Here is a 131981-nt window from a genome sequence, read left to right as displayed (position 1 = left end):
GTATCTTGTCTTGCCATTGATCTCCGTCCGTCCTGTTACACCCTATATCTTGTCTTTCCATTGATCTCCGTCCGTCCTGTTACATCGGGTTTTCTATCTTTCCATTGATCTCCGTCCGTCCAGTTATACCGTGACGCGTATTCATAGATTCGGTGATTGATGATGTGTTTTTTCGCTCTGGTGAGATTCTATATATGAGCAGTCTGCACTTTAGTCATCAAAACTAGCTATAATAAAATGATTTCATGTCGGATAAATGTTGTGTGATTCAAAGGGCCTCTTGACTATTACTAGAAATTGTTACACGTCGCGATTCAGGCCTGCACTGCCTATAGAACTGTGAACATATAATCTCTGACGCTTTTTATTAAAATCTCAAGCAGCAATATTTATTACATGATGACCGTGATATCCCATACGACGTTTTATAAAGAGATTTTTTTTACGTGAAGTGTTTTGTAGGTTGTTGTGTCGAATGGTACCTCGCGGAGTAACAATCACGGTTGCAGGTGTGTGTGATTCTACCTCATTCACAAATAAACTTCAAATTTCATATCATCTCTAATATCTCTAATTTCACTCTATTTCAGTGCCTGGGCTCAGAAATTGGTTTTAAATTGTTTTATCATCTTTCCTTAAAATTATATTATTTCACCACTTCCGGTACAATGGTGAACATTGCGCTCGTGTCGTTGTAGGTTTATGATTTGGACGCTAAAACATACAAATAAGATACACGTACACCAGTATTTATTTATCACACAATAAAAAAAACATTCATTAACATACAACATATTTTAGGATTAAGTATACATGTTTATGCAATGGAGACAAAAAGACTATGATGTACTCTAAATAAACTGAGAAGCGGTTTATGATCATTATCTCCATAACATATAAATATATATTCATATTACTCCCTATAATTTTAAAATTTACTACGACCCTTGCTTCAAAATCTCAAATATATTTTGGAACTCTTTTTATAGAATCATTACGCCATTCTCAGACAAGCAAAAGCGACGTTGCCAACGGCGACGCCATTTTTTTTTCATTCATGGGATGATAAAGTAAATCGCGAAGCTAATGGAACTGCTCGTTACAAGCAAAATTGAATTATATTACAGTACATAATATTCAGGTAAGTTTTAGATCTCCGAGTAAACCTTCTGCTACCGGTATCACATGAAATAACCCTTCACCTCTAACGATGATACTATATGGACAATATTTGTTTTACTCGTCATGGCAAATTTTCTGCGGTTATGTTCCAGTAAACATGGCGGTATAATGCCATATTCATGGTGCGGACATTGGGTTATCCTGATTAGGAGGTTATTGGGTACAGATCAGATCTGGCTGTCATACTCAGACCCACACGGGAGATCAAAGCTCGGTCAGTATTGTGTCAACAAATTAACTCGTCAGGTGGATAAAAGTTAAATGTATGCATCAGCACTTGGCACAAGTAGATCATTGTAACGGTGACTTTCGCGCCATTACTTCCGTCCGGCAGCACGCGGCCAATCGGTACACCTGATCAATGGCAGACGACACTCAGCTGATTGGACAGACGTCACGCGCCAGACTTTCTGTGAATAATTCAATTTTGGACGGTAAATATAAAGCTTTGGAAGCATCTTTGATGACTGTTGATTTTATGTATACGCGAGAGGATTCCGTTTGAGTCTGTTGTATTTGTACACCCGACTGGTGTTTATGCCTCACTCTATCTAACCGGATCGGTAAAGTCTATTTACTAGAACTCACGGACAGTTGCTGTACAACAATCGCTCCCGTTTTACCTCAAGATGGACTTGTAAGATTGATAAATGGATGAGAACCGCCCTTTGTTTACAGATATATAAACTCCCGCCATGTGTGGGATCTGGAACAACATTTTAGTATATCCTTTGTGTTTGAGCTGTTTCATACGTAATGCTCGTATACAAGAGTCTGTCAGATTTAAGTGCTCCCATGAAATGAATACTAGGTTTAGCACCCTATGATCAAGGCCTTTCCAGGACAGGTACTTCCATGTTATGTTGAGTGCGAGTGAGGCTGCGGTATTTAGTGTTTGTCTCCTTGTGACAGCGCGGAACTATTACATATTTTATATTGCATAGTGTTGTCTAAGTGAAGCACACTATCGTTCAGCACACCTACACTGACAACGGGCTAACCAATATAACAATACAATAGAATGTTCTTATCAAATGTCGCACAGCAAAAAATAATTAAAATACTATAGCACAAACCACGGGCATGTGTCTCAGTGGAGGCAATAATAAGTGCATGTGAGCAGGAAAAGAGAAAGATCTCGTCTGAATTCTAATATGCCGTAGTATTTATATTTTTGTTTTACATACGACAATGACGAGTGGACATCAGACATGCGTGATGCCATACTAAAACAATGAGGAAGACGGCTGTGTTGTGTGTTTTATTGAGAACAAAGGCGTTAATTCCCTATAGATACCATCTTTTCCTGAAGCTTTTCTGTCCCAGCTTTGTAAATATACCTGCCTACCGGCTGTGAGCGGCTCCTGTGTCGTCACGACCATAGGGCTGATGAGAATAATTTATGAATATTATCTAATATACGGTGTTAAATATCGCACCTATTCCCCTTACGGCATTGTTATACAGAAATATTTTCCATCCGACTTCATCGGAAAGATATCTTCTTATTTAAAATTTATCGCTTCCCGATAAAATTCTTGTAATAAAGCAAATCCGCAATTACATGGCGGCGGTACTTTGCGCTCGTCGATGGTATCGGAATGTCCCGAGGGCTGTTATGCGCGCTCTATAGTCACCTATGTACATATACCTATAGATATAGGTAGAAATGTTATGGTATATCATTAGAGTATAGTGTATATGGATTTGATTGGCGTATCAAACACCTGTAGCTATGTAATTTTATTTCATTGAATCATTCTTACTACACAGAATTCCGTTTGGTTATTCACGGGAAGAATGCTTGTCCGCCATTTTCCTTTGATTTTGTCTCGGGTTCTTAGTTTGCATAATTGCAATGCGATCTCTAATGAAATAGAAGCTACTTGTCGTCCTCTGTTGCCCGTAAAACACGTTTCGTGTCAACATTACAGGGTTTGAGGATGGTAAAGGAAGCTTGACCTCTTGACCCCAGGGCCAAAATGAAGGACAGCCCGCGCACGTAATGTGACTTTGGTTACAAACAACATAATACTGAATCTCATTAAATTGTCGATTCGGACGATTCATTTACACAAAAGGTATTACATCTCACGAATTAGTGTCCTAGAAAAAGACAACTGCGGTGACTGAATTACAACACAAGCTTGCGTTTGCAGACTGTTGAAGTTCAGCTAGTCCCCAATCACCATGTCTAAAACATGTACAGGAATGGCCAAAGGCTAGCAAAGTGTTCTGTGGATGATATCATGTGTTTAGACTGCCATTCCGTACTATAAAGAGACGGCCTTATTAAACCACAAAATCTGATTGTAATATCCGTTCAGAACAACATTCTTAGAAAGCTAACACTTTCAGTATTCAAATCTAGATGAGTTTGGCGATAGTGACAAAGATATCCCCGATAACGACCATTGGTAATTTCACCTTCCCTTCATATCCCACACATCAAAGTGCCTGCGCAATCACAGACCGGAAGTCAAGCTTACATCGATAATAACTGAAACGACGGAGAGAAATGCATTTCCATATAAGGCACAAAACCGATAGATTATCTAAAATGGCATGATATGGTTTAATGGTATTAAAATCTGGGATGTTATGGAAAATTGTACTAAATAGTACTTCGTCACCATTACATACACGGTAGTTTTTTGTGGAGAGGTATCGTCCTGGACTTGTCTCTTAGATTTACCGAGATGACCCCTACAAAACTACTCGGCACGTGCCCGACATTGTATAATTACCTGTGTAATATTCAGGTGCAGAGCTACCTATAATTACTCAGGAAGCATGCAGCTGCACAAAGGTATAGGGGTAAATTCTAGGTCCCTCCCACTCATCTCGTGATAGGATCAGACACTAATTAGCATATACACATTGCGCATGGGCATGATTGACAAAAAAAAAACACGAGTTTTTCTACAGGATATGAATTGTAGATATTCATTTCCGGTACAGGTGTTACTTTGTTCTGTTTGTAATTAGCTGTGACTTTCCGGCTTTTGTTTTGATGATGGTGAAAAAGGTCATCTAGATACAGACTTCTTAGGCTATGTTTCAATACAGGGAGGAAATTGGGGGGATAACAAAGGCTTAGTAGATCGATCTAAGATTTATATATCAATCGGATAAATACAATAGATCCATTTCCGTTATAGATATCAAAGATCATCTGATAAATATCGTTTTTGATAACAGGGGAAGTTAAACGCATTTACTTTCGTTGATATGAAGTTTCAAAGCAAACAAATGTTAGATAAGATATCCATAAAAGGGTTATCAATTCCATCAACATTAAGTTCAATCGTGAAAGTTATAGAAGTTATAAGTGATACGGACTAGTTTGTAGGTATAAACGTCAATCAAACCGGAATTGATTTTACAGTTGAAGTCAGTTAAATCCAATTATGTTGAAATTAATGATGAAGCGAATAGATGTCGATATTGCTCTATTGTGACTCTCTATTGTGATCATTTTATTTATGTTCCAAATCCCATTCTAATGTAACTTTTGATGTAAATGTATAATGTTACCATGAACTCTCCACTTATGTTCATACCAAACGTGTCTAAACCGTCCATGAGACGGACCTAACGTTAACTTGACTTCTCAATCTCTCCACTTAGGTCTGTACCAAACAAGTCTAACCCGTCACGGGACGGGCCTGACAGACTTCTCAATCTCTCCACTTAGGTTTACCAACATCTAACCGCCACGGGACGGACCTAACTTGATTCTCCTGTACCAAACATCTCTAACCCGACCACGGGACGGACCTAACTTGATTCTCAAGCTCTCTACTTAGGTCTGTACCAAACAAGTCTAACCCGGTCACGGGACGGACCTAACTTGATTTTCAAGCTCTCTACTTAGGTCTGTACCAAACAAGTCTAACCCGACCACGGGACGGACCTAACTTGATTTCAAGCTCTACTTTGGTCTGTACCAAACAAGTAACCGACCACGGGACGGACTACTTGCTTCTCGAGCTCTCTACTTAGGTCTGTACCAAACATGTCTAACCCGACCACGGGACGGACCTAACTTGACTTCTCAAGCTCTCCTTTAGGTTTGTACCAAACATGTCTAACCCGACCACGGGACGGACCTAACTTGATTTCTCAAGCTCTCTACTTAGGTCTGTACCAAACAAGTCTAACCCGACCACGGGACGGACCTAACTTGATTCTCAAGCTCTCTACTTAGGTCTGTACCAAACAAGTCTAACCCGGTCACGGGACGGACCTAACTTGACTTCTCAAGCTCTCCACTTAGGTCTGTACCAAACATGTCTAACCCGGTCACGGGACGGACCTAACTTGACTTCTCAAGCTCTCCACTTAGGTCTGTACCAAACAAGTCTAACCCGGTCACGGGACGGACCTAACTTGATTTTCAAGCTCTCTACTTAGGTCTGTACCAAACAAGTCTAACCCGACCACGAGACGGACCTAACTTGACTTCTCGAGCTCTCCTTTTAGGTTTGTACCACCAAACAAGTCTAACCCGACCACGGGACGGACCTAACTTGACTTCTCAAGCTCTCTACTTAGGTTTGTACCAAACATGTCTAACCCGGTCCACGGGACGGACCTAACTTGACTTCTCGAGCTCTCAAAAAGACTTAGGTCTTACCCCTCAAATGAGGTATCAAAATGATCATAATAGAACATCAAATTCATATCGGGACCATGTAATCTAATATATGTAGTGATTTCTACGCAGGAAATGAAAAAATAGGATTTTAAGCTCAAAAATGATAATTTTTTAGCAAATTTTTCATATTTGGCTTTACGCAGCTATAATTGTTTCCCAACAAGAAACTATTATTCGTAAACAGTTATTTGACCTCTAATCACTCAGTAAAACAATAAAATATATAGAGATACAAAAAAGAATTATTGTTATACCATCATTAAGTTTACAAAACATCACCGGGTGCGTATACTGGGTATATGCTATTTTTCTAACTCCAAACCGCTGACACTACAGTTTCCTGGTGTATTACAAGTTCCTTAAATAAGTTTGACTATTGACGATTTATAAGTAGGAAACATGAATGTAAAGTTGACAGAATATCTAGCCTCGGGTAGGACAAGTCACAGTTTCGTTTATTTCCTATGCATATTATTAGCAAAATGTCAGATAGTTACCACAATGTCACATATTTCTTTCACTGGTTCTCAATTATAACCATTATCATTGTGCGTGCTTTCCCACCTCACTGCACTATCCTCTGACGTGACTCGGCATGTCTGGTAGCTGGTACATGCAGTCCAAATCAGAGTAATCGAGATATCAGTATCCAATTCGTCGAAAGCCAGAGCGTCGTCTTCGATGTCGATGAGATGATGTGACACTACATTACCAGTGGTGTTCTAGCCTGTCATCTTTCATGGCCCATCCATGGCCAGAGTTTATATCAGGAACAACAGGTTCAGGGATGTGGGATCTCCTTCAGATTCTAACATATCGTATATGCTGTTTCAGACTTCTCAGGAAATTACACCAGATCCAGATTCTTCGAATGGTGGAATGATTCAAGCACCATTCATCAACCTTGTGGACACTCGTGCGACTATAGATGGCACAGGTGATATCCTCGAGGTCTTTAATGAGGTCATAAATGTTAAATGTTTTTCATTGGTCAGACTTTCCCATGTCCCTTGAAGGTACTGGTTGTGTCGCATCTGGTGTATGCGTGGATACACCATTGAAGACTCTCCAGAAAAAGTTTTCTACAGTGCTCTCCAGACTTGGCAAAGAGAGGAACTTCACTGTAGACCTCATTTATGACCTCAAATAATTCACCTGTGTCATCTATGGTCACTGAGGGTTCACAAGAATGAGGAATTGTGCTTCATACGAATTAAGGAGATGCAACTCAACCCTTCGCAGAATGTGGCTCTGGTGTCTTTTCCATCCTACCGGAGAGGTCTGGAACATCATATACGATATGTGAATCACTAGGTTGAAAACAGGATGAGCTCCAACATCCGCGAACCCGATGTTCTTGATGGTTGATGGACGGTTGAGAAGTTAGAACCACGATGGTAAACCGGTAATGTAATGTCACATCAGCTCATCAGCTCATCGACACTCTGGCGAGAAAGCACGCACAAAGATAATGCTTATCATTAAGAACTATTGAAAGAAATATGTGATACTGCAGTAACCATCTGACATTTCCTTACGTTACACACAGAAAAATAAAGTTAACAGTGGATGCGCTATTTCTAAAAGAAACAAATTTCGGAAAGTGTCGTGGTATTAACGGAAACAAATGCTTTCTTCAGTTTTAATTTGATACCCTATTAGTTGGCGTTGTGCAGTAAAAATTCATTTTGAGACGCTACTAGTCTACAAACTTTCGAACATGAAAATGGATTTTGTTAGGAAATTGTCAAGTCCCACTTAGATATTAAGCCAACTTAAAATTCAAATGTGTTAAGATATGGATCGTCAATTGCCAATGTTATCTTCAGGAAGTTCTAAGACATCCGGAAACTGTAGTGTCAGCGGTTTGGAAAAAACAGCAATCATATACCCTGTATACGCACCCGGTGATGTTTTGTTATAACAAATTCGATGGTATAACAATAATTATACTTTTGCATTTCTATATATTTTTTGTTGTTGTTGTTTTTTACTAATTGTTAAGAGGTCAAAATAACGCTGATTTGACGAATAATGTTTCTTGTTGGGAAACCATTATAGTTGCGTAAAGCCAAATATGAAAAATATTGCTAAAAATTATCATTTTTGGGGCTTAAAATCCTTATTTTTTCATTTTCCTGCGTAGAAATCAATCCCTATATTGGATTATATGGTCACGATATGATTTTTTTTTGTTATATTTTGATCTTTATGTTACCTCATTTGTCTTCTTCCGGGTTGAAAAATGTTAATGCTATGGACTATTTTTCGCAATTGTTAGTGAAATTCGAGATGGCGGGGGGGCATCTTGATGACGTCATAACGAGGCTTATTGACAATGGTAACATTGTTTTTTTTTGTTGGTGTCGTTCGTTTTACTGATGATAAGAGGTCAAATAACTGATTAGAAAATAATAGTTTGCTGTTGGCAAACATTTTTGCTGCGTCAAGGCCAAATATGAAATAAAATTGCTCTAAAACATTACCATTTTTGAGCTTTTAAAATCCGATTTTTTCATTTCCTGCGTAGGGAAATAACTACTATATTGGATTTTTACTGGTCCTGGATTGATGTATTTGTTCGTTCTATCGTGGTCATTTTGAAAGCCTCATTTGTCTTCTTCGGTTGAAAAATGTCAATTGTTATGACTATTTTTCAATTCTTTAGTGAAATTCGAGTTGGCGGGCCATCTTGATGACGTCTTAACCGGAAGTTCAATCCCAGTTATATACAAATGTTACCTCTACTCAGATTTCGTTATCAGTGGGTCATAAGGCTTCAGGAAAAAACATTGTGTTCGTTAAGTTGTGGGGGGGTGCACTGTACGTCCCCCCTAGATAGATCCGCGGCCTATATATATGTTCCGGCGGCCACGGCAGCCCGTTTCATACCACCGTCGGAAAAAAACGTGGAGACCGCAGAGGACAACGTTGAGACAGCGCAGAATGGTCGTGTATAGACAAAACGTAAGCGACGGCGTGAATTCCGGTCGGAGTGGCCGTGCCATATTTTTTAACTGTCCAAAACTTTTGACACTCGCAGTCACGGTTATGGATGGTGAACGCCACAGGACGTAAATAAAAAGGGGATTGACGTAAACATAAAACCTAACAGTGCGTACGTGGCCGCTAAACAAAACGTCCAACGGTCCGTGGTGGAACGGGCAAGCAAGCAACGTTCCCGCGTAAAATATCGACGTGTGGATTTCATGTTCTTGTGACTTTCTGTTTGGGTTTTTTTTTTCCATGTATATTATTTCCACGTTCGTTGATGCAAGATTTTGCAGCAACTATTTTGTGCCGTATTTGTTCCAGGTTGTCAAGGCATTGTCGGCAGGTTTGTCAAGGATTTGACGGTCCAGCAAAAGGTGGAAGATAGCCATTTCGGTTCGCGTGCTGTCAAGGGAAACTTCACAGCGGCTTGTAGCGGTTGAAAGCCCGACGTGTACGGGTTGTTGCGTATGTTTACGGTCTTCTTGCGTTGCAAGCAATATATGATTGCCTGGCCCGGTACTTTATTTGCTACATTCATGGAGTAATTGGTATTAATAAATAGAAATATTCATTATCAATACACATTTTAAACCATGCCATATTATACCATAATCTATTATTTCTAAAAGCAGATTTAGTGAGAAAATCATTTTCAGAAAAAAAATATTTGCGCTAGAAACACTTGATTTGCATAATTATAATTTTGTAATCAAAATGTGTTTGAAATGACATTTTCGGCAATAAATATTGTTTCATTTGCTCCAAAAATGCCCGGCATGTCAGAACTTGTCGTTCCTTAGTTATGGCTTCGCGGACCGTGAAAAAAAGTATCGGAGTTATGATACTAATCGTGTAAAACGTAGCAGGACCTCATCAGATCGTAACTAGGCTTGAGAGTTAACGTAGTGGTTATCCTTGATAGGACCGATGCTAAAGCTCCGTAGTCTTGCGTAGTGTACCTTTAACCTCCTGGGGAACAGCACTTTCCCTATATCCACGGTCTACCACGTAACCGTAATCCGTTAAAAGACCGTGGCAAAAACTTTTACATTAAGACCTAGCTCAACTTGAATACAGACGACAAAAATAGCCAAAATTCCACGGCGCACCACGTTACGGGTCAAAACGGGGCTTTAACGTGGTCGCCGGGAACATAGTGTAAACCTAGCTTAAAAGGAACCAATATTGTAGTGATATATAGTTATGTACAATAATTTATATTGTGCTCCAACATTTGTATTTGCTTTATTCGTTCCTTAAACAGGAAATGAAAGTCCGATCATCTATGCATCATATCTACACATTCCATTCAGAATTCCTTCGAATCGGTATTTTAGTCATTATGACTTGACCCATAGTAGTCGTTCAAGTCCTCTCCCTGGCAGGAATTTGATATTGCCCAAGGGCATTCTTACAGCCAGAGAGTCCATATATTCTCCGAACCGCATACTCTGTGATGTCTCCGACCCATTTCGTAACAAATACCCAACATATTGGTGGGACTAATCCAGTTCTTATCGCCTCCCTGGAGCTTGTCATAGTTTTATCAGTTCGGAGCTGTAAAGTGGTTTTGAATTACGCCTGGCCCGATGTCACCCAAGCTCTTGGTAACCACAGGAAGGAACAGGAATAATGCATACAGGTAGAGTAGTATTTACTTAAATAACCCTCGATCAGATTAGCTTTGACTGTTCCCCCAGATGTAACGGCGGAAGGACAGAGAAATGTGAGAACCTTTTTCGCTATCCGTACTGATTGCGGCGTAATTTGCCTCTTGGAATTCATATAGCAGGGTATAACCACAACCACAATACAGATATTCATATTTTAGTTTATCCTTAAGCTATCATATCAGAATATGAATAAATCTGAACTGAATCAAATCCTGGATCAACATATAGTCTGGGGCTTCTTGTGTAATTTCCTGTCTGGAAAATGTTATGTTTGCTAATAATCCCGGCTTACTTACAAACGCTTCGGCATTGGTTTAAAAGCTGGTTCCTGCATTTTTCCTTAATGATTTATATTTGGTTTTATTTCTTCCCGGTTTCCACCGGGTGATGGGTGTTTGGCTTCTCGAATATCTCAATTGCTTTGTTTGCAATACCTTTTTGTTGTAGTAACGTAAGGCAACTGGCTTCATCCAGATCGGACTTTGACATTCCGATAGGAGTTTCATCAATATCGGGACAGCTTTTGGACTAACAGTAAGGCAATGTAGGAACACGGTGAATACAATTAGAATCACGAGTACGCATTCTTCCAAACTGATAACTGAGGTAGCATCCAGTACAATCTCACCCCTCAAACGCTTGATCTGGTATTCACCATGGGGGTCGTGGGCTATTTATCCACATCTTTTCGCCTACTTCGGTCGGCCAGTTCAGGACTTTTGATAGAAAGCACAATATCAAAATCCAATGGAATCCAAACTATTTTTATCCTGCATTTATTGAAGCGTGGGCCATGTGTTTTTGCGTTAATTACAGGAATGCAGTTGTGAGGAATCCGACAACAAAATGATCGTTTGAAACATTTCACTTGAAATTAAATAACCGATCTCCTCAACAGAAAACTTACCGATCGAATCAATAAGTTGGAGAAACATTTCCGAACATGTATATTCCTAAATCTAATGTAACCTATCCAGGCCTGCTTTCAGCAGCTCTCATTTCCACAAAAACGGTTTTGAGGATAACAACGTATATTGGCATGTCCAACTGTAACTGAATCGTGACACAAGACTATCACATCTTTAAATGGATTATCAAGCGAGTCTGGGTCCGAGCCTTTCATTTCCGTTTCCCTCAGCTTTTGCTTATTCTCGGTGTAAAAAATCGGTTTATTTAGGTTTTTTGTCGGATTTGTTCATGCGCATCGTTGTAAAATGTTTAATTGTTTCTCACTTATCTGCGACTCGCTTCCATACTTACCAAAAAATTTATCCATCAGACGGTAAAGTATTATAGGACTTTTCGTATTGTTCCCCCAAGCACATGCCATCTTTTCACAAATGAAGAAATTCACTATAAAGAATTAAAAAACAGTGCATTAACAATAAGGAAACAATCAAACTTCAATGGTGCGTCAAAATTAAAAGCAAAAATTATAAATAGCAAAAATAACGAGGCCAAAAAAATATATAACAAATAAACATTAAATACAGCATAAACATATACTATGGGACGAATACGTCTATAACGAAAGTTTTCAATGAGAGTTTTCATGATTATTCGGCCACTAAAGCATTTTGTTTGTTATCTATTTAAGAATCACTACAAGTATAATGCGTTATTCTTAAATTTTTGGGGAGGGGGTGGGGAGGGTTGCAAGATCAACTACGACTTGACAAATATAATGTCGGGGGAATGGCAGGGATCCTTTTTATCAAGCATCTAAAATCTTATAAAAACTAATAATAGGTAGATGTGTTATCAACAATGTTGTCAGTGGATTAATTATCAAAACATTCAACATAGTTCAAGTCTTTGAGTTGAGTAGTATGTAATTATATATATCTGGTGGGAAAATAAACAAAGCACTTCGTAATACATGATATTCTCTATTGTTAGTTACAGTCACGTAATGTTCCTCTTTTCAACCTTGATCAAACAGTTTTGGTATTTGTTTTGAGAACCACCCAATATTTGTAAAAGAAATAAAAACGTTTCGTTAAATTAGTCCATTTAGCTGTTTTACATTATGCTGGTTGATTTTTGAAAAAAAAATTACTTTTGAGATGCCAGATTATGAAGATGACTAGCAGGACTCAGCATGTCGTTAAAAAAATATACGCTAACATTGTGAAAACATGGCTTTTTTTGTCTTTGCTTAACGTAAGATTACTTGGTATCAATCACTTAGGGATCCGAAAACACGCGAAGTTCTGCGCATTGCTTCTACAGTCGGTAGGATCTATCTCTTTTACATGTCAAAAGGAAATCTCCAAAATTGCCAATAAAATTCTTTGTATTTAACTCCCACATTAGGCAGCAATATTTAACATTCGGAAAAAATCGCCCAGGTCATCATTTTAGGACTGGACGATTAAAAAATGAAGCATCAATTTGAAAAGCTGTCTCAAATTGTAGTTTCCAGGTCGATGAATAATGTTCTTATTTAAACATTGTTCAAATTGTATATATGATTTTGTTATTTAATTTTTTTATGAATTCAACTTCTATATTGTTATCTTTAAAAATGATTGTTCTTATATTCGTACTTTTTCTTGCATTTCAATGGCTTTTTAATTACGACCAAATAGTAATTTATTATTTTTATTAGAAAATAAATAAATGGTCACATTTTATAAATCTTTAATCAGTCCTTAATTTGTTATACTTAAATTATTGTTCAGGTATTGTTCTTCTCTAGCATACTGTATGTATTTCTAATTGCAAGTTATCATTTTTGCCTATTTTTGTTAAAATCAAAAATATGATCACATCTCGAATCACTTATATTCCTTGTTGGAAACCACTTCCACATGTATTAATCATTCTAAACATTTACTGAAAATTCCGTAATTGATTGCACGAGATCTATCAATTAGAGAATCTGTTCATCGTCTTTTTACTTTAAAATTTTAGTGAATTACCTCCCTTGTATAAAATTGTTCGTTACTTTAAATCTTAAGGAGTTACGCCTTACTTGTTTTTTTTTTAATCAAAACTATACAATTTGTCATATAGAGTTTAGGCCGGGATCTAGGGGGCGTCCAAGTGTGGCACCTCCCCCCACAACTTAAACGAACCAATTTTTTTTCTGAAGCCTTAAGCCTTATGACCCACTGATAACGAAATCGAGAGGTAACATTGTATAAAAACTGGGATGAACTTCCGGTTATGACGTCATCAAGATGGCCGCCATCTCGAATTTCACTAAAGATTAATAACATTGACATTTTTTCAACCGAAGAAGACAAATGAGGCATCAAAATGACCACAATAGAACAACAAATACATATCAGGACCATTTAATCCCAATATATGTAGTTATTTTCTACGCAGCAATTGAAAAAATCGGATTTTTAAGCTCAAAAATGTAATTTTTTAGCAAATTTTTCATATTTGGCTTGACACAGCAAAAATGTTTGCCAACAGCAAAACTATTGTTTTCTAATCAGTTATTTGACCTCTTGTCAATTCAGTAAAAACAACACCAACAAAGAAAACAATGTTAACATTGTATAAGCTCCGGTTATGACGTCATCAAGATGGCCGTCATCTCAAATTTTCACTAACAATTGAAAAATAGTCATAACATTTAACATTTTTCAACCGAAGTAGACAAATAATAATACAACAACAAAGTCATATCGGGTCCACATAATTCAATATATATAGTGATTTCTAGGTAGCAAATGAATGAGGTTTACAGTGAAGTTTCTCTTCTTTGCCAAGTCTGGAGAGCACTGTAGAAAATTTTTTCTGGAGAGTCTTCAATGGTGTATCCTTGCATACACCAGATGCGACACAACCAGTACCTTCAAGGGACTGGGGAAAGTCTGACCAGTTAAACAATTTAACATTTATGACCTCATTAAAGACCTCAAGGATATCACCTGTGCCATCTATAGTCGCACGAGTGTCCACAAGGTTGATGAATGGTGCTGATGAATCATTCCACAATTCGAAGAATCTGGATCTGGTGTTAATTTTTTTCTGAGAGGTCTGAAAACAGCATATACGATATGTTAGAATCTGAAGGAGATCCCCACATCCCTGAACCTGTTTGTTCCTGATATAAACTCTGGCCATGGATGGGTCATGAAAGATGACAGGCTAGAAACACCACTGGTAATGTAGTGTCACATCCAGCTCATCGACATCGAAGAACGACGCTCTGGCTTTCGACGAATTGGATACTGATATCTCGATTACTCTGATTTGGACTGCATGTACCAGCTACCATACATGCCGAGTCACGTCAGAGGATAGTGCAATGAGGCGGGAAAAGCACGCACAATGATAATGGCTATAATTGAGATTCAGTGAAAGAAATATGTGACATTGTGGTAACCATCTGACATTTTTGCTTATACTATGCATAGGAAATAAATGAAACGGTGACTTGTCCTACCTAGATATTCTGTCAACTTTACATTCATGTTTCCTACTTATAAATCGCCAATAGTCAAACTTATTTAAGGAACTTATAATACACCAGGAAACTGTAGTATCAGCGGTTTGGAGTTAGAAAAATAGCATATACCCTGTAAAACGCACCCGGTGATGTTTTGTAAACCAAATGATGGTATAACAATAATTCTTTTTTGTATCTCTATATATTTTAAATGTTTTTACTGAGTGATTAGAGGTCAAATTACTGTTTACGAAAATAGTTTGTTGTTGGTAAACATTTTTGCTGCGTCAAGCCAAATATGAAAAATTTGCTAAAAAAAACTACCATTTTTGAGCTTAAAATCCGATTTTTCAATTGCTGCGTAGAAATAACTACATATATTGGATTAAATGGTCCTGATATGTATTTGTTGTTCTATTGTGGTCATTTTGATGCCTCATTTGTCTTCTTCGGTTGAAAAATGTCAACGTTATGACTATTTTTCAATCTTTAGTGAAATTCGAGATGGCGGCCATCTTGATGACGTCATAACCGGAAGTTCATCCCGGTATATACAATGTTACCTCTCGATTTCGTTATCAGTGGGTCAAAGAAGTCTCTCGTTTTGTGCGAAACAAAGTAAATAACCGGCAGTTTGCAAGCGTTTTGGATGCCGTTTATAAGGAAATGTTTGCAGGATAAACAAAATACACTATTAGTATCTTAATAAAAGTTTTAGTTTTGGTGCTCGACATGGAATGCCGAGATGTTTCGGCAAAGTTAAGTCATTTCGGCTTTCCTCTCGCATCAAAATAAACCTTGTATTGTAAGATACTAAACGTGTATTCTCTATATAACAAATTGTGAATTATCTTGTTTTATTTCATTGTTCAGTGATTTCGCCCAAAGTAATAGTTGTACATATGTCGCTAGTGTAACAGAACATTGAGCGATTTTCATTGGCTGAAAATTCGTTGTGACGGCATAACAGAAACATTCATTGGCTGGAAATTCATTGTGACATCATAACAGAAACAATCAAATCACGTCAAAGAAAATGATGCGACGTCATGATTTCGAGGACGGCGGGGGAAGTGGCAGCCTCCAGTGGATTTTTGAAATAGATTTTGACTCGAGATTCTTTGAAATGTAGGTAGCGGATTTTCACATCTCCTTATTATTTTACCACATCAATACGCAACGTCGCGATGTCTCTATTGTGACGTCACGATAACGTTCGGGTTTTCGTGTCATTTTCGGTTTGTTTTTTTCTATTAGAGGTATTCAGAAAAGGAGAAGCGGCAAATCAGACTGTTGGATTTGGATATGGAAGCAATTAAAATTAATTATTTTTCTTGAAGATGAAATTTTCATAACATATATATCACTTTTGGGATTGATCCTTGCTGAGCATATACTAAAGTGGTTTCATTTTACATTATTGTCAGCGTAAATATACTCATTTTCGGCAATACTGTCAAAATTCAATTTGAGTTCTTGTTTTACTTTTTAACAATAAACGAATGCATTGTTATTTTCAAAACGTTGGCTTATATTTACATTTGGTTACAATATTACGAGAGAAGCTCTTTCGGCGCGGAAGCGCGTCGAAAATCGAAGCTCTGTTCCGGTAACATGTACATAAGCAAAAGTACATATCGAGATCAATGACTTGCAGGCATGGATGGCTAAAAAAATTTCGTACTTCCGGTTTTGCCTGCGATGCTCCGGTACTGCTCTCCCAAGTAAATATATATTTAACTAATGCAAATTCATAAAAGGAGAAATGAAACATTTTTTTATTATTTTTTAAAATAATAATAATATCAATTTGAAAATTAAAAGCTATGATATGTAGTCAAAATATCCTCCAAGCGAAGATGAGCACAAGGAATCATGACGTCACATCACGTCAACAAATGGCGCGAAATCATAGGATTCACATACGCGGCACTCCAGGCCTTGCATGGACACAGAGAAATCCGAATCTTTGAGTTAATTTCTTTGAGTTTACGCTAGACAATTATTATATCATATACTTCTATAGTTTGAAGTACGTCCTTTTATTTCTGAATTATGTCTTCAACATGAAATAGAAAATAAAATACACAAGTAGAGCTTCGCTCTTCCCACGCCATGCATGATTCATATTAAGATGAAATCCCTAGGGATTTTGCATCTGTAAGGAATAAATCAAGGATGGAACAGTCATTCAATCTCTCTCCAGGGTAAAAGTGGTCCCAAAAGTATCACCTCTGTAAACGACCCAGGGAGATTCTTGAAAAACGTATTTTCGGACACATACTTATTCTCAGTTACACTGTCATCGAAGCGAACTCTTGTGATAAAGGTGTCACGGTAACGTTATTCTATGTAAATCACCCAATATATGTAGAGTTGGAAAAATTTTCTCGTAAACCGGAAACAGGAAGTCAACACAAGATCCAGCATCGTGCAAGACAGTATCCAAAAGTCACACTCTCGCGTGATTACAAAATAACACTCTCGCGTGATTACAAACAAGTAACGCTTGGAAAAAATTCAAAATGAAAACATTAGTGAAAGATAAAACTTCCAATTTATTCTTACCTGAATCTAACAATTACATTTTGTCCTGAATCTTAACTTAAAAGCCGTTTTTAACGTGAGCAGTTGCTTCGGAATTTTCCGCCTGGCAACGGAGAATGACGTTGAGATTATAATTTGTAGCCGCAGTCCCGTATTTTTGCAGAAAGTGAAAGTAGAAGTATCTTATGTCTAATATTGTTTTTCTTGTTATAAACTCAATGCCAGTAATTCAGCAAAGCTAATATGAATTTAAGGCAAAAGCCTCAGAAGAGCTCAGCTACATGTAAAAAGATTATAACATCATAACTTTATATTGTCTATATTTTTCTATGAGATTAACAATAAAATATTTCACTGACATGCAAATACTATCTATAGTTAGAAAGAATTCAAAACAATCCAAATGGAATAGTTCAATATACACGTACTTCAATCTTGTTTTTATCAGATGCAGAGAAAAACTTGGCAACATGCCATGCTATCAAAAATACGCGCGAATCTGTGCCGTCATCTTTGGCGTCAGGTTTTGTGACGTCACTGCTGACGGTGCCGTGCGCTTGAGAACATACACAGTACATATTGGACAACTACATTTATTGCGTTGTTCTTGTACATGTGTAAATTAAAACTACTCACAGTAATTTATAAAGCGTATACTGATAACACATTTAGTCTAGTACAGAAATTTCAAATCTCGTCGTGCTGATAACGAGAATTAAAACATGGCTGCCTACATGGAGGCGCGAGACTTTTCCCGCGGGACACAATTTCAAAGTCCAAGGGGTACTGGAGTGTATTGGAATCTATATGCTCACACACGTGTTATGGTCAGTAGAGCTTCGCTCTACGCGGCCTTCGGCCGCGCAGAGAGCTGCGCTCTTATTATTCTAATAATTAATAATTCTATAAATGGTTTCTAGCAGTACAGTTATTCAGCGCACCCAATAAGCTATAAAAACAAAACACATGTCAATATCGATAAGACTGATAGGTCAGGGGAGATTACTCTTTCGCCGTTGGAAATCCTTTATTTACCTGGCATATTTCTATTTAGTTACACATTGAAAACAAACAACAAACGAAAGAATGGATTAACTGCTGCGCTCTCAAATAGACTTTGCCTAAAATTATATCATAATTTGATCATTTAATATCAAACTAAACAATAATAGATTCTTTTGCGGATACACTAGGTTTACTTGTAGTTTAAATACTCATGACTTGCATACGACGTCCGCCGTTTCAAAAACAATCACTGTGACGTCATATGTAAAGGAGGCGCCATGAATTAAACAATCGTCATGACGTAATATTCTGTGACCCGAGGTCAACAGACAGCCAGTCCGTGAGCCGTTGACAGAGGTGAATGTGGGGACCGCAATGAACCCTGGGAGAGATTGCAGTCATTTGAACAACCATTTTCCTCGTGATCGCTGGCATGACAATTGTAATGTCACAATTATCATGACGTCATAATTGACTATAATATGAATTTAAGGCAAAGCCTCAGAAGAGCGCAGCTACATATAAAAAATGTAAATACAGTTAGGATTATAACCTCAGAATGAGATAAAAAAAAAACTGTTTAAACTTGTAACTTTTAATAAATACTATTCTTCAATATTTGTGTCTAGCAGTCGTCATATTCAGGTCAGAAAGAAATATTCAACTGGATTATTTTTTGTTCTTGTGTCTTTCCAATGCGAAAAAACATGGCAACATGCCCTGTATCAAAAATGCGCGGGAATATGTGGCGTCATCGGCTGACGGTGCCGTGCGCTTGACAACACACAGACAGTATATATCATTTTGACCAGTACATTTATTGTGTCGTTCTTATCTTTGTGTTGTTATCTAAAACTACTTACAGTAATTTCAAAGTGTGTCCTGGTGATAAGTTTTGTCTACAGAGAAAGTTTAAAATCTCGTCGTGTTGATAACGAGAATTAAAACATGGCTGCCTGCATGGAGGCGCGAGACTTTTCCCGCGGGGACACGATTTCAAAGTCCAAGGGGTACTGAAATGTATTGGAATCTATATGCTCACACACGTGTTATTGGTTAGTAGAGCTTCGCTCTACGCGGCCTTCGGCCGTGCAGAGAGCTGCGCTCTTATGAAAACACTATGAATTCACTTTGAATATAACGCTCTCCTCGGAAGATATGTAGATAGCTTCTGCTATTCATAGCCGCTATGAAAATTAGAAAAATACATTCAATCCATATATTTACATTAGAATAATTTATGATAATAAAAATTATTGAAAGGTTATTATACTTTATTTAAAATTATGACACCCATATACAACGAGAAACGAGATTAATGGAACAGCTGGATGACAAAGTCGTTCCACAACGTCATGTTTTCAAGCTTCCGCCTCCGGTCGACCTTTTTTGCAAATGACAAACAATAAACAAGAAATATAGTTAAAATAAGATTTGGTTGACTTATAATAGTCAACCTTAGTTTGATTCTATATCAACACCTTAAATATTATACATTAAAATATTTGTGAGGGACTATTTTTATTGGTATGAAAAACTTGCGTGATGTTATAAATCAGCTGATCTGGAGTTTATACATGTCTTAGGTTAAAGATGAGAGTCTAGGGTTTTATACATGTCTAGGTTAAAGTTGACAGTCTAGAGTTTATACATGTCTTACGTTAAAGATAAAAGTCTGGAATTCATGATGCATGTTTTACGTTAAAGATGAGAGTCTAGAGTTTATACATGTCTTACGTTAAAGATGAGGAGTCTGGAGTTTATACATGTCTTACGTTAAAGATGAGAGTCTGGAGTTTTATACATGTCTTACGTTAAAGATGAGAGTCTAGGGTTTATACATGTCTTACGTTAAAGATGAGTGTCTAGGGTTTATACAGGTCTAGGTTAAAGTTGAGAGTCTGGAGTTTAAACTTGTCTTACGTTAAAGATGAAAGTCTGGAGTTTATACATGTCTTACGTTAAAGATGAGAGTCTAGGGTTTATTCATGTCTTAGGTTAAAGATGTGAGTCTTAGAGTTTATACTTGTCTTACTTAAAGATGAGAGTCTGGGAGTTTATACATGTCTTAGCTTAAAGATGACAAGACTCTAGGGTTATACATGTCTTACGTTAAAGATGAGTGTCTAGGGTTTATAACATGTCTTAGGTTAAAGATTGAGACTCTGGGTTTATACAATGTCTTACGTTAAAGATGATGAGTGTCTAGAGTTTATACATGTCTTACGTTAAAGATGAGAGTCTGGAGTTTATACATGTCTTACGTTAAAGATGAGAGTCTGGAGTTTATACATGTCTTACGTTAAAGATGAGTGTCCAGGAGTTTATACATGTCTTACGTTAAAGATGAGAGTCTGGAGTTTATACATGTCTTACGTTAAAGATGAGTGTCTATGAGTTTATATACATGTCTTACGTTAAAGATGAGAGTCTGGAGTTTATACATGTCTTACGTTAAAGAGATGAGAGTCTGGAGTTTATACATGTCTTACGTTAAAGATGAGAGTCTATGGGTTTATACATGTCTTACGTTAAAGATGAGTGTCTAGAGTTTATACATGTCTTTACGTTAAAGATGAGAGTCTGGAGTTTTATACATGTCTTACGTTAAAGATGAGAGTCTGGAGTTTATTACATGTCTTACGTTAAAGGATGATGTCTGGAGTTTATACATGTCTTACGTTAAAGATGATAGTCTAGGATTTATACATGTCTTACGTTAAAGATGGGAGTCTAGAATCTATACATGTCTTACGTTAAAGATGAAAGTCTGGAGTTTATACATGTCTTACGTTAAAGATGAGAGTCTAGGTTTTATACATGTCTTACGTTCAAAGATGAGAGTCTAGGAGTTTAATACATGTCTTACGTTAAAGATGAGAGTCTGGAGTTTATACATGTCTAGTTTAAAGTTGAGAGTCTGGAGTTTTATACATGTCTCACGTTAAAGATGAGACTCTAGGTTTATACATGTCTTAGATTAAAGATGAGAGTCTAGGGTTTAATCATGTCTTACGTTAAAGATGAGAGTCTGGAGTTTATACATGTCCTGGGTTAAAGATGAGAGTCTAGGGTTTATACATGTCTTAGGTTAAAGATGAGAGTCTAGAGTTTATACATGTCTTACGTTAAAGATGAGAGTCTAGAGTTTATACATGTCTTACGTTAAAAGATGAGAGTCTAGAGTTAATACATGTCTTACGTTAAAGATGAGAGTCTAGGGTTTATACATGTCTTACGTTAAAGATGAGAGTCTAGAGTTAATATACATGTCTTACGTTAAAGATGAGAGTCTGGAGTTTATACATGTCTAGGTTAAAGATGAGAGTCTGGAGTTTATACATGTCTCACGTTAAAGATGAGACTCTATAGGGTTTATACATGTCTTAGATTAAAGATGACAGTCTAGAGTTTATACATGTCTTATGTTAAAGATGAGAGTCTGGAGTTTATACATGTCTTACGTTAAAGACGAGAGTCTAGAGTTTATACATGTCTTACGTTAAAGATGAGAGTCTCTAGGGTTTATACATGTCTTACGGTGAAGATGAAAGTCTGGGGTTTATACATGTCTTACGTTAAAGATGAGAGTCTGGAGTTTATACATGTCTTACGTTAAAGATGAGAGTCTGGAGTTTATACATGTCTTACGTTAAAGATGATAGTCTGGAGTTTATACATGTCTTACGTTAAAGATGAAAGATAGTCTAGGATTTATACATGTCTTACGTTAAAGATGGGAGTCTAGAATCTATACATGTCTTACGTTAAAGATGAAAGTCTGGAGTTTATTACATGTCTTACGTTAAAGATGAGAGTCTAGGGTTTATACATGTCTTACGTTCAGATGAGGGTCTAGAGTTAATACATGTCTTACGTTAAAGATGAGAGTCTGGAGTTTATACCTGTCTAGGTTAAAGTTGAGAGTCTGGAGTTTATACATGTCTCTACGTTAAAGATGAGACTCTAGGGTTCTATACATGTCTTAGATTAAAGATGAGAGTCTAGGGTTTAATCATGTCTTACGTTAAAGATGAGAGTCTGGAGTTTTGGAGTTTATACATGTCGCTAGGGTTAAAGATGAGGAGTCTAGGGTTTATACATGTCTTAGGTTAAAGATGAGAGTCTAGAGTTTATACATGTCTTACGTTAAAGATGAGAGTCTAGAGTTTATACATGTCTTACGTTAAAGATGAGAGTCTGGAGTTAATACATGTCTTACGTTAAAGATGAGAGTCTAGGGTTTATACATGTCTTACGTTAAAGATGAGAGTCTAGAGTTTAATACATGTCTTAGTTAAAGATGAGAGTCTGGAGTTTATACATGTCTAGGTTAAAGATGAGAGTCTGGAGTTTATAACATGTCTCACGTTAAAGATGAGACTCTAGGGTTTATACATGTCTTAGATTTAAAGATGGACCAGTCTAGAGTTTATACATGTCTTATGTTAAAGATTGAGAGTCTGGAGTTTATACATGTCTTACGTTAAAGACGAGAGTCTAGAGTTTATACATGTTTTATCGTTAAAGATGAGAGTCTAGGGTTTATACATGTCTTACGGTTGAAGATGAAAGTCTGGGGTTTATACATGTCTTACGTTAAAGATGAGAGTCTGGAGTTTATACCATGTCCTCTACGTTAAACGATGAAAGTCTGGAGTTTATACATGTCTTACGTTAAAGATGATAGTTAGGGTTTATACATGTCTTACGTTAAAGATGAGGGAGTCTGGAGTTTACACATGTCTTAGGTTAAAAGATTAAAGTCTGGAGTTTATACATGTCTTACGTTAAAGATGATAGTCTAGGTTGTATTAACATGTCTTAGTTTAAAGATGAGAGTCTAGAGTTAATACATTGTCTTACGTTAAAGATGAAAGTCTGGGAGTTGTATACATGTCTTACGTTAAAGATGAGAGTCTGGAGTTTGTACATGTCTTACGTTAATGATGAGAGTCTAGGGTTTATTCATGTCTTAGGATAAAGATGTGAGTCTAGAGTTTTATACATGTCTTACGTTAAAGATGAGAGTCTGGCGGTTTTTACATGTCTTTAGCTTAAAAGATGAGACTACTAGGGTTTATACATGTCTTAGGTTAAAGATGAGAGTTCCTAGGGTTTATACATGTCTTAGTTTAAAGATGAGACTCTAGGGTTTTATACATGTCTTACGTTAAAGATGAGTGTCTAGAGTTTATACATGTCTTAAACGTTAAAGATGAGAGTCTGGAGTTTATACATGTCTTACGTTAAAGATGAGACGTCTGGAGTTTTATACATGTCTTACGTAACAGATGAGTGTCTAGAGTTTATACATGTCTTACGTTAAAAGATGAGAGTCTGGAGTTTATACATGTCTTACGTTAAAGATGTGTGTCTAGTGTTTATACATGTCTTACGTTAAAGATGAGAGTCTGGAGTTTTTACATGTCTTACGTTAAAGATGAGAGTCTGGGAGTTTTATACATGTCTTACGTTAAAAGATGAGAGTCTAGGGTTATACATGTCTTACGTTAAAGATGATTGTCTAGAGTTTATACATGTCTTACGTTAAGATGAGAGTCTGGAGTTTATACATGTCTTACGTTAAAGATGAGAGTCTGGAGTTTATACATGTCTTACGTTAAAGATGAGAGCCTGGAATTTATACATGTCTTACATTAAAGACGAGAGTCTAGAGTTTATACATGTCTTACGTAAAGATGAGAGTCTAGGGTTTATACATGTCTTACGTTAAAGATGAGAGTCTAGAGTTTATACATGTCTTACGTTAAAAGATGATAGTCTAGGGTTTATACATGTCTTACGTTAAAGATGAGAGTCTGGGGTTAATACATGTCTTACGTTAAAGATGATAGTCTGGTGTTTATAGCATGTCTTACGTTTAACGATGATAGTCTAGGATTCTACATACATGTCTTACGTTAACACGATGGGAGTCTAGAATCTATACAATGTCTTACGTTAAAGATGAAAGTCTGGAGTTTATACATTGTCTTACGTTAAAGATGAGAGTCTAGAGTTTATACATGTCTTACGTTAAAGCGATGAGAGTCTAGAGTTTTTACATGTCTTACGTTAAAGATGAGAGTCTAGAGTTAATACATGTCTTACGTTAAAGATGAGAGTCTCTAGGGTTTATACATGTCTTACGTTAAAGATGAGAGTCTAGAGTTAATACATGTCTTACGTTAAAGATGAGAGTCTGGAGTTTATACATGTCTAGGTTAAAGATGAGAGTCTGGAGTTTATACATGTCTCACGTTAAAGTATGAGGACTCTAGGGTTTATACATGTCTTAGATTAAAGATGACAGTTCTAGAGTTTATACATGTCTTATGTTAAAGATGAGAGTTGGAGTTTATACATGTCTTACGTTAAAGACGAGAGTCTAGAGTTTATACATGTCTTACGTTAAAGATGAGAGTCTAGGGTTGTATACATGTCTTACGTTGGAAGATGAAAGTCTGGGGTTTATACATGTCTCTTACAACGTTAAAGATGAGAGTCTGGAGTTTATACATGTCTTACGTTAAAGATGAAAGTCTGGAGTTTATACATGTCCTTACGTTAAAGATGATAGTCTAGGGTTTATACATAGTCTTACGTTAAAGATGAGAGTGCTGGAGTTTACACATGTCCTTAGAGTTAAAAGATTAAAGTCTGGAGTTTATACATGTCTTACGTTAAAGATGATAGTCTAGGTTGTATACATGTCTTAGTTTAAAGATGAGAGTCTAGAGTTAATACATGTCTTACGTTAAAGATGAAAGTCTGGAGTTTATACATGTCTTACGTTAAAGATGAGAGTCTGGAGTTTATACATGTCTTCACGTTAAAGATGAGAGTCTAGGGTTTATTCATTGTCCCTTAGGATAAAGATGTGAGTCTAGAGTTTATACATGTTCTTACGTTAAAGATGAGAGTCTGGGGTTTTATACATGTCTTAGCTTAAAGATGAGACTCTAGGGTTTTATACATGTCTTAGGTTAAAGATGAGATGTCTAGGGTTTATACATGTCTTAGTTTAAAGATGAGACTCTAGGGTTTATACATGTCTTACGTTAAAGACTAGAGTGTCTAGAGTTTTACAAATACATGTCTTACGTTAAAGATCGAGCGTCCTGGAGTTTTATACATGTCTTACGTTAAAGATGAGAGTCTGGAGTTTATTACATGTACTTACGTTTTAAAGATGAGTGTCTAGAGGGGGGGGTTTTATACATGTTCCTTACGTTAAAGATGAGAGTCTGGAGTACGTTATATACATGTCTTACGTTAAGATGAGTGTACAAGCAGTTTATACATGTCTTACGTTAAAGAGATGAGAGTCTGGAGTGCTTTACATTGACTTTAATCGTTAAAGATGAGGAGTCTGGAGGAAGTTTTATACATGTCTTACGTTTAAAGATGAGAGTCTAGGGTTTATACATGTCATTACGTTAAAGATGAGTTGTCTAGAGTTTATACATGTCTTTCGTTAAAGATGAGAGTCTGGCGAGTTTATACGATGTCACTTACGTTAAAGATGAGAGTCTGGAGTTTATTTTACATGTCTTACGTTAAAGATGAGAGCCTGGAATTTGATACATGTCTTACATTAAAGACGAGAGTCTAGACGTTTATACATGTCTTACGTTAAAGATGAGAGTCTAGGGTTTATACTCGTCTTACGTTTAATAGAATCGAGAGTCCTAGAGTTTATACATGTCTTTACGTTAAGATGATAGTCTTAGGGTTTATACATGTCTTACGTTAAAAGATGAGAGTCTCTGGGGTTAATACATGTCTTACGTTAAAGATGATAGTCTGGAGTTTATACAATGTCTTACGTTAAAGATGATAGTCTAGGCGCTTTATACATGTTCTTACGTTAAAGATGGGAGTCTAGAAAACCTATACATGTCTTACGTTAAAGATGAAAGTCTGGAGTTTAACATACATGTTTTACGTTAAACGATGAGAGTCTAGGGTTTATACCATCGTCTTACGTTCAAGATGAGAGATCTAGAGTTAATACATGTCTTACGTTAAAGATTGAGAGTCTGGAGTTTAGATACCTGTCTAGGTTAAAAGTTGAGAGTCTGGAGTTTCATACATGTCTCACGCGTCTAAAGAGATGAGGACTCTAGGGTTAATACATGTCTTAGATTTAAAGAAAAAAGAAATGAGAGTCTAGGGTTTTATCATGTCTTACGTTGTAAAGAAGAGAGTCTGGAGGTTTTAACATGTACCTGGGTTAAAGAGAGAGTCTAGGGTTTATACATGTCTTACGTTTAAAACGTTGGAGTAGCTAGAGTTACATAACATGTCTACGTTAAAGATGTGAAGAGTCTAGGGTTTATACATGTCTTACGTTAAAGTGAGGAGTGTCTAGAGTTAATCCATGACAACGTTAAAAGATGAGAGTCTGGAGTTTATACATGTCTTAGGTTAAAGATGAGAGTTCTGGAGTTCGTATACAATGTCTCACGTTAAAGATGAGGACTCTAGGGGTTTATAACATGTCCTTAGATTAAAGATGACAGTCTAGAGTTTATACAAGCAAATGTCTTATGTTAAAAGATGAGAGTCAGGGAGTTGTTTACATTGTCTTACGTTAAGACGAGCAGTCTAGAGTTTATAACATGTCTTACGTTAAAGATGAGAGTCTAGGGTTTATACATGTCTTACCGTTGAAAGATGAAAGTCTGGGGTTTATACATGTCTTTGCGTTTTAAGATGAGAGTCGGACGTTTATACATGTCTACGTTAAAGATGATAAGTCTGGAGTTTTATACATGTCCTTACCGTTAAAGAATGATATGTCTAGGGTTTATACATGTCCTTACAGTTAAAGATGAGAGAGTCTGGAGGGGGGTTTTACACCATGTCTTAGGTAAAGATTTAAAGTCTCGGTGAGTCTTTTATACATTGTCTCTACGTTAAAAGATTGTATAGTCTAGGTTTTATACATGTCCTAGGTTTAAAGATGCGAGAGACTAGAGTTACTACAATGTCTTACGTTAAAGATGAAAGTCTGGAGTTTATACATGTCTTTACGTTAAAGATGAGAGTCTGGTGTTTATACAAATGTCTATACGTAAAAGATGAGAGTCTAGGGTTTATATACATGTTCCTTCTTGCCGTGATAAAGATGAGGAGTCTAGAGGTAATACATATGTCTTACGGTTAAAAGGATGAAAAGCTCTGGGAGTTCATTGCATGTTTTTTTATACGTTAAAGATATCGGTGTCTATAAATTTATAGTGTTTCTTAACGATACAAAAAATGACGAGTCTGGACACTTGTGTCTACACACTGGCCGAAACAACGTCACGGCTTCTTGTATCACGTATTTCTCTCTTCTTTATTGTTTTCTTTGTCTTTCTTATAAAGTTTTTCATAAATCGCTTTTATTCCCAAGCAAATTAGAGGGAGAATGTCCAGGGTTGGGACCCTGGAGCATCATACATCCTTTCTTACAAACAAATAGCCTCTCACAGGACAGGTTTCTCTTTCACTCCTTTGATTATCGGCTCGGCCATTCATTCCATCACATTTTATTTGCTCCATTCATCTCTCCAACTACATTCATACAAATACAAGTCACTATAGTAAATACACTACTTAAACTAATTAAGTGAAAGGGTTCTCTCTTGTATTCATTTAACAGCACTCACATATAATATATATTCTATGTTATGTCATCAGTTGTTGAGTTGGTTAATTATGACATCATCATCTTTTTAAAGATTCTCTGTGGCATTAAATTTGAGCACAAATAAATATATTAAAAATTTAAAAAAAAAATTGAGCAGGGTGGTTTCCGTCTTAGTTGCATTCATAACCTGTAATCATTACTATATATGCTGATGTCATCATATTCACTTGACTATTGCTGATATATATTTCGAAATTTTAGTGAACATCTTCAGTAACAAAGAACACTGCAAAAAGAATCATACAAGTGTCCTGTAACATTAGTAGATAGGAACAATTGATATAACACAGCTTACATGTAGGTGTACAAAGAGAGACGCTAGGTACATGTATCAAATTCCATCAAATTGGAACCTCAAAACTACATATATGTATTGCAACACTTACATTGATGAACTACAATGACTTAGAACAGACATCTGACGAAAACAACACACAAAAAGCAACAAAAACTAACACTAAATATTTAATTCTCACTCAGCACTACAACTATATGTGCAACTAGAACACAATTGTTCGCATTTTTTCTAACTATTTTGAATTAAAAAGTTTTTGATATAATGCGGGTTATAAATATCGCTAATGCTTATTCTACATCAATTTGAAACGAAACATTATAGTCACATGAGTCAGGTTAACATTAATTATTATAAATCCCCGTTGAATTGATTGGTTTTCTATCCATACACACTTAGTCTGTTTTTTAACTTACACAATGGCGGATAGGAAAGGACGATCTACAATATAAAGTTATCACATGTCGGTCGTACTTCTTCATTTTACATAGTTAAACTCGAATGTACACGATATCAAAAGTTTGTTCATCAATGCTCGATTCATGTTTGGGCAAAAGTTACATTCATTACAATTTCAAAAGATATACACTTTGATTAAGGTGTGACAAAGGCATGGATAATATTTCTCTGAATTCATAATGTTTTAATTGCTATATTTAAAACATGTTTTATGTCATCTGTTTGCAACAATCATAATCATCAATGACATCATATCATAATCATTAACAATTCTTGTGGCATAAAGTTGAGCACAAATATCCTATCCCGTCATATATCTACAACATCACGATAAATACATCAATCTCATCATATAATCATCATTCAACATAGCACAACATATAACTCTCTATTATCAAATCATACCATGTAATCATTTTATATATGCTCATGTCCATATTCATCATTCATTTTCATCATCATATATAATCATTAAATTTTATGACATAGATCATCAACAATCATCAAAGAATCAGACAAGTCATCATCATGTAATCATTTGTAGATCAAATCATCATCAATACCTCCAAGAAAGCTGTATCCAAGATGGCCAGTACATCTGCAGGACACCCGGAGCAACATGCTTCATCTGAGATGCAAGAGTTAAAGGCAATGATCAATCAGCTCAGCACTGAAGTGTCCAAGGTGAGAGCCTGGCAAGACAAAAAGGATGGAAGGGAAACAGGGAAGAGTAAGAGTACAGACCAGCCACCTACTCAGCGACGAGAGGAAAGGACATGCTGGAGATGTGGACAGTGTGGGTCACCTGAAACCTAATTGTCGTGTCCGATTGGATCACCAACGGAAACCTTTAAACTTCAACGCACCTACAGGTTTCGGGCAAGCTGTAGGTGTTTGTAAAAGTAGCCCAGCCAGTGGAACTTCTGGGGACACAGAAGGTCTTGTGGGACAACCCAATGAGACGACATTATTAGTGGAAGGAGTGGAAACAAGAGCCCTTTTGGACACAGGATCTACAGTGTCAACATTGAGCCACAGTTTTTTTTACGAGACAAATTTTAAGGACCAGCCTATACAGTCATTGAAAGATGTCCTACACGTGGAGTGTGCGGATGGAGAGGCCTTGCCTTATTATGGCTACATCGAAGCTAACATCACCCCATCTGTCACAGGATGCCACAACAATGACTATCGATGTTTGTTCCTAGTGGTACCCGATAGCGGATACAACTCGTCAGTACCCATATTATTGGGAACCAACGTTCTGAACATTATCATGGAGGAACTCCTTGAAACGAAGGGACAACGATTTCTTCAGACAGCTAGTCTTAGGACTCCTTGGTACTTAGCGTTCCGTTGCATGCTTCTGAGGGATAGACAGTTAGAGCGTCACAGTAACCGGCTAGCACTTGTGAGGTCCTGCAGAGTCCAAGCGCATCACAGTCATGCCTAACACCACGATAACCATACAGGGGTTTTATGGACAAGAAGCTCCCTTACTTGCCGGTCTGCGCTATACTACAACCTACACCAGAAGCCGTTATTACTGAGGACTTGGACATCACACCCGCCCTCGTGCCATACAATCGAGACGCCAAAGGACTTATACCGGTACAGATATCCAACGTCAGTACTCGAACAGTGACCATATCTCCCAAGGCGTTACTATGTGAGCTGCAACCAGTGACCGTAGAGACGATCCAGACCACGTCAGAAGAACATAGGGACTTGAGATATCTAGAGGACATACCAGTTGGTATTAGCACAGAGGACCTAACAGCGGAGCAGTTGATGAAGGGGAAGGATCTCATCTGTAAGTTTGATGACGTCTTTTCTAAAGATGATCTGGATATTGGCCATTCCCGGCTAGTCAAACACCGGATAGAGGTAACGGATGGTATACCTTTCAGACAGCGACACCGAAGGATACCACCATCCATGATTGATGAGGTTCGCAGTCATCTTCAGCAGCTGTTAGCAGCAGGTATTATATACGGAAATCCCACTCACCATGGACGTCCAATGTAGTCCTATGCCGCAAGAAAGATGGGAAGCTTAGGATGTGTGTAGACTACAGACAATTGAACCAGAGAACCATAAAGGACGCCTACGCACTTCCAAGAATTGAAGATATCCTGGACTCATTAGCTGGAAATAAATACTTCACCGTGCTTGATATGAAGTCCGGATACCACCAGTTGGAAATAGATGAGGATCATAAGGCGAGAACAGCATTTACCGTTGGAGCGCTTGGGTTTTATGAATTTAACCGACTGCCCTTTGGACTCGCTAACGCACCAGCGACGTATCAGCGCCTTATGGAAGAATGCCTGGGAGACCTTCATTTAACGTATTGTTTCATTTATCTGGATGACTTGATCATCTTTTCCGACACTTACGAGGAACATCTACTGAGGGTGGAGAAAGTACTGCAGCGGATTCGGGAGTCAAACTTGAAGCTTTCTCCGAAGAAATGTGCTTTCTTCATGCCGAGGGTCAAGTATGTCGGACATATTGTCTCAGCAGATGGAGTAGAGCCGGACCCCGACAAAGTGGAGAAGGTAAAGACATGGCCACGCCCTAGTACTCCAGAGGAAGTGAGGCAGTTTCTCGGATTCATAGGATATTACCGGAAATTTATAAAGGATTTTTCCAAGATAGCCCGACCCCTGACAGATTTAATGCCTACACCTAGGAAGACGAATGGTAAAGGGAAATTGAAGGCATTGCCACCCCGAGAATGGAAATGGGAAGTTGAGCAAGAGGATGCCTTCACAGCACTCAAGGATGCATTGATTTCTCCGCCCATTCTCGGATACCCGGACTTTAAGAAGCCTTTCGAAGTACATACTGATGCTTCCCTTAAAGGCCTAGGAGCTGTCCTTTATCAGGAACAGGAAGAAAAAAAACGGGTTATCGCATACGCCAGCAGGGGTTTGAGTAAATCTGAGAGGAACTATCCGGCACACAAGCTAGAGTTTCTGGCTCTTAAATGGGCACTTTGCGAGAAGTTTCACGACTACCTATATGGACAGAACTTCACAGTGATGACAGACAACAATCCATTAACGTACATATTAACAACGGCGAAACTCGATGCCACAGGGCATAGATGGGTAGCGGCCCTCTCTTCATACAACTTCAATATAGTATATCGACCAGGGGTCAGCAATGCAGATGCAGACGGTCTCTCTCGACTACCACAGACCATATCAACGGACACTGTGAGGGCCATTTGTGGAGTCATGCAGCCTAATCCCTACGTGGAGAGTCTATGTTTGTCACACACAACACCAGACCCTGATGAAGAAAAGGATGTACCATCCATGAGTTTCGCTAAGATGTCAACGACAGAGCTGAGGATCATACAGTTAGAGGACCCAGTCCTCAGTTCATGGATCCCTCATGTTGAAGCGGGAGTAAAACCCAGATGGAAAGATGTCCCGAAAGCAGAAGCCGCTCTTTACAAGACCTTCGGGAAACTGAAGATGAGAGAAGGGATGCTTTATAAGGAGGTGGTTGGCGATGATGGACCGTCATATAAGCTGGTTATCCCCAAAAAGCTGAAGATGGAGGTATTACAAGGGCTTCATGATACCATGGGACACCCTGCTAGAGACCGGACCATCTCCTTAGTGAGAGACAGGTTCTATTGGCCCAACATGTATCAGGAAATAGAGGAACATGTCAGTAATTGTCATCGGTGCCTCAAAAGGAAAGCACATACCAAACAAGTGGCCCCTCTAGTGAACATCAAGACCACTCAACCGCTTGAACTGGTCTGTGTAGACTTCACTACTCTAGAGACATCCAAGGGAGGGTACCAGCACATTTTGGTTATAACGGACCATTTCACCAAGTACGCCCAAGCAATACCAACCAAGAACATGACGGCAAAGACAACAGCGGATGCTATCTTCAATGATTTTATCATACACTATGGAATGCCGAAACGGATCCACAGTGATCAAGGGGCAAACTTTGAAGGAAAGCTGATTCATGAGCTCTGCCAACTCACAGGAATCGATAAGTCAAGGACCACCCCATATCACCCAATGGGTAACGGCCAATGTGAACGTTTTAACCGAACTCTTTTTGATATGCTTGGAACCCTCAATAACAAGGAGAAAGCCAATTGGAGGAAGTTTGTCGGACCCATAGTACATTCCTACAATTGTACTCGTCACGAAACTACCAACCAATCTCCATTCTTTCTGATGTTTGGGAGGGAACCGAGACTACCAATCGACCTGGCCTTCGGGGTGGACACTAACCAACAATCTCAGTCAGTATCTGACTACGGAAGAAGTCTTCGGGAACGGTTAAGAGAAGCTTACAGGATAGCCTCTGAACATACACAGAAATCCCAAGAAAAACAGAAAAAGTACTATGACAGAAAGACAAGAGGTGCGGTAATACAGGAAGGTGACCGGGTACTGGTGAAACGGGTAGCATGGGATGGAAAGCATAAGATTGCAAACCGTTGGGAGGACGAGGTTTATATTATCCTCACGCAACCCAACCAGGATATACCTGTATATGAGGTTTCAACAGGAGAATGGAGAAGGCCGGATCAGGACTCTTCATAGAAATCTCCTGTTACCTATTGGTTCCCTTCCGCCTCGAATAACAGAGGAGCCGAGTGCACCAAAACCACTGCCTAGAAAGATGCCAAGACGGAATTGCCCTCCAAGACAAACAACCAGAAATCCAGAACGCTGACAGCGAGTCTGAAGATGACATGGTGGTTGCTGTGAATACAGAACTGGAGGCGCAGAGGGAATGGTCCTCACCAGAGCCTTCTGTTGATGAAACAACGGAAAGTGACCAGGAAGCCCAAGATGAGGATTATGATTCCAGGATCGGCATCACGGATGGTCAGGACGCTGCAGAGTCTGAATCCGAGAGCGAGGCAAATGGGGCAGTGGAGTCCCCAGTTCCAGCCAGGAGGTCAAATCGCGACAGACAACCTCCAATATGGCAAAGAACAGGAGAATTTGTTATGTCACAGAAAAGTATTATAAAGTCTGAGCCCGATTGGTTGACCCGTGCCAACTTTATACGAACATTAGCACGGGATGGCACATTCGACACAGCATCTGACAGAGTGGCTGATGCGTTGATATGCGTCATTACAGGAGCAAAACAAGAATCTACAGAGGAAAATGGATAAAAACGAGGACGTTTTTCTAAAGAAGGAGGTGTATGTGGCCAAGTGGACTATTCCACTATTAATTAGTTAATTTGTATTTTATTAATTTGATTGTATTGTATATTGATACATGGGTTGTATATTGTTTTAATTTCGTTTGTTTTAAAGTAATTTCTTTCAGGTCAATGTAATGTGATGTCTCACTGAATTATGTATCACAGAGTGTGGTAAGTGCTCTGTGATGTATATGTATGTATATATGTAGAGTGAGCTCACTCACTCTGCCTGGAGCTAAAAATAGATTTTACCTGGGTATGTATGAAGTATGTATGGTCATGTGACTTGTCTTTGTGAATGTCCACTATTAAATGTACTGTCCATGTCCTGGGTGCATGTAGAGTAAAGTCCAGTGTTTGACCTTGACCTGACCTATCTGACCTGTTGTTTTATTGGGTTAATATATTTTTGGAGGGAAAGTCTTTGTCCAAAATTAGAACAGTAGCTTGGAGATCTGGGGAAGGAGCAACATCTCCCCTTTTTGGAGATATATATCATGATACGCGCACAATAAAGCTAACAAACCCAAATGTAAGTCTAATACTTTTTATATTATCTTTTTACATATTATTTTGGTATCTAAAGTATGGTAATTAAGAAATGTAGATTGATTCTAGCTAATTAATTGTGTATATTGTTGACTTTTTGTGATAGAGGTGGAACATCGAAAGTTGGTTGATAACTTAAATCTTGTGATATCTCTCTAAATCCAAGTATGTATTTGAGTTAACTGTGTAACGTGCTGCTGTTATTCTGTTTATGTAGTTTCATATACATTGTTTACTAGACAGTCATGATTGTATTATTAAATCTTAGTCTAGTAGGATTCAGCTTGATGTCCGCGCTTTTGTGTCTGTAAACATTAATAAGCATTAGAGACAACCATGTTGACACCATAGTTGATGTTATGCAACATTACACATTGTATTACTTAAGAACATGCTTTGTATATTAATCTTATGTTTAAATTATAAGCAAGATATTATTGATATTTGCTAGTAATATCGTACCCTACTGTTATTGTGTAGTATTTATGTACACATGTATTTCCCCGGAGCAACAGACAAGGTTGTGCCTGAACAGGGGAGAGCACTCTATCCTATTGTATGTCGTTACAGAACACGGGTCAGAGTGAAATACTAATAGATTCATGCGGAGTAAATTGCTATTTATGTTAATTTATGAATAAATGAGAGTACTTTGTATCTACTTAAAAATGTACATTTCATGTTTGAGAAGTTGTCATTGGAGTTAATATATAATTGTATCAACGGATGTTTGAGTTTCTTTTTAAATAAGTTAAACAAAATTACACGGAAACACGAATAAAATGTTGTTTATTTTTCAAATTCAAATCTTCATTTTGTTGCAAATTATTCATGCTAATACATGAATTTCAAAAAGGTGTATAAACTAGTCTATAAAATGTATTTTAAAATTAAGCAAACATTATTAGAGGCTGAGATACAGTACTAGAAATATGTAATTAGAAGATGATGTGATTAGGTCGGATCATAACATAGATATATCTATTTGTTATTACCTGTAGATTTTGTTCTAACCGACATAGTTGGTATTAACCCAATATAAACCATCGGCCATGTGTTAGCATTTTTTCCCCGAAAGGTCAAAGGTTATAACGCTACCATTCACCCAATATCATCATTTTGCAATAAAGTTCTCGAAAATGTCTCATAATTAAGCTATGGAAATGCATGCAAAAGAAAAAAAAAACATAAATTACCTTTTCATATTGATAAAAAGGTTTTAATTCGTCTACATTGATTTTTATTACATTTCATTATCACGTTAGCTCTAAGAGCAAAACCCATTGAATCCCCAACAACCTCGCGGGTCTGTAGAAGACAAGACACACTTATATATGATGTACGGTCTCGATTTAAATGTTAACCAACAGATCGTTACCAATTTAGATCTAAACGTATTTTTGACGATACCTATTTTCATTGATAATGTGTCTTGATGGACGACAGTGCTATCTTCTCCGTGTTGACATGAACGAACGAAGCGAGAAATTGAGATTAGCCTCGAGTGTTTGAAGTATTACAAACTTGTTATCATTTAACTGTGTGACAAATGGACAGGGGATGATACAGCTGTTTTATAGTTTATATTTCTTAACATCAACAACTCCTGGTATGTACTCTCATTCTGGTCACACCGCTGCTCTACCAACCATGGTTGGTTGATTTTGATTAGCGTCTTGTCATTTAAGGATAGCTGTCCCAGAATGTGACCTGTTGCGTGTGTTTTTGGGAGGCTGCGGTATGTTCATGTTATGTCTCCTTGCCCTATGTATGGTGACATCTCACTGAGACTTGCTGTCTATGAATGTCAAAGATTACAGATAACTTACAAAGGTCAAACAACAGCCTTTGGTGCTTCTTAGCAAGGTAAAACATGACAAATGTTCACGTCAAGACCAAATGTGAGTGACCTTTCCGTAAAATCCAGGTGAAAATCCCCCAATTATGTAATTAAAATATAAAGTGAAACAATTTTATCAAAAATGGAAAACATGGGTAATAACGATTGATTGATAACCAACTTCACAAAAAAGGTGTAAATATGTTCACATATTGGTCTAATTCTCACGTAATATGTATTTTGTCAACTGTTGAATTATCATCTCAAATAAATATTTGTTTAGATATATATTGCTTTGTCGTTCTATTGGAAAGCTATAACAATCGGTTTTACAAGGTAAACATGCAAATGTGTTAAATTGTAAGTGTTATCGATAATCATGTCGATAAGAGAACATTTTTAGAGGTTGCTGAGTGTAAGGTCGTAAACACAACGATGGTTTTATTCTCCTGTGTCATGATGCGCATTATTAACGAATTAAATCATCCTTCCATTATTGGTATTGTCAGTATTGGTATGGAGTATTAGGGGTACACACTCAGACGGGAGACATGGCCACATTGGGAGTCGCAGGTCTGGCGATCTGGAATTCACAGATAGAAATACTTAAGATCTAGCTTTATCTTTTGCATTTAGCTAAAGAACAAATCTGCCTAATAGTCCAAAATAGATATAGACAGACACAAATAGTTAAAAGTTTACATTTGAAGTTATCATAAAGGATTTTAAAGGACATAAAATGTCAATTTATTAATTGTTGAATAGAACAAATATTTTAAATACATATCTTGGCGGGGTTAGGGTAGTTCATGACAAAGCATAAAAAATCATGCTGGGCAGTGGCTGGGCAGTGTTCCAGTTCTGTGGTCAATAGATGGTCAAACTATCTGACGACATATTTCTCATTAGGTCAGTAGTTCAAATATACTGGGGTAGTCACAGGGCGGGCTGGGGTAGCTTTACGGCTCCTCTAGGGAGGGCGACAGGCATTCTGTGGTTCTAGTGATGAGTTTGACGACATGGAAATCAAGAAGTATGAATAAGTAGTCTAAGAAACCTGGGTTTATTTTGAATCAGAATAGATAGATTGATTATATAGGAATGGCAAATTCAGTTAAAGCTTAGTAGATTACACTTCATTATTTTGTGAGTGTGAAATCTGGGACGCTATTTGTCCAGTCGCTGTCCACTGCCCACTGTCCATGTGTATAGGGAGAGACCAGACACCTACGAAATAAATAGTCACACAATACAGTGAAATTGGAATTTAATGCGTTTGTGACGGGTGAAGCTGTCTGTGTTACTTCCCCGGTTCTGTTTATTTGTCCACCGAACCTGTCCACCTCGTACCATTTACACACACAATGCTGCAGTCCCACGCGCACTACATTGTTTTCCTTTCCAATTGTTCACTATTTTATTCACCCATTCCACCATAAACAATATCCCGACGGCTGGTCAGTGCTCCCCGTGGCGAGAAAAACTTCGTTGACCTTTTGATTCGTTTTGATTGACCAGCACGTCTTTGACAAGTTAAATCACTTGTAAAATCGTTTTATTTAACTTCCTTGATTGTACCGACACTACTTTACACACACTAGATAACACTTAACTGTCGGGGTTATATGGCCATTGAATATGTAACAGACATCATAAAACAGTCAAAAGATATTCAACAGCATCAAAGCTTCAAGCAATTCCTCAAACACCAACTTCCATTGTTGAAGTAAATGACAGATTCGAGACGACCACGCCATGATATGTTTGTCAGTCTTGATCGCGCTATATCAACTCCTCGTCTTTGTTCTATAGGAAAAGACACGGTCGAGGAAGCAAAAGAAGATATAGTAGAAACGCGGGAAATCTAAATGACGGAAATTGTAAAGCAAAATTCCACAAAACTACGGAACGAAAACGCAAAGAATAATTCCATAGAGCTGGATGACTAAAAATCAACACAAAAAGCAAACCAAAATTCTAAAAAGATAAGGAACGAAAATCTACAAAGCTAAAGAACGAAAAAGCGAAACAACAATCTACAAAGTTAAAGAACGAAAAAACAGAACAAAATTCAATAAAGCTAAAAAACGGAAAGCAAACCAAAAATCTACAAAGCTAATAAAGAACAAAAAAGCAAAGCAAAAATCTACAAGGCTAAAGAACGAAAAGCAAACTAAAAATCTACAAAGCTAAAGAACAAAAAAGCAAAGCAAAAATCTACAAAGCTAAAGAACGAAAATGGAAACCAAAAACCCACAAAGGTAAAGGACGAAAATGGAAACCAAACAAAAACCCACAAATTAGGTAAAGCACGAAAAAATGGAAACCAAAAACCCACAAAGGTAAAGCACGAAAATGGAAACCAAAAACCCACAAAGGTAAAGGACGAAAATGGAAACCAAAAACCCACAAAGGTAAAGGACGAGGAACGAAAAAAAGAAACCAAAAACCCACAAATTTAAAGGACGAAAATGGAAACCAAAAACCCACAAAGGTAAAGGACGAAAATGGAAACCAAAAACCCATAAAGGTAAAGGACGAAAATGGAAACCAAAAACCCACAAAGGTAAAGGACGAAAACCCAAAATACACCAACCTATGGCACGACAAAAACATGTTTTTTTTAGCTTTTATAGCTTGAGCGGACTATCATTTACAAAGTAAACAGTCCATAATGTCGATAAATATGGAAATGATTGTTTGAGGAAATTAAGGTTAATATTGATGCTGATGAAGTTTACTTTCATAAATGGTCATGGTAATGATGCTCTTTTAATGAATTCAGGACCCAACGCGTGTAATGAATACGATCTTTGATGGTCTTGGTTTCAGCAACATACTGGTACATTTGATTATACGCTGTACTGCCAACGTTACACCGCTGTGAACCCTACAGTTATTATATAACTACACCAGACAACTGCGTCCTACATCCCGGTCACTATGACACGAGTGACTTCCTGTTTCAGCTGTGGACTTCCGGTATGTTTTTGTTAGAGATAAGTCAGGAGGTGACCTTGACCCAACTTTTTGTATATCCCATACAAATTCTAATTACGTGCCACTTTGGTCATTTGTCCAATTGTGAGTAAGCAATGCGTAATTATTAGTGAGGTCTCAGATCGATCGGATTATCCTGGTATATCCGACCTTCTATCACTGAGGTCCCAGATCGATCGGAGTGTCCTGGTATTTCGGACTTTCTCTGATTGATTAAAGAGAGCACGATTAGTTACCAGTTCATTTTTGGATAGGTCTGGTATTTCGCCCTGCACAAACTGTATAAAATTATGAAAATTGTATAGGTTGGTTGGCGAAATGACGATTGAATTTGGGATAGTTACGGTTTTTTTTTTATAATTGCCTTCCTGAGTCGTCATTGGTACTTCATATTTAGTTAATATTTTCAGTTGACATTATTCTCCGTGAAGTCCTTTTTGCCACCATTGCTACCACTCAAAGATTGGAAATTAGAGTTAATTGCAAAACACATATTTTCATGATACTGTTACCAGTAAGGGTTTCCTGCTGGTGGTCTTTGGCAATACATAATGAACCCTTGCCTTTTGCCGAGTTTGTCGGAATCTGCAGAAACGTTTAATATCATATTGCTTTTAAATTATTGCTGGTATGTTCATCACAATGTTTCTTATATCTCCTTTGTGACGTCATAATAGAACTTATGTTCATGAAGAGTCTATTAAATAGAATATGACAACGTAAAATGAGAAATTTAAAAGTTCTATGTTCGCCACTCACGATCGGGGTACGTTTGATATGAATGCCTTTTGACAGATATAACCATTTTGTCTAATCATCGTCGACTGTAGTACCCTGAGGCCTGGTATGTGTTTGGGTATTGAATTGATTATGTACATCGTACTAAGTCAATAGACATAGGGGGTGTTGCTATTTCACTTTGTACCCCCAACAATACCATACAAATTTTCAAACATTCAGTTGTATGGGAAATTCCATAGAAATTGATTTTGATGAGGTCTTGAAAAGTGTTCAATTTTATTTTGTATACACAGATAATGCCTTTTGGTTGCTACTAGTGTGGAATGTGTTACTATATATAGCAGTGATGGACGCCCTCTTACGGTGTGTGAAATACATATATCGTGGTGCCAAGCAGTGCATTGTACGGTCCTTGAAGGGGTGAAAGGTCAACAAAGGTCGTACTTGATGTAAACACACATCACTCGTACTGGATCTATTGGTAAAATATACTTATGGCGCGCGGTGTGATAAAAAGACGATTGATATAGCTTTACGGATTTTACAAGTAAGACTATATATCGCTATCGACAGTAGTCCAGTCGTGCTTTGAAGATATTTCGTATGCATTAAAACACACAATTCACTTTATTATAATAGTTATGCATACATTGTATCTGAACTTGCTAAATCCGACGACGTGATAGAACGATTCTTGGTATGTTCTGATCAGCGCTCATTCGTCACTTTAGCGACAATCTAAGTCATTTGGAGTACATACTGATAAAACAAACCTGATTGGTCGATCTGTATGTTGGTTTCCTTAGTCGGTATCGAACACTTCCGTGATGCCGGGGATCGTATGTTGATAAGTCATGGTATTTGTGTAATTGTATAAGGCTCAGTTGTAGATTGATGAGCCACTGTAATACATGTTGTTTTAATTACACTAACATAGTGGTGCTTTGTCTTTATTGTATATGCAGTAATATATTTCTTGCATTTGTTCTGTGAAGTTGTAAAGCGGTGACAGGCCAGAGATCCGAGACGAAACCGTAAATAAATCTGAAGCGGAAATGTATGTGATAACTTACACGATCTTGATAATTTGATTCCGTTTTTGTACTCGATGACCTTTCCATTATGTCCATTTCACTCCTGTCTGAATCCGTCAAGTCTAATACATACCATTCTACAGTTAGTTCCGTGAATGATTTATCACGTGACTTTTTGTACGACAGGATCACGTGATTTTGACAATTTTATGGCATGCTTTATGTAACAAATGTCGGTGTGTTGTGAAATATTGGATTTATTTCTTGATAACGCGTTCCAAATCTGCATTGAAATGAAATTGTTTGACATTGTATGATTATTAGTCTCGCCAGCGCGAGATTTGTAGTATTTCCTGGTACAATCTCCCGCCAATCACCCGGCGGTCTGTGCGCTATCTGACACACTACACGTGTGCATGTTGACTTTCTCTGTTGATTGTTCCTGACATTAAATGACCATTTGTTGTGGCAAGGTGACGTTCTGAGGCAGTTAGGCAGGTACCTCCTCACAATAGCCAGATTGTTTACGAGAGAGAGAGAACTTCATGGAAATAAGGTTATAACGGTCTACTTTCCCTCCCTGCAGCTCCATACCTCCTCTTCTTTGTCAAAATAATTGTTTCTTACATAGATGAAATGTAAATATTGTAGTGAAACTGTTGCAATGGCGTGTATTTCAGAGGTTACTTTATCCTATATATAGACGGAACATGCTTAGCGCTCAGCATACAGGGAGTGGGACGACTGGTTCGCCCGTTGTTAGTATAATGTGACCGTGTGGGGTATGTTGCTTGGTGTCTTCAGTGGCATGCTTCAGTGATATAGCATTATAAAAAGGGGCAACAGTTCCACTATACAAGAAGACACAGCATGAATATACCGCAGTCTCCCAAAACATGCACCTCGCACAACATACACGCAACACACCACATACACGGGAGGCCGTCCTTACATGACCATAGCTGTTAATAGGACGTTAATTAATCAAACAAACAAACGGAACATGGAATATGTGTGCTAAGCAGGTTTATCGACATTCGGGGATCATGTGTACCGAATTCATTAACTTATAACAACACTGACTTGTTCTTAATAACAAAAAATAAATGTGAATAAGCGGACTGAAATAGAGTTCTCCGTGTCAATGCCGAGTATGGCCTCGATCTCACAATTTGTATGAGGAACGGACGGCAATATCAGATCATGACGTCAGACGAGTTCGGCCTATATTATAAACCTATCATTGAATTACACGTTAAAATGATTTTATATTTTTGATATAATCTGTAGTTACAGAAATGATAAATGGCTAGGCAGCACGTGTATTTTGAAGGACTGAATACATGTATACTTAGTGAATTCTTCACTTGATTTGTACACTTCTGCCAGTCGTTCTCGCGGCCTGGAATGTTAGCCATCAGGTCGTAACACATACGGCCTTGGAGACGGAGGTTAAATAAGTTTATCATCTGTCCAATGAGTGCTTCAGTGTCGATGATATGTGCGATGGATAAATCTCACACATACCTGGAACACGGCAGTATTTCTACATCAAAGCCAGGACGAACAGGAATGTCAGGCACCTGACAAAGGATTCTAGTTAGACTCTATTCCAATCAGCAGCTCAGCGTCACATTGTATACAAGTGGTAGGGACACACAGGCCTACTCGCGAAACATGCCTAAATCTATGTTTATCTGTACCGTGTGTGTTTTGTTTCGTTTGTAGTGGAGTGTCGGTCACTACGTAATGTTGGACATTCTGTGTTTTACCGATAATCGGGTCGAGTTCCTAGAACTACATGTACCTGTTCATTAATGTGGTCGTTATACATCAAATACTACTCTGAAAGGAAGTGTTTTTCAGACTTAAACGCGTTAAATTCTGCTCTTTGTCTTATATTGATCTACTCAGAAACATTTTTTTTTTTTTAACATTTTTTTTTTTTATGCATTAGCGTAAACAAAACATTTAATCACTACTTGGTATTAAACTGAATACATGTGTGTTTTTGGCGTGATTTGCACCCGTACTAATTAAGTCCGGCCTGTGATGTATCAGCACACATCTATTATCACAAAGTTCCTCCTGTTTTTGAGCACATGCTTTACCGTTTTATTTTCATTAAGTCATGTCCAGGTGATTTTCCAAATCTGCCAATCACATGTCTGGCCGGCGTTGGTCCGTTAAAATTGTGAATTTGGGGCCGCTGTTACCGACCGTGACTCGCCTGTGTTCCCTAATGATATATAACTCTCCATGTGTGTGGCGGACAGAGTGGGCCCCGGGAAACATCTTCATAGGTTTGTTGTCCATTCAAAAACACATCAAAAGGTCAGTCCATGCCGTAAAAACGCCAGTCGAGATTTCAGGCTACTTTAAGTTAAATGTTTCAAATTCCCTGGGCTAACCACTCACATTTGAATTACTGTATACAGTTAAAGTAGCTTGTATGTTTAGTGGATGCTCCTAAATATAAAACACCACTTTGTTCTGTTTTGTTGTGTGTATGGAGAATATGATGGAAATCACACTTGTCTAGGTTCCAAACAGGGGCGGGTTAACTTCAAGAGTTCTATAAACCGAGATCAAAACGTCCCGGTGTCGCGGATGTTTGTATACAAGTCAAGAGTGGAGAAAGAAGGCTAATGTCATGGGCCAGGTCAACACCAAAGTCCAGGGGGTCATCGACGTCACTCTCTAGGTATCCATGGACAAGTGCAACTAAGAACAAACGGAGTAGTCTTTAAAAATGAGGACCTTTATTTCCTTTCAAAATGTTGTTGTAAAAGGAGATATTTTAAGTGTCAATTGAAAGTTCTTTGCGTGAAATTCGGTATGCTTAAGAAGTCACATTTGCTTGCGACCCCCCATGCCAGTTACAAGGCGTTAGATTGGGTACATATAGGAACACTAGCACGCGCTGCCGTCGTCATGACAGCCTGGTGACACTTGTCACTATAGACAAACTCCGACAGGTTATACAGTAAGGTTATCGTATACGTGCTTGCGTTTCCGCCCGCGTCCGATGTCAATTTAATTTGATTCATAAATTACAAATTAGAAAATATCAAAATTCACCAGGAATCGGTTTCACTGTTGAAAACTTAACCGAGAAAGTAATATTTATTGTCCAACACGATCTGTGGTAATTAGTGTCTGTGGATGCGGTCTCTAAGTACGAACGGACCTTTATTGACAGAAGAGTATATCGAATATCTGCAGCGAAAATACGACACCTATACTACATACAGTTCATAAGTACTGCACACAGTGTTCCGCTCCGCTATCCATTGTCAGGTACTCCGAGGAACAAACGACAAAAACCCCATTTTGATGTCGCGGAGAAAATTTTAATAACGAATTAAGATAGTCTTCCATTTTACGCGTCTGACACATCCTGCATATCGAAAATAATGCCAAAATACCATTACCAATACCAATGATACTATATGTGTATATCAAGATAAGAATGTATGTGGTGGTACAAGTTCAAAAAACGCGCTTATCTTTCCCAACCTCTAGGTTATTTTTGTTTATTGTGTAATGTCTTTATGAAGTCACTTCTTACAAATATCAAGTAAATATTATTGCATAGCTTTCAAACCATGCAATAACTCATTGACGTCATGTTTCTTAACCTCGCTCGAGTGTAATAAACCCAAGCAATGTAATAACAATGTACTATGTCAATATATGAACAACTCAAGGCTAGGCCAAATCGTCAAAATTAACCAACAAAACCCTTCTCTTGTTTTCTTGATTTGACAAATTGATTTGTTCCCAAGTTTATAAACATCTTCACTTTTACAATATAATTTAGTTTCTTATTTATCTACTTTTTTGTTTATCTCTTGGCCGTTTACATGTACTTGACACTAAAGCCTATTTTAATGTTTCTATTGCGCCTTAGCTCTCGAATGTTACGACGAATGGCGGAACCAAAACGTCTATATTTGTCCATTCCTAGTTATCGTACTATAACTTAATCGTGATTGCTACATAATCGCCGCTCAGTTTTAAACATTACAAAAAAGCCGAAAGAAATGTTATGAGACCTAAATTTAGGATGGAAGAAGATTCCATTGCCGTAATTTATACCCTATTAATGATTTCCACATTGGTAAGCGATCCAAGACATTTTCAGACTTTCATTTTGGCGCCGGGATGATTCTTTGCTGATCCAAATACATTTCTAGTATATCTGACAAACATATCCAGGGTCAGCAGTGTACCGTGTACAGGATTGATGATAACCTTTTACTTCCCGGGACATTTTTAACCGTTGATTTAGACACAAGTGACACGGGATACCCTCCTGTCACGTTTTCATTCTTAAAACGGCGTTTTTTTCTTTGAAGATTTAAAAATTACATGAAGTTATTCAATATCTCCATCAAGATGTTTACGGCTATACCAGCCCCGCGAACGACCGTGACCCCATACCGCACGTGCGTTTTATGCGGATCTGTTGGAAGCACTCGTCTACCGACCCAAGAAATCCATGGCAGGCGGATGAAAGTAAAATGATCCGAGTCCAATTGGATCTGTAAAAAGTGCATGTACGTTCTTATAATATCGCATTTCACGGCAGAAAATTGACATTTTATATCAATCGGAAAATTGAGTTCTTTTCATGACGGCATGGCATCAGAAAGCTACTTCCGGAATTAGAAACTATCTCACATAGGGTTAATTAATGGTAAAAACCGCTTAAAATGCACATATATCTTAGGAGAGTTAACAGCCTTGTCTAAAACTCTCGTGATACAGTCCAAAGGCATGTTTATAATTAGTGATTTACATCTATTTTTATACCTCAGAGTTAAGCTCGTCTCGGATAGCCAATCAGAGGCCTTCCTGGGCTGGCGTTTCCGTGCTGATCATAAACTGGTATTTGGGTAACGTGGAACTTTCAATTAGTTTACACCCAAAGTTCATCTAACGTTACGGCAGAGTGTGATAATAATTTAAATAGAAACACATATATCACTGTAGAGAACAAAACGGTACCGGGTCACGTGATATATGTAATTAATGGCGGGAAATGATAAGTGACATGAACACCCCGCCTTTGTGAGGTCACACTAGTAATTAGTACAGAACAATACAGTGTTATCTCGATTGTTACGGTGGGGGGAGGGGGGCAGGGCAATCACACAGAAAGTGAAAACAGTCCCACCCTAACGTAAACATGTACGTAACCGTGAAACTCGGTAATATCTTAAAACAATAAATAACCGGTACGAGACACAACAAGAAATGATGGTAGGGTGATGGAAGTTAAATTACCCAACTTAATACGGACTTCTGTTAATATCATACGGAAGTCGTTCTGTGTACCATCGATGGCTCCGCCAATTATATCTATAAGGCTGCAATGACACACTGCATTAGTTCCGCTACTTAAGTGGGCGGAGGAGTGGAGGGGACAGTAACATTACTTTACATTATAAATCAGTTCGGTTGAAAAAATATTTTATTTTTCATTTCACAAGAACATATAACATGACCTTCGTAGACAGATCTGACCACCTAATATGGATATACATAACGCAAAAGCCTTTAATCTAACAAAACCCAATATTTGACTTTGTAACTTAGAATTGTATGGAATTGGTGACATCAAAATAAAACGATGAACTAACCATTTCACAGTCTGCCAGAAAATAAATTAAATGACGTCCTTGATACTATAATGACATCACCAATGCCAACACGGAGACGTCACATTACCAAAATTGCTGTTCGATCTTAGGGATAAGTTCATTAATATTGGACTATTTTCATGTTTTAACACTAACAACTATTTAGCGAAGAACCCCTGAATGTGTAAATAATGTAAATAATGTATTTTTATGGTCAATATACATGTAGATGCCAGAGGTTTGCAGATTTCACATTGCGCTAGGGATAAAATGACGCTCGTAATCGTATTCCGTCTTTGTATATTACAGAGTTAGCTCCCTTGTCGATAGGTATAGATTGTTACGTCAATATTTTGTGAGCGCAATATTCATGCCGTTTTCTCCAAACAGTATGACGTTACGCTCGCAAACACATGACATCACAATTTATACATACCCGCAAGGGCAGATAACTCTGTAATATGCAAATACAGAATACTACTTGGTCTTTTCTCCTTATACTCTCGCACAAAATCGTAATTTCTGTTTAATGTTTGCCTTGCTACCGGATAAGTTTGTTAGTCGGCTCTGTTATTATGCCAGAATTCGTTATATTGTCATCGGTTACGATTTCGACAAAACTATCTACGGATTATTCACGAACAGCTAATGCATATTATTGGATAAAAGCAATGTGAGAAAGTTAATGACAGTTATCTCCATATTTATAACTGCAATTTGTTGTTGGGTTGGTTTGGTTAAACGCGCTACTGACCCTATCTAAGGCCATTTAAGTCCTTCCTCCTATGTTGTGTGCAAATGTCTATGTTTGGGAGGCTGTGGTATATTTGTGTTTCTTTGTAATTGTGGATCCCTTAATTGTCCGTTTATAGCACTACTCCCTCACTGACGCATGCCGCAATAGACTCAGAATACCCCCACCTCACCCAAGTCGTTCCACTCCCTTTATTCTGAGCGTCAAGCAGGACCAGAGACTACCAATGTTGTAAACTGTGGCGATAGAGCCATCTTCACAGGTGTACTCTTAATTCAAGGCCAAAAGTGAGGCGATGTTAGGGCAGACGTCTAGAAGGAGAAAGTCAGTAAGGAAGAATAGAAAAGATTATATACGAAATAGTTGCCTTTTAAGATCATGCAATGGGAACAGCAGGTATATGTACAAGTCTGACGTCCTATCTGCAGCACCATTATCGAAAGGTCATGATATTGAGCAAACATCTTAATTCACTATCATTTTTTTACCATGGTAACTATAAACGAAATTGTTCATAAAACTTTATCAGAAGTTTGAGAAGAGAATGTTTATTCCATATGCGTCCCGTGGGAGGAAGCGCACGGATTGGTTACTCCTCCACGTCCGCCACAGAACAGTCGCAGACTTCAAGTATTTACTATCTTTAGAAAAATAATAACTCCCCTGGTAATTGTTCCTGAGTGCAGAGATCCCCATTTCTCCTTTAATCCCCTCCCTCAGCTTTGATGAGCTCGTAAAATGCACACACACGTTCGTGCACTTTCGGGTTTATGTAGACTGTATTTGACAACAATCAAAGCGGGCGGAGTAATATGGTCACGGTAGAGCGCTTTCCATACAGGTACAGTGCCGGAGATAAACAGGGATAAACCGTCGAGAATAGTAACTCTTTTTTTCGCTGTAGGATTTCATCATAAATCTCAGGTGTTAAATTCTCAAATCGTTCATCTTCTGCAGGTAAATACACAGCGAACGACGCGCTCTTGTGAATTTTCAACGCAGAAGGATTTTTGTACAATTATCTTATTTCGAAATTGGATTTCTGGAAGAATTGAACACCTGGTTGTGACCAGAAGAGGTTGGAGGATATAAAGGTTTGGCTCCCCAAGGAGTCGTCCTGAAGATATGTGAGAGTGACGAGGGTCGGGGACAAAGTCCTAAACACGGTAAGTCGATTTCTTGTAAAGTGTTTAAATGTTATTTTTAGACAAAGAATGAAAGAAAAACAGGAAAGGAGGAATTAAAAATTACTAGGTTATTAACGAAATGTTTGTAAGAAGACTACTTAATTCTAAATGAACACATGTGCATATTTTGGGTAAATACCATGGATATAATTTGTGTGATAAGGGCTATTTTAGAATGGTATAAGCACTTTTCTATCGTCCATGAATAGCTTTTGAGTTATAGTGATTGAACGAGGCAATATATCGTGGTATAAAAACAAGTTTTATATATCGTATATGTGATGTAATGTAAGGCCCGTGTATGTACACCTGATTTAAATACCTACCTTAATACGTACGTAACTGTCTGACGGTAAAATATATCACCTAAAACAAAGCAGTGCGAGACATCTGTAATTACACTTAATCTGTTATCTCTTACGTCACTGCTACAATATATATTCTTACATAAATGGATGAGGAGGGTGAGGCTTGAGGGAGAGGAAAATAAAGGAGGGTGAGGCCTGAGGGAGAGGAAAATAAAGGAGGGTGAGGCCTGAGGGAGAGGAAAATAAAGGAGGGTGAGGCCTGAGGGAGAGGAAAATAAAGGAGGGTGAGGCCTGAGGGAGAGGAAAATAAAGGAGGGTGAGGCCTGAGGGAGAGGAAAATAAAGGAGGGTGAGGCCTGAGGGAGAGGAAAATAAAGGAGGGTGAGGCCTGAGGGAGAGGAAAATAAAGGAGGGTGAGGCCTGAGGGAGAGGAAAATAAAGGAGGGTGAGGCCTGAGGGAGAGGAAAATACAATGTAAAGGAGGGTGAGGCTTGAGGGAGAGGAAAATAAAGGAGGGTGAGGCCTGAGGGAGAGGAAAATAAAGAAGGGTGAGGCCTGAGGGAGAGGAAAATAAAGGAGGGTGAGGCCTGAGGGAGAGGAAAATAAAGGAGGGTGAGGCCAGATGGAGAGAAAAAATAAAGGAGGCAATAATGCTAGGTTTGTTGTTGTGTAGAATGTTTATCTGCCTTTTGATTATATTTTTTTTAATAAAAACGTGTTTTCGCTACTTTTTCATTATACCGAAAGTTTCACACTAAGGGGAGATAATTGTATAAGAATTCAGATGTTGAAGCCGGCCCAGTGGTCAGTCTATACATTGTAGAAGTACGGTCCAGTTGTCAGTCTATAGATTAGCGAGTGAAGGACACGGCCAGGGGTTGTTTATATCGATAGGCACATATAGAAGTGTGTCAGGTAAAACACAACAAAAGTTCACATTCACAATATGCAAGACACGTGAACTCTCTAACCCAACAGCTGTACCATTTCAACGCTTTCGTTTTTCTACAGATCACTTTTGGTGAATCAAAAATGTTCAAAATTCCTCAATAAGCAGCAACTGATTGGATTTCCCATTGACTGGGTCCACATGTTTGTCTGGGCATTCCTTCTGATGATTTGAAACTGGCACTATATTATAGAGCGGAATCAGAGCGTGTTTGGGTGTTATCTGTCACATGTTATTCTGGTGCAATAATACAGGACCGGGTTTGTTGTCTTAGATATCAAAGAAGTCCACGGTAAAATTGAAATGTAAAGTAGTTTGGAGGTATACCTTAAGTGTTTCAGATACAGATACAGATACAGAACCCCAAATTTCCGAAAGAAAAAAAAACTTTTTCGTATGGAAGGCGACAGGAAAGAAATAAATATTATCAGAACTATGTAAAAAAAATACCTTCCTCTTTTGACTAAAACTTCCCTAATCTGAGAATTCCGAGTTTTAATCCGCAGTCAAGCATAACTTCGTAGCCAACCTTTTTACCATGTTAATGTGAACACTGTATATAGTCAGCAAACTCTAAAGTTCATTTCAAGGTTACAGGTATAGACTGAAAATTGCTGGTGAAATATGAATTTTCCTTGTGTATGAATTTCACATTTATCTGATGTATAAGGTCTCGACTATATATGCATAGTTTCGCGTCGTTAAAAGTCCACGGCGTCTCTTTATTTTTGTAACATACTAAATATACGCTCACCGGAAATGACGATATACAGAAGACATACAACTTCCGGTGGATGACATATTTCTCTCTATTTGCGTTTAATACCAAAGTTAAAGTTTGAAATAAAACCCAATAACATTGTATTTTGGTACCAATCGTCTTTTAAAGTCGATGAAGAGATTTACGCTCAATAAAGTCTTTTTGTAATGTAAAAGGCTTTGAAGTAGGTGTTTTGCACGTGCCGTTCAGACGTTGAATATGTAAGAGGCTTAATATACACGCTAGCTCTGTGTCTGGTTTAATTTCTCTTTCGCTGCGAGTTAAATTTCCATCTAGCGGTGTTTACAATGTTGTAAATTAAAACATAAAACTGCCATCCTGTGAGAAAGGTCGAGTGTATAAGAGAGAAAGGCATTTACGTAACAGCATCTATCCACACATAATTTTCTGGTATTTCAGAAATGATGGACAAAAAAACTTTCCGTTTTAGCTATGTATTTAATTAATGCACACTTGGATGTCAAAGATATAGGTTCGTTAACGTTGTCCATAACAACAAATTAGAACGGGGCAGATAGCTATAAAAATGGCTTCCAAATCGAGTGACTGACTGGGACGTTTGAACGAGAATAACATCGGAGCGTACGCTTGTCAGAAGTGGGGTCTGGCACGGTAAATCTAGCCTCAATATTGGTATTTTGCAAGTTGGCAGGTTTCTTATGTGCTTTGTTTTGAAAACATTAATTTCCACTATACCTGTACGAGTAATGGAGTCAGGACATGTAATAAGTAATGTTTAAAATTAGTTACACGAGCAATCAAATGGTTGCATAACTTCTGACAGCTTGTTTGTGAATGGTTCAGCAGCCGATTTACACATGTTTCCAAAGCTCTTGTGGGCCTTTTCTGCACGTTAGGTAGGCTTAAATTGAACGGCGTTTCTATGTTAAAGACCGACTATATAGGAATCGATTCCCAATGGTCACGCACGTGTTAATGTTCTACGTTACGGGGTTTACAAATATATCAACAGGGAGCGGTACTCGTAACATCCATCTCCCTGAACACGTAATGCACGTACATAATGCTTGTTACCACGAGTAACCGGCCGTGATACAGCAGTGTAATTGGTCTTGTTAACACGACTTTATAGAGATGGGGGACAGATTTACGCGACCCCCGGGAAACATAAAACACGGAATCCACGTGTTTCAACAAACACCCAAACGTAACACCTCACCGGGTGTGTAACGAGGTCTGAAGAAAGCTGAGCGATCCAGGACGGCACAGATCGAGTTCATCTAGAAAACAGTCCACATTCGCAAATATTTTTCTTAATCGCCATTGTGTACTTTTCGTCCTAGAACAATGTCCGGGTGTTTCTGTTGTGGAGTTACAAACACCCCCTCGGGACCTGGCCGTCCCGGATTGGTCCTTGACACGAATCCCGACAATAGCTGTATCTGAAGATATTGGTCCGCCTCGGGGGTCCGTCCTTCAGTAGTAACATCACCTTCATGTGTATATGTATAAAAACCCTTGCCATTGTCATTTAGTATTCGGATGTTTAAACATTATTCAATTCCCATATTGCCCCATTTCATCCCTTTTGATATAAGAATAGAAGATGGTTTAGATACGTCATAGTGATAATGAATATAAACCATTGTTGAAGTAATTCCTTTCTACGTCTTTATAGTATGTGCTTAAATTATAATTTGATATTGCAGCCGGAATGGCGAACCATCGGTTTATTCGTTTCACAACTTCTGGTATCGCCAAGGCAGTGCAATTACTTCATTATAATCTATCACGAGTCAGATGACGTCGAATCCCTACATCACGAATCTAACCTTATAGGCCTTCCTTCCCCAGTTACAACTATTTTTGACATCTTGAAACTTTCTAAGGTTCTATATTTTTTACAAACTAAATTACTACTGACAGGTATTAGCTCTGACCACACTCTGGGGATAAAACGCCATTGTATACATTGGCAATCTAGATTTGTTTGATAGCATACATGTTCTAAGGCATGTTTGGTTTTTTAAAGATTGAAGTTAGAATCATCAACATATATATCAGTGTATAAAGTTGGGAAGCTATCTTAATGTTTTCTGGAAATTAAAAAGTAAAACGTCTATGTATTTCAGATTATCAATTATGTTTTCGTGCTACCTGAACAAGTGGCTTAACGGCCGCTTCAAGATTAATGATCCGGAAATTATATTGACGGGTTTGGTTCTCTACGTTATAATTACGTGATCTACCCATCACGTGACTTCTGTGTTTCATCCTTCTGTAGGTCAGTGGCCCTTGTGGAGAAACAATGTATATATTGTACCTCATCCCTTGTTTATTCCCAGGAGTCACTCTCCTCGGGAGATGGAAGACTAATATCGGGGTATATGACATTTTGATCTCTGGTTTCCTCCTTCCTACATTTTTTTGTACTTCCCCATTTGTTATTGACTCCGAGTTGATTTAAACTCCTTTGAGAAGAACTTATACCTTACACAATTAAAGTTCTGAAAATTTGTGGATGTACTCCGTTTTTAGACCTTTATGGATTAACATTTTTAAATACACGGATATATATATCCGGGTATTGAATTTCATAAACCCGTGGTTCTTTTGCATTCTTCCTATGGATGTCAAACCAGTCCCAAAGTCCCAGTATCTCAAGGTCACAAGTCAATGTCATTTATGAATAACTAATTTAAATAAGACTAAACATTAAGTAAAAGTGCTAGTCATACATTTTCTTCAAATACGTTGTTAAAAAATATCCATGCTACATATATGACAAAGCTATTTCCTCCATTAAAAATGAAAGTTAAGTTTGTCGCATCTGAACTTTCGTGTGTAAGAAACAAACAAAAGACTGGGAGAAAACATGCCAACTTTGTCACGTCAACATATATATATTATTATTGATTATGATGATAAAGAAAAGCTGTCCAGCGATAGTTGTTTTGGTAGAATGTGTAGAATCACCAGTGTACGGGTACAATGGGCTGACTGTTACGGGGTGAAACCCAACCCTCAGATGGACGTAGTTTAAGGATATCTGATACTGTATTTTAGAAACCTGAGTCGCCGAAGTATTATCTCCAGGTCGATTGTTAGAGAGAGCCGTGCTAGATTCCTCGCCATTACGACAGGAGGACATCAACTTGTCAGAAAATTCCTTTCTCCCGACGAAATTGACGATGATGCTTATTTTGTCGACCGCATCGATGCTTTCGATGAGGCGTTGTCTCGTAATGGATGTAAACACATTGTCTGGTTCGTCGACCACTTAGGTCTGAGGTAAACCACGTGTGTCTTAGGTAAACCATATGGTCACGTGGGTCTACGTCAAATCGCGCGTGTCCGGTTATTTTCTTTTATCATGTTTTGTTTTGTGATCAGGAAATAAATTGACAAGAGGACAGGATGAATTATTTTGAAATCAGAAATGCTACTTAAAGCAAGAATATTAAATATGTTAATTCAGAAGTAGTTTGTTGAAGTTTGTTGATTTCAAAACCTTTGGGTTTCATCTGTTTTTAACATTATTACATTGTACAATGGAAATTAAATTGAGAAATATTATTCAAATATATATATATATATATATATATTAAGATAAATACCGAAAGTTTCAGTACAGATATTTCTTTTTATTAATCCAAAAAAAGTAGATTTAGGGGTTGTATAGGAATACTATCTGTGTCCATTAATGTATCCGTATCATTACGTCTAAAATGTCGAACATCGCTTATATGACGGGAGTATGGAGCCATGGTGTTAACGGCAAAAAAGGACATGGTTCATGATCTGTTCATAGTAGGAACAAAGATTATTTAAGACAAACGTAAAATTGTTTTCTATACTTAAATTCATTATAAGACGCTACTTTAAGGTCAATACATCAAAGACATGCCAAAAACTAAATTATATAATTCTATTGATTCAAGAGTTACTGGTAAACGTTTTGGACATTAGCCAGTCTATCGTGTTTCTGATGGTATTATTACGTCAAACTTTTGGTTTGTCTTTGAAACAGATGCTTATAGCTGCGTTAAGATACACGAATTATCCATTCCCAGTCAGGAATCGTCAGACGCGACAGAAAATTACAAACCAAAATATACAAATAATATTTCTTATGAAAATGAAACTATTTATTCTATTTTGAAACAAAAACGAATTCAAGCTAAACAACTATACGGACACTTCCAAAAAAAGTGCGACGAACGGCATATTAGTACCCACCCATAGGCTCCGCAATGGTAAGCGTCTGTGCTTCAACTTAACAGCCGTCATACTGATATACATGATCAGAGCCAATCTCAAACGACAACCTTTGTCAGGGGAATATTTACATGGTAAAGGCAAACACTAGTCAGTATAGATAGATGATGTCCAATGCACCGTACGTCATGACATTTACAGTAAACAACAAGGTAGACACATATGTTATTAATATCACATTTGTACTCAGGTATCATATCAATACTCAAACATTAAGACAATAGATTCTGGTTAAATTAGTAATGATTTAGTGTTCTAAATTCCATATTGCTCGTGTCAACATCTGTGAATGGGCGGATTGTTTCGTGTGGCACGTTAATGCGACAAAAAAAAGTGCACGCATATTTTACCCACACGACATAGGCCTACATAATGACATGATAATACATTAATTCAGTAACCTGCATGTTTTATTTATCGGCCGACTTCCCTCATTGCTGAAACTTATATGTATACATCAATTAATAGTCACATGACAAATACAAGACAGGCGTAAAATGTTCTAAAATAAGGCTTCATTCGCAAACTTATCAGTTAAGTTTTAGAAACAGTGTTATTTAATCATTTTGCACTACGTAATCCATTTTAGAAATATAAGGCTTCGTTACTATGCACCCGTTACTCCTGCTGTCGTCATAGCAGATGATTTGTCTTCGTTTCGATCTCTCCCAGGAGTCATTGCGGTTCCCGGAATATGGGGAACGCGATGAACCCTGGGAGAGATTGTCTTTGTTTGAGACTAACACAACTTCCGCTACGTCATCGTTAACAAGGTAAACAACTAACCATAAACAGCTCCATGTGTTGCCCTATGAAATGTGCTATATATTTTGTTTCCTTTCGTGTAAACATATATTTCCACAACACCACGAAAACAAGGGTTGTGACGTCACAGGACACCAGACATTGTCCGTCGGGCTAGGGCGTGCTTTGAAGGTAGTGTAGTAGACTTAAATGTTTACAATAGCGGGTAGTTGAATGTAGATATGACGACATCCTACATTTGTTACTTACACTACTAACACCAGCTGATCACATCAATGAGTCCCTCTCGATCTTTACAAACACAAGTGTTTACGAATCAAAGAAATGAGTATTTCTGGGGATTCATTGGGGTTCTCATTACGGAAATCGTGCGTCAAAGATTCTGTATCGGTAAGGCCGAGCTCGGTAAGTGCGTTACACAGCAAATGGTAAAGGGTAGATGCTCGCACAGAGACACGGCTACAAACTTAAATGTTAAAACCACATTTAGGTTCTATACTTGAGCTTGATTGAGTTTACAGATAAGTATAGAAATGCATACACACTCCGATTTAATCAGCACAAAACACTTGTTCTATTGAAGTGATTTTGCTAGTTTGTTTTCCTTTGATGGGTAGTTGGCTTGGAGGAATAAGGATATTATGTAAATGTATTTCATATCAGCGTAAAATAAACAACGCACGCTTATCTATAACTATATATTGCTATATTTCAAAATTAACCACTCAAGTGTCCATGTTATAAAATAATTGGTCTTTCTCCATACACCATTACTACTAAAAACATCTATTTCGTTATAAAAATATTTTACTTCATAACTAGAATTCGATTATGCATGCAGTCATCGGCTTTCTCCTTACAACCAAGCCATGCTCTCGGTACCACATTCGGCTTTCTTCGTACAACCATGTGATGCTCTCGGTACAACAATCGGCTTTCTCCGTACAACCAAGCGATACTCTCTGTACAACAATCGGTTTTCTCCGTACAACCAAGCGATGCTCTCGGTACCACATTCGGCTTTCTCCGTACAACCAAGCGATGTTCTCGGTACAACAATCGGCTTTTCTCCGTACAACAAAGCGATGCTCTCGTTACAACAATTGGCTTTCTCCGTACAACCAAGCGATGCTCTCTGTACAACAATCGTCTTTTTCCGAGCAACCAAGCGATGCTCTCGGTGCAACAATCGGCTTTCTCCGTACAACAACCAAGCGATGCTCTCGTAACTCGGTACAACACGATCTCTACAACATCGGCTTTCTACGTACAACAAGCGATGCTCTCAGGACCACAATCGGCTTTCTACGTACAACAAGCGATGCCACTCGCTTTTACGTACAACAAGCGATGCCTCGGACTACAGGCTTTCTCCGTACAACCAAGCGATGCTCTCAGTACCACAATCGGCTTTCTACGTACAACAAGCGATGCTCTCGGTACTACAATCGGCTTTCTCCGTACAACCAAGCGATGCTCTCGGTACCACAATCGGCTTTCTACGTACAACAAGCGATGCTCTCGGTACTACAATCGGCTTTCTCCGTACAACCAAGCGATGCTCTCGGTACCACAATCGGCTTTCTACGTACAACAAGCGATGCTCTCGGTACATCATTTGACTTTCTCTGTACAGTGATGCTTGGGCTCTATACATGTGATATTCTCGGAATACTTTCTCATGAATCCCTCCTGCCATGAACCATTTGGTTACCTTTCGATTAACAATAAATACTGAATGCCTTTCAGACACTTTTATATTTGATGTGTATTCTCTGGGTCGTTACTTCGGCGACAGTTTGATATGTTGTGTTCGTGTAGTTTTTCCTATATTGCACATAAATTGCGTCGTCCTTGCGCAAGGTAAAGCCAACACCTTCCTACATAAAAGGAATCGCTCTGTTTAATCCTACTTACACACGGTCCCTCGGGGCACAGTGACACAAATTTCTCGTCCAGCTTGATGTTACTTTCATTTTGTAAATTATTTCACCAAGAGGGAGATACGTATCGTTTTGAACGACGCGACCTTAGCTCACCGTAAACTTGAACGTTTTGTTCCCCATAACTTACTTACGTCGATACCTAATAAAGTGTTTTTTTTTAATTTAGACCCATTGTCCCATTCGCTATTGTGTCTACTTTGTTGATTAATAAATTCAGACAATACTGCGTAATACTCAATGTAGGCAAGCATTAGTTTTCAGATTGACGGAAAAATTTCGGAAAAATCTTCGAAGTACATAAATAAGATATCACCGACATTAAAACTTAAATTCAATCTACTCCTGATATCACTTGTATATAAACCTAAACATTCATTCGCATATCAAATATACAGGGATTTTTCACCACCTGGTTTGCCATTGAAAATGTCAAATTTTCACCGAATTGAATTCAACCTCTTCATTATAAACAACCTAACTTTGCACCAAATGAGCTGAATTCTCATGCATACAGCTGCGGACCAAGGTACATAATGTACCAACATTCCGTCAAAAAAAAACAACCGCCGTACCGGGTTAGAGGTTAGAATGACTTCCACACATGTCGGGTTTCACACTGTACAGTGATATGTAGGTTTTGACAGAGAAATCAAGGGTCCACCCAGATATCACCTATACAACATTTCTGAAATCCTTTTTGATAGAGATAAAAACGACGATTAAAGTCAGAATAAATAATGGTTGTCAGTTTGTATGTAACTCTACAATCGCAAGATGCAGCACTGACGCTGACCTTCGTCGTTCCACGATTTCTGTTGTGATGATGTCAGAAACCTAAACTGAAAACATCTAAACTTTGTTGTGCTGTTGCACTAGAAAATGGTATTACAAGAAACGTGACAAATTTAATTATCGTGACATCATTAAGGTCCACGAGAGATTGAAATATATAAACAACAGTGGAGCAATTTTTCTGACGTTGTACATTATTAGTACATAACATCATTATTGAATGGTAGATTATATAAGTCTGGCACTATATGTCTTTGTAATTTAGCAAAAAAATCAGTGAAGTTTTTATCGGACTTTTTTATATAAGTGCGTAGCCCTTCGTGCCCGAAGTGCGAAGTACTTCTAAGGAAGCACATACACGAAATTATAAGAAAAAGCACAATCTTCAAAATTCAATCCAACACACTGACAGCTTCAGTTTGCGGCCGCCATTTTTTCATACATATGGGGAGGTTGTGCGTTGCTCCGGTACTGCTCTCCCCAGTAAATATATATTTAACTAATGCAAATGTATAACAGGAGTAATTAAACATTTTTTTATTTGGTAGTTAAGGATGTACACCTCTGAGAAGTCAAAATTTTCTTGTATTAAACTTTTTTTCTCATATAGATTTTGGGAAAAAGGAGTTCATACCATAAAAGAAAATGGAATAAAAAACATATGTCCGTGTGCTCGTTTTTGAGCTTTTGTCACTCAAAGATACCTAGTTGACAAAATATTGGATTTTATGGGAATTTTGCCGTTTTGACCATATAAGATAGAGATTAAAGCCATAATTTTCTAATGAGGTGTTTGATATGTATGAATGTTTGTAGAATTCATTTTCTAGTAGTCTTCTTTAAAAATATACCAGATTTGATCAATTAGACTAATATTTTTTCTCAGAATAACAACATATGCTACCCCTACCCCTTAATTTTGAGCTACAAAATGCACCATTTTCAGCCATTTTTGCCAAATTTAACCCTTTATAGAAAAAGTTCTGGTATTAAACTTTTGTTATTATTTTGCATATCAATAGGGAAACGGTTGTTCTTTCTAAATCAGGAAGAAAAATTGGGGGTCCGTGTGCTTACTTTTTTGCCCCATTTGAATTTTTGTTATTTTTCAGTATTTTAGAGTAAAAAATAAAAGTGCCCAAATTACCATTAAATGTTAAAATAAAGTCACAAAAGTGTATCATTTCACATATTATTGCTCAATATTTTAATTACTACGAACCTAGTAACAATTTGCAGCAAAAATTACCTCAATACAGCAAAAAATGCTGGCGCAGTGATGATTTAAGTAAAAACAATTTCAGTAAAAAAATGATAAAACTGTGGCTCTACCTGATGCGAAAAAAGACACAACTTCAAAATGGCCGCCAAATGGGCCATTTCCTAAAATCACCGTATAAAAAATTCTTCTAAAAATAGAATTGCAATTTTTTGACAAAATTTGCATCTGGCAACTTGCTACAGATACTGATAAATTGTATTTGAAAATCTCAAAACTTCTTTGATCTATGTTGAAACGAGACTTCAACGGGACTGAAACCTCAGAAGAATACATCCTTAAATAATAATAATAACATTTTGAAAATTAAAAGCTATAGAATGCAGTCAAAATATCCACCAAGGTGAAGATGAGCACAAGGAATCATGACGTCACATAACGTGAACAAATGGCGCGAAATCATAGGATTCGCATACCGGCACTCCAGGCCTTGAATGGACACAGATAAATCTGAATCTTTGAGTTTATTTCTTTTGGTTTATGCTAGACAATCGCATTACATCATATACTTCAATAGTTTATAGTTCGTCCTTTTATTTCTAAATTATGTCTTCTACATGAAATAGAAAATAAAATAAACAAGTAGAACTTCGCTCTTACTATGCCGTGCATGATTCATATTAAAACATCTGGCTGTGCCCTTTAAGGCATTGCCTTCAGTCATATTATATTTATAATGTTTAGGACGATGATGATACAGAGAGTCTCGTCCACTGACCACCCGTGTGAAAGCCAGACACAGTCGTTGTGAAGGTGTCGTTGGGCTGGGTTCTCCTTCAAGCTAATTAAGATAGCGGGCACCTGTTTTACCTGGTCGTCTGTATATACATGCACACCACCCATACGTGGGAATACACCTTTATAGCACTGCAATCTCAATTCTACTATAATTAAGTGATATATCTTAAACAACAGCCATTTTCTAGGTAAGGGTCGGGTCTGGATTTAGACATGCTAATCTACGTGGACGTGACGCTTTGAAGACTAATCTACGTTGACGGAAAGCTTTGAAGGCCGACATGTTTATTAATGCAGCCTCACACCTTGATGTGTCGTCTGACAATGTTGTCCAGCCTATTACAACTCTATAACATCTGTTTCTCTTGTTATGGTCACTTCACCTCCGGACCTTACGCTGACCAACGCATATTTATGTAAATTAGTCACCGGACGAGACCTCGGACTGCCCGCCACCGTCATTAGTAATGTTAGTCATGCGCAGATAATTCCTGCAGCTCTGTGTCCGGACGACGTCTACCGCACTTACATGGTATTTTTGTATATAATGGGTGGTGGTTAAAATACAATTTTTGTGCTTGAAAGTTTCTCATAATTACACCCCGTCCGTAATTAGAGCGTCTATTTGATGTGCTGCATTAGTAATTAGCCGAGCTGTCCAGATGGGAGAGAGAGCCTTTGTCATTGACCACATTTTAAGTCGTCCGTTGACGCATCGGTTAGTTCTGTGTGCTGTTCCTGAGGTGAACGAGGACATTCATTGGGACATTAAAATGTCAATTGAAGACCAATTCTTCTAATCAGTTCTCGGCAAATAGCAGGTGCTCCTCAGATATAATTTAATCCGTTTTCATATTAATTCAATTAACGAAACTCCGCCTGCATCTGGTGTATGTATTAGGTTATCGTAACGGAGAAATTAAAGGGGACGCGGAAAATCAGGCACATAGGCTATAACAAGTAGATTTACTTCAAATTCAATTGTTTCAAATACATAAAGAAATCAAACAGAACTCCGACACTCTCACTATTTTTGATACTTAATCAAATATTTTCTTTTTTTTTAGAATTGCAGTTTCACATTGCATTTATAGTTATCAATATAACAGCTTTAACTGTTTCAAATCTTCAGCTTAAATCCCGTTTCTGGATAGTAACATTCCAGCCTTTTCTGTTGCTTACCTTACTGTGTGATGACATTTTGGACTGATTTGAATTATTCTGAACTCTTTAGTTGCCCTATGATAATGTAAACCTAACGCTGTTCTGTTCTTAAGAGACCGTCTCGGATTCATAATGTTTGCTATTTTGAAGATGCACTTTCGAATAAGCAAGATATTTTCCAGAAATAATATCATAAGTTTTCACTGCCTTTACCTCCGCTACACATGTTAACAAACCGGTATAAATGTAAGAATGTTTCCAAAGATGTGGTAAACAGAACGTGAGAAATTGACAATGGCCGCCCACTGTCATACAATAATATTCTTAATTCTTAAATATTTAAAATCGTTACATCAATGTTTTACCTCGCAGAGGTAGCTTTAAGTCGGAATGTCTAAATCCGAGCCCTGCACTTTCTGAACTTTTTGTATGGGAATCATGATTCCTTCTGGAAATAAACTGTATGTAGATATCAGATATGGAGCATGACTTTACAAAAGTCGGATCTTTTGTTCGCCACAAATATCTCAAACATAAACACGGGTGTTGTTAAAGTTCATTGATTATGGTAAATGCACGTTGTATTAAACTAAAATTTCAATATTTAAATTTGAATTATTTTTAATAACAAATGTTTTCCCGGAATGTTTTAACATGGGATCTCCAAAGTAATGGGAAACGTCCTCTTAGAAATATATATGTTGATTTGTAAAGTCGTGAAGTGTTCTTGTTATAGATCGGCCTAAGTGGTTTCAATTTCAAATCAAACATGGTGATGTAACACTTAACACGGTATCCCAGTGGAGAGCAGTGAATCCCGGATAAATCAGAAATGGCTGTAATCGGGTGACATTTGGATTCTATAGAAAAGTCCTCCCTACTCCGCTCCACTTCAAACCTACACTGGCTATACATAGACGTGTACATAGTTTATATATAGTCAAGTGCTGGGAATTAAAATCACATTTTTCATATTATATTAGTTTTGATAGCGATCCTCGCTGAACACCTGGTTTACAGTCGTATGGTAAACAGTTCTCGTTATATGTCTTGTGATCACTATTACCCCATCCGTGGACACGTCAGCACTAAGATTGGAAAGTTAAGTAACTAAGCTCTGATATTATCTAAAATATAAACAGCAAGCAAGAAAAAAGCCTATTAATTATCTATTTATGTCCATGACTTTTTTGAGATCAGCAACTCTTGAACATTTTGAAAGTTTTTAGAGTGAAAAGGTCATAAATGTAACAATATACGACAAAATAAGTTACTTTTTGAATAAAAGCTATGTACTTTTAATGATATCGAATATTCTATAAAACTATCATACTGTAAAATTCCTACAAAAGTATGAGTTAAGTCGGCTTTTAAGCCGTCAATCAATTCATTAAGTGTAATTCTGAATAAGTTTATGTTGAAATAAACTTTATCCCTCAGATGAACATGCACTTAAAATGTTCAGAATTGTTTATAAAATTATAAATGAAACATACATGTAATTATATATTTTCCGGCACGTTGATGTAAAAACAATATCTGACAGTGAAGATCGATTATGACTGTATACACCGACGAAGTATGAGCTCAGTCGTGACTTATAAAGTCTGTCGATTCTACTTTCTTTAATGAGCATCCTTCTTTGTGTTTATTATTTTGTACTTAGAACGAAGCCCATATTAAATTAATTACCATCCCGGTACACCGCAGGGTGCCACTTCATCTTCATTTATATTTCATTAACTGGCATTTATACGAGAGCCTCGATCTGGTGCGGAGAATTCCACGTATGTAATCGACAACCGCATGTCAATTACCCACCAAAAAGTGTGAATGAATGCCGGAAATTTTTTACAATAGGCATGCAATATGTTCATCATAACAGTTTCAGCTGATTTGTCAAAACAGGATATACTTTATATAAATAGAAAGTTGATATTTTTATAAACTTTACAAGTCCGACATTTTGTTGAAGTTTTGACATGTTGTAAACTGGACACTGTTGGTGGGATGTGCGAGTTAGAATGACACGCCAAAGGAAATTCGTCCTCGACATTTTGACGGAGCGAGCTCGCACCGGCCCTTGTTTATGATTCTAGTGACAGATATTTGAAGGTTTATAATTTATGTACAAAGCTAGAGATGTCGCCGTAGGCAGTTTCTCGTCCTAGCTTCACGACAGCAATCACATAGCATTTCGTCTTGTTATCGAAAGAAAAAAAACATGTAATCAGAAACATGTCCGAGTGAGACTAAACACGACCAATAGGAAATATGTAGATTTCATTCTGTATAATTCAGCATTGACAGTGTGGCTTTTAGGCCGACATTTGTAAGGATACACTATTCATAGAGTTACTTTAACATTTATCCTCTGTTAATTAGGTATTGATAACCGTCATGTAATTCTAACGTTCTATAATTCGCAGCCCAGGAATTTGAATACAATTCCATGCAAACACAATCATGACAACGAAATCACTGTCGTCGAAACTCTTTCGTTAAAAGTACAAATGTACCCACCTATAATGATACTTGGCGGGTATTAAAGCTGACCAATGTTTGTATGTATCGTAGATACACATGGTGTACGTAACATACCATTAATTAATACACTTGACACGACTGTGTAATTGAATGAAGTTGACGAGCACCCTTACACTCCAGTCCGTACTATTTACATACCAAACCCCAGTAAATAATAAGACGCGGTTCCTATAATTTCTATAATAACAAGCCGTACGGTATCTCGTCTGTGGCGGCATTACAAGCTTGACCATATTGGGGATGAGATCAGTTTGGTTCTGTTCATATTTATAGTTTTTTTCATATTATAGCCAGAACGACAATATTAAACGCATGCGCATGTAGTTTTGTATTTCTGTATTAGGGGAAAGGTTAACAACAACGACTGCGACAATTATACAATGATATCTGTTAAACTGAACAGCTAAGGTGTGAAACCCACAAGACGGTCGATCCTCCGTGTATACTGAAGGGATAAACAATCTCAGTCAATATTTGATTTCCTTTGTATGCATACAATGCATGTATTTGTTCATAGTGTTCATAAAGAATGGTAATGGAAGTTAAATGCTATATTATTTAATAAATAAAATGTTATTTAATAAATGTTTGATTTCATTATGAGTTGATTTACATATGTAAGTAACGACAGAATCCAATTGTGAATGTCGTTAACACTAGCGCTGAGCAGTGATGGGGTTTCATTCGATGTCCCTTTTCAGTCTCGTGTACCATTATCAATACTTATCTATTCAATTTAAAATCTTTTCAATTTAAATCTAATTCGGTCGATATCCGTGAATAGGGCACTGAAGCAGGATATGAGAGAGTAACTCTGTCTACGTAATCTAAAGACCACTCACAGGTAAACGACCTCCAATATACAGCAAAAGTTGGGGAAGTAACGAATAGTCGAGAAAATAACAAAATATCAGGTATTATAACGAATTATCGGGTGACATAACGAATTGTCGGGTAATGTAGCGAATAATCGGGTAAAACATAACGAGTTATCGTGTAACGTCACGAATTATCGAGTAATATAACGAATTATCGAGTAATGTAACAAATTGTCGGGTAATGTAACGAATTGTCGGGTAATGTAACGAATTGTCGGGTCACATAACGAATTATCGGGTAATGTATTACCAGGTAATGAAATTAATGGAAGGATAATGTGTAGATTGGTGGACAAACTTTCAAGAAAATCGGAGCGAACGTAATGTTTGATAAAAAAACCCCAATCATCTGGCTAGGTGGATGGATTAATCTAGCTCCATTAAATACTTATTGACTAAAGGGTCTCAAATTACAATAATGGGGCCACGCTATATAGCAAATCAAATATTTATAGAAATATAGATGTAGATAATGCTTTTTGATACCATATAATATTTTAGCACTGATGCCACGAGTCCGCCGATAGAAAGTCAAAACAAATAGTGTTGTAATGCCGCGTCGTATCTATTGTTCTCGATTATTCAAAAAATGTTACTTAAATAATGGAAATAAAGATCGAAAATGTTTGCTAAAGGATCTATTTCGCGGTTCCATAAAATGCTGAATGAATTTTCATTGCTAAAAATACTCATTATGAAAAGTTTTTACATATATTCGGGCTTTTTTTATTTACAAATTCAATGTTTTAACAATTGAACAAAAATAAGCTACATATTTGTGCAGTAAACCCTTATCGAGTAATTCCCTGATAAATATGTTATTGGTATAAACCTTGGCCGCTAAGTGAAATCCTAGCATGTCCCTGTATAGGAGTTACATTACAATAATGAGGTAGAAAATGTAAGTACGGTGACGTTGTCCAGAACAATGTGTAAGTGGCCTAAGGGGCATGTAATAGGTCCCTACTCTATTACACGGGTTAGACTACTCCCTCTAAAAGCCCTTTAATCAAGAGATATAGGTAATTTCCGGGCGTAGGATTGACAATAGTCTGTTACTGAGTTTAACACCTCTGTTTGAGATCTCCTGTAAAACTTGTCCTTCCTCCCTATAAATAGGTAAGCAGACATACTTACCTCCTATATATAATTGGACTGAGTGTTTGTGGTAAACTGTGGAGAACTGTTTCTGTTGTATAAAATAGATAATTGAAAAGACAAATACTCGTTGGGCGTTTTTCTGTATATTTCCTACTTGTAAATTTCCCGTTTTTTAGAGTACAAACACTCAGTAAATTAAGTGTACAGGTAAAACCCTATTTTCTATATAAAAACGCTCGAGATTACTATACCAGAGCTATTTCTGGATGCGTAATTTGGTTTGTTCATATTGTTAGTGTTTGCAGAATCGATCGTACCCCAAGCTAATGTGTTGTCCAAGTCTGACTTTCAACCCTCTTCTCCACCAGAATAGCTCCCTTACCATCATCCTTATAAGCGGAACAGTGTAACAGCGCCCTCTACCTCCCTCCTCAATCAAAACAATATCCTCTACTTCCCTCCTCCACAATGAAAACAGCGCCCTCTACTTCCCTCCTCTTCAATGAACACAGCGACCTCTACTTCCATCCTCATCAAATAAAGACAATGCCATCTAATTCCATCCTCCTCACCGAAAACAGCGCCCTCTACTTTCCTCCTCTTCAATGAAAACAACGTCCTCTACTTTCCTCCTCTTCGATGAAAACAGCGCCCTATTCTTCTCTCCTCTTCAACGAAAACAGCATCCTCTACTTCCCTCCTCTTCAATGAAAACAGCGCGCTATTCTTCCCTCCTCTTCAATGAACACAGCGCCCTCTACTTCCATCCTCATCAAATAAAGACAATGCCATCTAATTCCATCCTCATCACCGAAAACAGCGCCCTCTACTTTCCTCCTCTTCAATGAAAACAACGTCCTCTACTTTCCTCCTCTTCGATGAAAACAGCGCCCTATTCTTCTCTCCTCTTCAACGAAAACAGCATCCTCTACTTCCCTCCTCTTCAATGAAAACAGCGCGCTATTCTTACCTCCTCTTCAATGAAAACAGCGCCCTCTACTTCCCTCCTCTTCAATGAAAACAGCGCCCTTTCAGTAATAACTGTTGTAATTTACAACGTTTTCGTTGCCAGTGAGTAGTTATTTTATGTGTCGAACGAGTCAACAATCGAAGAAACAATGTGAGTAACGTATTAGCAGTGAGGTGACAACTGTTCTATATCATGTGAAGTGTTAAACATAAGTTCACATACCAGGCCAGATTCCTGGTTGACAGGCACCCGTGAAGTGACTGTTGATGTAAACCTTTGTTTCTAAACTATCAACACGACAGTGGTAACGTACACGTGTGCACGTAATCACGCGCATTGTTTACGTAGCGGAACACAGACGTAAACCCGACGATACATTAGTCAATGTCTTACTATAACACTGACTGTAATTACAACTTCAATTGTTTTAAGTTGCAATATCATACATGGCGACGGTTTAGAGGGTACACGTATAAATCATGCACGAAAAAATGACAATTTGAAGAGTATAATAGTGACTGAAAATGTTGTTTGGTTATAACATTGCTGGGACGAGTGGCTGTCTATACCACTACAAACATTTAAAGGCTTGAACATTTGACTCGGCATCATATCCTTGAAGGTAACGCTGATTTAAAGAAAATAATTTTGAAGAGTTATTGGACAGTGTTCACTGTGTTCAGCAGGCAACAGACAGCCTTGAGAAAACGATGATAAGTCCGATAAGCCGTTTTAATCATCCATGTAGTACCCATTGAGGAGCATCGATATCATTTTGGCGTGATCGTATCTGGATATGGGTATGGCATCAGTATCAATGGGATAGAACCGATACAGCATCTCGTCAGTGAAAGGTCGGTGTAATGAATGGCGATCACAGTTTACCGACGTACCTAGATATAAATCTGGTGTATCTGGGGATTTATATAATCACATCACACCTCTACCACAGGAGAGCCAAACTCACAGGAGAGCCAAACTGTTACACATGTGTTGGTTTTGAATTAACGGACATGTCTGCAAGTCACAAACTATAACTGAGATACGAGTTCCCAGTAAGATTTGTTAGATCTGAATGTCTTCCCAATTTAGCGATACTAGACCATTAGCTGTCAAATGATGACACTTTACTTTTATCAAAGTCGAACACATCCCTGAGCGGGTATGTATCGCCTTCCTGTTTTCACTTGATCTAACAGGAGTTGTTTTCTAACAGGAGTTGTTTTAGTTGAAGCTATCTTTACTAACTTTTTTGTGCAAACTTAAACTTGACTTCCAAATCTACTTCGTGTCTGTTCCAAAGATTTTACTGATGGTTTCGTTAACATCTTTCACCCAAAGTTCTGATCTGGAGTGTTTTACAGGCTTTAGTGAGAGTTCTTTAACCTCTTTTACCCAAAGCTCAGATCGATCTAGAGTGTTGTATAGGCTTTAGTATGAGTTTTGTTAACCCCTTTCACCCAAAGTTTAGATCTAGAGTGTTGTATAGGCTTTAGTGAGAGTTTTGTTAACCCCTTTCACCCAAAGTTTAGATCTAGAGTGTTCTAAAGGCTTTAGTGAGAGTTTCGTTACCCTCTTTCATCCAAAGTTCAGATCTAGAGTGTTCTAAAGGCTTTAGTGAGAGTTTCCTTACCCTCTTTCACCCAAAGTTTAGATCTAGAGTGTTGTATAGGCTTTAGTGAGAGTTTCGTTACCCTCTTTCATCCAAAGTTCAGTCTAGAGTGTTCTAAAGGCTTTAGTGAGAGTTCCGTTACCCTCTTTCATCCAAAGTTCAGTCTAGAGTGTTCTAAAGGCTTTAGTGAGAGTTTCGTTACCCTCTTTCATCCAAAGTTCAGTCTAGAGTGTTCTAAAGGCTTTAGTGAGAGTTTCGTTACCCTCTTTCATCCAAAGTTCAGTCTAGAGTGTTCTAAAGGCTTTAGTGAGAGTTTCGTTACCCTCTTTCATCCAAAGTTCAGTCTAGAGTGTTCTAAAGGCTTTAGTGAGAGTTTCGTTACCCTCTTTCATCCAAAGTTCAGTCTAGAGTGTTCTAAAGGCTTTAGTGAGAGTTTCGTTACCCTCTTTCATCCAAAGTTCAGTCTAGAGTGTTCTAAAGGCTTTAGTGAGAGTTTCCTTACCCTCTTTCATCCAAAGTTCAGTCTAGAGTGTTGTATAGGCTTTCGTAAGTGTTTCGTCAATATCCAATGATTGTTCTTGATACCGTCAAGAAGAGGTTACTGAGCTTCATTAAATTAACCACAACATCGCAAAGATTTTTACCTCTTTACAGGTTTGTTTGACCTCAATACCTAAAAGTTCAGATGTAAACTTTTCTCAGGGCGTTGCTCAGAGTTTCGATAACCTTTAATTCAATGATGAAGCAGAATTGTAAATATTTGGAGATTTTTACTCACTGGACCAGTCATTAATAAGCTACAGTAGGGATTACTTAACCTTAAATAATGTCTTCAATATAAGCGGCCGATAACCATCATATACGATTGAACTTCACTTTTATTGGTTGTGTTTGATAAATACCGCATAGTTTGTGGCGAGATTAGAGTCCTATGTGATGTGTAGTGAGGCGAGAGTTAGCTACCAATATGTACTTTATAGAAACACGACCTCGAGGTCACCATACAATAACACTCTTCATACAATCGCATGTAATGGAACGAAATATGTGGCTGTGCAGATTTCATATTTCAAAATTTTTAAATGGATCTTTCATGATTTCAATTATTACTCATGGTTATAAGAAATATTAATTTCCTACGCACAAAACAGTACACAAGTTTGATCATGGCGTAGATTTAGTATTTATCTTTTAAGTGATCTGTTAAAAGTTAATTTCAGTTTCCTATACAGAGCTAGGCTGGTTAGCGTTATTAATAGTTTGGCGTTACGATAAAAGCCACACGAATATGTTGGGTTATTGCTTGCATTAGAAACCAAATTAATTATGTTTTATTTGTCGATTGAAGTACTAAGCTAAAACCACAGTCAAACATTTGTTTAGTGTATATGTTTGTGTGACATTCATAGTGAATTAAACCTCGGCTTACAATCATTCTACACTATAGAAAAATCCGGACGGACCGGGTCCCACTCGGCTGTTATATTGACCGTATGCCCTTCGAGAAGGAGCTAAGTGTTTAGTTTCGTATTTAAGTACTTTGGCCACCGGAAATCGTCATAAATGTATACTGACCTTTGCATTCCTGCAGATACTACTAAACGGAACATAAAAAGTAGAGATCAAATAAAACGGTTGACCACTGGACGGCAATACTTGGGTCCAGTTCCTAGTTCAAACTTTTGTACGAATGGCACGGTACCGAGGGACGACTAACTTGTAAAAGATAGTTTTGATATGTTTGCATTTACAGACATTAAAGGAAAATCTGGCGTCAAGTGCATCTGAGCTGTGTGAAGTAGGCACTAGTCAAGTGTTGGTCAGCTGTACTACAATATTACCATGGTCGCCAGACCTTGTAGGAGTTCTGTTTTGTATCCATCGATACATCACATGCTTTGTACGAACATCACCTGACATGTGGCGTAGTGTCTATATGTTTATGTAAAGCTGTTGACTCTAACATGGCCGGCGTGTAAAATAAATGCATCAGATATCTGTTTTACTTCAAAATAAATTAAAGCTTGCAGAACTAAACGAGAGAGAAGCTTAATGTTGAGTTACATGCACTGCAGTGTCTATTTGATGTTTCTATGTGTCTATATACCTTTGGTGGATCTCACACACAACGTTTTCACCCCTAGATTATCGACAAGACCTATCTGTATATAAAACATCGTCAGGTATAGAAGATTGTTACCAGACTTGCACCAGGAAGCATATATCGCCTCTCGTGCTCTGTTTCTTCTCACTGACGGGGAATGGGGGGAGGAGAATGGTGGCTTCATTTCGATCCATTGTCGGGATGATCTCACGTAACACCTCAGACTTTTAACTCACATTGAACGAAGGTAATAGTACAAACCTTCCTTTATTGTCAGTTTAATGTGACTGGATGGGATGTGCCTGTTTTGTGTCTCTGACATGTTCCAGTGAGATAACACTAAACAAGCAACAGCCTTTTCACAATTGCAAAGAGTCACAAGATAAAAATACCCCAGCCTTCCAATACATACAACCAATTAAGGACGATATAAGGAAAAGCCGCCCTTATATGACCTAGCTGTTAATAGGACGTTATACAGGAGATGCCGTCCTTATATGACCTAGCTGTTAATAGGACGTTATACAGGAGATGCCGCCGTCCTCATATGACCTAGCTGTTAATAGGACGTTATACAGGAGATGCCGTCCTCATATGACCTAGCAGAGATGCCGTCCTTATATGACCTAGCAGTAAATAGTTCGTTAAGCCAACCAGTCGACAGGCCAATACATAGTTATGAATCAAACTCATGCTTAACAGCTCTTTAAGTAGGCATGTTGTTAGGTAAAATGATGGTCTAAAATTACACCGCTTATAATCATTAGTTGCACCATAGATGAAGTGCATAAGCCGCTACTTAAGCAAAATATTTATTTCGGCCATTGATATCGAGAACTGTCCTGAGAAGATAAGGCGATGTCACGTGATCTGCTGACGGATAAAAATGTCACGTGGTAACGTGTTTTAAACACGGTGCTACTTAGTCGGAATGTTTCTGTGACATGCGTTTTTATCTCATTATCATACGATTTGTTTAACCCTAAGGTCCGCCCTCCTTACGCAATATTTACAGTTGGTTGCCCTCGAAATTGTCGCGTGGAACCTCTGACAAAAACCTACCCTGGCTAAACCCTCAAATCCAGAACACTTAGCATGCTGAGCCAAACAAACAACACAAAGAACTGTCGACAACACCATCCAAACCCTGATCAAAGCCTCACACAAAACGCTAGAGTAGATCTCACATTCCTAAACATATTCACGTGTTTTCGAACAACTTTTACCAAATAAGCAACAGTTGCCAAAGAGGGGATATTGTTTAGGGGTGAAGTGATCATTATCACAACGTGAGAGCCATTGATGTCCGCGGCTATATTTGTCTTCCTATTGTCGACAGCACATTCCCAAGTCGGCAGCCATTCTGCCTTGTCATGTTGTGATTCCAATACGGAGAAGTTCCCATCGTAACAAAATGCTAACGGTTACCGCCCATCACGATATCGCTCCTCCACCAGTGGGGTGTTACAATCTGAAAAAGAACAAGACGTATTATTCAGGTGTGTACCACCGCTGTTCCCTGTGTCCTAGTAGACCTTTCACTAGGAGTTACAGAGTGGTATTTAAGGCAATGTAGGGAGTGATAGATCAACAATTATGTACACTGTAATTAAAGCGAAATCGTCTGTAACCTATCCATAGACTTGTTATTTCAAACAACAATAAACACGAGATGCTGTTTGCCCACCTCTACCATAGGTACGTCTGTATCAGGGGTCAACTTCTGGGTCCGACACGACACCTGTTCAGTTAGGATTCTGGTTTAGATACGAATCTCAATGTACCTACAACCCTATCGGTCAGACATGACACTTTTTTACAGGTATGGTTCCATTTTAGATACAAACTTTGCTGTACCTAGTGTCATCTCTCAGTTAAACCTACACAAAGGTTGGCCAACACGTTACCCGTGATCCAGAATCTGGTCCAGAGGCCATTTATGATTAGGCTACTAACTTTGGTATGACACCTTCTATGGCTTACATCCTGATCCAAATGATATCTAATCTATTATAGATTTTCAAGGCTTCTAGTTTCGGTACGACATTTGTCTTGCCCTACTTTCTTGTAAGACACGATTATGTTCTTTCCATTGCGAGAATTATGTGACAGGTAGAGTTACAGTTCTATGCTAAATGTTTTGTACATTAGTATTGCTTGTGAGGTTTAGAGGAAAGTGATTTCAAACATATCTTCTTCTGTAGACTCAAACAGACTCTCCTTCTTCTTTTACTGGAAAAGTCTGTGGTGGAATTTCTGGGGTGAATGCGTTAAGATTCGGGATCAGGATATGATGCCTGTTCATTATGATGTCCACACAGTGTCGCCGAACAGTGCTTCTTTTCTATTGGGCTGTCCTTTATAATTTACTATCTTTGTAGCATCAGTTGACGACCAGCACTTTCTAGTTGATATCTCAGTATTACTAGTTGATGACAGCATTATCGCTCTATGTAGGGTATATCAATGTATTATAGCAGCTGTCTGAAGTGGCCTGTACGGGGAAGAGTCCGTAATCTTTGTTTGATATGCCTTTGTTCATAGGGTCTGTGTTGCCACTGAGTGGCAGACCATTCTCTTGGTGCTATATAACGACGACGGATTCCATGTCGCTGTCCTGTCCTATATGATTGAAGTTACTGTTTATAATTTGTACATGTACCTAAGAACACGAGAAACTTTCCTTACGGATGTAATGGAATTAGAGCCAGGGAATTCCACGTGTGATCAATGACGCCAAGATTCAAAAACATTCTTATTTAAATCATCATTTCATGGTAATTTTCATTACTTTGTTTCTGGTTCATTTCGACCTTTCCCAATCAGTTGTTTAAGTCAAAATTCACCTACATGTATCTGATTTCTTGTTTGAACAATCATTGGTGAGATTGGACCAGCAGACATATTAGATTCTAGCCGGTAGGTGTAGTGTAAAAGACAGCAAGACTAAGTTCTGACAGACTATATATTTCCACGATGGGCGACTTTACCTTGCACATATTGTACTTTAAATGCCAATATATCGCTCCCTATCTAATCCTAACCTTTTTATCACGGTTTCGCTAACTGATGACGATAATGCACGCAGCGGCAATATAATGTAATTATCTAGATTATTTTTAGTACGTCATCGTTCCAAAATCGTCCGATATTGGGCAAATTGCCGTTTAGTAATCATTTATAAAACACCGTATGTACAGGTAAAAACCTGGCTCCACTATTTACATGCCAGGTAGATATTCCACCCCCACTCTCTGACAACACACAAACTTACCTGTATGTGGCCAGGTATTCGCCTTCAGGTTCACGAGGCCTGACAAAGGGAGGTAATTGACGGCATGGCAATTTCACCGTCTCTAATTATCTGCTTCCGACAATAAATGCAAGCGTTCTGTATGGAAGCATTAGGGTATATAGTCAAAGAGCCCTTAGGGCTTGGATGCTTTCAAAGGGCGCGATATTGAAGCCCAGTCGTTTTATGGCATAAATGTATTAAAATCAAGTTTATGGGACCAGCTAAACGTTCAATTGAAGGTAGAGTAGGATTATGGCCTATTCATGTTAAATACTTGTAAAATGGATTGAAATTTGTGGTTGTGTGTTCTCTGAAAATGTGGAATTTAGTCTTACTTAATTTGTTTGAATGTGTAAAAACATGGATATTTTATGTTTCTCTTTCCTTTTCATGAAGCGTTGTTAGTTTCTCGAATAACAGCTTTTACGTCAGGCTAGACCTCCTGATTACAGTGAACATTGTCAGATACCCGAAACACCCATACCTCTCCCGATTATGTCTGTGGTATAAAAGTATTTATTAATTCTTGCTCCATTAAGGTCGTTTAAAGCACCATTTTTGTCAATTTGTTTTCGGTCATGGTGATAATTTATTAAAACTACATAAGCGGCCTTAACTAGGATTTTTACACGGATGAACCCTTAAGTTGCAATTGGCTTTAATTTTTTTATTCATTCTATTGCAAATATATCTCTTCTACAAATCATTTATATTTGTCTTGTTTCGAGGTAGAGTATTTTGGCGAGGGTATAGTAAACATGTTTTCGTCTGTCAGCAGATACACTCAATTCATGACGGCAGGTATAGGAGGACGATTAATGAGTTATGCAACAGTTTTCACGTGACTAGTCAAATTAAACAATATCACGACTCCTTAGCGACGTACACATTAATTACAAGACACATTAATCCTAACGTTTAACATTTATTAATTGATATTAATTAAGCGTTACGCAGTTCAGATTTAGTGTAGCTGGGTTATTTACATCTGGTCAATTAGTGTACCAATCAAGTCAGATAACTTACACAATTATCACGTTTACAAATAATTATAAGTTAATAAATAACTATTCTTCTCTCCTATACTCCCCATCTTTCCCTTTTCTCCTTCATTCTTAAGATAGAAAATTTTGATTATATTATATATATGTATTGTCTTCATTGCTGTCCATTATGTATATATTCATATTATGTATTCGGGAGAGGACGTTACTAAGTTGGCAAAACTTGTGTCCAATCCCTGTTGTCAATAATTTACGACAATAAAAATACGTTTAAAATAAAAAACAATCAAGTACAAAGTACGATACCAAGGCGAGGCTTATGGGCAGTATAGGTTTGGGTGGATAAACAGAACGATTTCGTTTGCCGCCGCCTATCAGCGGTCAGGTCTATGAAGACTTTATGCAAGTTTAATGTTCGATAAATAAATTAGTTGAAAATATATTACTTCCTTTTGATGGTATAAAGACTGGTCTTCTTTTACAGTTATACTTACATTACACAGACATATATGACGATTCGTTGATAAAACAAAGGACGTAGATGACGATATCACTTATAAATCCTTGATCAAAACAAAGAACGTTAATTCTCTTGGAACCCCTGGTTGTATTATTTTAGTGCTCTTTGGGTAAACATGTTGTATTCTATTTGAATATTACAAGTTGTATAGCTTTGTTTTCCCCTTTGTTCTCTAAGGCGCTAATACTAAGTATCTTTTTGTATCTAAATTTGTGCTTGGTGTCCAATAATACTATCTCACTCTCTAACAATGCGGGGGATATTAATAAAGAAATATACATGTAAAACCGAAAGAGAGAACATCTTAAAATAAATGAATACACGGATAAAAATCAACGCCCTTGTGTATAGAGATGTTTTAACGAGCTTTTTACTTTGTAAATAATTACTCTGGGGCGGGCTCCTATCTTCCTTTGATCTTCTACATGAGAGAAATTCAGACTGTAGTATTGCCTGCATCACATGTTTGTCGCCCGGTGATGTCGGGGCGGGCGAGGTATGTGCACGCCGTGCTGCAGTTGATCCATTTCTATGTTAGTCTGGGGTCATGACCTGAGGACGAGGTCAAGTACCAAACAGTGTTAACTTCGTCTCATAGAGTGCGCCTTCATATAAACGTTTCTGAGACGCTTTCCTTTTGCAATCTGATAGACGTGATTATTAAAATCGTGATTTTTATTGGATATGGTAAGTAAGCGGTAATGTAAATATAACGTACAACTTACTGTGGGTTGTTATCAATCTAAACAGTTTGTCGAGATGTCCCTCTACTCAACTATTTCTGTTTGGACTTTCCGCGAGTGTTTGTCTTAAACTTGAAGATCTGACCCTGTTTTTCCTGTATCGCGTGAAGGATGACACCTTGTCTTGTGGTCACTACAAACTGACCAGTGTCCAGATAAAGACTGTGTCATCAAATAGCAATGATACACGCTTAGGGGTGCTGGTCAAGATTCCGGCCGATTATATTGTTTGTTCAACAGTATCTGTTTATAAGTCGCCGCCTTAAAATATTCCGTCCTCAATCTTAACTCACATTGGCCAAACATGGGATGGTTGTCCCACCAACACGTATAAAGCATTTGAAAAACATGACAAGAATAGTATTGACATTTCAAAGATTTTTTAAAAGACAAAATATTAAAATTCCAGGGCTAGAATTATCCCCGATATCCACCCTGTGAATGTTTACATTAGGGCCACTTACGTCACGAGGACCTAAATATAGACCGCCACGACAAAATGTCAACACACAATTTATTTTGTGGGATACTAATTTGTAAACTAAAAAAACCGCTCCACATTATGATAAAGTCTTACGTTACTAATTAATTTATGATTATATACCATATTGGTTGACAAGGTACCGAAATTTCTATACATTGTCCGCCATATCATGTACGCAATTGTAGACCGAAGCACTGTATATTGACATATTGTCAATTATTTGCTCTTCAATTTTTCAAGGTATTTTAAAAATGCGGATTGAATATGTCCATGTATATTGTGGGGGAGCTCTAGGCGTGCCCTAGTAACGTTGTTGGTCGGGCTCGAGTCGGCAATCGTTCTGGCATGACCTTTTCTGATCATACAGAAGAAACACTTGATCTCGTACTATCTCCTCAGTCTTGTTAGGATGCAAATTATCTTATACTCATTAAGATTTTCGTAATTTCCACTAAATTGCCGCAAATATGGTTAAAATAAAACTTTTTTTTGTACAAAACATTGTGAGGAAAAATAATGTATAGGATAAAATAATTGAAATACATACTTCGATAATGGGAAAATTCTTATAGAAAAAAAGTTAAGCTGTTGTAGGTTTTATTAGCGTAAAATGAGCAGGTACTCTAGCGAAAATATAAATATAGGGTGAAATGATCAGACAGTATGAGCACAAGGTAGGAATCAATTAGTTTTGGTGGGATCTTCTACTGTATTGAACATTCTCACGCTAAATAGGACGACATGGGTATTAAAATAAACCAGTAGTATTGTCAGGGAAGCCAGAAAAACCCTTTCATGTAATGTGAATTCCTCATCGTGTTTATTTGTATCGCACAAAACAGGGGCATATCAAAGGCATACATAACCATACATTTAAATCGAAATTTCAATGGAGTTATTAGAATACACATGTTTTTGAACATTAGCAGAATTTCAGGGTGAATAAGTTCAGAACCGCTATTAATATATATTTATAAATTTATGTTGCTGTTTATTCACGAAGGGTTTTGATAATGTTCTGCTCGTTTGAGAACACCTTTCTTCATTAGCGTTTTACACCACCTACACCGGGTTTCACTTTTGTTCCAAAGCTTGCTTACATCCAAGCCGAGATTAAGTAACGGTTTCCACACTTTGAGGTGAATAAGATATGAAACAAAACGTCAACACACACAGGACTTTATTACACCTTCAGACAGAACACTCATTATGGTTGTTAGAGTAGGCCTCTATCTAATGGCGATACAGAATCACCAAAAGACCTTAAGGATAAACCACAAGCCCGTCTCTATATACTTATTTAGATTGCTTCCCAGGAACTCTGGAACGCACCCCAGTTATGTTTTTATTTTGATATGAAGTAGCTGTTTTGTTTTTCCTCTTTGTTGTTCAAACATCGCATTAATAGGCATACCATCTTGATAAAATGATATTATTATCTAAACTTTCCGTAATTGTGAGAAAATAGGAAAGCCAAAGTTTAGTGACCTTGTCGAATGCTTCAAGTTTTATTCAAAACTCTTCAAAATTGCATACCAGACCTTAGAACAGTAGCACGTGCATGCAATCTCGCGTACCATGGTCAATGTGACGTCACGTGACAGTCTCAATGAGTCACCCGGCAATGACATTTCAATATTTATTAAATCGTATTCACATATTTCAAAGTTTTTCGTCGTCATGATTCTATTTATAGCCTTTGTAGTAATTGGTTGTTAATTTGGTAAGTTTGTGACACCACGCCTGTCCCCGGCAGCATGGTTACGTTACACTGTCGCACTGAGATCACTACCTACAATTATTGCTTTAATATTGTAAGATCAATGCCTGTTTACAATCAGTCAATGTTTTGGTGATGTTCTGTGGTTCGATGTGTCATGCGTGGACGATAATACGCCTACAATTACAAATACGGCCAAACTAACACCCCGAAACAGACAGGAATAGCGCATCACTGCTATCTATAAAGGAGATCGGGCTATACAGCTCATCGAACCTGACAAACTTCAACCGGCCACGTGTATGGTGTGCAGCATTGGATGTTCTCATTAGTTAAGGATACCAAAAGGTCAAAGTTATGTCCTCTATTCCTTAGAGACAGTGAAAAAAATCAGACTTAACACAGAAGATGGTGATAGCATACGTAAGTGTTCTAATGCAATATCTTATCGATATCAAACAAACACTATTTTGATTAATTTGACCAACCTTTGAATTGACTATGATTAACCTGTTTTAAAACATCGTTTATCTTCAGTCATCACCAAAGAGTTACCTAAGAAGAAATATGTTGAGTAAGGATACTCAATTAGATGTTGCTCTATAGTCACATCCCTACATTCCCAATAATTTCCAAGTGATGACTTCCATCCATACAGCGGCAAATCACAATAAATGCAAATAAGTTATGGTAAATCTATGTAAACTTTGTAGAAGTGGTATGTCCGATATCATAATATTAAAATAAGTTAGGTTTTGAATCACATTTTGCTATTGGGCCACATGCGTATTGTTTTAAAGGATGTATGGAAATCTGTATATTTGAACCAACTTCTGGTTTTGTGTTGGTATTTCATTCGTAGCCTGTTTTTTGTGAACATGTTTTTTGAGAACATTCATTGTCTTCGACAATACATCTGATGATGGTTAAGATATGACCCCGTACTTGGATATAAAACAGTATACATGGTGGTAGTTAAGAGGACTCTGATGTATTTAATATGTGTGTTACGTTGTTATCCTATCAACAATAGCGCTAACAGCTAATCGTTTTCAAGTGCTTACCTAATTTTAGCTGTTTGTGTGTGTAACTTGTGGGAGGGACGACCGACACAACCTTACACAATATGTGTTTAAGTGCCATAAGTATGTTGTTCCTATGGTGTCAGGTCCTTTGTTATCACGTAATCTTTCTTTAATATCGAACAGGAAAAACGTCACAATTAATAAGTTTTATAATAATGTAACCCAGGGGGCGGGGCCAGACGTAAACAAAGCTACCCCCCCCCCCTTATTTTTATAGTTGTGGAAGTGAAATTCACTCGAACATCTCCCTGATGCTTATCGATTTTACATTGTCGTCATTATCGACGAGCTGGTTTGTTTTGTTTCTGATTTACTGGCGGTAGATTGAATTTTAAAGTAAATCCAATCCAGATTTTATTTATATTTGATACCATATTTTGCGATGATTAACCGCAACCGGATTCAGAACACACTTTCAGACCGGATCATTAGGACTAAGGCATTACTTCGGTAATGTTTAGTGAAGTACAAGTCGTGGGAGGCAGGCTAAGTAAACATCGCCCTCACTAATCTATAAAAATGAGAGTAAATCATTAAACTCTCAAACCCATTTTTGTCTGATGCCATAATACAATTAAGGATTAAATGGAATGAATATTATGTTATTGAGATACCATATAAAAATGAAAAAAAAAAAATGGAAAAATTATTTAGAATCCACTCTATTTTCTGTGACAGTTGAATATATGTAATCAAGTACATGTAATTTGTATTTCTATCTAATCAAATGATATTCCAAATTTCTCGGAGAACTTTTTTTATATTGTTGCGCCTTTGCCTCAGCCAATCAGAAGCGACATTACAAACAGACGAGGTATTTTTAATGTGATGAGTTGATACATTTTAAAACCAATATTATACTCGTTAAAGTAAAGTCGAATTATTTGTGTATGATTTCATTTGACGAGAACTTTCTCCAAAAACACACCTGCAGACAGCATATCATCTAAAACCATTGCTTCACCTTCTTCCTATTTAAATGTTCCATTGATGCAACTATAAACACAATGCCATATAGGTGACTATATTTAGCAACTGAATATTTTCATTTGTGAAGGCATTTGCTTTGTATTCTTATGGGGAAAAAGCATGGCTGTCGTTTAAATTTCATTTGATTTTTCAAATGATAAAGGCTATGAATGTCTAATCTTCAGTGTCCTAACTTTCTCTTATCACCTAAATCCGAGTTACGCATTCATCGTTTAGTTATTTACACGTTTGATGTTATATGGCCAGGAACACATTAGAATATTATGACATAATTTATCAAATGTATAACTGATACTGATCTGGGTATACTTATATACCCGTCTACCTATTCACAGTGGCAGGCGTTTCCTAGGACTTTACCAACCCTCCCTTGTATGTCTATGACCTACCCTTTATATGTATGACTGTATCACAAAGATTCTGGGATACTACATTTTTATATTAATTAAAATGAGCTTCAGCGTAAGTGAGATACAATCTGCAGATCTGAACGTTCATTCAGAGACATAGATATTGCTGAAATGTATATACAAGCTAAAACTATCTACTATCGCTGAAGTACATCTATCTTATTAATCAAATTTCGAATTCCAAAGATAAAACACAGCCACGTAATACATACATCGTTTAAAAACTATCTCTTTAGAAAGAAAGTCATCGCCGGAGACCCACACTTGATAAGTGTAGCGTAGTCAACCGTGTGTTTCCGACGATGAAAGAAAGTATTTGCTTGTTAGAACGTACAAAGTAGGAAACCTCTCAAATAAGATAGGTAATGATATTTAAATACATTGTGCATGCTACCTCATCGCTATCCAGGTATATGTGTTCCATTAATGATGTGTACTTTACATTCGATGCTATAAATCAAACGACAAGGACCTCCATTACATCTGTCAGAGGTGTGATTATAATCTTCTGTGGCTGGAATCTGACCTCATACCCAGGGACTTCAGTAGGAAGCTGTGAATTCCAGAAACATAAATAGTTACCGCCAACGCAGATGATATGTGATAATTGACAAATCATAATTACGCAATAAATATATTAGTAATAACATGAAATTGTGGTAAAAAGAAGTTGTTTTAAAGCATTTGCCTTGATCAAATAGCTGGTATCAATTATTCGGTAATTATTGCTGGTTTTTGCTCATGAATGTTTGCACTGAGCTTAGAAAAAACAACAATCTACTCAACTCTCCTTGCTAATTACTACAAATCATAACTTGGCTTCCTCGTTCAATTGTTTTACATGCTATACCGATATAGAGTGCATGGTTGCCCTTTTCACCTTGCTACACTGGGTATGTAGCACTTTGAGGTGTATTGTTCGGTGCCGAGACCCCATGTCTTTGAAGTGCGCGTCAAAAGGTTCCCACCATGCTAATTGCTGTGGTAGAAGGCCTCTTGTCTCTTTCATTACCCCGACAGAATACCTATAAGTCGTTACCAATTATTGCCCACCTAACGTCCACAAACGATGCTAGGTACATACAAAACATGTCAGTGCTTTGCTCTAAAGAAATTGCAACCTGAAGATGATCACATAACAACGAGCACTTCGTCTCCCAGCCTCCTCAGTCCCTGCTACTGTTTTCGCAGAACGCGAATCGAACACGACATGAGATCTACAGACTCAGAATTTATGTTACCATTTAGACAAAATGGCACATGTGATAGCTTTTGACCCATTTCAGGTCTCTTGAGTCGTGTGTTTTTGTGTCTGTCGTTATACCACGGCTCTGTCTAGGGTTCAGTATATGTAATGCACATTCCACTGATTTAGAAGTTAGTGTTACAAGGCATTCCTCCTCCTCCTGCCCTCCTATCGTGGTACTCACATTGTGCACCACTAGTGTGAGGATGGGAGGGACAAACGGTAAAAACAGGTATATCGTTAATGCACCATTCTGTCTTCGATTACAACTAGCGGTGGAGGACAAGGGCCATTAAATTATGACATGTGTGTATGGGGGTACAAAACACATGTTGAATTAGACAGACATGTGGATAAAGCCCGCATTTCGTGGCCTCATTGAGGTCTGCGGGGACTCTTGTATAGATTGCTTGTGGGAGTGTAAAGCTCAAAGCACTAAGACATTTCTCCGACAGTCAAGTGCTGGCTTGTATATTCTGGAAAATGTATAAAATGTCCTAACCAGATTGCGAAAAACAGATAATACTTGGAAGTTGAAAAAACTTCTGTCGTTTGAAATATTCCTTTGCAACACTCTCTGGCAAGTTAATGTTGACCCAACCTTGATAAGATCCTATTCTCCACAACTGTGCGATAAAAATCGTTGGTGAACCGTCACCGGTGTTCCGTTTCAGAGTCTTAGTTAAATACTTGTTATACTGACGGATTTAGGTGGTGTCGATAAACTCAAAACGCTAACTCTTCCTGAACACTTGGGTATGTTTTCCATGTACCGGTTCAGGAGCCTGAGGTCAAATTATTTTTTTATTGAACATCGCTCAGTGGTTTTGGTTGTCGGAGATTGTAGATTTGCTTATTGACAATTTGATTTTCCTTTACTCTCTTTGTACACTGATTGATTTGTTTATATTTCTTTAAAATGTTAGAATATGTTAATATGTAATTGGTGTAGAAATATCTTAAATGAATGTTAAAGTTTATTTCTGGCATAAAATTAAGAGATAAGTAGGGCATTGTTATATCGGATGCCTTATTTTCTGCAAAGTCACCAATAATGTAAGCATTGTCATACAACATAAGTACACCACGAGACAGCTGTGTTATCCTTCCCGAACTGATAGTATGATATGGACATAATACTACTGTGAATAAGGGCGGAAACAATCAAGTATCAAGTGTGAGCAAATCAATTAATAACGTTTTTCTCTCACTTATGCATTTTCAAATAAAGGAATTCATTCGGCCTGTCCACCATTTTGAAAAAATGTATTATATATTTTTGCCATAATTATTTTAAAGCAATGAACAAAGAATCTTTACATAAGGTGCAAAATTTATTCGTCTTACGTTAGGTAAATAGTTGATTCGTGGCATGCTTAGCTTGCAAGGTTCACGATCAGTTCTCGTGATTCTAATAAAAATCTAAATTATTTCAATGAGCAGTGTAAGTTCTAGTGATGCTCCACAAACTTTCAAATGAAATGCATTTAATTATCTTTGAAGGCATTTATTACAAAAACACTTAGGGAGGTATGTAGGGAATAACTATATGTCCCAGAATACATTCATTGTGGCAATCGAGACGGGAATGTTCTATCTATCCAATGACATAACCCGTTGGTACGCTCGAGGAATTACTGAGAGGCCGGAACAGTTTTGATGAATGGCGAGAGTGCAGGCGGGAGCCTTTTTTAGATCTCCTAATACACTCTAGTGAATACAGGTATGGCGCCTTGCTACATCCCCGTCAGCTAAGGTCGATAATTACACCAGAACATCCTCATTAAATGCAACGAATGCAGATGACAGATAGAGCTTAATCAAGAGAGAATGGAAAATGTCAAATAGGGAGAAACGGGTCGCTTAGATATACAGCTATAAAAAGAAAAGATGGTTCAATGACGATCCTTAAATACAGGAAGTCGTTTATTTTTGTCCTAATCTATTGTCTCCGTTTTAAGGCATTGCAAAATAAAACGACTAAATAGGAATAATTTAGACACCCAGATTGGCCTGTTGGTGACGCTACACCCCGACGGTCTCAGGTTTATGAGGACGGGTAACTTTATCTTACAGCGATACGCTTAGCTACGTATTAGTACCTATACTGTTTCGTGTATGTAACAAAAGATGAAGATCTGATGATGATTCTCTCGGGTGTGAATTTTAAAATTCATACCCCGTGAAATATCCTCGGAAGCCCATTTATATTCACTGGTGTCTTATGATATCCGAATACCTTACAATGTATCCTTCCGCTGTGCCGATAACCAGCGCAGCCAATCGACAACTAGGCCGATACTTTAATCATAGTGATACCTACATGTATGTAAATTCTATTTTTGGATGTTTTCTAACAATTTCTTATCTTTATTTAAGACAGTTTGTCGATTATTGGAATGTTTCATTTCCAGTCGCTTTCTTTACGTCCGAGAAGGTTCAAACAGCAATGTAAATACTTTATACCCATGATTATAGCCTATCCTTGCGGTAAGATTTTGTCAGTAAAATATATTTTGACGGTTGACTTGAATAGATTTTTTATGTTATGGACATATAACATAAAAAATCTATTCAAATTCATCCTTATAATTCAATTTACTAAAGATAATTTCTTCAATATTCAAAATTCATTTTGGCACTCTTTTGTCTGTTAAATCATTACGCCGTCATCTCAGAAGTGACGTTACAAATGACGACGCCAATTTTTCTTTATGGGCTGTTAAAGTAAATTTTAAGCCAATAAAAAGCTCTTTACAAGCCAAATTGAATTATTTATCTTTAAATATCAGAACTAAGACGTTCTCGGTAAGATTTCATAATAAAATCGTGACTAATATAAACCGTAATACTTTTTCATATCTAATGTCGATATTATCACAAGGTTTCAGAATAATTCGATATTTGTTTTTATTATATTTTCTCCCTTCATCTTATCTCTCAATGAATCAACATTTTTTTCGCGGTTAAATTTTGTATTTGTATTTGTGTGTGAATTTTCGTAATTCGTTTAAAAACAAAATATGTTTCAATAAATCAACAAGGGAATCATATCGTAATCAAAACTTAGAAGTACACAAACAAAGTCAAAAATATAAAAATAACATTGAATTTTTAGTTGTCCAAGAGTCGTTTGTGGAGAGGCTCGGAACAAACGGATACCTTGTACATCGCTCGTACATCAGTATTCATAGTTAATGCTGTTCTTTAAAACTTTTATAATTTTATCGTCTCCCTTCGCCATGTATGCAAATAAGCCTTATTGTGTTGAATCGTGTCCTAAATCTACGCCGTGGAATGTGTTTTATATCTTCAGACAAAATGAAGCAAAAACTCATCGGTCGAGGATATTCGTTTTAAAGGACACGTTTTATTTTTATAGTTTATAAATAATTTATTAATGTGTAAATTTTAACAGATTATTTTAATAGTCTATAGACATGTTTACATATTGTAGGTTAGGTTATGATATTTTAAATGTTGTTTTCGACAAACTCATGTTGTTTTAACGTTAAAAGTGAAAGAGAGCTTTGAGTTGACTGTGAAAACTGCATTGGCATAGGCGCTTTGTTAGAGTACTTAAAAGTCGACAAAATTCTTAATTAATTCACGTAACATTTTCGTGAACACTCAATTTTCGATTGACTTCAGTTTTATTTTGGCGTATGTTACATTTTTACAAACTAAATGATATTGTATAAGATATTGAACATGTTTTAGATGATAGACTATTTAATGCTTGCCAGGAAGTAAATATTCCTCACGATGATGCATTGCCCAGAGTATATTTTGAATTTTGATCCTTTATTTGAGAATGACATTTTACAATGCACAAGTGGATTTTCTTGTCGATAATTAATTTCTTTCTGGATACAATTCTTATGATACTGTATCATATCGATTTGAGAATGACCTTTTATAATGACAAAAATACATATTGTAGACGATGATTTTTTTTTCGATATAATTCTTAAAATGTTAACTTTATTTAAGAATGTTGTTTGACATTGGTCTTATAGGATTTATCAATAAATGTTTCTCAATGCACCACGTGTTAAAAAGGGATTTTTTTTCAACGACTTTATTTTATTTTCTAAATTTTATTTCGTCAGTCAAGGTAGCATGTGCTGTGTGTTTGTGTTATAATGAGAAAACTTTACCTAAGGATGCTGACAGACAATCTTGAATAAATCTGCGTTTTGCACTAATAACGAGTGTAATCATGGATGTTGTCGGATTGTGCCGGTGTTGCGCCGTGTCGAGGTGACACGGTACACCGAACACGGGAATGCAGCCGTTCCCGCTCTTTGTGTGGTAAACATATTAAACATTAGGTTTGAGAATTACCCAGATCGTGCACACATCACCTGTGTCCAAAAGCCTCTATAACCAGTACTTCTGGTCATTGTTCAATGTTCCGATTAAGTTTCAACCCCCTTTGCTCCCGAAACATAAGCCAAGGGACGATCGGAGCATCCTACGATATGGGCGTGGTTGTGAACCCGCCAACTCCACCCTCCCAAGCCGTAGTGTCGGTGTATGTTAGGGAATACATCAGCCAGGTGTTATAGAGTTTACCTGGCCAGCTCTTGTCTTCAGTGTTAAACATATTTATACATTAAACCACAGGTATTTCGTATGTATGAACTGAAAGAAAACGTATTGACCTTATGCGCATTGTATTCATAGAATTATCATTATACATACATTGCGTCTGTAGGTTTTTTTTTACGTAATTACGTGTGTAGCAGAGTTTACACCACCTAACGCCGTCAAACATTCACTGAGGTGCCAAAACCAGCGAGATCGCAACCGATATCGATTGATTTAAATTTGATATGAATATAATGTTTCGAATTTCTGTAAGTGTTTTCTATTTTTGTTATGATAGTCGATACTTCAATGATAGAGCGGGTTTTCTGAGACTTTTGACCTGCGTTCTTAACCAATGAAGTGTCACCTCCAAGGACAGGCATTCAGTATGAGCGCTCCGTGGGGTAAAGAAATGAATTCATTTTAATGTTGACACAATTTAGTCACAACACCGGATCGCAATTAATGAAAATTCAAATTCTTTTATGCTGAGAAAAATAATTCAAAACATGTTTTATATAGGAACTAATCTTTTGTATCTTTTTAATGGCATGCTGCATCCTCGTCGGTCTATTTCGCACTCTTTGTGCTGGAAAGTGTTTCTTTGACGTAATTCGTTTTTGGATTAAGTATTTAGTGTTTTCTTATTACGTTATCAATGTATAGTCTACGGTATGTGGAACATCTTTATAATAACACTCGCATCAATTTAGACATTAATTACCGTCTTTATCTAAGATTCACTTTCTGCAGTCCTGTACCCTATTTGGATGGTAGTTTATTAATCACACATCGTTCATTGTGCCTGGTTGCGGCGCCTGTGAAAGTCCTACCTACCTTCTCCCCTGTGGGAATCCCAGACCAGGCCAGTTATAAGGTTCAGCACCATCACTTGTAATGAGCGGGTCTAGGCGTGAAATCCACCATATGGAACGTGGAATTAATCCGGAAAATTAAAACCAAACCTCACAACTATATAAAACATCTATAGTCGTCGCCATTACACCACAAAAATAGAATAGTGATTGGACACCGCTGGCTGTTTTAACTTCTCAGACAGGTATGGTTGGGAGGAGCGGGTAAAGTTGGCGAGGTGAGACAATGGTAAAATACAAAAACATGTTATGTAGAAAACATACAGCAACGCCAATCTGTAATTCTTACACGCATAAAAAATTGAAAACAATCTAAAGTAAACAGGGAAAAGAAAACCACCAAAAGCATTAATACGAAGGAAAAAATGTCATTTTGTCACGTAAACGAGTTTGTCATTTTGCTGGAAAATATAATCATTAGTCAACGAGAATAGGTGTTATGTATTAATGTGGGACATTGCTCATAGTTGTGCAATGCTAGATAAGGAATGCGGAGTCCTAGATGACAGTTTAACAAGTACATTATCTCTCATTACCTATCGTCCACGCATCCATTAATCCTTTGATTTGATTAAATTTACATAAATTAGTAATATAACATATACAATTTGAACAACAAAATAAATGAGGATAAGAAATAATGACATGTCCATGTCGTATTTGATTGTTATAAAGACGTGATCGGTATTTATTAATATTATTCTAGTTATTTTATTTGGGAAATTTACTTCTGAACAGAAATAAAATAAACAAACAAATTAAATAAACAAAAAATACGACAAAGATTCGAAGGGTGATAAGTAAATATTCTGTTGAAAATTATATGTTGTTATTATTTTCAGACTGAACTTTTTTTTTATTGAAATGTCCTTAAAAAAAGAATGATTTAAATAGTTAAAAATACTGATTACAAATCAGTGCTACAGGTATTGTATATAAGTACTTTATATATACGATACAGGTATTCTGTCGTGTCCGTTTACCTGTAGCACCTTGAGTACACCGCATGGCTGACTCCCTACCTGTACGGCGCGAGGCGGTCTCTCATGATCAACACTAAAGTTAAAGTAAGCTCAGAGAGGAACAGACGCGTTCGGGATTTTACCTCGCTATCCTACCGCCTACCGGAGCTAGTGCTTATTTGTGAAATCGATTCCATCAAGACGAATAAGTCTTTTCTGAGGATTAATACGAATATATCCAGGTTTTGTTTTCCGTGTGTTTTATTTTTATTATTTAAAGAAAAAAAAAGAAAAAAATTCGAGAATTTGTGTGTGGGAGCCAGGGAGCCGTGCTGTGTATAAGCGCACTGTGTTGGTGATTTGTTGTGGTATACTCTCACTCCAGGATTTGTAAAACAAAAAAAATAACAACATACTCCTGTGGATTTCTTATATAACTGTTATTTGATGTTAATAGCTGCCTACAGATGTGAGGGCCGGGTTGGTGCCGTTTACACAGTAATTTGCCTATTTTGTGATACGTTGGATTTAACTCGAGGTGAAAGTAAACCTTTTTAGTGTTGTTTAACACGACGTTTAGTCTCCAGTTTGATTTTTTACGGGATTTCGATATTGGATATTATTGGAGAAGTGTTTACATTGTAGATGGCGGGCCACATGTGGAGGACGTGTCTACTTGTGTACCTGGGAATCGGGCTGGTCTTAGCAAATGGTAAGTAAACAGAAAAACAAATCCAATATATTTTTTCAGAGAACTCATAACAATATAAAACATTTTACTCTGTGATATTTGAAATTAAATAAAAAGTGTCACATTCTCTACCGTCGTAAATTTTAAAATTCTAATACGTTGACATTTTGTTAGTATCGAAATCAAAAAATGTAATATCCAATTCTGTGTGTGAAAAGTCTCATAACCTATGAGGACGTGTGGGCCTTGTGTGTTCTCACAGCGTTTGATCTCGTCCGAACTCACCTTACAACATTTGGAATTAAAGAGATAATACCAGGGAATCATACGGGTGTAAAACCGCTTTAAATACGTTTGAAAGTCGCCCAGGTTGGTTTTACAGCATAGAGTTGTAATTTGATGAAGTTGGAATGTCGACGATCATGTCGGGAAAAAGTAGGAGCAGGTTATGAGATGTTTCACGCAAATCCTCGCAGTAAACTATCGCACTGCTGGGACCCACTGTTTCCTTTGTATCCAAGACGGGCCTTTGTCTACTGTAGTTTTCCATTTCCATCCCTCGTACATTAAAAACACATTTACTCTCTGCTCTATACAGTAACATTCCGATTTTAATTGCATAAAGAAATGCTTTCGCACAAAGACTATTGATTCAGCGCAATATGTAAAATTTAAATTCATACGATTTATATTAAGGGGGCGTCGCGCTTTCGATTGTGCCATTACCAATTATTAATACGATATTGATAATCCTTCCAATAGACTTTATAATGAAGTCCTATTAATATTTCTCTTTATATGGCTTCCGAGGAGAAGCAGGTGTAGAACGGGGTTTTCTAAAGGAAATGAACGGGACGCATTTTTCTTCTTTCGAATGAATCGATCAATTTTACCTGTTATAGCCGATTTATCACGGTGTACGTAAAATGTAGAATATCCGTGATAGATCACTCGAGATGTGAATGTTACCGGTCTGTACTCTACTTACTGCTAATTAATTCCTAGAAAGTTATAAATTTTATTTCTGTGACATTGCTCATAAATTTAGATATCATTGATCAAAACATGAATAAATCAGATAGCATTTTGTTTATTGTATTATTGATATCAATTATGGATTTAATATATGTCTTCTTGAATATAACTTAAAACGTATCGGTATATTTTTATGTTCATTTTTACACTCGACGTATTATCCATGAATGATTTTTTTTTAAAATAATTGACAAAGTTTATTGTTATTAAAGTAAGTAATAAAATAATATCAACTTATATGATATTTCTGGCTTTGATTCGACGGTAAACTTTAAACATTTTTTATTATATTTATTTATTTCATTTATATATTTATTTATCTCTCTATTTCTATTTACCAAAATTATTTTAAAAAATCTGTGACGGTGATGACATTATACAATTCAAATATTATTTATAAACTCCGTGTAGATTGTATTTACAATTCGTGGAGAGTTGCACGTAAACAACAAGGTGTCCGCGTCATTTTATTGTAGTTATGTGGCTTATCAAGTGCCTTCGATTGTCTTAATCGTCAAATTGATACAGGTCTGTATAGTACATACAGAGGTCTGTATAGTACATACAGACGATACTTCGGAATACTGTGTTGTTATATCACAATGATTATACCCAGTAATTCCCGGAATTTAGAAACCCTTTACACTCGATAATCCTCGTCCTTTTTCTCTATGTCCTTCAAATTTAATTGATACGGAATCTTTGAGCTGGGAGAGTGCCCAAGAAACGTTTAGTAGGCATAATTAGGATAAAATGATAGCGCCGTATCGGAAGCGATAACAACACTTGCAGGCCTGGATGTTTACACGAGAGGACCTGGGGACCCTTTGTCTTAGATAGCAGTGTTATTGAATGGGAAGGGAGGGGTGTATTATCGGGGGTATATTGTGAGCGTATCACCATGTACCCTAGAGGTGATAAACACCATTCTAGTGTCGTTAGTGGAATAGTTTCGTATCTATAGTCACTGTCATCACAAGCATTACACAACATGTGTCAACACTTCTTCTATTATTCACATCCAAGGGCATGTAGAAAGAAAACTTTAATGTCGATTTGAAAGCTTGGCGTTAGCTCAAGTAGTGATCATATAGCTATGATTCTGACCCTGTATCTGCAAAGGAAAAAACCCGAGTAGTCAAATTTTAAAGAATGATTCGGCTCTTTCTTTCGTTATTCCTGTCATAATTAACAAACAATTTTCAAAATTGGGATGGTTGGTAATAAAGCTAGCTACAGCCATAAAACCCTTGAGTCGAGACGAGGTTCTGATACTTTATAAGGATGCGTCTCATGTATGATAGTGTACTCAGATACAGAAACCTGATCAAAAGGAGCCCATATTTAAATGGACTACCCCAATCCCATTAATTTGATTCTTGTGCTTTCTTGCACGAAAATCAACTGTGCAAAACATACGCTATGCATTCACTGCAAGTCGAATTCCTTGAATAAAACTGTTCCTTTGTATGATGTGAAATATTCACTATATACACCCTAATGTATTCACTTCAAACTTCTTCGATTCTCCAACATCGTGCGCATAAATTCATTCAAAGTAGGTCAACGCTATTCAAAGTACATATAAAAACGTTCAAATATGTTTATCAAATATGTCAATGTTTTCGTTTCTAAAATATATTTTCATGAGACATTATTGCCCACGGTAGAGTTGGTTAGCATATCTTGCTTTTGTTGGCGTTTTACCTCTGCCTTCTACCAGACATTGAGTTTAGGAGATTTATTTTCACATTTGTTGTGTAAACAGTTCTACTTGTACAGACGACATATAAGGATTTGCATGGATTAGATATAGCTTTTACAGACACCGCCATGTGGGTCATTCAAAGACGAGTTAATAATATAATCTATTCAACAAGGTGGCTTTCGAATACATTAGACGTTTGGAATCGGGTTTGAACATTATCAATTAAAAGTTAATGTACAGACAGAACTCAAATTTTACTTTTTTTGGAAAGCATTTTAAGGTCCTTCATTCTCGAAAGCTTTAGCTTGGAATGGTTGCTAACCTCGTAATTTAATCACTGATTACGTCGGAACAGACTTCAAGAACACGTAACACAAAGATGCTTGTTGATTGAAAACATGCTTGTCCGTAATGTGATATTCTTTGACATTAAGAATTAGGACGTAATGAGTACAAGCAGGAAGACGAAAGTGAAATATTAAATCAAGTCTTTTGATTATAAATAAAAATAAACATATTAAATCTGGAAGCAATTTTGCCCTTAATTGGAATATATCCGGCACAAAATTAGATAAAGTAAAAAAATAACTGAAATATAAACCATATTTAACATTTAACACAGTTTAAAAAAAATCTTTCCTACAACCGAAACACGTTGGTAATAGCTATAATGGAGTGTGATACCCACATAACTACAAAACACATTCATTGTGAGCTCTGGCTTTTATAAAACAATTTAAAACACTCCATGAATTGCTGATTTTTTAAATTCTCTGTTTTATATAACTCCGTTCATATCATAAATTTATGAGAGTGTAATGTGTTGGCAAATTTAGTTTTAAACAACAGGTTAGAAGCAATAAATTTCACCACCAATCTTCTGATAAACAGCTGTGGGAATAAAAAAAACGTCTGTACATTACCAAAAACATGCACTTCCCTAATTAACACGTGATGTTTGGGTGGAGTTGTGCTAAACGTTGTCAGGGTTTCCCGACAATCTCAACTGTCACTAGTTTTATTTCTTGTACTGCTATAGGGACTTCCATTACTGTGTGTATATCATGTGCGCCCGCTCAGGTGAGGCGTTTAGTGGTGTCAGCGGTGGGATTTCGTTAAAGGGCCGCACAGGCGATCATATGGTTACCTTCACTGATACCGCGTATAATATTGATCAACGCCATTTACTTTTCGTATAGAAGTTAGACGATAAATGGAAATTAAGTATGGCTAAAGGCATGTCCCTTTTAAAAACAACACTTTTTATAACAATGTACGGACCATTCGCGTGATACTAAAGAGAAATATTTAAATGCATGGACAGGGAAACACAATGGCTATCTGTACGATGATTTACAATTCAATTCGATTTCTAAAGTGTAATATTTCGGAAGTTTTTAGAATATTATAGAATAATATATAACCAGACACACCCAAATATATGAATAAACATTACCATGTCTAGAATAGCCATCTCATCAAACTGAATTAAACTAACGACTTCAGCTTATGTTGTGTTTTTGTTGAGCATCCATTACAATGGACGTGATAAAATAAAATATACAGTAGATGTGATATGAGAACCAATTTAACTTGATAAAAATACAGGAGAAACGTGTAAGAAATCAATATGAAATGAGCATAAGGATTTATAATGTATATAAACCTCAGTTGGATTTTTTTAAAGATTTTTATGAAATCTTTAAAAACAACCGCTATCAAATGTAGTTAAGGGCGGCTGAAAATTAAAAGTTAAATTTTATATTTCTAAAAAAGTAAAATTATTCTTAAACCCATTTTGTAGGCTATGCGGTGTTAGATCAACATATGACATTCGATATTCAATATCATAATAGTTCAATATTAGGTTTTTTTCTCTGTCCAGTTTGCTGCATGACAAAGACAATTATTATTATTATTATTATCTTTCTATAGGGTAACTTTCCTCATAAGTGATATAATGAAATTTTAACATGTTAAGACGAGGTCCAATGTCACATGACCATGACGTAACCAGGTGATAGTAGAGAGTGATAGAGGTCAATCAGACTGATACAGTTATCATATGGTATTTAATAAATCACCTAATCAGGTGTAGTTCCCTGGACCAGGCAGACGACTGTCGACTGGTCCAAAGTAAAAGTTGTGGAGTAAGTTAGGACCAGTAGTGTTGTGAGCACTGCTCACGGTGTACACGGCTGACAGTAAATTGATAGCATTGGAATGTTTGATTTGTGTTATATGAAGAGCTTATCATGACCGAAGAAAACTACTTGGTCAACAAGGCCGCTCTTCTTCCAACACACACTAATTCGCCGACCTTAAATCCAAGGGGGCGCCACAAACGGTAAATTAAAAACGTCTTGACATTTACATGTAATGAATTCTATACCATGATGACCTTTATCTGGGAGATTCTCTGGTCCAGAGATAGCACTTTCACCGCTCACCGGCCCAACTAATACCACAGATTACCCTCCTTATTTGCTTCCACTTTGGTCGTTGGTGGGTTAAGTACAAATTGAAGGATTACCGAATGAAATAGTTTTTAAGTATTTCCGAATGAATTGACAACTAGCAAAGTGATATCAAACTCAGTGATATTTGAAATAAAAATGACATGCTTTACATAACATGACATACTGATACATGTGGACTAGTTGTCACCTATAGTCTCATACAGTTTATAAAAAGTATCTAACATGTCTAAAGCAAACATTAGATGATACATAATACACATCAATTCTTTAAATAAAATTTGTATCCTAAAAGAAATATTAATGTCGACGTAAGCAAAACAACGATAATTTACTCCCAACTTTCAATGGTTTATTTATCTAGTATACACAGTTTGCATATCACTATCTAAATGTCACGACTTATAACTTATAGAAATTAATTCTGTTATGAAAATACCCTCACAAAACATAGAACCATCGTTAACTAGTTAACATTGTTTAAACTTTTCCAAATGCGGCACGTTAAACAAATGTGTTCCCCCATATAATTTCGTTTTAAAGTAATAGCCTGGCGGTGCTGGTAAAGGATGGTATTATTACATTTTATGTATTACATAGATAGCTGGGACGTTAAATGAGCGACTCACGTTCTCTAATGAGGTATCGACTGATAGTGTAGTCTTACATATCACTTAAAATCCGCTCCTAATTCCTCACTTTAGTAGAAACATATGTTTTTATAACTGGGCCCACCGGTTCTCCTAAAGCACTACACGGAAAGTTAGTTTACTGCTTCACATTAAATTTTCAGACTAATTATTTTGTAACGTTTTAATTAACGCGTTCTTTTTGTGTAGTTTCGTTTAGCTGATTTGATTTTTCTTAGGGCGGAAAAAATAATTACAGAAAAAGTTTGCTCCTTATTCTGTGAAAAAAACTTTTTAAAATTCCTTTGGGATTTCACATGCTACTTTTTATAGCACTGGAAATTTTGAATGTGTTTTAAGTTAAAAAAAAAACAAAACAAAAAAAAACAACAAAAAACAAAAACAAAAACACGTGACAAATCTGATTTTATTATCTTAAGCACTTTACTATCTGATATTTTGATGTATTGATACCTGACAATACGACTCCGACATCTCGATCAGGACTGACGAAGCAGATAGGGGGTAACTATGGTCCCTGGGGCCACTGTCCGTTCAGCCTGGTGTCAGGGTTGTCTATTACCAAAAGGGGGTAAAGAAATATCATATAAACAATAAGGTCATTGAAAATCACGTTAAACAGCAATAAACAATTGATGGCTCGTGCAAGTTATTGTTATCAAATATAAATATTTAAAAAAAAATAGAAATGTTATGAATGTTAAATACATTTACTAAAAATGTCGGATGTTGTTTTTTTATTAAATAGAGACAGTTTTTCTTAAGATTGTTACATCGGATTTACTATTTCAAATAAACAATTTTCTTAATCATATATTTATTTTATTCATATTAAGCCATATTATTTATTTATTTATTTTTATTTTATTTGTTGTTTGTTTGACATTGTTTTGTTTCACTGATTTATATTAATTGTTTTAGTGTGTACAAAGATCGGCCCCCTTGGTATGATAACCGGGGAAATCAAAGACTGGCAGGTGACGGCGTCTTCGACATACCCGAAACCCTGGGATAGAAAATGTGACGTCAAATATGCACGTGTGTACCTCCCAAATAAATACGGCTGGTGTGCTAAATACAAATCCTCCTCCGAATGGCTGAAAATCGACCTGGGAGTCGCTGCCCGGGTAAGTACAAAGCGCACAACTCACCTTGATCAAAGAATATTCAGTGTTATGTAAATGCTTGTTGATAAATACTTCACAGAGTACTCGGCGGTTTATTTATATAATTACGTCACGTCATACCTATGTCTGATGGGTGCACAAGCATATAGCATGCTACTTTATATGCAGATCACCTACCACATACGGCAGATTATCTGTAGATGTCAGCACTTTTAGATAACCAAATATGTACACAGAGCGATGTGGTATCTTGTGAGGAAAGGTAAAACATATCTCAGACACACTCAGTGGTGTAGGATGAAATAAAAAAATATGTACATAAATGACTTGAAGGTGTTTTGTAGTTTACCTTCTCTGGTAAACAATAAAGAGTATCTTTAGCATAGTCAGATCAACAAATATGTAAAATACAATAAATACATAAAACCCTTTGTGATGTATGGTAAAAACTTATCTCAAACACAATCGAGCGCATACCCGAAACCAAGCTGGACATGAAAGAAAAAAAGTCATTTTCTTTATGCGTGCAGCTTCAGAAGGATAAACTAGAAGATTAATATTATTGAAGTATGTAGTCCGCAATAAAATATACCTAACTCTTGTAAACTATGTACAATACATAAATAAAAGATCAAACTGTAAGCGAAATTAGCCCGACATTGTTGATGAAATGCTGTGCTGGTGATGATACGGTTATAGTTAGATCTGTTTGAAGAACAAGTAGTGTTGATGAACCGAACGTGGCAGCTCTTAAATAGCAATCAAGCGTTTGGTGGTGTGCCAGGACTTCTCCCGTACAGAGGGTAATACTAGGTGACATTTGTGAATCTCCATGATAACCCGCTAATTATTAATTACTATTAACTCCACACAGAGATGTAACTCTGGCTTTTATGCTTAGTTCGTGAATATAATAAGGGGATAACAGGGTTTATAGCAACAGTAACTTAAAGATGCTCCACCGTCGACAGAGCATAAATGATATTCATCATTCGAACAATAATTTGTGTTTAATCGTGTATACAATTAACACAAAAAATAATATAAAATAATTTATTTCGCCTTTGGTGCATGGTACTTCATTACATATAGAATATAGTGCCACGGAATGTTTTCGGGATGCAATTAATTATTTTTCATATTTTTAACTTGAAGTAAAATTAGAAGCTCAAATTTTTCAATGTTGGTTATGATATAAAATAAGTAACTTTTGCACCGGAAGAAAATTATTACATCGTCTGCTCCTGTTTTTGATAGTAAAAAAATACCATTTGTCAGCGGTGGAGCATCTTAAACATTAGCTCATCAAACAGATTTCTGTTTCTCAGATTATATTGATAACGGTATTTGTTACATAGGTTCATAATTCTTATATATGGAAAAGGATAAAAGATTAATGTCGTTTAGGGGGGAAATAGTCTCAAGTTCGTTAGGAGAGTCATTTCAATTTGAAATTTGTCAGCTGTGTTGTCAAAGTTCGCAATTTGAAAATTCATTTCAGAAAAATAATGTACACTTTTTATTAATATCGCACAGCAAAAGCACATGTAATAAAATCATCAGTGTTAAAAACATGAAAAAAGATTGCGTCATAAAAATGCAAATAATGTATGATTTAACGACGCATATGTACGTCACGCGCCAAACGGAACCCATGTTTATGTAAATTAGGGTCAGAATAGTATATAAGAAACCACAGCTGTATCTTATAGATTTATCTTAAACTTTACCCTAGACGGAAAAATGAATAAACTCTTCTCGTCTTCAATAGAAAAAGCTGATACCTTCGTCAGGTTACCGAGGTTTTACTTCAAAATGGATAGACCAAGTGGATGACGCTAAGTCATTGAGCAGAAGTATCCGGCATACCTGCCCTCCAGCAAGTCTCTCCAAGATCATCCTCTAAATGTCTGCATATTTTAACTCCTAACAAAGTCCCTGTCAATACAACCAGAAGCGGCCCAGTTTAGGTGTGAAATTGTGTCTAACTTTTAACAATAGGAATAGTTTCTTTTGACAGAAAATATTTACTGAGGAAACAATCAGCTGACATATCGATAGTGGAAATAAAATGCTAGTATCTCGTTATTATCATTCAGACAGAGCCAGCATTCGTGAGTGGCTGGTATAGTCACATGACTAGAGATCATATCCTACAGGATGATACTGGTGTTTCATCACTGTTCCACCTGCTACTATTCTTAGATAACTACCTTTTATAACGTATGGAAATTGTTGTCGATATTTACCTGTGATGCTTACTCCCACGCCACCCATATTCCCTATCATAATCTCGTTATCATTATTGATGTTGATATATAGAATATGACAGAAACACTCATTTTCGCTACTTATCTTCACCTTGTAAAAGAACAATTTTCCCCATGGCTGTTCCACGATAGACAAAAAGGCGACCTGGTCGATATATTAGGTTCTATCTAAATCACTTGCTTATACTATCGCCTGTCCAGTACCTTATTACATACATAAACATATATTAATGTTAATTCGAGTAACACCTGTAATGAATGATAGATTCCGTATCAGTACAGGTAAATGTTATTTAGGGTTCGTAGATAAATCGGCAAAGTTATAGCCATATTTACACAACAGTAGATTGGCACGGGCTTCAAGTGTATTGGTAAGTTAGGGAAATTATAAACATAACCGTCGGATGTGTTTGACAGGTGAAATGATTATTGACATAGACTAGTCTAGGCAATATAATACTTTATGATTCCTCAGACAAGTAATAACACTTTAATCATCATCATAAGGCTTTAGTTGACATGTTTAGATAATACTAAAATCACAATTAAAACATTTGACAAGTGAAATCTAGATTAACCCATACACCTTTATCGTCTCATGTTTCTGAAAAATGACCTAGTCCCGTGTAAGATAGAGGGATTACGTGGTCTAAAACACAGCCATTTGTAGGAGTGACAGTATGACTTATAGCGAGAGGACCGAGCATTCCTAGTGATTACAAGCCATATCAATATGTATTATACTTCATACACAACACTCTAGGATATTAGAGACAATTTTAAATGAGGATTTCCCCGATGACACAAACAGGTCGCTGTTTTAGGAATCTGATACAATCAGTAGACGATGTGACTCGAAGGTAGACTTAAATGTCACGAAATTCCTTCAACTTCACGGCTGATCTTTTGTCCCGCCCAGATCAACCCCAGATTATGATTGGGGGGACTCCCCAGACAGTGAAGCCCAGTAGGGATAAGTTATCTCCGCTCAGCTGGCCCAGGTGACGGGTATATGTACAGACAAAGGGTCTATAATAGCTAATTATACCATACACTACATACACACACTAATAACTACCTGATATATCTGATAAATCCGTGTAGGGGAGATGTAATTCCTATACACACATCTAGTCTAGGGAATTAGTTTTATGATCCAATTTAATATTTATAAAATGACACACGCAGTAATTGGAATTATTTATATAAATGCCATATCCCATTTGGTAATATATCCGTCTCACCTGTGAACATCTTACCTGTAGACAGGAAGTACTTAATTTTAGGATATGATAACATATTTACCAGGTGTAAATGCTGTCAACGTTTTCTCTGATGTGTATAAATCACTCACACAGATTTCTACATTTTCTACATTATCATCTAATCAAATAACACAAATAATTAGACATTATATGCGTCCCTTATTGAATTTTAAATGGAACTTTTCCATGGCTGTAATATTTCGTCTAATTATACAGCTTTGTCTGACTATGACACAAGCTGACACTCAAATATCTTAATGAACAAATGTCTCAAGATATGCCACTGAAGAATGCAACAGAATTAAAACTTTGTAAAAATTGTATAATGTAAGAAAATAGCGTCATTTAAATACAACTGCGTCTCCACGTCTTTACGAGATGAGATGTTTAATGTCTTAAATAGACAACTCCGTTGTCGTAAAGGATTAAATTCGATAAAATTAGAATCGTTGAGGACATCAAACATGTCCTGACGTATCTCATTCATTTGCATTAATTAGATGGCGTGGTGTACTGTAATATTTTACTTTGGGTAACATTAGGTACAGAATGATCCTAGCTACATACCTAATAAGATATCAAACCTACGTAAATACATTAGTAAACTGGAATGAACAGCCGTCTCTAGTAACGTATCGGTGAACGTTCAAGGCTAAATATAAATTTAAAAGTATTTATTACATAATTCTGAGTTATTATAGTTTAAGAAATATTCTATGTAATACTTAAGGAGTAAAAATACTTAAAATAGCCATAAACCATTATAGAACTGCATCGCACATTCTTTTCAACAATGGTATATTTGAAAAAAAGGCCTGGCATATCTTAATTTCTCTAGAGGCGAATGTGGCGATTGACATCTTCCGCTTATTCTTCGATTGTTCATTCCTATTTCATTTTAGTATTGAAATAAATTTTTGTTTAACTGAATTACAATGTTCTGATAAATAGAGTGATAAAAGAGTGACCTATTTTCTGACCTTGTCATGTTACAGGTGACCGGTGTGATGATTCAAGGTCGTGGTGACGGAAAAGAATGGGTGACGTCATTCAAAGTATCCTACAGTATGGACGATTATAACGAAGAGTACGTCACCGACCAGTACGGCAACCACAGGGTAAGTTACCATGGTAACCGTAGTTATCTGGTAAAGTAGTAATCAACACTGAAAACAAAGCGTTGTAAGATATGAAAAATAAATATAAAGATATAAAATATAATTTTATAGTAAAATATTCATAATATTATAGATTGTCTTGTGTTTTGAATTTAAAATATTCACACTGTTTAAGTGTATTCTGTACATATTTTAATTATTACTCAATAAAACAAATTGGATCGAGCGACATTTTGTTAACACAGCATTGCCTTTTGAATTTAAGGCGTAATTACGTAATTAAGATAACATTTTACAAATTTCAGGTCCTGGAGGGTAACACGGACGCTTACTCCGTGAAGCACGTGTACCTGGACCGACCAATCCTGGCTCGATATGTCAAGTTCCATACGGTAGCCTGGCATAGACATCCGAGCATGCGTGTCGAGGTCCAAGGCTGTCAATGTGAGTTTCCTGTTAAAAATAAATTACATGCAGTTTATTATCTTCTAATTCTGAATATTTACAAAAGATTTGCATTCATTACTGGTGTTCTTTTTTATAAACTCGATTGTTTTTCTCGTTTTCAGTATGTAAGGAATATATAGGCCTCCCTCCTTATGGGCGGATCACCGCCTCCTCCTCCGGTAAAAACCGGCGGAAGAGTTCCTGTCAACCTAGTGATGGTACCGTACTCAGCAACAAGGGCTGGTGTGCTAAACACAGCAACAGTAAGTTATTGTTATCAACCTAGAAAACAATGGCTAGTAAAGACAATAGACAGAGGATACCATACAAAAAGTAAATGTCGAAAAGAAACCAAAAGTTAAACGTGATTTCTGTGGCAAAACACGCCAATATCACTTGGAGAATCGTATTGTCCTTATGATAAAAAGAGAGATGATTCTGCTGGTTTTGTCATAAGTTTATCATTTGATATTGTCTCACAAGTTGTTCGTCCTATGTTAAGGCCACTTACCATTGTTTAAACTATTATACGTAGGGATGGTGACTGATGAACATAATGATGATTGATATCGGTAACGAGCCAGATTAATTATTACTTTGATCAGTACCACATTAGAGAGAAAATTACGTTTCAATTCTCTAGTTAAATGAGTGAGGCGGTGGACTTATATCTGGTTCATTAATATGTTGCGCGTCGACACAATTACTCCGGCGATGGTTTTATAGAGAATAATATGATTTCATGAGCCATTGAACGAGAAATATTTTTGGTGCGATAGGATATCGGAGCATCTAGTAGTGATCTGGTTGGTTAAGACAATGGTTCCCTGACAAATGATGGCTGGGCACCTAACCATCTGTACTTATCTTACCGGCCATCTCTTCTCCGGTCTCAGGACTTTTTGCATGAGGTCTTTCAGGAATGTTGTTGTCTTGTGCCACTGTGTAGTGGTGATAGTGGTAGGTGGTGGGTTCTACCAGACAATACACACACAGGTCCTCAGCCTAACTCAACTTGTCAGAAGGGTGTTGGTTCGCAGATCTGTAATTGAAACTAGTGTACCCGTCAACAATGAGCACTTAATTGGTTAACGTTCCGATGATGGTGTATTTATTGATGTGTGAAAGGTATTCCCAGTGTCACGCATGTTTGTAACCTCGTTACCGTTTTTATAAATCTACTTCTACACATGGCATTGTTTAACAGGAAATAAAATATTGGGGACTTTTTATCAGGGTGTGCGGATGAATATACACAACAAAAGTAGGGGGCATCTCGGTACAGATATAAAATATGTTTGAAATAGAGCAGCCGGTGGTCACACAGACAATAGATATTATACGTAAACACAGATTACTACAATACTGGAGAAACGCTGAAGGTTTGGAGAATTTATCTTGTGGAACGATTCAAAAGATCAGCACGTGACTGAGATGCATGAAAATACAATTTAAATTTTGTTATATCTCAGCGTGCACCTGCACGATTATGTATGTCCCACGTTATATGAACCAGTTTACCAGCCGACACCTCCATCAGATTTAAAGTTTTCAAACATATTTATAGACTCAGGGAATTAATTGAATGAAAGACAAGTTTTAAGTATTAAGCAAAGTTGTATGGGCTTTTGTTGGTGCACCTTCTTCATAAAAGTCGTGTTTATTATGACCGAGTACCCCGTTAACACAGCCTGTTTATAGATATGTAAATAGATTTAACCACATCAATACCCGGTATGGAAACCCAATCTTTATACCGAGTATTTACCTGACGTATCCGTTATATAGTTATACCTGGTACCATATGATATCATTACTCCCCGGAATAAACAACATTTATAGTGTTACCATTATACCATACAACCATTTACGTGAAACCTTGTAGAGGATTAGTTGAACTACCCTTATCCTATCTAGGTTATGGTATTTCATTTCATATTGTATTCCTTTTGACTTCATCCTCTGTCGTAAATAATGTGCCATTTTTATCCTGGAAATCATACAAAAAGTAGAGTTTCTTTCAAAGTAAAATTGACTGAAGTGTTGACTTCTTGTTTATTTGAGTATTGTGATGATAATCAAAATTGTTTCATTACAGCTAATGAGTGGCTACAAGTCGACGTTGGCCCTCCCACACTTATTACTGGAATCATCACCAAAGGACGAGCGGACAGTAAGAAGAAACACTGGGTCACTCGGTACAGAATCTCCTATAGCAACGACACGCTCTTCTGGTACAAGTACAAGGACCCACAGCACACGGAGCCTCGGGTACGTCATCACTCTCTGTGTTGTTCACGTCATTACTCTTTGTATGGTTCTCATCCACGTCATTATTTTATATGGTTAAACATCTACGTCATTATTTTGTGAGGTTAAACATTTTCGTCATTATTTTGTGTGGTTAAACATCCACGTCATTATTTTGTATGGTTAAACATCTACGTCATTAATTTTTGTGTTGTTTACATTTACATTATTACATTTGATTTACATTATTACATTTGATGTCGTTCTACAATGATTTTATGATATTGAAATGAAGTCATTCATATTTAGTCCATTGATCTGATCTATTTCATTCCATACTCTCGTTCTATTGTTGTCTTTGATTCAGTCACATGGATTACAATTCTTACTGAATATCATGTTTTACCTTTCATTTTACTGTAAAATTCTCTGTGTTTGTTGTATGATGTTTTCTTTTCACATTGGATCATTGGACAACATTCAAAAATATATTTTCATGTTTTATCACCAAACGAATTTCAGTCGAGGGGGTCATTATGTCAGTTCAGCACATAACCAATCACCCATCGCATTTGTTGTCACATGATGGCAACGTAACCATCACCTAACATTTTGTCGTCACGTGCACTGAATATAAAACTGAACGTGTCGAACACGTGATTTTCAACACCGAATATCAAGCCCCGTGGATACTTTGAAAAGCACATGTATTTTGATTAACGTTTAATCTTTGTAATTAACGTTCACTCTTAACATTACATATTGGGTGACATTTATATATTACATAATAATTATATATTTTAATAATATGTAACTAATGGATATATTGTTAATAACATTGAGGGTTTGACACGGATTCACATTAAATATAATGTTGTGTGTTGGTTTAACGATACAAATGTACACAGTCTACTTACAATTTAATTTGTATTGTATAATAACATCCGGTTCTACTATACAGTACAATAACACAAATTATATTGTATATTACACAGGTTTATACCACATTGTAAATAACACACAATGTTTCCCTCTGGTGAATAAACATTTTTGTTGATAATAACATAATAATATTACTATATTGACACACTTTCTGTTTTACCTGAGAGAGTGTGCGTTAGTGATACTAGAACAATAGACTTAGCCTCCTAACATAGCCATTACGGCGTGTTGTAGAGGGGTATATAACTGTAGGTCGTACCCCAGGTGTGTTGTAGGGACAGTTAGAACATGCATTGATATCATCTCCTATCTCATACAACAGTCATCATCATCATAATCATCGTCATCATCATCTCCACATGGAGTCTTAACTCGGATCATTATAACAGGCTTACTACCCACAGAGTCTAATACACAACTAATTTCCTGTTGTTATACATTTGTATATTGTTTATTTAATTCCTAACAATTTGTCCAAACTGTTGCTTATTTATGATTTAATTTGCTAAGTAAGAAATTATTATTATTAATAATAATGTTTTAAGTGTGCTTTGCTTTAAGTTACAAGATCCAAATTGTCGCTATAACGTCACACATCACATTTAACCTTTTAACTACCAATGGAATACCACTGTAACATTAATGCAGTTTAACCTCCAAAGCTGGCTCATAATGCCTTCCTCCAAGTCCGGTCCTTATGGAGAATAATGTTACAATGTCTACTAGACGCTGATTGAGGGTATATCTGGAATTTCTATCAACATGCTCAACTGCCAATCTTCGTTTTTTAGCCTCAGAATCCGTGGTTATGGAAAACGGGGATTAACTCATCTCGCCCGATATTAATACCTGACATATATACCGAAGATGGCCTGGTAAGAACTAACCCACAGGTGGCGCTCTTTTCCAACTGAACTTTGGTGACTGTGGATTTACATATTATTACTTTTCGGGTCGTTCCGTTTATTTCTGTTTACATTAACGATTCGCTGGAGAAAATATTTTAGAGGACTAAGATTTCCTCTTTCATTATATTTGATGTTCGTCATCTTTAATATGTTTTGTTTAACCCATTTTCTAGCTAAATATATGGCCATACACTATGTAATGGTAATACGTTAAGATGTGAGAATCTTCTTAAAAGCAGGAACGCCCTCTTACTAATGGTATGTACAACCACAGATGGCACTGCCGGATAATTCATTAAGAAAAACGTTTTAGATATCCATAGTAAATAATGAACAACTAGTATATTGGTATTATTGTTCAGCATGCTTTTCTGGTTTAAAAAATGATTGATTTTTTTTAATTTCGAAACATAATCAAGTTGAACAATGAAACCATTTAGAACCAATTAGATTTCGGCAGCTAGTGAAATAAGACAGCGTAGTTTTGTTGTCGATTCATAGAATATTTTCTTCAAAGTAATGCTTGAAAATGAAATTCATTACTTTCATAGTTTTAGTGAATAATGTAAAACTGTACGCATGGAATATTATACACTATGTGGATGAAATTTGAATTTTAAGCACATCACGGTCTGCAAGCTAGCTTGTTACGTGCACCATATATGATGGTCGATAATTGTTTGATAAACTCTCTCTTGATTGGTGGTCCGGACGAATGACAAGCCCGGAAATAATAACATTCATATCACATTGCATGCGTGCATGTCCACTGCCTTAACATTGCATGTCTACTTCCTGTAATCATATCCAAATCATTTGTACTAACTGGAACATTCTGTCCAGCCTTCTCTATCTAACGATATTAATATAACTGAACCTAACACTCTGGTATCAAATGCATGTGCAGGAAAACCTCCCTTTCTGATATCTATGTCCAAATATTAGTCCGCCATTCGAACACGTGGTCAAATTTTGCCTTCCAAGTAGCGCACTTGATTTGTTGTCTGGCAACATTCATTGCACGTGTTTGTTGACTGTTTGAAATCCCGGAGCATGATTCTTCTACACTTCCGGCAGTACGCATGGAGAGACCGGAAGTAGAATGCACCGGCACATGCGCACACTAGGATTAGGACCTCAGCACCAGTGCACTGCTATATACACTATAAACTATACATTCACTAATTGCAATGGTTTCCATAATATTTCAGCTTTTCGGTGGCAATAGCGATAAAGATACGGCGAGAATTCACTATATCAACTCCCCGTTCGTCGCTCGCTACATCCGGTTCCACCCTCTGGAATGGCATGGCAAGATAAGCATGCGCGTCGGGTTGTACGGATGTCCCCACACAGGTAGGTAACACAATGACCAATGAAGTGTGTTCACTGGACCGTAACGTACCAATGATGGTCATATCTGTCCACGATATACATATAAATTCATTGTAAACACATGGGGACAAGTGAAGCGTAGATCATACGAAACTTATTTGCATTTCTGTAGAATAGATAGTTGTTTGTTTATCGTTTACTTCGGCCGTGTGTTCTGTACCTCGCCACATTAAACAGACATGCTCGCCTTTGTTACAGCTATCAGCAGCGTAGTCTTTCATTGCCCTTCAAATGAACTTTTAGTATAAATCATGTAGATATTTGAGAATTTATTGGGCATCGCTTCAAAGGTCACAATAATCTACATTGTATAATGTTTTTGTTTGTGCCTGGAGAAAATATGTATCAGAAAATATGTATCTGTTACTTGTAACAATTGGATTGTTCCTACCTTAATCTTCTGTTACATAAATAAGTGTCCTATAATCTAGTGACCTAGTTATGTAGTCTCTAGTCTTACGTCATCCACGATGTTATACTTACTATACTTACTAATCTTTTGTGTCATACACAGGCGGATGTGGGGACGCCTTCATGAGGGTTAATGAGGACACGCCATGTGGTAAGTCTTAGCTTCTCTTTGCTCAGCTTGGCACAGAATTCTTTTCAAACTTTCTCTTCTGAATAAAAGAAAACTATTGCCAAACTGAAAGAAATTAACCTTAAAGAACACAAGAACTATAAAAGGAACAGAAAAAACAGTATTGGTCTATGGTTTCGTATTCATTGTGTATAGGTCAATAATAACAGAAGTATAAAAGTATAAATTGAAATATACTACTCGATGGTTCCTGCTGACCACCAATGACTTACCACCATAAAAATTGTTCAAATGCAATAACATTTTCCTACAAAATAGAGAACGCATTTACTTCCATATGACACTTATGCCACGATATGTGTAAGGATATTTCCTAATGAATGTGTTGCTCCCTTTGTAGTTGAAAACCTGGCATACAAAAAGGAAGCCTGGATCAACAGTAAACGCCATTACAAACGTCACATCCGGAATAGGATCGTCCACGGGCATGCGTCGCGTGCTGTTGACGGACGGATAGACGTGAGTCTCTCTAGTTGTACGATCCTTGATAATCTATACGGAGATAACCCGATCTGGACGGTGGACATCGGTAAAATAAACCCCATCTCCGGGGTGGTCATCTACACCTGGCAGGAAGGCACCAACACCGAGACAGATGGGGACACGACGGCATTAGAATCAAGTAAGTATACCGCAAAATACCAGGCAATAGTGTTGGAATAATGGATAAATAAGGAATAGGTTTAGCGTCTTTGACCAAAAAACCCAATGTAAAAAGTACGTTGACTTCATTTGTTCATTCAAAGACCAGACAGAAAATTACACATAATCTCTGTGGAATTATTTATGCCATATATAGCCATCAATTTGAATTAGGCTTAGATACATTTTTTAGCATTCTGTATATTGGTTTTCAAACGTTTATAGTTCTAAGGATTTATTTTCACCGATAATTGAATAATCTTTTCCTGCTGTTTCAGCGGAAGGCGGCACGCCGTATAAAGATGAGATGATGAATAACCTAGACCGACTTATAATATATGTGGACGATAAATCAAAGGGTGAGGATGATTCAAGTGTTTCGGGAAATATGTGTGGCTATGTGTCCAAAATAAACGGCGCGTTATTCTCTCAGAAAATCCACGTGCAGTGTGTGCGTCCCCAGGACGGACGGTATGTGTTGGTGGAGGCCTGGGGAGCGTCCAATAGTTGGAGCAGGCTGTTTAGTGCCGTATTATGTGAAGTGATGGTGTACGCGTGATTGATACTCCCATATGTCAGGAATCATTTAAACTCATTGTGATAGACTTCAAACAGAACATAAACATGGTTCTGATTTGGAGAAAGACAATTATTTAAAACAATACTGCCAGTCATCTGTAGAGATACTAACTTGTGGTCTGCAGGCCGGCGGAGTTTGTTGGCCGGGGTTGATGGCGTACTTTAGAAGGACTAAACAGCATTGATGTTTCCCACCACCTTACACTGATGGCAGACTGACATTATTGGCCTCTCAGTCTAAGTATTTAACCACCGTCTGGCCAGTATGTTGACTACACAAACTCTGCGCGTGGTTCTGAGAGAACCAACACTCATCCAAAGAATCCTAGTGTGAAACGCCAGCATGGAAAATGGTCGGTGTTCGCCATTATGGAGTCTTTTGTTCGGCGTTCGGAGCATTCTGTCTGCGTGCGCCGGGATGGAAGAATGGATGAAGTTATCCTAGCAACAGATATATTTGTTGGTGACCAGGATTACACATTGACGGCCGTTGAACGCGCCTTAACTTTCGGTGTGAGGTTCATGGACACGTAATCTGCCATACAGGGTAGACGCCACAGAACCGGACGATTCTACGTCGAAATATGACGGTGTGATAGCCCTAGGTGGATTGTACAATATGATGTGGTGCTATGTGATTATTGTTCTAGGCCATCTACACGTGTGTACTGACACGGATGTGCAAGTACACACAATTGTGCACATAACAAATGTGGGCACAGGTACAAAGGTGCCATGTGGTAACTGTAATGGAAGCATTTCGTGCCTACAGGTGTGTTATATAAGGCACGCGACACGGTGATATCCCTACTGTACCAAAGGAACAGATATATAGGTGTTTGTATCAAATACAAAAAACAAACTTATGCCAGTAGTTAAAGTGCCTGTGACTACAAAGAATCACGTGACGTTCGTATGCCACGTTTTCAAAGCCGACTCAACCTGAGTTTGGATTAGCGTTCGTGCTATATATTTAATACTTATTCCATTGTAGGTAAACAACTATAGTCAGTTATGTACGCCGTATAAAGGTCACGTGTGTGATTCGTCATCATATGTGAGCATGCGCAGAACTAACGGATATTGGGACAGCAGATGACCAACTCATTTATAACCGTATTACCAGTCTATATACAATTCGCAGTGTCGTATTAGTAAGAGGAATTAGGTATAACATGTTTCTATATAATGTTTCCTCTCCAAAGTTTAACATAAATGCATTTGTTTTTTTACATCATCGTTATCCGAATCTCGAATGTCTTTTACACATATTTTTCTACAATAACTTCACGTGCTTCTAGAGCAGAACATGACGACATTATCAGTCTGACCATACCCGCAAATACCGGTCACTTGTAGTCAGGGTATGTACTATCATATATACAGCATAATACCACGTGATCAGTCACATGACGGTAACGTGACCATCCTATACGACAAAGTGTATCGATGTCATCAGCGCAATGTATAAATATGTATGGAACATATATATAAAGAATAATTTGAGGTACAATGTCACCCTATTGATATATGCCACTAGCAATGTACGGTATTACTGTGTGTTGTGACATTACGAGGCCATTTAACACTATAACAGTGTTATACAAAAAATAAAAATGGGTGACGTCACACTCTGTCATCCATTGTGTGAGTTATATATGTAACTGATAACGAATGAAAGTATATTAATTTATTTTGAACAAGACTTCTCTAAATCTGCACGAATCTGTAACCTATCTATGACGTCACTCAAAATGACGTTTAGTAAACGTATACAGATTCGCGCCTTTTTGGAAGCCTTTTTCAAAACTGTGCGAGTGATATTGAAAATTGATCTTTTCCTCTGAATAGTAATTTGTATATAACTGAGATAGCGTCTAGTGTATGGACTGAATACTGTTGTACGGTTATCCTAGTAAGGCTTGTAAATAGGTTATTGTTATCGATATTATTTATATTTATTCATAATCGTCACTGCGCATGTCTGAGTGCTAGTTGCTTGTGTGTTAATGGGAATCATCACACAAATGCTTCAGTTCGGTGCGGAAATTAAGAGTAAAAACAATTAGAATTTAATTTGATATTTTTGAATTGTTCAGTATCATTTTAATTTCCAAAAATATCAAATAAAAGTGGTTGTTTTTTAAACCCATTTGAATGTGACCATCTCCAACTGCGGGTCTGTGTGAAGCTAAAATTGAAGCATTTGCGTGGCGATATCCCTCCGAGTAGTGAGAGAGGAACATATTGGTTTTGTAAATTTCGTGTCATATCCGATGAAGAAGAATTCTCATACATTTAACTGTGAAGCCCATACCTGTATGACTAACACACCCTTTAGTGCCGAAATACCCTCGCTCGCATTATTGTGTTAAGGACGATTTGGACAGACACAGAAATAGGATTTTGTAATAGAACATTTCTTGGTTTGTATAGCTAATTGAATTTAAAATGAAATCTTTTGGTAAACATTAGCAAACAAGAAAAAAAAAAAAAATCAAACTTTTCACCAAAACTGAAAAAATATCCAAATCGTCCCTAAAGAGTAAGGTTCTACAGCATTTTAATATTATCAGAATTTTGTATACCAATTGTCATGCTCTATCGAATGACATAAAAATGTCTACTAAATGAATGATTCCATGTGATCATTTTACGATAACGACTAGTCCCTCCTTTCATATGAGGGATACTGTTTTTTTATTTCTGTAGTCACATTGATATCGTGTTACAAACACAGTCTATTTCTTACTCAAAATATTTAGTATAAATGTATGTAATACCTGAACTCGTTGACCCAATAGTGCTACGTCTTACCCATTTCTATTTCTACACTTTAAGGACCGAAGAATATTCCAAATACGTCATAAGTGCTTCTGACGATATCATATTGTCTTTCGGTAATTGGTTGTTAAAATGGAATTTCAAATATTGAATCACAAAAATGGAATATCTTATGATTAGATACATTTACGTTCGGTACTCTGTATTGCCTAAATAAGCATTTACATTTGATATTCTTAAATTAATGTATGAAATAGACCCTCTGATAGAAGAATGACTTTCTAACTGTATTTGTTTGACTGTTGTGACCTATGAACTTTGACCCCAGGACCCTTCCTGTATGACGCTTTTCAGACAGAACTGTTATATCTTGTTATCGGGTGTACAAAATGTTACTTAATTATAATATAAAAAAACTCAAATCACGTGTTGTTATTTTTGTACTGAAAGAATGCGACGTGTATACGGTTAAACATCGTTTACTCGAACTCGTATTACAGGAGAACCTTGTTGTGTCGATCACACGTTCCATCATTTATTCATTCAGGAAAAGACTACTTCGACAGTTTTAAGTAATTGACTTCCAGTAAACGAGTTTTGGCTGTATGTACAAAAAGAAATTCCATGGAATAGTCCGTGGACCACAATGGGACAGATGGATCAAGAATGAAAAAATTGATATTTTAATAAAAACGTACGAAAACAGATTTAAACTCATGTTAAGGAAATGACAAACAATACAATATACAGGGATGAAAATGTTCAGCCAATTGGCTGATTTCAGCCTTTTTGACTTTCAGAAAATAGGTTCCTGGTACCTGTAATTCCATATAATTTCCCCCAAAAATAAATTTCAGCCTTTTCCAAAAAAAACTTTTCCATTTTCATCTCTGTATAATATAACGTTTAATACTTGAGGTTGACAAAGATACCAATGATACCAGCGTCCATTACCTAACTATGTGACTTTAGAACAGCATAGTAATACAAAATATCTTTTACATTATTACTGATTTCTTCTTGAATGGCACAGTCACGAAAGGTTCCACTGATAGAATAAATTATAGAAAAATATAATATATATTTATTATATAAATAGTATTTACAATGCAGGAGACAACCAGCTTGCAATCCCAGTACCAACAAGTGGTAATGAAGAGAATATGGTTAGAGATGACATCAATAATTCTCAAAATATATATACAATTCCAGCCAAGAAAATATATTTCAGAAACCCGCGACATTTGTCAATGAATATTTCAATAAAAATATTTTAGTAGGATATCATCTAGTAAACAACACCAGATTCTGTTCGTTACGTACGTGACTAAAATATTAAAGCGTTGCTATGTTATAACTGACATAAAAAGAAGTCTCCAATTATAACTTTATGAGATCAGTTTCGTTTAATCTTCAACAAGAAACATTTCACGTTTCATTTCTAACAGAAAATTACCTTTTGATGTTTTGTATTCTCTGTGAATACACGTGAATGAAGTAAAACTATCTAATTTAGCCAGAGGTAATTTATCCAGATGAAAGTGATTAAATTGAAATGAAAGATAGGCGCGGGAATAAAAATATTCATTTTGACTAAGGGTTTCTTTAAGACTTCTTTATTCGTGTGTGATACCGTACATACATGTAGTTTTTTATTATGGCGATATAAATATAGTAACTGAACAAATAACCTAATGTAACAAAAAAATGATGGGGGTTCGACTGACCATGTCTTCCCTTCGGCCCTTCATCCACTGTTCTGCTTATTTCTCATTTTGGCATCTGATATCTGTTCAACTTTAGGTCAATTATTTCCATTGACTCGACCTCTCTCGATCTCGACTCTATAATTATTGAATTATCCGGGTTCATGACCTCTACGCAACAAGTGAAACAAAAACGTCCTTCCATGACGGCTCATTGCACAAAATATCATATTTTCCTCCTAAATGATTTTCTTCTTCATAACGTTTCCCTTGACACTGTCTCGCGTTTGGCTTGAAGTTTGGGCGCTCGCCCCTGTGAGGAATGCTTTTGGTTTACTTGGCCGCTACACATCATAGTCTTAAAAAATGTGGTTGTTTCTTCTACTCGACTACTTGGCGCTCAACATAAATAGAGTGGGACGACTGGTTTAGTAGTATTATGTGACTGCAAAAGTTACTCTGTCCCTGGAGGCATGCCTCAGTGGAATGAAAAGCCATAAATGGGGCAAGAATTCCGTTACATAGGACGTAAATATAATCAAAGGAAAGGAAAGGTAAAAATCATTGTTCGTAAAACCAAGGCAGACCATGATATCGTGACGATTCGCAGAAGTTATGTATTATGTGTAAGAATATGATAACATCACGAAATGTAGGTGGCACAATAACGAAATAGAATTCATTACGTTTCCCATACAGTATGGAAGTTAAGTAGTCACATACAAGTGATAATGGATATTGTAACATTACAACGAGATAGGTTGAAAACCTCGAAAAATATTGTGCGGAAACTACTACTGAAAAAACAACAACTAAATAACTTATCATAAACAACCAAGCTGCTATAGGATCGCCAATTACTCGAATGTAGATAGGAGAAACAGACCCCGAACATTCTATTTCCATATGATAACTATTCAACACCTGTTAAAATTGACGTTGCTGGTTTGACAGTTACTCTTTGTTTTCAGTATCAGAGATTCTGTTGCGATAGCAAAATATTGCTGTAGATTTGATGACTATTCTTTGGAGGGAATTCGTGCACTGACCACGGGTTCACAGGGACCAGAATCATTGAACACGGTTTTTTTCCACAGTTAACGTAACCACAAGTTAAATCACTAAGGCCAATAAACCGAAGAGTCCCCAATGTGTTTGTAACCGACGGCGATTTAACATGTTTAGCATGAAAACAAAAGATAAATCACTGTCTATGTGAAGCTGTCAATTCAGCGTTAACCATCCCGATCAGGCGGAACACTGCTCCCACAAAAATGTCGCCGTAACCTTCGTCACTCGTACGACAAAACTCAATGACAATCACACAATCAACAGAAGTAAGATCATCTATTTATGTAACCCTTTACGATGAGGTGTCACAACTTTGATAAATCATTCACGGTGATTGCTGTTCCAGAATTGTACTGATATACGCTAATAAAATTTCTATAATTAATATTACCGCGGCGTATTTCCTGTCGGTCCGTGGTTGAACCTGATGTACTAAGTAATTGATCAGTGTCCCTCACTACACTATTAGGTAAGTAGTTAATTATATAATTATAGCTTACATAATGACCGTATTGCTTATAAATAGGTTACCGTGTTATGGACTCTTTATAACGACCTTTTTGCCATTTTTATCAAAATTTTCAGCTTTTTCAGCAACAGATTATAGATACAGTATCAGTGTGTCTTCTTTTTAATTTGATGTGTTATCCTTTTTGAGGACGTAAACCTGTACAATAATATTCGGCAGTTAAAGAACCATGAAACCATGAAGAATGCCATATAATCAGAAAAGTCAACATTGTATCCCAAAGTCGGGGAATGAAAATAAATCACCCTATTTCATTTGTGATTTGAATTCAAGAAGAAATGAACCAAGCGCTCATAAGGTATAAACGTCTGTAATTCAGCGCTCATACTTTTCACACAAATAGGTATTGTCCAATATTTACAAAGGTGGTAGCGATAGAGTTGGTTGGTAAACTCCTTAAGCAATACCTAAAATTTATAATCGTATTGGTTTTTTTTAACTATGGAATAAGATGTATTTCTTCATTGGGCAATTGCAATTTTACAAGATACGATTTTATTTTCCATTTCTTTTGTATTTAAAATCATTTCATGAAATGTCGTTAAACATATAATGTTGACATTGATATTTTTTCTTTAAAAGTTAATATCGAGTTTTTATTACAAAATACCCTTTACCATGGAGTGGAGCTTTCATGATATTGTAAAATGAATATTTTATTCAGTAAACACTCTGCAGCCAAATCATATTGAATTATCAGGCTTTTCTCTGTAGATATCTTGGACTGATTTATGGCGAAATCTTTGAATTTGCCTGCAAATGACGGAATAACAAGGGAAAGTTTTATATCGACAAAATTGCTGCATCACCATTTCTGTTTCAACCGAAAACTTGAGAAGATGCTGTGTCATTTTGGTGGGGTTGTCTCTGAACTTTAACCACAAATGTCCTCCTTACAGAACTTGTACCTGTTTATGATGCATTGTATAAAACTGACATTAAAACCTTACGTTACAAAAATGTATCTAGTATCACTAGGTCAATCGATATTTCTTGTAAATTCGGAAGAAAAAAAAGTGCCAGGACTAAAATTATTCATGTTTCCTATCTAATGGGATTCCCTAGATTTCTTCATTGGGGACAGTTAGTGGATTGGTTAGGAAGATCTAGCTTTAGGCTTCACGCCGCCAAAGATTTAAATCGGATAGATCTCTTATCATCCCATATTTCACTTTAATATACATGAATATGTAAATTAAGTTTAGAACAGTATTTGAATACATTACTATCGAAATGTGTCGGAAGGTAATCTATTCACGCTTTACTCCACTATTGTAGAGAAGTGAAACATTGACGGCTAATGTCTCATTCCTCAATACCGAATACAATCTTAATAGCCTGGTAAATTTTTGATATTCACACTCACAATATAAAAACCAGTAAATACATCAAATTGTCACATTGTGCATTCGATATACAGGACATATTCTGTCGCCCGTGAGGCGAGGGGGTAATTAGCATATGCAAATGTCCAAAAGAAAGTATTCTCTGAGAGTATAATTATACTGTACTAAACAGTATGTAGAAATCGTGTCCATGTGTCAGACCCGATGTTTATTTGACAAATGACTTTGCCGGGTTACATTCCCAATCTATAGCACTGTGGCAAACACTCTGTACAACTAGAATAACACCATCAGCCAATAGAAACAAATGTAGAGAAATATTCACGAACGTTATCATGCGTGAAAAGACACGATGCAGCAGGTATTTATTCCTACATATGATATATATGCCTGAATCGCAGAAGAACACACGCATATGACTTTTTTTTTAAAAAACTTTAACTGTTTTGTTCTTGTGTTTTTGTTTTGCAGCGGAAATCTATACCGGTTGTTGGTTTATACTATATCCACCTGTTATTGTGACAGAGGTTAAAGGTCAGACGACGCCATTACATGACTTGACATAGCTGGGGTAGGCAGGTTAGGGTTTGACACACCTGTAAAGGTATAGGTAAAACAAAACACACTATCTACTCCCCTATCACCTGATGTATATCACACACATATTGTTGTTATTTGTGTAAAATTGGATGACGAACAAGGAGGACGATTGTCAACCGAGTCTTAAACGCTTGATTGACAGGTTTTCTCATACCTCAAAACAATAGTGAATGTCACGGTAACTGTAACTTTCCATTAATTATGCGAGGGAATTGCCAGAAACGCATTATTGGTTTTAAAGGGAAAACGCACATTTGATATATACAACTTTTACACATTGTTGCTACTATTTGATTACAAAAGTAAAGCGCTTAAACTTGTTCCAGTGTACACTAGTACATTTTACACCAGTCCTCAGAAAAATTCATATCTATTTACCTAAGTTTGATCGACTTTTACTCTGGGTTCAGTACGACAGATGCTCTTCCTGTGACCCAAGGGGGTATCGTACTGAACATCTAGCGGAGTTGATATGGATATGTTATATAACGTTTGTTTTTGCCTTTCATTCATTTAATGTCAATATCTTTCTATCTATTGAATGGCATGAGGACAGATTTGTAATATGTACCCTGAAAGGATAAGTTATTCCACTGCATTAAATCATAAAAGATAATGTCAAATATAACATTTACCCAAAATCTACGTGTAATCTGACTTATGGAGATATTCGTTATGATGCAAAATTAGAGAAAAAGAAGAGTGTAAAAATTAACGATATTTTAATGTGATGATATGTTGTCCTAAATGAGAGGTGATGAGATGTCGCTAGGTACACGAGTGTGACGTTATGGTTACCTACCCCACGTGCAGTGTGTATCAGTGTTTAGTACTAGGCTTTCCTTGGTTTGTTATAATTAGGTGAAGATACTTAGAGCTCCAGTGTAGGAGTAAATGTGGTGATGTACTGTATTAAAGTTTGAAACCTTCACAATATCAAGTAGACATTAGTCTGACGGTAACATTGTGTCAGTTTTACTTCAAGTCAGCGACGACTGAATCCAATCTAGGGTATAATTGTTCTACATAGCAATAGGGATAATGTATTTACTGAAGTTACATGAGCTGATGGAGCGTTTAATTTGCCCGAGACAATCTCAACATAGATGTACTTACCCAACTGTGGTTATCGTACACACCAATGATGATTGTAGGATTTCTGTGTATCACAAACTTTTTATAACATTCAGGCATTCTAATATCAAAACACATCCTTAAGCATGGATGTGTGAGTTAAAGGTGTTTACTTAACATCATCATACTGAATAGTTTTAAAGTATTCTGTTTAAAATTGAAGACACATAAAGATGTATCTTATTACTGTGCAGTGTAGGTACTACACAATAACAACCAATTTATACACAAACTGAATCTATTATGTAGGTGGAATAGGGCATATTCACACTTTGTGGAAATTGTCCTTATTTCTGGAAACAAACTTCAGTCGAAATGGACTAAATGCCGTGTGTGTTCAAGTAATGACCAAACTTGATTAGGTTTTCACTGAAGTTGTGTTTTTTTGTTAGAAGTGTGACCATCTCGACTAAACATCATCTGTTTGGATGACTATTATTTGACAAGTAATGTGTTTAGATACATTTAAACTTCAAATTCACATTTAGACATTTAGATGTATATACGATTAGGCCGCATACGCATTGAAAACGTACATGCAAGGTCTGCAGCTTCGATTTCTCGAAACAAACTTTAGTAAAAAACTGACTTAAGTCACAATTGTTCATATATGGAGAAAAACTTAAGTTTTGACTTAAGTCTGAAGTCTTCTCTTTTGTTTCGAGAAATCGAAGCCAGTGGTCAAATTAGGTAAAAAAATTCCTGATTACTAATGATAAACCAAATCATGTAGGTTACCCGGATAAGTTTCATTGTAGTGAAGAGTCACATGATCAAGACTCGTTGTGGTGAAGGGTCACATGATCCAGACTCGTTGTGGTGAAGGGTCACATGACCCAGACTAGTTGTGGTGAAGGGTCACATGATCCGGACTCGTTGTGATGAAGGGTGACTGAGGCAGATCTTTATGGTGTAAGTAAATGCCTGCTGTAATATGTAAAAGTAACATCAAACGCTCACGTAATGAACGTGCCCTTGTTAGTCTGTCCTACTTGTGGGGATAAAACAGATCAGGTGTTTAATAGTCTATTTCGGCCCTCCATCAAACAAACCCAACATGTTTAATTACGTCGCCGGAGTGTGCTTATATTACAACATTCGACTTGAACCTCCGGCTGACTTTCATCTTGGCTGTGAAGTTTTGTTGTAGAGATACCAGACTATTCTCCTTACACTATCTGCCGACACACCTGTGTGTAGGACTCCTCCTGGTGTATCTATCCAACACACACTATTTCCCTCATTATCGACTTGATTTTTTTATCTCACTTACTATCTTCATTTTAAAATAACATTTTCTTCTTGACAGATTGCCAGAGTATAATTACGATATTCACAAATAATTTCTTTCATCTAAACCTGCTAGAGAATATAATGAATGCATTAGCCTGACATTCCGCGTGACGCACGGACACATTACAGATAATATCTCGGCAGTTAAAGTGAAAACCTGCATAATATGCACTTAAAACATGTTACAGAGAACTCTGCTGGCGAAACTTTGTGACAGGCATGATTTATCAACATCAGGGTAGTTTACATACGGGTTCAGTACCTAGACAGCTTCCAAGCCATTCAAACGTTTAGATAACATCAAAGTAATTGAAATGCTTAGAACTACATACATTGTATTTCATTTAGACAAATATATTTGGGTTGAAACGATGCCACATGCAATGCTATGAAATTATACATATTTCAGAAAAAAAGGAAAAGTTTGCCGTTTTGAAATAAAATTATTTTATGACTCTTTTTTGTTCTACATAGCTCACATGTATTCTCTTTGATACAGTACGTAGTGTAAAGTAGATTGCTGAAGTTAAAGGATGAATGAACACTATATGATTGTATGTGATTTGTTGTTATAATTAGATGTACAAATGATAAGAGACGACAAAAATGTACCTGATTGTATCATATATAATTGTGTCGCCTTTACATGTTGTGTCGAAGTTAACACAATGAAGTTATTGAATAAAAATATGACTAAATGAATACACATGATGTAAGTTTGGTATTTAAAGATGTAAATATTTACATGTAGTTAAGTTTAATAGCCCGGTTTTTGTAATGTTTGCCATACCTAGGTCTGTCACATTGACAGCATTGATGAACTAATCTAGTAAACAAGGACCGTCCAATCACACAGTGTTACGTAACATGTTCGCCAGGTAGAAATAGATTGTCACCATGAACATACCTAGTCACAACGAGCTGTGATATTCATAAAATGATAATTCACCTGAGTGTAACACGAGAGCAGTATTGTTATGGTTTTAATGGGAATATTTGTATTTGTATATTTGAGTAAGGAAACTTTTCACAAACATATATAGACGTAAATCTGTATCTGAGAGGCCTGAACACACGATACCCGAAAAGGACCAAATGTATAATTCATAAGATCGTGTAACCGTTTTATGCTAATGTACGTGCAGCTGTATTGGGTAATTAACCATATAAGGTAATATACAAGTCATATATATACAGGAATGTATGGGCTCCAACTCGTGGATCATGAGTTGCATTCATTTCTGTATTTTGAGATGCATATCATCAAAGATCCATTTTCACAATCTAATAGAGTTGCAACGCCCTTTTATGTTTGAAGGTAAATGAATTACCTTAAGTAAATTATGTAAAACGTTTTTCTTCTCAAAGGAATGCCAAATAGTTATATGATACTGATTGAACGTCCGCATTCTAACGACAATACCATAGTAATGTGATACGGGTGGTACTGTAATGGTGTGCGGACTGGTCACGTGTATCCCGACCCTGGGCATATACAGTGACGGGTGGCTAAGTGTGAGGGTAGGGATCCTAATTAATTACCTCACCCGAACACAAGTTGGGGACAAAAACCCTTATTAATTACCTAACCTGTACCATAGGTATACCGACCTGTGCATTCAATCAAATGTTCCTTTTCTTCAGTCAGAGAAATACTTAATTAAAATGGCATGTCGCCTAGCCTTCCGGAATACAAACAGTGTGTTACCTTGAGTAGGTGAGTTGACATTGATAGAACCCTTGAGAACAAATCACCTGTTAATTACGTTCCATTAGGATTCCCCGACACCTGAGTAGACTACAGCGTATGTGGGGGACCTAAACAACTCTACTTTACACCAATTATCAACACCTGACGGGTATACCTCATACCCCAATACAGGTAGGCACCACAATATACCTCATACTACAATACAGGTAGGCACCACAATATACCTCATACCCTAATACAGGTAGGCACCACAATATACCTCATACCACAATACAGGTAGCCACCACAATATACCTCATACCACAATACAGGTAGGCACCACAATATACCTCATACCCCAATACAGGTAGGCACCACAATATACCTCATACCACAATACAGGTAGCCACCACAATATACCTCATACCACAATACAGGTAGGCACCACAATATACCTCATACCCCAATACAGGTAGGCACCACAATATACCTCATACCACAATACAGGTAGGCACCACAATATACCTCATACCACAATACAGGTAGGCACCACAATATACCTCATACCCCAATACAGGTAGGCACCACAATATACCTCATACCACAATACAGGTAGGCACCACAATATACCTCATACCCAATACAGGTAGGCACCACAATATACCTCATACCCCAATACAGGTAGGCACCACAATATACTCATACCCAATACAGGTAGCACCACAATACAGGTAGGCACCACAATATATCATACACATACAGGTAGGCACCACAATATACTCATACCAAATACAGGTAGGCACCACAATATACCTCATACCACAATACAGGTAGGCACCACAATATACCTCATACCACAATACAGGTAGGCACCACAATATACCTCATACCCAATACAGGTAGGCACCACAATATACCTCATACCACAATACAGGTAGGCACCACAATATACCTCATACCAACGTACACCAATACCTCATACCCAATACAGGTAGGCACCACAATATACCTCATACCCAATACAGGTAGGCACCACAATATACCTCATACCCCAATACAGGTAGGCACCACAATATACCTCATACCCAATACAGGTAGGCACCACAATATACCTCATACCACAATACAGGTAGGCACCACAATATACCTCATACCACAATACAGGTAGGCACCACAATATACCTCATACCCAATACAGGTAGGCACCACAATATACTCATACCCATACAGGTAGGCCACCACAATATACCTCATACCCAATACAGGTAGGCACCACAATATACCTCATACCACAATACAGGTAGGCACCACAATATACCTCATACCACAATACAGGTAGGCACCACAATATACCTCATACCACAATACAGGTAGGCACCACAATATACCTCATACCCCAATACAGGTAGGCACCACAATATACCTCATACCACAATACAGGTAGGCACCACAATATACCTCATAACCCCAATACAGGTAGGCACCACAATATACCTCATACCACAATACAGGTAGGCACCACAATATACCTCATACCCCAATACAGGTAGGCACCACAATATACCTCATACCACAATACAGGTAGGCACCACAATATACCTCATACCCCAATACAGGTAGGCACCACAATATACCTCATACCCAATACAGGTAGGCACCACAATATACCTCATACCCCAATACAGGTAGGCACCACAATATACCTCATACCCCAATACAGGTAGGCACCACAATATACCTCATACCCCAATACAGGTAGGCACCACAATATACCTCATACCCAATACAGGTAGGCACCACAATATACCTCATACCCCAATACAGGTAGGCACCACAATATACCTCATACCACAATACAGGTAGGCACCACAATATACCTCATACCCCAATACAGGTAGGCACCACAATATACCTCATACCACAATACAGGTAGGCACCACAATATACCTCATACCCCAATACAGGTAGGCACCACAATATACCTCATACCCCAATACAGGTAGGCACCACAATATACCTCATACCCCAATACAGGTAGGCACCCACAATATACCTCATACCCATACAGGTAGGCACCACAATATACCTCATACCCCTATACAGGTAGGCACCACAATATACCTCATACCCAATACAGGTAGGCACCACAATATACCTCATACCCCAATACAGGTAGGCACCACAATATACCTCATACCCCTATACAGGTAGGCACCACAATATACCTCATACCACAATACAGGTAGGCACCACAATATACCTCATACCACAATACAGGTAGGCACCACAATATACCTCATACCCCAATACAGGTAGGCACCACAATATACCTCATACCCCTATACAGGTAGACACCACAATATACCTCATACCCCTATACAGGTAGACACCACAATATACCTCATACCTCTATACAGGTAGACACCACAATATACCTCATACCCAATACAGGTAGGCACCACAATATACCTCATACCCAATACAGGTAGGCACCACAATACTATACCTCATACCCCTAATACAGGTAGGCACCACAATATACCTCATACCCCAATACAGGTAGGCACCACAATATACCTCATACCCAATACAGGTAGGCACCACAATATACCTCATACCCCTATACAGGTAGACACCACAATATACCTCATACCCCTATACAGGTAGACACCACAATATACCTCATACCCCTATACAGGTAGACACCACAATATACCTCATACCCCTATACAGGTAGACACCACAATATACCTCATACCCCAATACAGGTAGGCACCACAATATACCTCATACCCCATACAGGTAGGCACCACAATATACCTCATACCCCAATACAGGTAGGCACCACAATATACCTCATACCCCTATACAGGTAGGCACCACAATATACCTCATACCACTATACAGGTAGACACCACAATATACCTCATACCCCAATACAGGTAGGCACCACAATATACCTCATACCCCAATACAGGTAGGCACCACAATATACCTCATACCCCAATACAGGTAGGCACCACAATATACCTCATACCCCAATACAGGTAGGCACCACAATATACCTCATACCTCTATACAGGTAGACACCACAATATACCTCATACCCCAATACAGGTAGGCACCACAATATACCTCATACCCCAATACAGGTAGGCACCACAATATACCTCATACCCCAATACAGGTAGGCACCACAATATACCTCATACCCCAATACAGGTAGGCACCACAATATACCTCATACCCAATACAGGTAGGCACCACAATATACCTCATACCCCAATACAGGTAGGCACCACAATATACCTCATACCCAATACAGGTAGGCACCACAATATACCTCATACCCCAATACAGGTAGGCACCACAATATACCTCATACCCCAATACAGGTAGGCACCACAATATACCTCATACCCAATACAGGTAGGCACCACAATATACCTCATACCCCAATACAGGTAGGCACCACAATATACCTCATACCACAATACAGGTAGGCACCACAATATACCTCATACCCCAATACAGGTAGGCACCACAATATACCTCATACCCAATACAGGTAGGCACCACAATATACCTCATACCCCAATACAGGTAGGCACCCACAATATACCTCATACCCCAATACAGGTAGGCACCACAATATACCTCATACCCCAATACAGGTAGGCACCACAATATACCTCATACCCCAATACAGGTAGGCACCACAATATACCTCATACCCAATACAGGTAGGCACCACAATATACCTCATACCCAATACAGGTAGGCACCACAATATATACCTCATACCCAATACAGGTAGGCACCACAATATACCTCATACCCCAATACAGGTAGGCACCACAATATACCTCATACCCCAATACAGGTAGGCACCACAATATACCTCATACCCCAATACAGGTAGCCACCACAATATACCTCATACCCCAATACAGGTAGGCACCACAATATACCTCATACCCCAATACAGGTAGGCACCACAATATACCTCATACCCCAATACAGGTAGGCACCACAATATACCTCATACCCAATACAGGTAGGCACCACAATATACCTCATACCAATACAGGTAGCACCACAAACCACAATATACCTATACCCCAATACAGGTAGGCACCACAATATACCTCATACCCCAATACAGGTAGGCACCACAATATACCTCATACCCCAATACAGGTAGCCACCACAATATACCTCATACCCCAATACAGGTAGGCACCACAATATACCTCATACCACAATACAGGTAGGCACCACAATATACCTCATACCACAATACAGGTAGCCACCACAATATACCTCATACCACAATACAGGTAGGCACCACAATATACCTCATACCCCAATACAGGTAGACACCACAATATACCTCATACCCCTATACAGGTAGGCACCACAATATACCTCATACCCCAATACAGGTAGGCACCACAATATACCTCATACCCCAATACAGGTAGGCACCACAATATACCTCATACCCCAATACAGGTAGGCACCACAATATACCTCATACCCAATACAGGTAGGCACCACAATATACCTCATACCCCAATACAGGTAGGCACCACAATATACCTCATACCCCAATACAGGTAGGCACCACAATATACCTCATACCCCAATACAGGTAGGCACCACAATATACCTCATACCCCAATACAGGTAGGCACCACAATATACCTCATACCCCAATACAGGTAGGCACCACAATATACCTCATACCCAATACAGGTAGGCACCACAATATACCTCATACCCAATACAGGTAGGCACCACAATATACCTCATACCCCAATACAGGTAGGCACCACAATATACCTCATACCACCAATACAGGTAGGCACCACAATATACCTCATACCCCAATACAGGTAGGCACCACAATATACCTCATACCCCAATACAGGTAGGCACCACAATATACCTCATACCCCAATACAGTAGGCACCACAATATACCTCATACCCAATACAGGTAGGCACCACAATATACCTCATACCCCAATACAGGTAGGCACCACAATATACCTCATACACAATACAGGTAGGCACCAAATATACCTCATACCCAATACAGGTAGGCACCACAATATACCTCATACCCCAATACAGGTAGGCACCACAATATACCTCATACCCCAATACAGGTAGGCACCACAATATATACCTCATACCCCAATACAGGTAGGCACCACAATATACCTCATACCCCAATACAGGTAGGCACCACAATATACCTCATACATACACACAATATCTTACAATACAGGTAGGCACCACAATATACCTCATACCCCAATACAGGTAGGCACCACAATATACCTCATACCCAATACAGGTAGGCACCACAATATACCTCATACCCAATACAGGTAGGCACCACAATATACCTCATACCACAATACAGGTAGGCACCACAATATACCTCATACCCAATACAGGTAGGCACCACAATATACCTCATACCCAATACAGGTAGGCACCACAATATACCTCATACCCCAATACAGGTAGGCACCACAATATACCTCATACCCCAATACAGGTAGGCACCACAATATACCTCATACCCCAATACAGGTAGGCACCACAATATACCTCATACCCAATACAGGTAGCACCACAATACATATACCCAATACAGGTAGGCACCACAATATACCTCATACACAATACAGGTAGGCACCACAATATACCTCATACCCCAATACAGGTAGGCACCACAATATACCTCATACCCCAATACAGGTAGGCACCACAATATACCTCATACCCCAATACAGGTAGGCACCACAATATACCTCATACCCCAATACAGGTAGGCACCACAATATACCTCATACCCCAATACAGGTAGGCACCACAATATACCTCATACCCAATACAGGTAGGCACCACAATATACCTCATACCCCAATACAGGTAGGCACCACAATATACCTCATACCCCAATACAGGTAGGCACCACAATATACCTCATACCCAATACAGGTAGGCACCACAATATACCTCATACCCCAATACAGGTAGGCACCACAATATACCTCATACCCAATACAGGTAGGCACCACAATATACCTCATACCCCAATACAGGTAGGCACCACACATATATACCTCATACCCCTCAATACAGGTAGGCACCACAATATACCTCATACCCAATACAGGTAGGCACCACAATATACCTCATACCCAATACAGGTAGGCACCACAATATACCTCATACCCCAATACAGGTAGGCACCACAATATACCTCATACCCCTATACAGGTAGGCACCACAATATACCTCATACCCTATACAGGTAGGCACCACAATATACCTCATACCCCAATACAGGTAGGCACCACAATATACCTCATACCCCAATACAGGTAGGCACCACAATATACCTCATACCCCAATACAGGTAGGCACCACAATATACCTCATACCCCTATACAGGTAGGCACCACAATATACCTCATACCCCAATACAGGTAGGCACCACAATATACCTCATACCCCAATACAGGTAGCACCACAATATACCTCATACCCCAATACAGGTAGGCACCACAATATACCTCATACCCCAATACAGGTCAGGTAGGCACCACAATATACCTCATACCCAATACAGGTAGCACACACAATATACCTCATACCCAATACAGGTAGGCACCACAATATACCTCATACCCAAATACAGGTAGGCACCACAATATACCTCATACCCCTATACAGGTAGGCACCACAATATACCTCATACCCCAATACAGGTAGGCACCACAATATACCTCATACCCCTATACAGGTAGGCACCACAATATACCTCATACCCCTATACAGGTAGGCACCACAATATACCTCATACCCCTAATACAGGTAGGCACCACAATATACCTCATACCCCATACAGGTAGGCACCACAATATACCTCATACCCAATACAGGTAGCACAAACAATATACCCATACCCTATACAGGTAGAACCACAATATACCTCATACCCCAATACAGGTAGGCACCACAATATACCTCATACCCCTATACAGGTAGGCACCACAATATACCCTCATACCTCTATACAGGTAGACACACACAATATACCTCATACCCCATACAGGTAGGCACCACAATATACCTCATACCCCTATACAGGTAGACACCACAATATACCTATCCCCATATACCAACAGGTAGCCACCACAATATACCTCATACCCCAATACAGGTAGCCACCACAATATACCTCATACCTCTATACAGGTAGACACCACAATATACCTCATACCCCTATACAGGTAGACACCACAATATACCTCATACCCCTATACAGGTAGACACCACAATATACCTCATACCTCTATACAGGTAGACACCACAATATACCTCATACCTCTATACAGGTAGACACCACAATATACCTCATACCCCAATACAGGTAGGCACCACAACCCTTAAACCAACCTCCGAGCACCAGAACTGTTTTACCTCCGAGCACCAGAACTGTTTTACCATATGACATGCGTGTAAAAGGTTACATTGCTTTCTTTTGTTAGAATTCATCTGAGATAGTAGATCTGACCGACATATACACGATTGTTATCTGTGTCAATATCGTCTATTTTATAACAAGTACCCAGATGATAATCATCATAAACTATGTCTGCATCATCTAATTATGACTGGAACCATTTACCATGAAATAGGATGTACGTAAACGTTCTACTCAATACCATAAATCACTACCACAATCATACAAATTGTCTTCTAAGTAGGTCCTATTTATAAACACACGAGACCTGCTACCACAAAACAGTGATGTAGAAAAAAAGAAGATTGCAGTTTGTTATTTCAACTTACAGAAAAATAGTCAAATTTATACACACAGCAGAGCGAAATACATAAAGAAAACAATATTGGAGTTTATCAACCTTGAACATTAAAAACCACCATTTCTCCTCGGTGGATAAGAGTTCTCGGACATGATAACCATATAAAATCATAACTGGGGTGCGACAAAATGGTGGATGACTCGGCATTATGCAAATGAATCCGCGAATAAAAGGCAAACTACCGAATACCAGACATTTTTCGATCGAAATGGAAATGAGCAAAAGGGAATAAGTCCAAAGTAGAAAAGTATGTTTGGAGACTTTCAATTTGTACAAAACACGGGTAGCACTGGTGACTGACAATGTTGGTTATTGTATATTTCACTGGTTATATGCTATTACAGTTTTTGTAAATGTTTCATTTCTCAGATGGAAAATATACTACGTGTTTAGAGCGCTAGAATTCACGGTTAGCTACTTTCACGTGCAGAACGTTTGTCACTATGGTAACAGTTTGACACTTTTCAGTTCACTGATAACCATGGCAACTCGCTGGTTACCATGCTAACTGTACTTATAGTCCTTAATGAACTTTGTCGTTGACCATATAGCTGTAGACTGGGAACAATAGATAATTCTCAATGAGGAACAATCGTCCAGATTGATGAGTGTATGTGTTTGATGGACACCTATATGGTGCAGTTAGACATGACAGTAAAACTGTCATCTCAGAAGCGCTTTATTTGATTATAATTATAGAACTAAATCTTTATATTTCCTGTATTTAAGCTCAAGGTCACCGCCATGATACCGTCAAGGTCATCCTAAATAATGTTATGTAATGTACATAAAGCACATGTCACTCCAGGAAATTGTGGTTTTGATCTTGTTACTTCAACCTTTCACCCCAATAAAGTATTTCATTCCAAATCAAACCCAGGGTTCACCAGTCTGTAGCACTAGGCCTGTCGCCACGCACGCCGTCGGCTCTGTCACATTTCACCACGTAAAATGGAGACGCTAGATGTAAAAATCCAATAGCGGAAAGACTCCCCTCATTAACATATGCATACTAATGAGCGCGTGTTATGTGTACGTCAGGTTTGTTTGTTGTTCACATTCTTATGTCACCCCCGGCCAATTACCATACACTTTGATAATGACATATGGGGAGATGCTGACCTTTGGCCCTTCACACCGCTACCGCAATAGGAGATAATACTAGAGACTAAGGATGCATGCTGGTGACGATAGTCACAAAACATTGTACCTAAAATTAAGGGTTAATGTGCAGAGGAAGGTGAAAGTTTATTTAAATAACAGCTACATATTTAGGATGAAGTAAGATATTTGACATCGCAATAATCTCACTTGAAACGAGCAATTTCATAGGCTTAAAAACTATGTTATTATCCATAACGTGAAAATCATGTTGTCATTTATAAACACAATAGCGTAGCGATATCTTTTAGAATCTCCTAAGATGTGTTTTATTCAAAGATATTTTCATTTAGCGGAACGTTCTGATTGTGCCACCTTTGAGAGGGGTAACTTAACAAGTCAATCACGAGCATGCAATCCCTTCAAAACACGTGATGGACCTAAAAGCGGTAGTTTGTGCTTTAGAATAACAAAGTGTATAATAATGAATATAACGTGTGTCTCCTTGTGATAGCGCGGACTATTATCTATCTGGAGTGCTATCTCACCTAAGCATACTGCAGTAGGTACAAGAAATCAGCATACCCCGTCTTGTCACATCATACTGACGGCAGGCAAACCTGTCACTGTTTAATATCTAGAAGCAGACCTCGATTTCTCTCTAAAACACAAAAAATGAGGAAGTTTCAACAATAGTTTCATTTTTTATTCAAACAATATCATTTCCATGAACAATTTATATGCACAGACTTTTGAGCGCTGTCACTTTCTCTCTTACTTTGATTTCTCTTGACAAGATCAAGTCTCCATCACGCATCAGGTTTTAATACATGTTTTTAAATGTCGGGCTATCGAGCTAATGAATATTCCAGCATTTCTGGAATCTATCAGAAAAAGTGATAATTTTTATCTTCTCGCACAAATATATTCATAGCTTTTACATAACACTAGATTCATTTTGTTTTTTGTCTTTATCTCGTGGCTTGTAATACCAATAGTAATGGCCATGTTAACTAAAGTTTGATTTTGTCTACATCGTCAACAATATAAAAAAACAGAACATGTTTTTACTGGTGAAAGTTAGAAACAGACTGCAAAGATGACTGATGTTCAAAGTAAATTAAAAAAAAACAAATATGCAATTTCGGACCTTAAAACGATATACATTACTGCTGAGATAAACTCAAATCTATGGTTGTCTTGACATTTTCGAACTAAAATAGATTCAAATGTAATTCATATGTTGGCTGCGGGGCACTTCTAAGTTCGAAGTATTTAATTATAGGCGACAGGCTGGGTGACAGTCGATGTATCATGTAAGTGTATCATGGCCGTCAAGGTTAGTGGTGTGATCAGGAAAAATCTGCAGCCACTGCATAAAGCCGCGCTGGCCGTGTGGTTAGACCTCCACATCTGAGTTGCGAGTTTGAACCCCGTGTGGGGCAGACATCAGGCACTGACCGCAGAGCGGTGGTTTTTCTCCCGGTTCTCCAGCTGTCCTCCACCAAAACACTGTCCTTAATCTGCCCTGGCTGCTATTAGAACGTTCAGGATGTACTCCTCTGAGAAGTCAAAATTTTCTTGTATATAAATTTTACTCATAAAGAATTTTGGAAATACAATAGAAGAAACATATGTCCGTGTGCTCGTTTTTAAGCTAATGTCACTCAAAGATATCTATTAAAAAATATTGGATTTTATGGGCATTTTGTCGTTTCGACCAT

At 37.4% G+C, this 131981-nt stretch overlaps 2 protein-coding genes across 5 annotated transcripts; both read left to right on the top strand.

The window, feature by feature from the left end:
• Positions 1–30408: 30408 nt before the first annotated feature.
• LOC138329788 (uncharacterized) lies at positions 30409–30957 on the top strand. Its single transcript, XM_069277083.1, has one exon. The coding sequence runs from the start codon at positions 30409–30411 to the stop codon at positions 30955–30957; it is 549 nt and encodes a 182-aa protein (XP_069133184.1).
• Positions 30958–48598: 17641 nt separating this feature from the next.
• Positions 48599–112300, top strand: LOC138329637 (lactadherin-like). 4 transcript variants are annotated; one of them, XM_069276752.1, is made up of 12 exons: positions 48599–48869; positions 89635–89701; positions 96472–96677; positions 101208–101330; positions 101636–101774; positions 101900–102040; positions 103876–104048; positions 105761–105844; positions 107089–107233; positions 107787–107834; positions 108214–108495; positions 108794–112300. In XM_069276752.1, the coding sequence occupies exons 2-12, from the start codon at positions 89635–89637 to the stop codon at positions 109072–109074; spliced, it is 1689 nt and encodes a 562-aa protein (XP_069132853.1). In that variant the 5' UTR covers positions 48599–48869; the 3' UTR covers positions 109075–112300. The 4 variants fall into 4 exon arrangements, with proteins under 4 accessions (XP_069132853.1, XP_069132852.1, XP_069132851.1 ...); XM_069276751.1 differs by lacking the exon at positions 48599–48869 and adding an exon at positions 79222–79251; XM_069276750.1 differs by lacking the exon at positions 48599–48869 and adding an exon at positions 89059–89094.
• Positions 112301–131981: the final 19681 nt, after the last annotated feature.

The sequence above is a fragment of the Argopecten irradians genome, chromosome 8, assembly GCF_041381155.1.
Source record: "Argopecten irradians isolate NY chromosome 8, Ai_NY, whole genome shotgun sequence".
Classification (NCBI taxonomy): Eukaryota; Metazoa; Mollusca; class Bivalvia; order Pectinida; family Pectinidae; genus Argopecten; species Argopecten irradians.
The sequence above is the reverse complement of the archived record's forward strand: the minus strand, read 5'-3'. Positions and strand labels throughout refer to the sequence as shown.

Excerpts from the sequence above, each read along its gene's own strand:
- LOC138329788 (XM_069277083.1), top strand. The coding sequence starts at position 30,409 with ATGGACAAGAAGCTCCCTTACTTGCCGGTCTGCGCTATACTACAACCT.
- LOC138329637 (XM_069276750.1), top strand. The coding sequence starts at position 89,074 with ATGATCAACACTAAAGTTAAA. Across the intron at positions 101,775-101,899 it reads CGAGGTCCAAGGCTGTCAAT|TATGTAAGGAATATATAGGC; the intron begins GTGAGTTTCCTG and ends TCTCGTTTTCAG. Across the intron at positions 108,496-108,793 it reads CACGACGGCATTAGAATCAA|CGGAAGGCGGCACGCCGTAT; the intron begins GTAAGTATACCG and ends CTGCTGTTTCAG.